Source organism: Labrus mixtus, chromosome 18 (genome assembly GCF_963584025.1).
Source record: "Labrus mixtus chromosome 18, fLabMix1.1, whole genome shotgun sequence".
NCBI classification, from domain to species: Eukaryota; Metazoa; Chordata; class Actinopteri; order Labriformes; family Labridae; genus Labrus; species Labrus mixtus.
Window position 1 is genome coordinate 10139887 of NC_083629.1, and position 144179 is coordinate 10284065.

The window sequence follows — 144179 nt, forward strand, 5'->3', positions numbered from 1 at the left end:
AAATACTACTTTACATCTTCTGGTTTAATCGCAATTCCATTGTAGTGATTATTCTTGAGCAGCGTTAAAACATTTTATATGTTACTGTGGGACTGTAAGCCTTCAGGATGAGGTCACAAGTGAAGATGCAAAAGGTTGAATGTCATTGGATTTTTAAAATGAGATCAACTCGCCTTTCACGGACAACACACTTTTATTTGGAAGTCCGTTCATCCAGTTTACCTTCATAAAACATACATATTATTCATGTTTGTAAAAAGGTGTGTGAACTTAAGTTAGGTTCAGGTGTTTTCTTTCTACTGCTGTGTACACATATCCAGCTCAACAGTATACCCTGGCAGTAAATCTAGCTATTCCCATTGATTCAGAGCCACATAGCTGCTCCTCACATCTAGCTTGCTATAGCCTTTCTTTCAGTGAGCTCGGCCAAAAAGGCAGTCTGGCTGCCAGAGTTTTGGAGAGTTTCTCTGTACTCAGCCCTCCTCAGCAATTGGTGGTTCCTTGGACCTCTGTTAGGGCCTGGGTAGCAGCGTCACCGGACTTTCCCAGCATGACAGAATAGTATGGCATGGTTCAGCTGTCACTAAGGGTCAGCGGGGAGTTAGCGCTCAAGCTGGCCAGCCAAAACATCTAGCATTCAGCTAGCCTCAGCTGCTAATAACGCCTGTGTTGGCAAGCTTGTACAAGTTAAATATAGAACCATACTTATAGTATCAAAACAAAAAAAGTAGAGAGGGACAATAGAGGATGCTAAGTGAAAAGATCTGGCCCAGTGACAGAGGACATCACACCGCACCACTGACTATCTCCTCACTGGGCAACGGCTCCTTTCAAATCCTGAGAGGGAGTAACATAGGACCTCCCCACCTCCCTCATCCCCCCTTCTGCCTTTGATTCTCGCACACTCTTCAACTGACTTCTCATAACGATAGTGGGGGAAAGAAAATGAGAGGTGTGTTTTAAACTGCCATGCAGAGCAGAACTGGATAGGCTATGGGAGTTAGAAAGGGAGGGTGGGGTGAGAGAGGAGAGTTACAGTGCTCTGTTAGTGCTCTGTACCATTCCCTCTCTGACCTGAGGAACTGAAAGGAGAGAGAGAGAGAGAGAGAGAGAGAGAGAGAGAGAGGAGCTGAGCTTGAGATGGCTCTTGGCACCACTCAGTAGACACCACAAGTGGACCACACAAGCCAGAAGCTGCAAGAGGATACTAAGTGTCTTTTCTCTAGGATTACCTTTGGTGGGACTACTAATTGCTTAAACCTGGGGACAACACAAGAGCAGGTAAGCTGACGTCGTCTCCTCAGTTTCTCCACATGAAAACTTTCTTGCTCTACCTACCTGTGTGTGGCGGGGAAAAAAAAGCCACAGACGCAAACACATGCCTCTGGCAAAGTGGAGCTTATCTGCTTTTCTGCTTTCACTCTGAAACACGGGAAACAGCTGAGCTACAGGTGCGGCAGCTTAGCTGTCATTAATCTATGAAGACAGTAAAAAGCACTGATTGATAGGAATCTACAGACTTGGCTGAAACAAAACTCTGCTAAGACTTACTTTGCAACATATGAATGAAACAACTCTTCTTGAAACATGCACTTAATTCAGCTAACTTTTTATTCATTCACATGACATCAGTCTCAACATGTTGCATTAATTCCTTGCCATGAGAAGACACAGGGCTACACTTAGTGCTTTTAATGGCACTACAGAGTCGGCATTGTGAGGTTGCGTACAGAAACGAGAGTCATGAATCAAACATTACTCAATGAATTACATCTTATATTTCTGTTATGAATGTGGCCATTTAGTATGAAGGCTACTGTGCTTTGCATGTAGGAGGAGAAGCCCACAGCTTTACGGCACAACAGAGGATAATGGCTCTCTGAGATATTGAGAATGTTGAAGGAGTAATCCATCTTATTTGGCAGTTCATGTTAAATGATATGCACTCATATAGAAATGCACACATGCAACTTTCAAGTTGTCCCAGAGCTGCCAACTCCAACACCTCTGAAGCACTGGGAAAGTCTCAAGCATGTTCTTATTGTACACACACCAAATGCATTACACAAATTACAAATATACACACACCGTCTAACATTGAGAGGCTTTTGAGGTTTCACAAGCTGCAGAAGGAAGACATCTTTCATCCTTAATATTTATGGATCATAATGATGCCAAAAGGAATTCCATTTCATCCGCATGAAGTCATCGGCCGTTTGGAGGAGACACATGGCTCCTGCCAGCCGCCGTCCATTTGTCAAACAGCACATCTCTTTGCCTCAGTAAACCTAAAAGACAACATGTAATGTATCTAACCCTCTGTAAGGGAATCTAACGCAGGTGTGGCTAACGTTTCAGTCAAAGATCCTCTCTGTCAGTGCTCAGGGGCTCTGTGCAACCTCACCCTTCCTCCCTTCCTCCCACCCTCTCCAGCTGATTTGGTCTCTGTGCACTCAGTGATATCACCGCTAAAACAAGACAAAGAGAACAAGTGGCAAGAGATTACTCATTAACATTTTTGTGCTTGTTCCAGCCTTATCTGAGCTTATCCGCTCCGGCTCAGCAACATGCCCTATAGTGCAGCTCAATCAGGCAAACCGCTTCACGGGAAAGACAGATTTGTGAACTGGGCAGTTATCAGACGTGGATTGTAAATGAATCGGTCTTACTGTAAATCAATAATGTCGTCTCTGTGTAAACTGAAACGGAGCGGGCCAAGCTTGGGTGTTTGCCAAAGCAGCATTGATGGAGATGCACTAAATGTGTCACTGGCTTACCTCATGACATTACTATCGCTCGATGTCACTCAAGTGACATTGGTTGTTAAGGAGGTAATAAAGTTTACTGTGAGGTGCAGGGTGAGCGTCTTTGATGCAACATTAAGCTCAACAAATTTTCTACTGACAGAATAGGGAATCATCCGTCCGGACAGGTCATATTATATACCCTGTACAAGATGAAAGGTAATGCTGTGTTTGTGCACGTTCTTGTTGCACGTGCAGCTTGTTTTCAAAGAATTGCTGGCAAAATGAAAGGAAAAAGCTTTCCACAAAACGAATAAGAAGATTAAAAGCAATTACGCAATTTCAATTCAAAGAGCCAAATAATAAACTATGAGAAACTGTGTTTTGAAGAGCAGGACTTGTGCCATCAAATGCACTGCTTTTATTATTCTTTGACACCTTTATGATCTCCTGCATATATCAACTCTTTGACCCCGAACCTTCCCAAAAATGCATGTGCAGCTGTGCTTGCGTGTATTGTGTGAGTTTACGTGTGTGCTTATGGGCTAATCCGTTTTTAGAAAAAGTCTATGTGCATGAACATAGACACAATATACTGGGAGGTGGAGCTCGGTAGTCTGTGTCTTTCCCATACGTCTGCTGGGCCTCAACAACAGCTGACACTGACACATGCACAGCTCCAGTCGTATAAGGGCCTCTGGTCTTGAATTCCAAAAATGCAGTTTAGACACATTTGGATGTTTCGCAGAACAGTGGTACTTATAACTCGTGTTCCCGCAGTTTAAAAATAAAATCTGAAACACCATGGCAACCCAAGATCGTCTTAAGATCATTACACATGTACTTAGCGAGTTTATTTATTGTTTCTTGACATATGTTTCCATAAAAACAAGTGAGGTCATTTACAAAGTTGGTATACAGATGGGATCTCCTCAGTGTTAAAAATATTCATTAGAACTTCATAGATCTACCCCCCACCCCCCTGTGTGTATCCAAGTATGGCTTATAAATCATACATTCCATTGCATCTGTCTATTGTGGAAACACTCACTTTGGTTTGTCATTCTTTTATTAATTCCACAGGAGGAAAAGATTAGTTGATCTCAACCATTTCCCCACCCGCTCTACCCATCCCATGTTTTCCCATGCATCTATGCACGGGAAGTGACATCATCTTGACTAATGCACTGAGCTTGTGTGCGTGTGTGTGTGTGTGTGTGTGTGTGTGTGTGTGTGTGTGTGTGTGTGTGTGTGTGTGTGTGTGTGTGTGTGTGTTGACGAAAGTAACAAAAGATCCCAAGACTCTCTCCAGTGATGTCACTGACAAGCTTAGTGCGTATTTACTGAAAGCACCGAGATAAGGATGACGGCTCTCTGTGGTTCATTGTCCCTTAGTGCTGAGGACCAAATATCAACCTGTAATTCCACACATCTGTTTGTTAGAAAGAGGTTGTTCACAACCTGCGATTTTACTCAATATGATACTTTTTACCACCCACAACAATGCTTTTTATTGTCTTTATAATATAATAACTTTTTCTGACAAATGTGTATACTTACGATACCAACACAAAACAATATAATCCACTAAATTTAAATGTGCAATGGTGTTGAAGGTTTAAAAAAAACAACATCTCGAATGGCAAAAACGTAATTTAGTCTTACAAAATGTAAAGGTCAATATGTAAGCAAACCTTTTGCAACTATGCATCATATTTGAACGTTTCACAAAAGTTGAGTGTGTATCCACATGGAAAGTTAAGGACCAGAAGTGGTTCTCCTTTTCCCTTTATTTTGGGCTCCACCACCTCACCCAAATATATCTAAGTATTTAGCACACATGTTTGTCCTTCTTCACCAGTTCGCTGCTTACTTTGTCCACCTCTTGTTAATGGCTTTGCTTTGCTGCTAGCTTATCAGAGCTTCTTTGCAAGAAGACTAAAACAGTAAGGCAGTGTCAGATTGTATTTATTGAGGTAATGAATCAAGAGACAGATCGCTTTATAATAACAGGTTTGAGTTGGGTTTAGACTCTACAGCCATGCTAACAGTGCTTTGATGCTGTATCCATACACAACAGTGCTTAGAGCAACATGCTAACACCAGCATGCTCACAGTGACATTGCTTATAGCTTCATCCTCTGGGACTGGAATGTTATTGTACAGTTCTATGGCAATCGATCCAATAATTTTTCAGCTATTTCACCCCCTGGTGGATCCTCCAACCAATAGACCAACACCAACATCCATGAAGCTGTTTCACAGCCAATAGGCCAGCAATGGGTTAGGTTTTGAGCTGTCAAGTGACCACTTTTCCTGGTTTTGTGTCCAAACTAAAGGTATAATTACTTACAATTATTTATTATTTAGGTTCACATGGACTGGTTTACTGGAACACAAAGACACCAAACTAGTGGGAAAGAAGTGAAGTAGCTGTGATGATGGTCATACTTGCATACACATTCTCTCATTACTACCAAACTCTAAATAGATAGAAGTGAGGAGCTGTCATAATCTATATATAAATATCTTAATATACATTCAATTGGCATGCCCATAGACTATAAAAAAGTTACACGGGCATGTGATGATTTCATTTAGGAATTCAGTGAACTACCAGGGTTGTCATTAACAACCAATTAAACTGCAATGAAAAAAATTGAATTTATGAACTGCAAAAACAATTAAATGCCTGTGATTAAAATTTTTAAATCAGCCTAACCCGGAGCCATATTTTCTTTACCTACTCAGTAACCACTTTAATGCCATAATATTAGTTGAAGCTCCGACGGCCGACATGCCCCATGTACAAAAGCTGGGGCCCTCAAGGACGGGCGGCCCGGGTTCAGGTCCGGCGTGCCATGTGGCTTCTTTCCAGCGTGTTGCTCCCAACTCTCTCTTTCACCAGTTTCTGACTCAACTGTCCTATCTCTAAAAATGAAGGCATAAAAAGCCCCAATATTTGTCACTAACAAAGTGACAAAGTGCATGAAAACGAATTTGTACAATCAAAACATTGCAATTTATTGAAGAAAACCCAATCAATGGTTAAAACAGCTAAAAGACTCAATATCGCTACACTGCACAGACGAGACCCAAGCAAATGGATCTGTTCTTCCTCTGAGAGAATGCGGGACCACTAGCCAGGACAGAGATCACAATCTTTGGAATTCTGATCTGGTAGGCATTTCGAGGAGACTTCAGACAAGTGGCTGACCCTATGACATTGTACTGTATCTGAGAGAGCTTCATCCATATGTTGTCCTGCTGTTTCTATTCATAGAACAGCCAGAACTTGATCTCCTCCTTGATCTCAGCCGTGAAGCTGATATCCACTCATGCTATTGGTCCAGAAGAATCATGTCCTTTACAAGAAGATTTTTGTTTAGACACTTTGAATGAATAAATAAATGTTGTTGCTATTTTAATTTAATTGTATTAATGCATTTTTTTTTCATTTTTACAAGAAACATATACAATTTAATTTAACAGAGACAGGCGAGTCATGTTTTCCAGCTGCTGCTTTGATCCATATGCTTAGTAACAGTATATGTGGCTAAATAACAGAGGGGTTGGCATGTTGTATGTCTGAATTAAATATGCATCGTCTCCCACACATGTCAGTGTTCATGATGCATGTTGGTGCAGCATTCCTCAGCTTGTAAGGATTTGCTATTGCCCTTATGAATATATTTGCAGGGTTCATGTGAGTTCACAGAAGACACAAAATGAATTATTAACAAACTGCCAGCAGCAAAATTATAATAAAAATGTCACAGTATTAAGTGACTTATTCAGGAACAACTTAATCTGTTTTTTTATGATGTGAAGATCCTTGGCTTGACAGCAATGTAGTTATTGAAATGGGAAATTCCATGTAGAGAAGTACCTGCATTTATCTCACTGTGCTCATTACTGAAACCTTAACTGCTGAAGCTACAGAAGGCTCCAGTGAGAGGATCAGGTTAAGGTGGCATCAGGAGAATACTACATGATGAAACCAACAACCTCAGCTGACATTTTGCCACAGTATGGCATGCCAACATTGGAGTTTTTGCTACAATGAGGTATATATAGAAGCCATCATTACAGGAAGACAAGCTGTAAATGCTTGAGTTTGCACGTGAAAGCTCTTTGACAGCTCTGTTTAGTAGAAGCGTGCTTTCAGAGTTCAATCTCAAGAGAATTTTCCATTCCAGTCATTGTTGTTGTCTGTTAAAACTTGCCATCCATCTCTGCCTCGAGTGTCTTTGTTTCTTAGAACATGGCTGTTATGTAAAATGTGACCCCGGGAGGTAACTGGCTGTCCAGGCAGGAACACGCTGTCCATCATAATCCTTAAAAAAGACTTCAGCTTTGTAAACCTTGCATGGAAAATAGGTACTCACAAAACTTTCAATATCAAATGGATTGCACTTGGAGCTTCAAAATCTCATCCACAGCTACATGTTCTGATGGAAATTCCCATATCTTGGCGGGTTCGTTTGTTTTCCTTGTCAAGGTGGAAGAGCTTCCCAAGAGTATTGCATTTTATCAGTGTCCTCTGACAGATCAAGTTGTCAGACGCTCACATGCAAAGAACATTTCCCTCTCCTTTTTTAGTCACATTGGGTTTGTGGTGGTGTGAATATATATCTCACACTCACTGAATCAAACTAATTATTTTTCCTATAGCATATGTTGCTGCATTTATGCAGCTGCTATCCTCATCCCTCATCTCTGGCAAATGAATTTGGCTGCAAGTCATACTTTTATCACCAGCCCTCTCTGCTTCCTCACCTTTCTTCTATGTGGATATCATAGATCAGGACACTGTTAAGCAGATATGTAGACTTATTTATTGAAGGGATTAAGCGTGTAAAATACAACATTATACACATGTAACAATTGAAGGCTTCGACTTGTGCTGCCAGACACCAGTGAGCTATTTTCTGTTTGACCCTTGTGCCTACAGAATTTGTAGCTGAGTAACTTGATTTGGGTAGACTATGAAAAGTGTTGTTGTTACCATTTGAAGTCAAAGTAGTTTAATCTATTAACCATTCTGAAATGTGTGGTATGCAGGAATAGATTCCATGTGCACAGCAAAAGAGGCAGACAACAAGGCTATAAAGCAATTGTTCAACCAATTTAGCATTTTCTTATTTTATTAGACATCAGCATTTAAGTGCATCTAGCGATCCGGTTGTAGACGTCATCTCTGAAATAAAAGTCAATCCTCCCCAGACTGTAAAAAAATAATAAGCACATGGAAAACGATTACTAGTCCAAAAATCTGTAATCATTTTTCTGAATAACCACTAGCTTTGCTGGAAAGCCCTTAAAGAGATGGGCTATTGCTACCAGAGGCCATTTCCCCAGACAATAGGGAGTGGGTTTAGAGACTGCCATCAAGCTAATGGTTTGCATTTCTGCTAACCTTACAAAAGCTAATGTTCTAGCTAGTAGTAACAGCTCTGTAACTACAATATCTACAAATGAATGCAGGTGTTAAATTGCGACAACTTTTGTAAAATTGTGACAGCTTGATCTAACTTTTTTGATAAAACAGGGGCGACGGATAGCCTAGCGGATATGTTGCGCGCCCCTTGTTCAGAAGCTATAGTCCTCGTCTCTGCGGCCATAGGTTTGAATCCGACCTTGGCACTCTCGTCCCCATTCTCTCTCCTCTGTATATTTCTCTCTTCAGCTTTCCTTTCTAATAAAAAGGCAGACAAATGGCCCAGAATTAACTTTTTAGATAAAACATAGTTAATAACTTTTGGTAATAAATGCCCCTCTGTATTTTGAAATCCCTTGTTGACACCTTGAAGTGTAATTTGCCTAACCAACAGTCCAAACCCAGTTAGTATTTAGCATTTTTGCTGACTTGTTCGACATTTCATTGACTTCTGCTTTTGCCTAATCTTCTATTGCTGACTTTTCTATTTATCAAACAACTTTTTTTAAATGTAATGCTAAACTTTTATCACAGATAATGAAGTTCATATAGCATATTTAGCTGTTTTCTCAAAACTTTTGCAGCTTAGAAACATATTGCATTCTCCTGGAGTAAGTTAAGAGATACTGTATAGTGTCTAACTTGCTTATCATTAAAACAAATATTATAGCCCCCTTTTTTATTTTGGACTGTAGCATATGTTTCTTTTGGCCTATAAATACTCCTTCATGTGACAGCTGGGATTGCCCAAACCATGGCATAGATTTAGGATCTTGCTTTAAATTTAGAGGCAGGCCTTGACTTGGACCTTGGGCCACCCTTTCATATTAAAAAGACACCCTGAATTGGATGCCTGACAATCCTTTACATTGTGCCGATGGTTCAGATGCCGTTTAAGTGTCTGGGCATTGTGGTGGATTGGTGTAGACCTCTGAGTAAAGGATTATTGTCTGGCAGCTCTCGTCAATTTCCATAAGGACAACTGGGAATGTTGCATGTCAGGCTGGAATGCTGGTCACTTGCCTTAGGAATCCCTGTTTGTTGCTCTGGATAATTCACTACAATCAAGACTCGGTGACCAGTCAAGATAGATCAAAGACTTGTCATCAGTCAGCTTCAATGACTAACGGAATTTGGTCATAAAGTATTGTCAAACAATATCTTGTCACCAGTGTAGGTACTGGGCAGTTATAGTAATTATGAATATCTTTTAATTCTGTTAAGTCGATATTTGAAAATCTTTTAATCCTTCAAGCTAAGATTTAGAATTGTGGTAACTAAAAAAATGTGAGACTATTTAAAATGATATCAAAACTACTATAGCATCATCTTTACACAATTGCTCAAATGACCATTTGCAACTAAAAAAGCACTACTAGTGACAAATCCAAAGTCCAATTGACTGTTTTGGCATTCTTTAGCTCATTGCTATGGTTTTAGAACCTCTTCAACTTTACTTGCAAGTTCACTCAACGGTGTGCAGTTTCCAAGTATAGCAAGCTGCTTTTTCCTGGTAAAAAGTTCACAAGACCCTGTCAGCTATGGGACATACCTAGCACAATAACTTTATTGACTATTTCGACTGAAAACCCAGAGGATATATCATAGGCCATATTTTAACTTAAAACATTAGCCACTATCACACAATGGCTAATGTTAGCATTCACAAACTTCCTTATTAAGGTTACCTTTCATCAGTGTTAGATAACACGGTAGGCTTGGTGTAAAATCCTAGCTAAAGAATTGTTAGCTAGTAATTGGTTGAACGCTAAAGTTAGCAGTTGTTATATGAGTTATTAAACATGGCTACTTGTATATGTCCCTCCAGATTTTTAAGGTCCATCATCTTTTTAGTTGATGATAAAGTGAGAAAAGATGTATTCGTAAACTGATGTTGTTTTTTCATTACAAATGAAATACTTACAACATTATAACAGCTGAGTGTAATACCAAAATATGGTGAATTTTCATGAATCAGTATGTCAAGAAAACTTTTAATAGTCATCCAATTTATACACATCCCAACACTAACCTGCTTGCTCTCAGATTGACACCGCATAACCAGGCTATAGCTGTTACAGTAGCTCTCTTGTCATGGCATCAGCCCAGATATTAAAAATAAACGTGGTGCCTTACTCAGTGTCAACCATTTTGTCACCATACTGAGGAACTCTGCCCGAGTCATTTACAGCCCTGCACATGTTTCTATGTTTCATCACTCACGTCCCACTAGTGCCAGTTTTAATGCCCTCTTCCACTGGGCATTTCTCCAGTCATTCAAACTCCTTGGCACTGCTTGAATGGTGGGATGAACATTTTAAGGATTTGTGTACACAACTGTGCTATGATTTGTAACTCATTGATACTGAGGCCACAGCTGAAACTAATAATTATGGACAGGAAAGAAGGTCCTGCAATTAATCTCCAGTTAGGAACTAGCTTCCTTGGAGCCATTGTGCACTCCTTGAACTCCCACTACTGCGATAAAGTAGCATTTAATGTGTTAGTTTGTCAGATTTCTTTTTGAACCCAGATGCATTTACTGTTATCTTGCACTCTTTTCTCTAATGTGCTTGGGTCTTATTCCTGGAAACAGGTAGGCTTCAAAGAGATTAGTTTCAGGCATCATTAGAACTGACTGCATTCTTAACTTTGCGGAACCTTATTACAGAGGAAGATAAACATTTTTTACTGTTGAGAACCAAAACTGATTGATCAACAACTTTTGAACCTTTCAAAATAGAAATAGAAAGTATAATTCCTGTAATTTTGCTGATAGCTTGAAATAAATTTGCAATAGTGACAGCTAAAAACAGGCTAGCTTAAAAACATGAATAAAGCTGCATTAGTAACTTGTTGGTTAAGTGTTTAAATAGCTAACTAAATGTAACTCTTGTTTTAAGGATTTCATAACTTATAGATCTAGTTTAGTTTAGTTTTTTAATTTATTGCAGGAGAATGCACAACACGAGAACAGAGAGTCACAAAGTGCTTTACAAAAGAATGAAAAACCTCAACACTATACACAACAGATTAAGCAACCTAAACAAATAGGTCATGAGTTACTTTTTAAAAGAGTCAATAGTGCCCACAAATCTTAGACCAAAAGGCAGAGCATTCCAAAATGTTGGCACTACGACCTCAAAAGCACAGCCGCCATTGGTTTTCTGTCTGGAGTGTAGAACTACCAGCAAACCCTGATAGAGGACCTAAGAGATCTAATAGGAGTATAAGGCCATAAATGTTCTGTGAGGTAGGCCAGTGCCTGTCCATGCAGGGCATTAAAAGAAATCACAAATTTTATGGGAAGCCAGTGTAGAGAAAACAGGATTGGAGTAATATTTGAAGTTTTGGAGGACCTGGTTAATATTGCTGCAGCATTTTGAACTAGTTGTAAACAGTTCAGGGATGTTTTGCTGAGAAAGGTGAAAAGTGAGTCAATGACCAAGTCTTTTTGAATGACTTTTGGAACATACAGTAAAAGATGATCTGTGATGATTAAACTCCTCAAACAAGCTTGGATGTGGGGGACATCAAACAAAACAGTTTAGAAACCACTGAAATAATGTTGTATTAGCTAACATGCATGTAACTGCACAATGAAACATTTCTAGGTCAATGTATGTTTAAGCAATCAAGGCTACAACTCCAACATGCGTCTGGCCATCTCAACATTACATGTGTTGTTAGAGCTGATTAATGTAGTAAAATAATTTAGAGGTCTGTCATCAATGAATTTATTTCAGATATCTGGATATAATATTTGACTGTGACCTTAAACGTCAGCTATAAAGATTAAAGCACCCAGGAGTGCCACAAAAGTGCTTCCTGACCATCAACGCTCAGCATGAGGTACCCAACCCTTGTGACAGAACATGAATTTACCATGGAATAGTCAGAGGTGTATTTGTAGGCTTATAGTATGCTTTATTCCATGTTAGCTCACTTGTCATTGGATAAGAGTAGTTCAGTTTAGCAGACAGTAGGAAGTCGTAATATGAAGAAATGTAGTTAAGACCATAGTCATAAAACTAAGAGTAGAATGTAATAAACCAATAAAATCTCTAGTGTTTCAGCAGGCCGACAACTTTCAGTTTAAACTAAAATGACTGAAATGCGCTAACAAAATACTTGTTCTTCTGTTCTTGGTGCAGCCAGAGGATGAGGTCCAAAAGCAGTGGGGTGGAGAGCCAGGCCAATGGGGTCCTTGGTGTTCCACAGGGGGACCCTGACATCAGCCAAGAACAAGAAGTGGGTCTCCCTGTAAAAAACCTGATCCCCAAGGTTCCGCAGAAGGAGGATGAAGAGAAGGTGGAGGTTGAGGTGATCTCGGACAAAGAGAAGCTGCTGTGTGATTCCCCTGAAGCTGGAGAAAAAAGAGGGGACATCGTTGATATGCCCAAAGGGGATCTGCTTAGGCTGCTTGGGATCATGGAGGGAGAGGTTCAGGTGAGTTGTTTGATATTGTACATTGCATATCATAACCCTTTGACTTTCTACCTGCTGTAAAAGTAGTAAATGGACTATATTCAGGGACAGAAAACATTCATTAGAAAGGCATAGTGGGTTCACACACAGTCGTTTGAACAGATATAACTAAACTTTCACTGGATTTAGATTTTTTTGCACAATAGCTCCATCTTGTGATTGAAAGTGGCAATAGAACATGACAGAGAAAAAAATAGCAATGTTGTTCTTAGTGACTGAGGAAATCTGGAATCTGCCACAGGTGTTTAAACACCCTTAAAAGGGAATGTTCTTAATGGAGAGACATTATAGCAAACTGTTACATTCACAAAACATCATCTCTACCATATCATGTCATAAAAACAGAAGGTGCCTCCTCAAACAGGTGTTCAGATTGCGCAAAAACTCTTCTTTCTCAAGTCATTATAGGCAAAAAAATATTTGGATATCTCTGTACATTTCTGTGATTTCAGGCCAGAGAGGATGTAATCTGCATGCTTAGGGCCAAACCAACTGCCAAAGGGGCCCTTGAATCACAATATGGATCCGCAGCCCTGCAGGCCCTGCAGAGGGACAGCTTCCTCACTGGCACCAAGCAACACAACCACAGTGTCTACCAAAAGCCTATGGTTGAGGTCAGTATGCAGCATCAGACACCGCAATGTTTCCATTGACTGCTTTTATTAATAGGTGTTGTAGCCCCTAAGTCTGGATTTAATGTAAACACCAAAAAGTCAGCTAAACCTCATCATCAAGTTTAAATATAAGAGAAACTAACAATTACTTTGTTGTGTAAAAAAAATAGACTTAAAATTGAATAAGTAATGTAGAAAACCTGCACATACTTGTTAAAATTGCATTTTTCTTTCCTTTTTAAAAATGACTTGCTGAATATCTGTGATGTTAATACTTTGGTGGTCATCTGTGCCTGTAAACAGCTGGCAGGCAGACATAAGCTGTAAGACTTTGTTGTGTTTGTTTAATTTCCTGGATGGCTGTAAATGCTTTCTCTGTGCCCTCTCCTAGCTGGAGCGTCTGCAGGACAAGCACAAGGAGACATACCGGAGGATGCTGGGTCAATTGCTGCTTGCTGAGAAGTGCCACCGCCGCACCGTGCACGAGCTGGACACAGAGAAACGCAAACATGTAGACTACATGAACAAGAGCGACGACTTCACCAACCTTCTGGAGCAGGAGAGAGAAAGGTGAGGGGGGAGAAGAACTCAGAAGCTCGGCCATCAAACCGCCACACTTTTCAGATCAGTGGCACAGGTTATGCTTGATGTTATCATTTGGTAACTAGAACAAATTATATCAAAATGTCACCAAACTAATGCACAATGCTTACAATAATATATTAATCTCCTGACTACATTTTTTACACATGGTACACCATTTAGAGGACTTTTTGGCAGGTTTCTAACTGTACAAGCTTTTAAATCTAATATCTGAAAACATTCAAGAAACAAAAAAAGGTCCATCGGAAAAAGAGAAAAGAGAACCTTAACTCTTCACCAAAAAATAACCATGTCTGTATTTAAATACTGCAGTATATTAAATTTACATTATGATAATAGAGAATTATTGCAACTTTCCCCAAACAGTGTTTGTTATCAGTATAACTTAATTTGTTTTATTCAATCAAACAGTACATGTTTTTCAAATGGGGATTTGGCAACAGTGGAGACAGGATGAAGAAGTGGCTGCTGGAGTAATGGGAAACTGAAAACATGCATTGCCGTGCCAACATGGTGAATGAAACCATGGTGGAATTTATAAAGTCTGCAAGGTGAGATAATCCAGAGGGAAAGTGTGGTGAAGGCATGCATCGCCAACAGAGAATGTGTGAAGCAATGGCCTCATCAGCCATGAGAGAGAAGGGTGAGAGAGCTGGTGACTAGAGTGATAACCCCACATACCTTCATGTGACAGTGAGAGGTACAGCCTGTGGAAGGGAGGAGGGAGTGTGGAGTGGGGTGGGGAAGGGGTCAGGCTATTTGCTGCGGGAAAGAGGGAGGTCAGGGGTAGATAGGGGATGGAGACACGGGTGGAGGAGCAGGAGAAAAAGACTAGAGAAGGTAGATTAAGAGCTTCAACAGGAGACATCTTTTGACATCATCTATAAAGTGAAGTCATCGCTGAGGTTGTGACCCGGCTTGCTGGTCAAAGGGAGACAGGGTATGAGAGGTCACGTGGAAACAAATCCTCATAACATGGGAGAGAGGGGCGGTTACATCATGTGTGTGTGGATGGCCTCACACAGATCAAACAGGCTTGGCTGTGAGAGTGGAGATGTGCTCTGAATGTGTATGAGGAAAGAGGCCCTACTAATTAACGTAATTGCTTGCTGATGAAAGAGTTTAATTGGCTGTTGCTTGTTAGGGAATATATTTTGTTGCAATTCCCATGACACATGGCTGTCAGTTCTCACACAATTACCCTTACATAGGTATGTTGTGTGCATTGATTGTATAGTGCTCAAGTGAATTAATTGTGCTTGCTGCGTAGATTAGCATACATAACCAACAGGCATGAAGCATGTGCTAGTAAGTCCCACAGAGTAAAAAGAGAGAATCTGTACCATATAGTTTATAGACTGTATACATATATATAGTCAGTCATAGAGCAGACTGGAGACTACTTATATGCTGCATTTCATGTACTGACAGAACATCAAACAGTTCATTTGCAGCACTGACCTAGCACAGGCACTGAATACATCTCTTCCTTAAGCTTTTACGGCAGGACATAGGAAACAGACCATGGAAGCTAAATCATAGTCATGACAGCTAAGCTGCCATCACACACCAGAAAGCAGGCTGGGAAATGAGCAGCAGACTTTAGCTCAGTATCAAAGCTAGTCCTTTTGCTGTTTTCATGAAACAGAAGACTGTAGAGTGATAACGTTTTGCCTGGGTTGTCATTCATTGTGCACACATGAATACAATAACTTAGCTAGTGTGTCATTTTTGTGTTTGATGGTTTCAACACAATTACCAAATTACACAATTGGGATTTGGAAAGTAAATAATAAATAAATAAATTCTTACAACATGTTCTGTTAAGAATGTTGTTTGAATGGAATTCTTTGAAACTTCACTGAAAAACACATCTAAGCAGAAGCTAAATGCATGACTAAGAACAGACAACACAGATGGTCCATGAGGAAGTAGCTAATGGAACTATCTCCCTTCATACCAGCGACTCTGATAAGCTAATGAAGCACAGCCATGTTATGAGCTAACATCAAAATGCTTACATGCACACAATGTCAATGCTAACATGCTAGAGCGTAGCAGGTATAAGCTCTACAATGTTTACTGTTATATTTTAGCATGTTAGCATGCTTTAATTGCGTATTTCCACTTACTAACTTATGACAGCAATAAATAGATGTTTTGGGATCACATAAACATAAAAGATAATACAAGCTATTACAATTTATCCTGAGGGGGACATAATTCCATCCACCCAATAATGGTGGTACTTGAGGAGATGTGAGGGATCACTAAATGTATTATGCATCATCCTCTAGGAACCATGATTGCCTCAGGAAAATGTCATGACAATCTATTCTTCTTTGGTCAGTCCAAAGTGGTGCACTGTGTGACATTGCCATCACTATCTGAACTGTTAGCCTCTATAAAAAACACTGAATAACTCCATCTAGACTTTTAAAAACTTGGAATCATTAAAGCAGGCTTCAGTTAGAAGCACACACTGCACAGATCGTGAGTGAACTTCTTTACCTCCACTTGATCCTTGGTTTGCATACAAGAAGGAGGTGACCTCCTTCTAATGCCAGGTGGTTTCCAGCAGGTTCCTTGGCTCGAACACAGGTTGGCCTCTGTCACCTCACAGAGGGAGTCAAGGGGATGAGCTCTACTGGGTCTTGATCCGTCAGCACCTGCAGAGCCCAGATTTGTCCGTCGCTTTAGAAGGACATGAAACTGACTTGGAATCCAGAATAGACACAGAAACACAAAATGGAAGGAGAAAATACAAACAAATACAAACAACCACATCCTGTATTAAGGCAGTCTGGACAAAAAAAATTACATTCTTAGCAAAAACAAAGTTACACCTTTGCAGTAGCATGCACATTTTTGTTATGTCTGGTACTGCCCTGTTTTGACATTCACTCTTTCAGGTGAGATGGAAGCATGTCATCATCTCACCTTTATCCAGGTGATCTCCTCCAGCCACCTGGGTGAGAGTGAAGAGAGAAAAGTCAAAAGTTCTTGTGCCAAACAATTGCAGGAATGCAGAGGATGGGCACAGGAGAGGTACTTTCTAACTGTTCAGCATTAGTCATTAACACCCTCTCAGACAACAAGCAATTTATATGTCAAGAAGTTGAAATATTTAAGTGGCATGGGGTTATGTGTAATGATTATCAGAAGAAAGAGATCCTGTTACGGAAAGGAGTTCCCAAGAGTGTAGAGTCACGCACACAAAATAAGAATGCACACCTGAAGTTTGAAACTAAAATGATAGTTTTCTTCTCATTTCAAAGCCTTATCACGGAATTTATACACAATTCAAAAATGTCTGAATGAACAGTCTGGACAGACCTATTGTTTCTGTCATGTATTGTCCAATGTTCACTTTGCTTCTGATTTTTCTCTTTTTACACCACATCAATCTTATACACTGTACACAGTCACAGACTCTCAGCACTTTACTGTAAATGCTTTTACTCTGTCAAGAGAGGTCATTACTGTAGAACACAGTGTTTTGGCAGCTTTTTGGCAGCTCATATCTCCTTCTATCCTCAGTCTCTGCATACAGGGGGGCTGCAGTGCTTCTGAGAAAATTCCCCTGGAAGCATGGGATGACATGTTGTTCCATGACCAAAAAATGTTCTCTCGAGTACGCTGGCTTATGGATAACACCTGTGTACTTGCTTTGGAAATGTCCTCTTATTTAAATTGCATCACATTTAGTTCACTTGTTAACATGTTAATGCTAAAAGGAAACACATGAACTGCTAGCTGCGCCTGATATCCAGCTAGTTTATTTCTTCCTCAGTAACAGAAACATCTTCCAGGACTAAATGCCTACATTACTTGACCACTGGATCCCCTGACATCATGACTTCAACCTTTACATGAAAGACATTTAAGAAGGCCAATTACTAGGGTGTATCAATGACATCTGGCTGCGCATGTTTGAATTTTAAGAGTGGCACTTAGAGATCTGGATGACCTCTTTGCACAGTAGCCAAAACCATTAATTTACTTGGCAATGAAGGCTGATTTAATCCATGTACATGTCTAATCTCATTTGCATTAACATTAAGATTTTAATATTCAAATGTATTTGTGGAGGTTGTGCAAAAATGGGTTTGTTAATAGTTAAAAGTCAGAGTATACCCTTGATAGACCAAATGTCATGGTTGCATATCCTTTCCTCCCAGATCTTTTTCACCTCAAGGGAGACATTTACCTCATCCATATCTGGTTTTCTCATCACATGTAAACTTTGCAAGGAATCCCGGTTCAAGTCCAGTTTCCCCCTTGAGTGGAACTACAGCACACATACTCTCCTGTCTACTGTACCAGTGAGACTTTGGCTTCTGATCTGCAGAGTCAATATCCTGTGCAATTTGGACGATGGAGATATAATTTAATTTCAAGCAAAGATACACATAGATCACTTTTTTGCATATTCTTTATTATGCCTCTCTACGCTTTGTGGGGGAAAAACTGTCTGTGATGTTTTATGAAAGCATTGAAATTGTGTAGAGCTTTGCAAAGCACTCCTCCTGTTGCAAGGTTCCCGCCCCCTTCACAGTATCCACAGTAGAGCGGCACACACTCTCATACACACATTACTGCCTTATATGGATGGGGTGACATCACTCACTAGAGGTCCGATTTTGCTGTACTGTATTCATTCACCTTTCATTGTCCTGATAACATGCTTGGAATTTGACGGTGGAACATCTGTTGAAAACAGGGCCCAGCTTTTTCTTGTGTTTTTTTCTATGGATTTTGAATGATGGCAGAATATTTTTTTGTGCTGACTATAGAGATTCCATAGTGGGTGAGTTTTGTTTTACTACTGTTGTTAAGTTTCTGAGAAATTGTGACTGTGTTCATTATAGTGGATGTGTTTCAAACAAGGCTCATTTTGAAAGTTTATGTTTGAGCTGTGGATGCACAGCTGTTGCTGGACTGGTTCCTGTATAAATTTGGTTTCTTTTGCAATGCAAAAAAGTTCAGGATGAATGTTGCACGTCCCTGGGAGTGTGCAGGGAGAGGATGCAGCTTTGCATTCAATCTGCTTTGCATGCATTTTGTTGGAGCCGAGATGAGAATGGGCATGAGCAGCATAGAAAGAAGCTAAGAGAAAAGAAGACCACTTGGTGAGGGGGTGTTAAACTTTCACTAGCAGTTTTTGTGCCTGATCTCTATCCTAACAACAGGGAGATAATACCAGTAGGGTTTGGGATTTGTGGTGCAGATCTTTGCCAGTTTTCCCACTTTACCTAGCATGTATAGACTTGTAGAGTTGTTTTTTTTGCAAAGTATTTTCTACACACACACAACTTTTCACTAGCTGATATCTGTGAACGATATGGTTTAGATATGATTACATGTTAAAAAGAGTATATTGTGTTTTCATATTTCGTGTGGCTGGTGGTTTTATCTTCCATGCAGATAAAAAGTGATGAGACCTGAACAAATGAAAGGGATGAGGATTATCTCTCATGACCACTAAAACATTGACGGGGATTAACTTTTTCATCCTGGATTACAAATCCTCATGACATGATGGCAAATAGAGACACAAAGCTATCTGTCTTTAAAATCATTACTAAACCAAACTAATATTTCTGTTCTGGTTTTTTTTCTTCAATCTTAGACTGAAACGGCTGCTTGAAACTGAAAAGGCCTACCAGGTGAAAAAGGAGAAGGAGCACTCTAAACGTCTGGCCAAGGTGCAAGAGGAGCTAGTCAAGCTGAAGTCCTTTGCCCTGATGTTGGTCAATGAGCGGCAGCAGCACCTAGATCAAATGGACCAACAGAGCCAGCGGGTCCAGGAACTAAGCCAGCAGCTTCAGCAGCGGGAGCAGGCTCTGAGTGAAGCCAGGGAGCGTGTTCAGGAGGATGGCAATAGGGTGCTGAGTCTGGAGGCTGAGCTAAAGGAAAAATCTGCCAAACTCACCCAACAGCACGAGGAAATGAGTGCCAAGCTGGCCAGTCACGAGATCCACAACCGTCAACTCAATGCCAAACTTTTAGGGCTTACGCATAAAATAGAGGAACAAGAGGAAAACAACAGAGCCTTGAGGAAATCTGAAGAGGAGCTGCAAGAGCTGAGAGACAAGATCAGTAAAGGGGAAAGTGGCAACTCTAACTTAATCACTGAGTTGGAGAACTTAAGGAAACATGTGCTTGAGATGGCGGGAAAGGATGAAGAGATCACCAAGACTGAACATCAGTGTAAGGAGCTGAGAAAGAGGCTACATGAGGAGGATAGTAAGAGTAAAGACATGAGGCTGGAAGTGGAGAAGCTCCAAAAAAGAATAATGGAGGTGGAGAAACTTGAGGCTGCCTTCAACATGAGCAAGGCTGAGAGTGCAGAGTTACACACTTCTCTTGAGAAAGAGAAGGGCCTGACCAAAGAGCTCTCAGATGAAGTCTTCACTCTCAGGATCCGTATGAAAGAACTGGAGTCTTCTGAGCTAAAGCTAGAAAAGTCTGAGCTGAGCCTCAAGGACGACTTGAGTAAGCTGAAGTCGTTGACTGTTGCTTTGATGGAAGAACGAAAGACCCTGGTGGAAAGATCAAAGTCGGATGAGAAGAAACAAGAGGAAATGAGTAAGATGGTCAAAGTTGAACAGGGTAAAGTCATGGAGGTGACTGAGAAACTGATCGAGGAAAGCAAAAAACTCTTCAAGTTGAAATCAGTGATGGAAACCAAAGTAGAGACTCTCATCATTGAAAAGGGGGAGCTAAGCACCAAGCTTACTTATGAAGTTGACAAAACTACAGATCTTAATTCTAAGGTCAGCCAAATGAAAAAAAGGTTAGATGTGTTCGAGCAAGCAGAAAAGCAATTAGTGAATAATGCAGCGAAATGCGAGCTGGGAAGAATGTCTGACCCTGTTAAAAGAGAAGACAACAGAGTGAAGGAGCTGACATTTGAAATCGAGCGACTGAAAAACCGTCTCAAACAACTTGAAGTAGTTGAGGGAGATTTGATCAAGACAGAGGATCAGTACGACATGCTGGAAAAAAGGTTCATGACTGAACAAGACAAGGCCAACATTCTTTCCCAGCAGGTGGAGGAAATGAGGAGTCAGATAGCGCGAAACAAAGCCATCGAAAAAGGAGAAGAGGAAAGCCAGGAAGAAGACCTCCGACAACGGTGCATGAGGGAGGAGGTCAAAACAAGGGAACTGCAGGCTGACGTTGTAGCCCTTAAAGAGAAGATCCATGAACTGATGCATAAAGAAGACCAACTCTCTCAGCTCCAAGTGGATTACTCTATTCTGCAACAGAGGTTCTTGGAAGAGGAGGAAAAATCCAAGAACATAGGTACGGAAGTTTTCCATCTCACCAAGGAATTGGAGGTTGCTAAGCGACATAGTCGAGCCCTAAGGCCCAGTTTGAACGGTAGAAGAATGGTGGACATTGCTGTGACATCCACCGGAGTACAGACAGAGGCATCACTCAATGGGTCAGCAGAGGAGGATACCCCAGCTGTATTTATCAGGAAGTCCGTTCAAGAGGAGAATCACATCATGAACAACTTCAGACAGAAGTGCCTGAAAAAGCCAGCCGAAAAGAGTGGTGGTATTGAGCGTTTCTCTTCATCTAGCAGCGACCTGGGTTTGAAAAAATCCTGGATTCCCTGGATGAGGAGGAAAGACAACACTGCTCATGAGACAAGCTTGGAAAAGCCTTTGCAAATGAATGGAAATCATTTGCCTTCTGAACTAACAATGTCCCCAAAGCGAGGGCAGCCTTTACACATCCGTGTCACACCAGACCACCAAAACAACATGGCCTGTCTTGAGATCAGAAGTCCTACTGCTGAGGATGTTTTCTCCAGCTCAGCTCCTCTAAGCCCCAACCCATCTCAACCAAAATCAAGAATCACAATCATTCCCACTTACTCTGCGTCAACACACAAGAAGAAGTCCACCACTGGACCTCATGGCCCTGAAAGAGCCAAGTCTCCAGTTAGCATCACAACTATATCCAGAGCCAAATCACCAGAGAGCAGCAGAACTCTTTCCTCTGGCTCAGGAAGACCCTTGTCCCCTGTTTCAATTATGACGGTGAGCACCGCTATAGTTCCTGAAGCATCCGCCTCCCCAGAACCCCAGGAGATGACCATGGGCCGAGCTGTGTTCAGGGTTACCCCGGAGAAGCAGATGGTCCCAATGCCAATACGAAAGGGTCACAACAACACTGGTATCATCACCACTACTGATGATAATAAGATCCATATTCATCTAGGCAACAGCATCAACCCAAAGATGGTAGTCAGGCCGATGACTGCTGTAACTGAGAGCAAGGAAATGACCTTATCAACAGGAACAGTTTTACGCTCCCCGCGCCAAATCACCACCACTACTACCAGGAGCACACAGAGCAAAGTGATGAGCAGTATCACAATATCCCCTGTTGCAACCAACTCATCCAGACCCACACAAAGCATGGTAAGTGTTTTAGGTTTAGTTCATCCAAATGAACAAATACAAAACTTTTTTTTGATAGCTTGAGTTTAGTTCATGCTGTCTATGTGATACACCAGAAATGTACTATTTACATGAAAAGGCTAAAGAACTAGGTTTAATGAATGTTATCATTAAAAAAATGGAGGGGCTCAGGGCTGGGGATGTCAACAACAAAAACACCTATTTGTGTTTTGTCAAGAAGTTAAAGTAAAAGATGAAAACACAGCTCTTGTCAAAAATGTTCAAGGCTACCACCATTACCACCGGTTTTAGCTCAATTTAGCACAACGACAGAAAATAGGTCAAAATAGCAAGCCTTAATCCATTTTGAGATTACAAAAGTATATTGTAGCGCTGCTGAAATAGTCCCCTACCATTGGACAAACGCAGCTGTCAGTTAAAACACCTGAGCCAATCAGATGCAGTCTGCAGCCAACCAACATCTACCCCCTTTCCCCAAGTGAACTAAGGATCTAATTGAATTCACACACATGCAACTGGCCAGCAGATAACAGGACTCAATCATATCACCATTTGGAAACACTCATTCTGAACTTCTGGAAGTGAAAACTAGCAAATTTGGATCCTGGAAACAAAGCTTGACCTTTTTTCCTACTATTACCCCATCTTACATTTACTAAGCATCACATTTGATATATATTTTATCTCAACAAAGTTAAGAAATGTGCTGCTTAGATTGGATTATGTACCATGCTAGATTGACTAAAACTACAATGTGAAATGTCAGAATGTAAATTTTTACGCTTAAGTATTTGAACTGAGTATTTTTTATTTTAGTAGTAAGACAAAAGAGATCAACACACATTCTGTATCTTTCCATTCAGTACAAGGCTACAGTGGGCAGCCAGTTATCTTAACCTAGCACATAGACTGAATGCTGGATGTAACAGCTAGCCTTGTGATAGCAAATCTAGACCTTCTAGTAGACACATTATCACAATCATTTTATCCTTACAAAACTTAGAATTGACAATTTGCTACTTTAAGTTTGATTATTTGTCAAGGGACTATGAATCATCGAGAATGACGACTGTTCTTTTTTTTAACAAACATGGTATTGTGATATTTAATATAATATTGTTTATTTCCAGTCACTGTACTTAAGCTATCTGCCTGCTGTAGGTGTATATTTAGCATATGGACAAAACAGCGGTATTGAACTTCTCTTCTCAGTTAAAAATAAGTAAATAAGGCCTGTTCACCAAAATATTTCTTGGGATGCAAGTATTTCATTCTTTATCTTGAGAGTCACAATGGTTGCATATAGAGTTTCACAAGGTAAGTTTACTAACTGCTTCATCTCACACTGCTAAGAAAGGGAGCCGAAGAGTTGGGGTTCCATTGGACCTTGTAATATGCTCTTTGTGGATCAGATAGATGGCGTGACAGAAATGACCCTATGTGTGGGCCTCCGAGCACCAGAGCTAATGATGTGGCATTTTGCCACTTTGCTACAGTCATGCTGTAATTTATAGTTGTTACTCAGTGTTTACATTCACAAACAGCTATGCATGCAGGGCTCTTTGCCCTGTGGCTGAAACAAAACAGCCTTTCAACTGTAACAGCTCACTGAAAGCTAGCCTGGACAAGTGCTGGGATCGAAGTAAAAGAATGACTAAATATTTACATTTTTCATTCATACGGTTCCTTTCACACCTATGATCAGTTACATTGCTTATGTACGCTGAATTACTTCTTTCCTATAATGGGTTTAATCCCTTTTCCATTATTTACACATCATGTCCCCACAAAGTGCTGTACTGTATTCATTCTCCTGCCTGAGAAACTGTACTCTCTTCCCCTATTGTCAACAGACTGGGCAAGATGCCCAGCCAGCGCGCTCAGGGCTGACCCGCATCCCAATGTCCAAGAGCCTGAAGACGGGGAAGGCTGTGCTGGGAACCCTGGGGATCTCGGGTGGTGTGAAGCTGGAGTCCCGAGCTGAGAGTCAGTCTATGAGGATAGAAGTTAAAAAATCCACTGTGAATAGCAATTCTTTACAAAATGGTGGAAAAGCTTGATTTCAAATACTCAAACATGCCATAATGGAGCTTAAAGAGATAAATATCTTCATACAACAAGGCAAAGTGGCATTTTTGTAATGAATAAGCCCTTGAACTCTTACTTCTGAATTTATCTATCTCAATATCTCAATTTCTGCTTAATAGATGGAAACATATTCTCTGTATTTACTGTGTTTGTGTTGTACTGGGCATTTGAGTTAAATATTATATCACACCTTGCTGCTACTAACGGCTTCTTGCTTTGGTTGTCCCTCATGAAAGTTTTTGATAATATTTTATAAGGACACATTATAAGTCAAAATTCTTGTTTGTCATGTAAATTATGTTGTTGTTTTTCTGTAAAGGGTTTGTACTGAAAATATTTGAAAATAAATGTGATTCAAAGGCTATTGTGCAATGCTCTTAAATGAAGGACAAAAATACACACAATTGTGAAGCAAATAAAGCAGGGGAATTGTTGTCCACTTTGAAAAAAAGTACTTTACCGCCAGATTTGATGCTGCACTTGACAAGTCATGTAACAAAGCAATTGTAACATTGCAAAGCAAAAGCTCCAATGTAGCACATTAATTTAGATTTGGGATTTTTAGCAAATTTCCAAATTGTAATAAAGCAAAATACAATGCTAGTATACTGAAGCATATAAATTCATTAATTATATTCATTTGAAGTTCTCTCGAGTTATTTTCACACAACACATTACAATCAGCAGCTGTGAACCAAAGTGCACATAGCACTACATATTGTTTATTTAAAACAAATTTATAGAGATAAAGAAATGTCACAGTCGTTTCGTTTTTTTTTTATGTTATGTAAAAAACTTTTGTTGTATAAACTTAAAAAACGACTCAAAAAAAAGTTTAGTTGTAAGAAGATCTAACTTTTAGCATTCAGTCGTGAGATAATTGATAATTAATTAAATTAATTAAATGTTGTAATTGAGAATCCGGATGCTTTTTACATCCTATGTAGCTTTAATGCTACCATAACTGATGTATTTTTTGAAAGGATCTCAATCACTGTAAATAGATTACAGACTGTAAGGTAACAAAAAGGATCTCATTATTTAGCATCACAGTGCAAAATGTTAAAGGGGCGTCTATATTTTCTGTGATGACGTAATTGCTACGTCTCATCATTCCATTGGCTACGAAACTTCCGGCTTCTTCTTCTTAGATGGGATTAACGAGACAGGCAAAATACTACTACTAAAACAATGAGTCAGGTAGAATAAATGGATTTGGAGGATACATGTCATTCCTAACACATTTATACACTTTACCTTAACGATTTTGTTCGCTGTTTGACCGTGTGGGATCAACTAAGGCCCGTCGGCTGTCAACAGTAGATTAGTTTTGCTCGCAGCGGATTGCAGCCATGATGGCGTCTAGCTACAACGCGAAGGAAGAGGACGGACACCACTCGGGTGCCGCTAACCATGGAGGCGCAGGGGTTGTGAAAAGTAAAAAGCCAGACAACACAGCGTTCAAACAGCAGAGACTACCAGCCTGGCAGCCCATCCTGACAGCAGGCACTGTGTTGCCCGCTTTCTTCGTGATTGGACTTATCTTCATCCCCATCGGCATCGGCCTGTATGTCTCATCAAACAACATCAAAGAGTTCGAGGTAAACTCAAATACACGGCTGCCTGTCATTTAACTGGGTAGCTAAAACAGTTGATTATTATAAGTTTTTCTACACTGTTCGTTTAACCAAGGTTATTTTCTACCCAAAGGCGTCTGTAAGCAATGTAAATAAGCTGTGAGAGGCAGGAACACAGGACTTTTTCCACAGCTGTCAACGTATTAAGTAACAGCAACAACTGATCAGCTTAAACTATTGTCGTAATAAACATTGTAGTCATTCTGTTGCTGCAATTAATTGTTTTTATTGGAATGTGTCGTAGAATATGAAGTCTCTATTATTTCCTTAGTATGTGTCAGAAATACCTCTTGGAAAACTTTAGATGCACATAAACAAGGTTAGACAATGTTAAGTCCCTGTCATCAATGGCCAAACGAAATAACTTAAATTTATTAAAAATGCCATTGTAATTGTTGTTAAAGGTGGAATTGATTGCTTGACAATTGTTGAATAAACTTCCTCCATTGTCTGTGGATATTCTACAGGATAAAACAATTCTACAATTCACTTAGCAGACGCTTTTATGCAAAGCGACGTACATCAGAGAGTAAGTACAACACAAGCAAGGATCTAGAAAAAAGGGAACAATGTCAGTAAGAGCAAACGATCAGCTTTGAGTCCGATTGGACACACAGGTGCTGACAGGAAGTGACCAGAGGCAAAGCACAACGTTGACGGCAGTTCTTGAGAGCTCTAATCAGTATAGAAACCATCTTATAAGACATCGTTTATCAAACAAAAACAGTCGTGACAACCATCATCATCATCACTTTATTTTAGGGAAGTTTACTCAAAATGTTCACTTCTGCTATTTTTTTTCTTCTTCTTCTTCTTCTTCTTCTTTCCAGATTGATTACACTGGTGTTGACATTTCCAATCCATGCTACGTCTGTGCCAAGAACTTCAGCTGGAATAGCACGACACCCTGTCACTGCTCTGTGAATTTCACGTTGACGCAGCCGTTTGAGGTCAGCACAAGCTTACAGTGTTCAGACCAAATGAATAATATATGCTTCAGCGTCAACCTTAATGGTGTTTATTGATGTGCAGTAAAGAAGAGAAAGAACTCATGACACTAAATTTCTATTAAGATCCAATCAAAGCTTAAAAAAAGCATGCTCAAGGTTGGTTTAGAGCTTCCATTGATCATTTCAGTCTAAAAATGTGCATCCCTTCAACTTTTAGAAGGCTTTTATTGATTACTTATAAAGCTCTCAGACCGTCATTGAAACACTTTGCGGATCAGACAAAGCAGTAACACTAAGTGCTGTTATATAAGGGTTATGCGATATATGGCATAATTGCAGTAGGTTCACAAACTCTGGCAAAGAGATATCTGATTGAAGAACATAAGGAAACCGTTACTTGATACTGGGTAATTTTTCCTGAAATTAGCGGTTAATCCAACGTTACCGTACAGATGCATTCTGTCTATAACCCAATCTTGCCTCCTTTGCAGAGCAATGTCTTCATGTACTATGGCTTATCCAACTTCTATCAAAACCACAGACGCTATGTGAAGTCAAGGGATGACAGCCAACTGAATGGTGACCACTCTGCTTTGACGGTATGCTCTTGGATATTTTTTATTTTTCAAAATGCTGAGATGCTGAGTACCTTTGCATGGCTTTAACACTAGCTGCTCTTTACAGAACCCAAGCAAGGAATGTGAACCATACCGTACAAGTGAGGGATTTCCGATTGCTCCTTGTGGAGCCATAGCTAACAGCCTTTTCAACGGTAAGTCAGACATGGTGGACAACTTCCATTTGTCCTCCTTGGCAATGTAACAATAACAATGTAATTATCATTACAAACAAGTTCAACTGATGTCTCTTTGACTTTTTAAACTGTTACTGTAAGTTCTGCACATGACAGCAGTTAAGCTTATTCATGTGACTAAACTAAATGTAGTGTCTCTTTGTTTCAGACACTCTGGAGCTGTATTATATCGATTTGAATGGCTCCAGAAATGAAATTCCTCTGGTGAAGAAGGGCATCGCGTGGTGGACAGACAAGCATGTGAAGTTCAGGAATCCCGGTGGAAACAACAACCTCACTGTAGCTTTCCGAGGTGATTTCAGCAAACTTTGCAAAGAATATATATATTTTTTTTATATCTCAAAACAGTGATGTTTTCAGTAACCAGCATGATTCTGTCTTGATCTTTCTCAGGCACATCTAAGCCAGTGAACTGGAGGAAGCCAGTGTATGAGTTGGACTCTACAGATCTTGAGAACAATGGCTTTATCAACGAGGACTTCATAGTGTGGATGCGCACAGCTGCTCTGCCCACCTTTCGGAAGCTCTATCGCATCATCCAGAAGAAGTCTAGCACAACCCCGACTCTACCCAGTGGCCAGTACATCTTGGACATCAACTACAGTATCCTTTGAAGAGAATGAAAAACTATGTTGCACATTCAAATTTAAAGCAGGCTTTAGCTGTTTGTTTGGCTGATAGTATGATATTTGTATAAAGCTTCAGAGGGTAAGAACATTATGTAGAAAACCATTCTTGCAACGTCTTACACATAGTTTTGTTGTCCCCGCATAAATCTGCATACGAGAGTCTAGGTGTAAACTAAGTAAACAAAGAAACACCCCTACGCAACAACAGTTACATATTTAGTGTGCATAGGTTTATCAGCTTGTTGTCATTTACTTTCTAATGAGGCAGTAAGACATGTGACTCTCTTTTTTTAGTATCCTAAAGCCAAACACTGGCCTTTTGATCTCAGCACATGTTCCAGATTAAAGAGGTATCAGTGTTTTACATGAAGCAAATATGTCTAAATATCTGAATGAAACCCCAGAAGTTTGAAAAATATGAAGAAGGATACGTAAGTCACTCAAATAGAAAAGCAAATATTTTTACCAACAGAGCTAAAACTTAAACATTGATCAGCGGACATCTTTGACTATTTAAAAGCTAAGTGTTTGTTTGCAATGGTTCGATTAAGATTCAATGCATTGAACCAAAGCTAATACTTTTTTAGGGCTATGCGTGCATATGCAATAATAGAGGACCCCGGCTTCAAGTATTAAGTGTTCAATCCTCCTCGCGATAACCCTTCTCGTTTGAATAAGCTAATCCGCCTGTAGTCCCTGCCTTTTACTGGCGAACACAAGCGGTGATTGAGCCCGAGTTATCTGCTTCAGCCACCTTTGCACCAACAACAGATGGATGGACATTCTTTGCCACAGTGACCGTACACAAGCGCTCATTTTGCACCTTTATCAGGTGCCTAACTACCTCCAAGATGATACATAAAGGCACATCGCTTATTTTGTCTCATAGTTTACATAGTTTTTTATTTATATTTTCACATCAGGAGATTCGTTTCTGTGGTGATTTTTATTTTGCATCATGTTTTGTTTTCCTCTCTTTCTTATAAAGTCATTAATACACTACAAGCTGACTATCGCAGGTAGTCCTAAAAACAATACTAGATGGATGAAACTGTAACTTGCACTACTGTCCATTTAAAGGAAATGAGAGAAACCTGGGTTTATGCACTCGGGACATATTGTTGCTTTCTTTCTGTCGTACTGACGTTGTACAGAACTGTGACCCTAAAACTGAGTCACGAACTGAACAGTGACTTCTGTTCACCATTACACCCTAACTAACCACAGTTCTTTCACTTGTTGTAATGTTTTTTTTATAAAGTGATGTGTAAACTGTAACCCTGTCATCAAGTTTTCTCCCAATTGTTTTGTTCTCTTTAACTCTAAATAATCAGATTACCCTGTTCTCAGTTTTGATGGTCGCAAGCGTATGATCCTGAGTACCATCTCCTGGATGGGAGGGAAAAACCCCTTCCTTGGCATTGCCTACATCACTGTGGGCTCCATTTGCTTCTTCCTGGGTGTAGTTCTGCTTATCATCCACCATAAATATGACACTCGCAACAATAGTGCAGATATTCCAAACTGATCTGCTCCTGTAGCGCATCTTCCTGCCTCTGCATGCATGGGTGACCCTAAAAGGTCCGTTGTGGATTGCTTGTTGATTTCAGCGTGAATACACTGGTCTCTGTCATTGTTTGTTGTGTGTTCGTGTAAGGACAGCAGCTTCTCATCCAAAGCTGTGTTTATGTGTAGGGCAACAAAAGAAGGATGTTGCAGGCCGTGTCTCTGTGCATACAGCTTCAAGTCAGCTGTTAAGAATGTCATATCCGGACTTCACAAGAACATTTTTATTTTCTATTTATCTAAACATTTTAAAAGTACCTGTGTTTTGTTTTAGCAGTGCTTTGCAAATGGCTTAATTATTGAAGGATGTATGTATTTTTAATGCAAGCTTTTGTCCCTTTTATGTGATATATCCTGCTGAAGAATGTACCATTATATTTCAATGACATACCTCTCTGATATTTGAGATTACCCCGAATATAGGATGGGATAATCACTGCACGCGTGCTGTTAATGATAGTAAGCATTGATGTATAAAATGAAGCATTTTATCCTTAGAAGGTTATAGGATTCTCATGAATAGTAGTACCAAAATTCATATTATCTACACTCTAGTGTGGCTGGTTGTATACATTGACTGCTCCAGTCATAAGGCATCTTTTAAAAATAATCATCTAATGCTAAATAATCATAAGTAACATAATCCTGCACCATTATATCCAGTATTCTTAATTCTAAGACTCTGGGCCATGTCTCAGGCTGATTTGAGCACAAATATTTATGATGTAATTACAGTTTGACCTGTATGTTAAGTTAATTACATTCTTCAATGTTGACCAAATGATATGCACTTTAAAAGTGTCACATTTGTTAGTTTCCCACATTGTTTCACTTCTTCTGTTGTGATAATAATTTAATCTTTTAATTTAAAATAAGTTAACTGTTTTAATTGGAAATTTCTGGGTTTTTTATAAAGTTTGTAGGGTCCAATTAAACTACTTGGTGAATGTATTTGTGTTATTTTCTTTTCAACATTTCTCCAGCTGAAGCTGCCAACAAAGCTCTACCACGTATTTGTCGTAGTTTTTATTTTTTCTATGTTATTATTATCACAAATTAACAAGGATAACTATTATTATTGTTTTAAAATAAATATCACTTATAATGTGAGTCAGGTATGGCTGCATCCTGGCACTCTCTCGTCTCATGTGCTCAAAAAGCACATATGCTTATAGAATGGCGAAATTGCTTTTTTTTATTTTTTTTATTTAGTGTTGAATGTATTTGTAATATATCACATGTACACTACAGATATTTTTATTTCTGGAGCTTTATGTTGAAAATTAGGAATTACACAGACGAGAGCTCCCAGACGAGAGCTCACAGGCGAGTGCACACAGGCGAGCGCTCGCAGACGAGAGAGCGCCAGGCTGCAGACATCTTGAATAATGTCACGCGACCGGATGTGAGATGCCCGGCAGCGAAGGATTGTGGGAAGTCATTCTCGCAGTGTCCTTGTGCTGTACTGTACCGTTCCCTTACGGTCTATGATCGGCTCCTCAACCCCTTCGCTTAGCAAAACAGAAGTTTGCTAAAATGTACAGACAACTTTTGGTAAGAGACGTTTAATTAAGGTTATTTATCGTAACACGTTCCAGGTTTGTTATTCAAATGTTATTGTCGCGTCATTGAATAGTAACGGTGCCTTGATGCACTTTAACACTTGATGTGGCTCACATTGACTATGTAGCATTACAGAGCAACAATATGTGTAGTTATTACATGTATTCATTTAATTATCATATTTTCACTCAGTGTTAATAACCTTTACAGTTGCCAATTGATATGACTTCATGTTTAGTCAGATGTATTAACACGTATTTTATAAACATGAAGCAGAATACTCCACAAGTTATCTATTTGTACGAAATGCATTTGACCACACGGGACGCCGTAATGTATGTATTCAGGGAACAGGATGACGTCATGGTTTTGAGAAACATTAAGACAATGTTTGAAGTGTAAGGTAAGGTTCGTTTTTAAATAAATAAAGGTGTAAGTTTAATTTAAGTAGGTCGTCAAGCAGGTGCAATCAATCCATTATTTAGTATTAGAGATACTGTAAAGCCAATTACCAAACGTTGAAATACCATGAATCAGTTATGGACGTATTGCCTCATATTAAGAATCACCTCTTATTTAAATAATACTTCAAGGTGTAAGCAGTGAGGTGACCTCTGTGTTGACTTGCTCTCTTTTTCCGACCCTGTACATGCAATATAGAGGCCCAGCCAGAAGATGTCACCGTTTTGACTATCACACGTTTCGAAACGAGGATTTATTTTTAGCTCACTTTCTTGAAGAAGCCCAATGCTATGGAGATGTAGTTTTTTAACCCTATGGCCCCGACTTGTCAAAGCCTGAAGACTCCATGTGTATTTTTTTGTCATTTCACTGTCTCTTACTGTTTCAGTGCGGAGAAATCATTTTCCTTTGTATTAATTTTTTTTGTCATACTTAAAATATAACTGTTCAAACCAAATGACCCTAATTTGAGTGTTTGTGTCATCAGGGGCTGAGGCAGCTTTCCAGGAGGACCATCTCCAGCAGCGCTCGAAGACAGATTGACAACACTGTGAAAGACAAACAAAAAGTGTTTCAGGTAGGGTGAATCTATTTAAGGACAGATATGATCCCATCAATGTCCCACCTGGTAGAAGAGTTTCAGAGGCTGTTTCGCTCCTGAAAGCCTCAAGAGAAGACTGGCCTGGTGAAGACGTTATCTTTGAACATGGTTTTCCTCTCTTACCAGAAGAAATGGTTATATCAAAGCTTTAAGTTGATATGTTTATTCATTCACCAAAACAGTAAATACTAAATCATTGAAGTATTGTTGATATGAGAATGTTTTAGGCACTTTGAAGTAAAATCATAACCTAAGTATAATTTGTAGGCACCTTTTTTGTACTTAAAATAATGATGTGCCTGTTTAAGTTTTGGCTTACTTTCTTTGTTTTAGTTTGTCAGTGTTTGTACCAATACAGAGAATGAGACATTTTTCGAAGGTTAATGATAATGTTAAAGTTTGTACTCTATCCCCAGATTCTGGAGACAGAATCTAATTGTACCTCTTTGTAGCCTGACAGATAAGTATCAGTGGGGTTTGGCCCTCCAAAATAACCTTCAACTTTAGCTGAGACCGGAGTTATACTAATCATGCTTGCACGTGACTATTAAAACCAATTGCAAAACACAAAGTTCCAGTGTGGCAGGCTTTGCTGATCCTTGCATAGCGCAAGAAACTCCTGTATAACTGTAGCTGATAGATCAAGCACTGCTTCACTGCATAGTGTACTGTGTGCCACCACTTCATTACTGTGGTTAAATAGAGATGAGCATGACCAAAAGTTGAATACTCCTGAAAGCTAGAACCAGAAGTATGCTTCTGAAAGGGATGCTTCATATAAACTCCTCAAAAAAAGTTTGGAAACATTATTTTGGTCAGTTATTTCGCCACTTTAATAATACTAATTGGTGTTGTATTTTATATCGTTGAAAGCCTGATTAGTCACCTTTACAACAAGGTATAACTTGTAAGGATCGTGCATTCGTGAATTGAGCAACACAGCTAAACGTGTGAGTAGTGCCCTAAAAAAAAATGTGCCAAAATCCCCTGCAATGTTCTTCTGTTGTTATTCACTCCTGTTTTGAGTTGCTTGGTGGAATTGATGATTGCACTCTCCCACAATAATACATTTTTTACACTGTCAGGGACCTCAGTAGCGTGTGGATGATCCATACGAGGCCACAACAGCTTGGCCCCTCCTCCTCGTGCTGGTCACCAGCCTGGTCGCATTTTGCTGTGGGATGGCATCCCACTCCTCAACCAGGAGTTGTTGAAGGTCAACCAGCGTGGTTGTGTTGGTCACTCTGGCATGAACAGCATGCCCAAGATGATCCCACAAGTGCTGTCAATTAGGTGTCAGTCATACACCTGTAACTGGCACACACCTGGCAGCACTTGAAGCTCAAAACAGGAGTGAATACCAACAGAAGAAGATTTATTTCTGGACTTTTTGTGCCTTTAATGGAGAGATAGGGCAGTGGATAGAGTTGGAAATGACATGCGGGAAAGGAGCCACAGGCTGGATTTGAACCTGGGCTTGGAGGACTACAGCCTCCATACATGGGGCGCGCGCACTAACCACTGCGCCACCAGCGCCCCATTGCAGGGGATTTTGGCCACATTTTTTTAGGGCGCTACTCACACGTTTAGCTGTGTTGCACATTCCACGAATGCACGATCCTTACAAGTTATATCTCATTGTAAAGGTGACTAATCAGGCTTTCCAACGATATAAAATACAACACCAATTAGTATTATTAAAGGGGCGAAATAACTGACCGAAATAACGTTTCCAAACTTTTTTTGAGGCGTTTATATTAGAAATAAATACAACTATCTACAAAATGATACTTATTGACTTTTTACTCTCTAAACAGGAGGACAACGGTTTACCTATCCATCTTAAGGGCGGGACAAAGGATGTTCTGCTCTACACAGCCACGATGATTCTCACTGTCTTTGGTATGTCAGTATTTGTCTGAAATGTGTGTGAGTCAGATGAGTCAGCCTCACTCCAAATGTCTGAGTCTGATTTGGAAAAAAAAAAAAAATTCTACCAGTGACTTGACCATAATTGTTATTACTGACACTGGCTTTTAAGATTAAATAACTGTAATTTCACAATTCATCATAAAGGGTTGTTTAAATTCAAGACAACAAGTGTGTGTTTTTTCTCGCTCACATCTGTGATACTTGTTTGATCTCTTCACAGGGAGTGGATATGTTGTGTATGAGCTGTTCAATGCTGCAATGCCCAAGAAGCCACGGTGAAACCGCAGCGCCTAAGTGGACTTTCCATGCGAAATGAACAATCATGCTCGTACTCTTGTGCATATTTTGAAACTGGGAAACTATTTGTCCACTGAATGGGATCAGTGTTCTTAAATGCATGCAAGTAATACATATTTATTGATTGTACAGACTACAAGGTGAAACAGAATAAAACATTTAAAATAAAAACCTCCATGAACTGTGTGGCTTTTTAAAACTGTGTACTTTAATTGGGGAAGTTTGGATTTTCGTCAGGAACGAAAACGTGCTGTAAGTCTTTATTGTGACCAGCAGAGGGCACCAAAACCCAATTAATCAGAAACAGTCTCATTGTAGCAGCGCAAAGGTGGGCTTTTAACTTAAATGCTTCGAGTGATTCAATAGAGGATTATTTAACTTTGATCCCAACAATTTAAATAAAGTTACAAACGAACAAGATAAAATACATACGTATACGAGTTTGTTTGTGCAAACATATTACATTTTTCATGAGAAATAACCACGAGAGCCAAAGCCAAGGGATTCAGTTTTTAAGTGAAAAATATCAAGTTGACAGGTAAGTCCATACTGGTTAAGGTTGCCTGATGCCCATATATGACACTTCCCCTCTCAGTGTTGTCTGGCCAACTGGTACCCTGCCGTGAAAACACATTGCCACTGGAAAGTCATTAAATCACCAGACCAAAGGAATGCAGGCAAAAATGTAATTTCCAAACAGTGGATCGGTCTTCGCGGGGACATGCATCAAGTGACGGGCAGAAGTTTCGTAAGAAGCTCATCTGATGGTAAACTGAGAGCTGGGGACTGCCCCCCCTGTTAAGTAGTCGATGGTGGAAAGATTCTTCCCACTTGGAAAGAGGCTTTTCCTTCTTGGACATCTGCTGGCGGAGCTTCCAGTAGCTAGAGAGAGGAGAGAGGGGTCCTTTCACAGCTTCTGAAACTTTTCTCTCACTTTTCGGAGGGGGAGGCTTCCAGCAGGTTGCTCGCACATTTGTTCTGTTGATTTTTCTGGGGGGTTGAATTGGTGAGTACACTGAATTTTATTTACGAGTATATTATACATTTTAGAATACAAGAGAAAGTACTTTGATATATTTAGCAGTTTTACCCTTTAGTGTGTTTTCCAATTTTTTGAGCACTCTGCTTTAGATTCATTTTGAAGATGAATGCTGTAAACACAAGTTGAATACCTTTAAATAACGTTTTTTAAGTAGGCTCTTTTAAGATATGCTAAGTAACTTTTTATATTAAAGATGCATTGGAACAAACGATCTGTTTGAAATCTGGATCAAAAGCTGAATGATATGATTTAACAACGTACTTTTCAGTGAAAAATACATTAAAAATGATTGTTCTCTATTTTGTGCATTAAGTCATTTTAATTAGATGAAGCCTAATTGTGTCGGAATTTCGGCTCCTGTAGCTGTAGTTTGAGTGCTCGTGCACCAGGCGGGGCGCACAGCTCGTGGTAAAGATTTCAGAGGCTGAAATCCAGCTATATCCTAATGTGTGGGGATCCTCTTCTTATGCTTGAGTTAAAAAAAAAAAAAACACTGTGTGCATAAGATACTAAAGTTGATAATTGCATTAAAACTATCTTTTTAGTACACATCTGGTGTAGGAGGAAAATATCTCTTATTGATGCTTGTAATATAACGCAACAATCAAAAAGAAATAGATACATTTAAAGAGAAGGAGAGGTTATAGGAATAAGGGAGGCAATTTACATATTTGAGTTTCAAATGATGTGAGACAATGGATTGAAAAAAAAAAGCCCAATATTCTTTACATTAAAAAACAAAAAAAGTATACATATCATTGATTAAAATATTAAGGAGATGATTTATTAAAAATATATCATGAGCATTATGTGAAAAAAAAAAACCCCCAAAGCTCATTACTTAATACTTAGACTATATAAGCACTAAGTAGTACCTCAGGGTATGTGTGTCAGCTGGAGGCAGCAAGGTGTGGCACTTATTGTGTAACAAAGTCTAGATGAGTCTTGCCATTTTTGTCATAAAGAAAAGCAATAATTCAATAATTAGAGCTATAGGTATTGAGTTTGTACATTAAAAGAAGAAATCAGGAAGGTACTTGGATCACACATGTTATTCATTATGTGGTTTTGGTTAAAGGCAAACTGGCCATTCTTCAGCAAAAATCTAAATCTGTCTCTGTTGATGCAGCAGTGAATTAGACATAGATGTATCACCAGCCTGTAGTGACTGGTTACACCACACTAACAGAGTGAGCTGTATCCCAGATCTGCAAATTTCAACACACTTTCTCTCTTTTTGTCCTCAGACTGGTTAATGCGCTGCTGACCTTTAAGGACCAAACATGAAGATAGGGCTGTCACTGGCCACGGCTGCCTTGCTTGCAGCCCTGATATCCTCCATAGATGCTCAAGGTAAATGAAACCATCTGGCCTCCAGAACACTTACATACTTTACCACTCTGTCTCTTCATCTCCTGCTGCTCTTCTTTACCTTTTTTTTTTTTAATCTCCACTGGTTGTTTATGTTACAGGAATAAGGTCTAATGTCAGAGAACCATTACAGGGAAAATGAACCCTTTGTTTTGATAGTCTGAATAAAGTTATCTTATTTCATGTGTATGCTATTTAATTATGTGACTTCTGAACGACAATGATTCCTCTGTGATGGACATTCTTTAATCCCTCATAGCTTATTTTGTCAGATTTATCTGTCAGTACTCATTATAGGCTTTGATGTTAAATCCAAATGCAGATCAAATGTACTTATATTAGGCTGTAATTTAGATGGGTTTAAACAGATACTTAAGAAGCAATTTTCTCATCTAGATTTGGCAACTGTAAGAAAGCAAGCACATTAAAACATATTTAATTTCATATTTCTAATTAGTGCATCAAACAGCGGGGCGCAGGATAGAACAAAAGTCAGTTCTTGGCTTAATGTTTCCCCATAAATGCTTAAGCAGGGCTGTTACTCTTTTAGTTTTATGATAGCAAGTCTCTGCACTTTTTCCACAGCGAAATCTGGAAGACTGCCAAGTCCTCGGTAATTAGCCATTGAAATGCTACATCACATGTTTTTAAGTTATTATGAGTATGCTGAGGTTGTAGTAGGAAATTGGTAACCTGTGTTCATCTCTCTGCAGCGGTTTTAGAGGTTGCAGTGGTATGCATTGTTTTAAGGCATTACATTGACAACAGCGTTCAACAACATTGAAAATTTGAGTCCAGGTATTGAAATACATAAAAACAATTTTAAAGATGCTCTTAATTACAAAAAAAAACGTAACATTAGTGTAATTCTAGTGTCAAATGAGAAAGCATCTATATGGTAAATGTTTTCTTATCCCAGTTATGTAGTGGAATTAAAATGGAAATATCCAAGGATATTTCAAGTGCCTAAAAATGTATACTAAGTTGACAACTTTGAAACATTCCAACTTCCACCTGTGCTCGTATATAACTGTTTTAGGAGCTGTTAAATACCTACCTCCGTACATGCCACAAGAGCTAACTGTACGGCAAGTCACAGACTGTTAGCAATCTGTCAGTAGAGTTGACATGAAATGACTCAAAGTAATTTCTTATGCAAACATTTCAGTCCAATAAAATGGCAAATATGGAAATATGGTATGGAAACCTTTCTGCCTTTTTCTTTTTGGAAGCTCTCTGGCGGGATGAGAGGAGTCTAACGTCTACCCTCACATATCTCCACTAACGGAATGGAAAGATGAAATACGAGAATAGCAAATTAATCCTCAGACAGACGAAAAGACAAAGAGCCTTTCTCGGGCTCCTTTGCGGGCTTTCGCAAAAACGCTGAATTTGCAGTACATATGGAAAGTTAATATGCAGTGGTGTTTAATGTCAGCACATGTTGTGGAATTACTTTGGCATCTGTCCTGCCTCTTTGGGAGAGTCGGTGTTCTTTCCTTCTTGGTCTCTCCTCCTGGCAGTAGCTCTGGCCATGATAGCTGGCTGGCTGGTGTGCTGGCTTTCGACTGAGGTTACTAACAGAACAGTAGCCAGACTCTGGCCCAAGAGAGCCAGAGATGTCCTTCATTAGGAACTGATGAGACAGACACCCACATAACAAGAACAATTCCAGGTCCAAACGATACACCAGAGATTATTTTCACAAAACTGCTTTTTTGTTCCTCAAGTATATTTTAAAACCTGAAGGACATATGGTCAAACACGTTTTAACAAACTGAGAAGTTAAAACCATCTTGGACAAACATGGGAGTAAACCCCCCCCCCCCATCCCCCCAAAAAAACCCTCAAACATCCTCTCAACCAACTCACCCCCTTACTCCTACCCCTGCCCACAAACACCCACACACTTGCACACCATTTTCATGTTGGAGATGAGTACTCGTGGAGAAAACACGGGGAACGCAGTCCATCCGGGCTCCGTGCAATTGATATGCCAGGTTGGTGATCGTCCTAGTTTTTAATCATTTGGTGGGCTCCTGTTTGTCATCTGCCTGTGCATTCAGTGTGTCCCAAGCTATGGCTTCCTCCATAAAGTATATTTTACAATGATATTCTTACCTCTCATTCTTACGTAACAGCTAGCATGAACTCACATCACAAATAATCCACGTTTGGTGTCATGCATGCTTAATTAATTGCTCCTACAACATCCTTAACATTTTATGCTACCATTGATTAAAATCATTGATATTACTTGATTTAACACTATACATCTGTGCACACTATATCACTCTAACCTACTTCTGCCTGAATTTTCTAATAAAAGAAAAATGAAGACGTCTTGTCCTCTCTCTTGTCTTGCAGCTGTTGATCTATGAAAAATGTCTGTTATGAAACACTAGCCTTTAATATGATAACTTAACTTTCTTAGCTGAGTTGCATGAAACAAATTTTTTTTTTGTTTTTTTATCACTGAATAAAGAAGTGTGTTCAATCCAAAACTAACAGTATGAAACTTTAAATGACAATGCTTAACTTTGTTTACTGAGAGGTAATTTCATTTTATGCATGTAAAGACAACATACTAAAAGTTATCACACTCTCTTTCATGAACGTTGGCTTTTGTACCTGGACTGCTAACATAGAAGCTGTAAGAAAGAATATCATTATAAAATATGTTTGTCATCTCTGTCTGTGTGGTCCCAACTGTACATGGAAACTACCGTCCAATCAGTCAAAGTTGTTCAGCCAAACAACTTTCTCATGTACATGATGCATGATGCTGTGAGCAAGTCAGCTCGATGTAAAGGCGTGTGGTCTTGTCACACTTTATATGTTTTCCTGTGTTTATTTTAATGCACACACTTTACTCATTATAGGTTATTCCGACAGTCTTTTGAGTGTCAACAGTCATTTTTGTTCCCTCATTTCCTTTTGCATTGTGCTTCCAATGAAAAAGAACACAAGGGTCTCTGGGGACGAATTGTGTATTCTTTTTAAAAGGTTTGCAATGGATGTGTGCCACTCACCTGTGAAAAAGAGTTTTAAAATAATAAAAATCAAACCACTTTTTTATGTTTGAAATATGTTTATATACAATGTATATATAACATATGGTGTTCAATTATGTCGAGAGTTTCTTCAACTACCTCATGGCAACCTCGATTCCATTGTATAATCAGTTATTTGTGAATGAAGTCAGAGTAGTTTTTTTGTAATGCTGAGATCCTCTTCATTGTAAAAGAAGTGTAGAATAGACTCAGAGCATGCGTTACAAAGACTGCACTCAGCATGTGTTGGATGGTTCACTTAATGTTTGCACTTTGTTAGAGTTTGCGTGGAGTCGTGCACATGTTGTGTATGCCAGTGCTTGAGTTGCTGGCCATGAAGGTTGAGCAACTCAAACAAATGCCATTTTACTCCAAAAATGGCGTCTCACACTTTTTCAGTGTTGTCACGTGTTCTTTGATTGTAACCCTCACAATTTGAAGTCAGTGCTACTGTCCTACTGTATGTGTCTGTCCTCCAACAACAAACAAGTCCACTTCAGTCATGAAGTGTTTGTCGTTGGATTCAATGTAAATGCTTGATTGGGTTTACTTTGCTTTGATCAAAAATATAACAATTTTTAAACATACAATGTGCCATATCTGTTGTGGTGTAACAGTTTTTCACTTTTTTTTGCAGTGGAACCACCCTCAGACTTGAAATTTAAAATTCTAAATGAGAACACAGTGGACATGTCATGGACAAGACCCTCGTCAAGGATAGAGGGCTTCAGAATACAAGTAGTATCAGATGCAGGTATGTCGGTATGGAATCAGTACTTGCAGCTTTTTGGGTGAAATATACATTTTGTGCTCACAATGCTTCCCAACTGTTGACTAACTTTAAAATTCCTTCCTAGATGAACCGGCCAGAGATTTTACCCTTGATGCATACACAACTACAACCTCAATTACTAACCTGACCCCTGACTTGGACTACTCTGTGTCCATTAACTCGTTTGTTGGGACAGAGGAGAGCATTCCCATCTTTGGTCAACTGACCAGTGAGTACACATTTTACACTGGATTCATTTAGACTGTGGCTAATATCAGCAAAATATTGTTTAGAATAAGACTTAAAATCAAGAACAGGTTTCTGAAAGTTCTGGACATTAACAGTTAACTTTCATTTTTATTTTTTGTTAGTGTAAAAATTACTTTTGTATCCAGAAAAAAAAAGCTTTTTTGCTTTGTGTGACATTGAATATAAATTACATGAGAAATTGGGTGCTATAGACTGTATTTGTCAAACATTAATAGTATTACTTATTCCATGTGACGTGTTCATTTAGCCAGGAGCTTTAGTAGTAAGAAATCACATCTGTGTTTACTGACTGTTGAATTTTTCAGCGTTAAAAGCTAATGCTGCATGAAGATATGTGTTGTGTGCATGTGGTTTTGATCCTGTCAGACATCTTTTATGATGTGTTGATTTTCTTGCCTTTTTTTCCGCTCTGAAAAAGCATACAGTGAGGCAATGTGCTGCGCTAACTCACCAAGTGTTTCCTGTGTTTCAGTTCAGTCCAGTAACACCAGCGGTCGAGTCAGAAGGCCACAGTCAGATCTACTCAGTAAGTATGTTTCCTCTAGTCAACCAAAATATGAACAGGGCCTGTCCTCCACACTACTTTCCAGTTATTTTAATAGATATTTTCCCTTCATGACTCTATTCTTCCCAATGGAAAATGTTGGTAATGGTAAGGCATACATTTGACCTTCTGTTGAGGTTGTAACTGGTTATGATCAGGATCTGACAGTGACTGGGAGGGCACATACAGTATTGGTTCCTTTGACTGTAACCAGTTGGTTCATTAAGACAAAAAAAGGAAAAGGAAGGCTTGACGCTCCGAGACATGGTTTCTGCTATGTGTAATGGAGGGTTGGAAGGGAATGGTTGGGGGTTGTCAAGGAATGACGTGTCATTGTGCTACCTAGAAGCAAGTGCCTTTTCCTCAAACTGTTAAAGATGTTGCAAAGAGCAGTAATGTCTTAATCTAATGTCAAACTGTCATCCGTTCACGTTATGACAACAATCTGTGAGGATTTACGTCAGGATAACTTTCCCCCCCATCTGTTTAACTCTTCAGAAAACTTTACACAGACTTCCAGATTCTCCTTATTTTTATTTAGAGTCAAAAAGATATTACCGAAAGTCCATCCACACAAGCCCTGCCAGTATTTTCAGTTGAGTCATCTTAAGTGTTCTTGAGCATTTCATCAGTGATTTAAAGCACCATTTGATTTCAGAGTAAACACGTGAACAATGCTGGTGGAACCTCTGCTGAATGTTTAGTCTGTGGAGCCACATTTTTGCCCACTGTAATGACTATACCAGACCACTATTTGGCATTGGCTGATATTTCCTTTGATGTCAGAACGCACATCTCTGAGACATCCAACTAACTGTCAAGGAGAAGATTTTATTTAGACCGACAGGAAGCGAAATGGGCCACTGTAAACATTTTGATCTCATACCAAGCTGCTGCTGCCATACCTTTATTGGCACATTTCTGGCTTGGACAGTGGTTTAATTTGAGACATGCTCTTCATAATTTTTAATGTTTACACCTATCTTTAATGTCTTGTAAACTAAAGCATACCAAATACTGAAGGTCAGAATAACTTAATATCTGGATTCTGACTGACTCTTATTCATCCTTGTCTTTCCCCAGAGTGTTCGGTCAGTGCAATTGCAGATTTGGTTTTTTTGGTTGATGGCTCATGGAGTGTGGGCAGAGAAAACTTTAAGCACATCCGTAGCTTCATTGGCGCCATGTCAGGGGCCTTTGACATTGGAGAGGATAAGACCCGGGTTGCTGTGGTTCAGTACAGCACTGACACCCGCACAGAGTTTCCCCTCACCCGTTACACCAGAAGAGGAGACCTGCTTCAAGCCATCAGCTCACTACCATACAAAGGGGGAAATACTATGACAGGTAAGGCGATTTTAACAAGAGTAGGTACAGAAATGGAAATTTCTTCATTTTTAGATTAGTTCTCTTCTAAAATTCAGTCAATAAAGGATTGCATGGTTATTGCTTTTAATTGTCCATTTCACTGTGGAAATGTGAAAATCAGCTCTACAGTAAGTTGTTTGATGTAATAACTAACAATGTAACAATGTGGACACATTTTAATTACCCATGCACATATCGGTTTTAAGGTGATGCCATAGATTACCTGCTGAAAAACATCTTTACGGAGACAGCTGGATCTAGGAAAGGTTTTCCTAAGATAGCCATGATCATCACTGATGGAAAATCCCAGGACCCAGTGGAGGAGTATTCTAAAAGGCTTAGGAACATTGGAGTGGAAATATTTGTCCTAGGTATGGTTTTTTATTCAGTTTTCTGTTGAATAAGCGCTCCCATGTGAACGTCTGCCTCTTCTAGGAAATCATTTGATTTTCCATTGATTGCAATATCCATATTTGACCCGATAAAAGTCAAGTACTGTCATTTTTCTAACCCACAAACTCTTTTAAAACTGTCAGCAGTCTACCACATCTGTTATGCAGCCGCTGAGTGTTTGTTAAATGGTTTTGTATTTCACATTTTCCCTTACAGGTATCAAAGGCGCAGATGAGGAGGAGCTGAGGGAAATGGCCTCTACACCTCACAGCAAACATGTGTACAATGTTCCCAACTTTGACATGATCCAAGATGTACAGCAAAGAATCATCACAGAGGTGTGCTCTGGTGTTGATGAGCAACTCAGCGCTCTGGTCAGCGGGGAGGAGAGTAAGTCAAAATATCTTAATACTAGGAAACTTTATTTTTATTTATAAGTTTTACAGCTTTGACACAAAATGATCCTAGCAAATAATACAATTGTAAAATTGCAGCATAATAACCATTTGGTTGTAATATTAATCTTTCCACTCATGTATTAATACATTTTCCTGCAATTTCCCCCCAGTGGTTGAGCCAGCCTCTAACTTGCAGGTCACTGAAATTGCATCAAAGTCAATGAGGGTGACATGGGACGCCTCCTCAGGTGATATTACAGGCTACAAGGTCACCCTTATCCCCATGTTATCTGGTATGAAACGGCAAGAGCTGTACATGGGGCCCACCCAAACATCCATCAATGTTCGCGACCTTTCCCCTGAGACTGAATACGAGATCAGCCTGTATGCCCTCAAAGGTCTGATGCCGAGTGAACCCATCATGGCAATGGAAAAGACCCAGCCTGTCAAGGTGTCAACAGGTAAGCTGATTTGTTGTCCATGACATGTCATCCTTGCTAGACTTTGATGATTGAATAAATCTCTCATCCCGTTTATGTCAATATTTACCTTTTTCCATCATGGAAGCCATACAAAGATTTTAACTAACCCATCATGTCTTGTCCTTTTAAAGAGTGCTCTTTGGGAGTGGATGTGCAAGCTGATGTGGTCCTACTGGTTGACGGCTCATACAGTATTGGATTACAAAACTTTGCCAAAGTCCGTGCCTTCTTGGAGGTTCTAGTGAATTCCTTTGACGTTGGACCCAACAAGGTCCAACTTAGCTTGGTCCAGTACAGTCGTGACCCACATACCGAATTTGCCCTCAACACCCATCATGACATTAATGCTGTTGTCAAAGCTGTGCGCACCTTTCCCTACCGCGGTGGCTCGACGAACACTGGTAGAGCAATGACCTATGTCAGGGAGAAAATCTTTCTCTCTTCTCGTGGAGCAAGACAGAACGTTCCTCGTGTCATGGTTCTGATCACAGACGGAAAGTCATCTGACTCGTTCAAAGATGCAGCAACAAACCTTCGGAATACTGATGTGGAGATTTTTGCTGTTGGTGTGAAGGATGCAGTGAGGTCAGAACTGGAAGCCATCGCTAATCCCCCATCAGAAAATCACGTCTTTGAGGTGGAGGACTTTGATGCCTTCCAGAGGATTTCTAAAGAGCTGACTCAGTCTATCTGTCTGAGGATTGAACAGGAGCTTCTCAACATTAAAAAGAAGAGTAAGTAGGATAATAGAACATGTAACCCAATAACTATGACCCAACATAATTTCAAGGCAAGAGTTTTTCATCTGTTACTAAGTGTGTCAGTATCTTCATGTGGGCCCATACAGACACTCTACCATGACTGTCAGTTGGACTGACCATTAAGAGTTTGTGAAGTGGAAGTAGAAAAGAGCCAGTGCATTAAAGATAAAGTGCAATCATAATTATATGTCTGCAAAAATTGCTGAAGGGCAAGGTGCAGGGAAAATTGAATAAAGTCACACAACCATAGTCTGCCAATAAACATACCAATAAACCTGATACATGCTTCTTGAATAAGTTCTATCAGCCCATATGTTATAATTCACAGACTGAAAACACTTTTGTGACTGGATCAACACTGCTATTTTGCCTTGACCACAATTTCAATTCACAAGGTCCACTGAGCTGTGGCTGTTTCAACCAGTGGTATAAGGATGACACCACACAATTTGCTACTTGACACTGAAGTCTATAATCCCAGAGCGCACACCATTTCTTGAGTTTATCATTCCATCCATGGTATCTTCATTTCATTGTTAGCTGTACCACGTTACAGCAATGTTTTGCTTATTATCCTGCCAGTAGTGGAAGTAATAGTCTATGGACAAGACAATTGGCAGGGAGAAGTATAGATATATCATAGCTACAGTAGCCCCTTTTAATCTTACGATGAATAAAATAAGCCTATGGTAATATGCATTTGCAACTTTTTCATGTTTTGGACTGCTTTAATATGACAGAAACTTCAGTAAGGAATCTTTTATTTTCAGGTCTGCGTCCACCCACTGACTTGGTGTTCTCTGAGGTTACTTCCAGAAGCTTCCGTACCACATGGACACCTCCTGATGCTAATGCCTTGTCTTACCTGGTGCGTTTTCGCAAGGCTGAGGACATCACAGGAGACTACGTTACCCTGGCAGTGCCTGGTGATACTACAACAGCTATTCTGCCCCGACTATTCCCCCTCACCACCTACGAGGTCAATGTCTTTGCTCAGTATGATAAAGGAGACAGTTTTCCTTTGACTGGTGAAGAGACAACTCTAGAAGGTGAGAGGCATATACTTGGACCAAGTCAAATACTGCAATGGTTTTTAAAAAATGAAATTGTTTAGCATCAAAATGAGATTAAGTAGGATCTTAAATATGTTCCTTTTTCAGAGCAAGGAGCTGTTCGAAACCTTCGAGTTACGGAGGAGACAACTGACAGTTTCAGGGTGTCATGGGAAGCCGCTCCGGGTTCTGTGATAAGGTATCGGTTGTCCTATATCCCGCTGAGTGGTGGAGGGGAAAATCTTGAGGCTCAAACCACTGGACCAGAGACTACCATAGTTCTTCAGGAGCTTTTCCCCCTCACTACCTACCGAGTGTCTGTGTCTGCTCAGTACTCTACAGCCATGGGGGACGACATGCAAATAGATGGCACCACCAAGGAAGGTGAGTTAGAAAAACATGCTTAAGGACGTTTTGTGGCCCTTGGTTGTCTGTGCATTGGTTACAAATTACTGATCCATTTGTTTTTCTTTCAGTCCGTGGCTCTCCTCGTGACCTTCGCGTCTTTAATGAGACTATATCCACAATGAAACTGACATGGAAAGCTGCTCCAGGAAATGTCCTTCAGTACCGCATCGCCTTTAAACCTGCTGAAGGAGGTGACAGGAAGGAGGTATCTGTCAAGGGAGATAAAACTGAGGTTGTGCTGAAGAACCTCCAACCAGTAACTGAATATGAGCTGTTTGTCAGTGCTCGCTACTCTTCTGGTTTGGGGGATCCTCTTCTGGGCACAGGAACCACCTTGGAAGGTAAGGGAATATGCTACAATCCTAATATTTAGTTGGAAACCTTTTGGCATGGTTGGATTATTTTCAAGGCCAATGTTGAGAGAAATGTGAAGCAATTTTAGTTGCTATAGACTAAGCAATGACTACTGCTGATGAGATAAATGAATTAATGATTGCTTAAAAGACCCACGAAACGAAACGATTTAGGCAAGCACATTTGTTGTTTTAGTTATTATTAGTAGTTTATTGAGTTTGTTTGAAGGAGCTTGATGTAAACCGACCTAAATTATGTCAGTTGTTTCCCTTGAAGTCCCTTCAAGAACGTAGTATCCGGTATTTCTCACAGATGACTAAATAGAAAATAAGGAAGTTAAGCTTTTCAAGGTTGGTTGGGTATATGGGTTGTGGTTACAGGGCAAAATAAAGGAATGTGGCACTTGCTGTATTTCTTTTGGCACAGAGTGTATGTAAGGGTGGCTTTGCCGCCCTGAAGGCAAGTGAGATGGAAATGGGTGGGGGATGCTTGTAAGCCCTGGAAACTTATGAAATGGCTTGGAAGAGACTTGGACAGCCATATGCCTGCCTGCTAATGCCTCTACATCTAGGCCTGTCTGAGACATATTGTATGTAGAACGTATTGTGTTGCTTTTTTGTGTTGCTTTTTCACTAGACAATTGGGGAATGAATGACCGTATAGATTACCATGTGAAGTGTAATTCTGCTAAAGATAGTGATTACACTTTACCTATGAGATAACTGAAGGAATAGAGATAGATCCATGTTTCTCTCTTTTGTCGATAGATGACAGATAATAAACAGTGTAGAGGAGTGTTGAGGCAGATATTCTGTTGATGTTGCACAGAGTTGTGAAAGGGATTGTTGTGGCGACAAACCAAAGGAAAGAAAGTCTCCGATCTGTTTTGCCCTAGGGAGGGCTAAGTATCCCACAGGGAAGAATATCTGGCTCTCATTCAGTTCCATTTACGGCTGGGAAACCAGTAAACTCAATATGAAACCAGACAAGCCTAGCTGACATTAAAGTGGTGAGTAAGCAACCAAATATTTTGCTGCAGTTCAATGCCTTGCCTGGGCATTATGAGGATCGTTTGTCATGTCTGAAAACAAAAGGACAAAATGTCTGAAAAAACGATTATGGTGCCAAGATCAAAACAACACAGGGGCTGTCCTTAATAGTGCCCATGCATTGCTCAACTTGAAATGGAATAATCTTTAAGAGCAGTTTGAGGCCTCAGACACATCAAAGCTATACAATTATAAAAGATTGCTGTGGGGTGTAGGGAAGTCATCAGTGCTTGACGTGTTTGTATTCAACAATTCAACAAGGGTATATATTGCAGAGTACACAGACCTGTACACTAGGTTTAAAAGCAGAACTGTTCAGATCAAGACATTTGAATTGATTAGTTCACATGTGGGATAATGCATTTTATCATTCTGATGAAAGCATCTTTTTCCCGTTTTCTCTTTTCCTACACTGACCAAAAGGCTTGGTTATGGTCTTCGAATTTGTTTCCACATGTCAAATCTGTGCTGTCATCAAACACTCACCCCCGCAGGAAAGAGCTCCGTGACAAAGCACTTTGTTAAACCAGCTCCATTAAGCTGTCATGACGTCAGCATGCCTCAACACTGATCTCATTGTTTTGAGTGTCACTCACTTTGAGTGACCCTCTCTGTGAAGTCCACGTAGGCGAGAACTGGAAGAGAGTGGCTTGCACAAAGCCTTCCTTGTAGCTAACAGTTATTGGTAGCCTATATAGAAGCTTCTGAATAGGACAGAAATGCAACATCCTGAAATGACTCAGAAGGAGGAAATAAAGGTGTCATAGCGAATGCTTAGATGGACATCACACATGTGGAAATTATAAACTAATACAGGGAAATTATTTTCTTCAAAATAGAATGTTTTCTCCCAACATGTGGAAGATGTTACCTTACGGGACCTTGAAAGCTGTCTGAGCTGTCTGTCTAGTCACAGGGAGAACTGTCTGTTCATCTTCCTCTCGGGTGGGGCAAGGACAGACAGAGGCAGAGAGAGAGAGAGAGAGAGAGAGAGAGAGAGAGAGAGAGAGAGAACTCAAAGATGAGTAGTTTACAGGGTACTTTAAAGATGATGTGAACTACAATGCTTCAGGGTGGCCTGGTTGATAAAAAAAACTCCACCCATAACTGAGAGGTCAATATATTCAACCCCTGAAGTAGCCATTGTCCTAAATTCTCAAATAATTAACTACTTGCATGACCCAGCAAATGTTTCCTAATGTGCCCGCAGGACACCAGTTGAAATTGTAGTACCTTGGTACCTTGATTTACTGTAAACTAGATCCCTTTGTAAGACTTTAGTCTTACCTAGGCTTCTTCAGTTGCACTCCCACGCTGTTTTTCCCTTCCTCTCTGAAGGTCCTTTGAGGTAAAAGGACAGAGACAGGCAACCTTGGCGCAAAGACACTGACAGCTTCATCTGTGTGGCTCATATGTATGCCTTAGTGAACCAAAAGCAATAAAGTGAGGAAGTTTAAAGTCTGGTGCCAGTGCTGAAATGGCACTTTGTAGTAACGGTTTAATTCCTGCAGTCATTTTGGAGGAGTTAACAGAGAAAGCACGACTTTGTAAATCACAGATTAGTTTAGTCTTTCAACTTAGTTTTGCAGCTTTTTTAAACTGGCATCCAAATAACTACCACCCAATTCCTATGCTTTGAATCAAGATTGACAGTGGCCTAATGGAGTGGGAATCCTACAGCTGTAGAAAAATCATTACGGTTATTTTCTCTGCACAAGCTTGTAGTGTTTTTATGAGCATTTCTACCCCCTTCAGGCATTTTTTTCTAATAGGTGTAGCCTTTTGTATTTTCAAACTTAGACATCTTTGGCTGCATATGTGAAGGTTATGCCAGCACATGCCCTGGAGCAAATCTCCCAGATGATCTTCAGTTATGTCACATGTGGCTTTCTGGAGAAAAGGGTGAGGCTGTGAACTTGTGATCTGGTCTTTTTCGATTTTAGAGTACACTTCTGCTTGAAGGGTGGGGAGAAGTTTTTGAGTTGAAGAGTAAATCCTGAATGTTTTCATGAGCAACAAATGATGAAGGTTAACTTTTATACATCTCTTTGTTGATAATGATAACTGTTGCAGCCATGTAGCAAGATATTAACCATTTTGAGTTTATGTAACACAAAAACAGAAGTTTTCGCTCGGCCTGCAGACCATGTGTTTCATGCATATGTGCATTGCTTCTTTGAGTCGCCTCTTCTCTTTAGTCTGTCTGCAAGTACTGATGAAAAGCGAGCCACTGTCTGCAGAAGTCATTATCTTGTGATCCTTTCGTCCTTGGTTCACACACAGCCGGAAAAGTCAGTCAAGGTTATCCTCTGCTCTTGGCAAAGATAGCCTCTTTGATGGAATGATTTGGGTTTTTATAAGCGGCCCACACTGCTTTAATGATCCTCCAAAATCTGGAACTCTTCATTAGTCAGTGCTTGTGGTCATTACTCTTCACATCATGCCTCTGCTCTCAAGGTGTTGTTTCTCTATGCTTGGTGGCTGCTGCTGTTATTCCTGTTCAGATCAGTTAAAGAGATGAATGCTTAGATGAACTCATCAGTCAGTATACATAGATGCAGTGACTGGAGGTTTGTCTCTGGTTGATTTACATTTTCAGAATTATCATGATTTGGACTTTTGGTATATTTGTCATACATCTGCGGAAGTTTAAAGAAGAAAGTTTGAAATAGACCACCCGGCTGCACTTTTCCCCCTGTAATTATTTTGCCATTAGGTGCTGGCATGCAGGGGCTTAGGGGCTTGAATAAGGATCAGGATCGTGGAGGTTGTGTGGGAGGCTCTATGAGGCAGCTTGTCCTGGTGCGTTGCATCCTCTTAATGGCAGCCAGACCGGAGTGATGAGAGTCCATCACTCCATAGGCACGCCTTTCAGCCAAGCATGTGCTGGCTGCCGGTCCTGAAACACCACCACAAATTCCCTCCACTGTATTTCTTTCCCTTTCTCCTTTCAGCTGGTCTCTTGGGAAAAGTGTAGGACGGAGGGAGAAGGGAGAGGGAGAGGGGGAGCGCAACATCTGCAATTGTAGAAAACGCAGTTTTGTGGATCAGGTTTCGTCGGTTTCTATGGAAAATTAGAGTGCTGCCGAGAGAGAGGGACTGAGGATATGTGATTTATGATTAGTTTTGCAGAAAATTTTCCAACAGTCTTATTATGCAGGGAGAAAATGCGGTTGGTAGAAAAGTTTATGAAGAGTTAAAACAGAGACATATAAGTGAATGTTGGAGATGTAAATCTTTGGTTTCTTTGTGTTATCCTTTTTTGCCTTGCTCACTTACCTAAACCTCCATTTAGATACGTTAGCCTCAACACAATCTGGGCAAAACATGTTGGTACCTCATTACTAACACATCTTAGTCCAATTATTATGCATCAGAGCAAATCTAAACAAAGACAATCTGGGAAAATGATTTATGTAAACAACAGTGAACCTGCAGTGCTACTTATTTTCTGTATCCATTTCCATTGTTTACACACTAATGTTATACTTTAACATTTGTTTAAACCTTTGTTCATTTGTATTAATCCACAGAGCTTGGTTCACCTAGAGACTTGGTGACAAGTGATGTCACAGAGAGCAGCTTCTCCGCGACGTGGTCTGCGGCGCCAGGTAACGTTCGTCAGTACCGGATCAAGTGGAAGTCTCTGTATTCTAACGAAGAGGGGGAGAAGACAATCCCTGGAGACACCACGGCAACAGTTTTGGACGGTCTCACCCCAGAGACACTTTATCAGGTCTCTGTGTTTGCTGTCTACGGCCATGGAGAGGGTCAGCCACTGGTTGGAGAGGAAACCACAGATGGTAAGATACTTAAGCTGCTTTTAACACTTCTTCCAAACACACTCTCGCAAATCCTGTACGTTTGGCTCAAAAGCCATACATTTGATTCTAATTTTCTATGACCACTAAGGGACACTGCACGTTTTAGTTTGTGTTGCTCTTAAGAAAATCCCTTGTAATGCCAAGAATGTGGGTCAAGACGTTCCTGTTATAAACACGTCTGAGGCCCTAAAGTTTAATTTGCCTGTTAAGTTGGAGAAAAATTTAGGAGATCATCACTTATAAATATGGTCCAGTGACGCAGGCTGGAGAAGGATCCAGGAACACATTTTAGCTGTAAGAACCATTTTTGGTTATGTAGAAATTGGAGATCTGTCAGCGTCGCTTACTTTTCCGTTTGTTCTGTTGAGCTACGAGATAGCGTCACCGCCGTTGGCATCCGCCTGAGCCATCGAGAATATAGAGTCTTAGCGTGCACATCTGTAAGAATGTGCGTGTTATGTGCATGTACAAAGGTGATGTAATGTCCAGCACACCTGCACTGGGTTTTCATGGGAGATGCAGGACAGATAGAAGCTGGCCTCCCCTTTGTTGGACTACACTAATGCTCAGATGAGAAAAGCACATTGAGTGGAAACTTGTACCAGTTGGGAGGGAATTTGTCCACCAGTTAGCGAAATGGAATGTGCCCATGGAAATATATTCCCAACCATCATTAGTGTTTATTGATTCTGGCAAGCCAGAGAGGCAGCATACATGCACTTCAAGCACAACCATGAGGCAGCTTTGTAGTCTTAAACGTTCACTTTTGTCATTCACTTTGCTCCTACTATCGCTTGTTCCCTTTGCATGCACTCTTCAGTCTTCAGGTCTCTTTGGGCTGAGCCACACAAGGCAAACTTGGATGCACTGATTTTTTTCCGTTCATAAAAGCTCTCCCTCTGAAGAAGAGCATTTCTGAATATTTTCCTCTGCTCGTTTTGAAGCATCTGAAAATTCTCACTTGCCCTTCCTGTTCTGAAAAAAAAAAAAAAAAAAAACATGCTATTGAGGCTTAATGGAAAAACAAGAACTGTGGCTTTGCTCAAACTCAAAAGACTTCAGACTTTCAAACCTGGCGCCCAAACCCTCCAGGTAAACATGATCAATCATTTGAAATCCGGGCCTGCTTCATGTATACCTGCTGCAAATGTGAAATATTTAGGTAGGTTTGTGTCCACACGCATGTGGAAACTAAGCAGATATCCGATGAGAGACTTTGAGGTAGCCAAGCGTGCAATTGTTTAGTTGACTTACCAGCAGGAAAACTATGCTGCTTATATTTCCTAAGGTATATTGGAAACCAAGGCGTCTAAGCACACATTACTGCAAATTCCAGCCTGAACATGGTCCAAAGCCTACATTTCCCTCAGACATTCAGTCATCAGCTCTCCTCTTTTAATCATTGTTTTTTTTTCTCTTACCTTTCTTGCAGTATCGGCAGCGGGAAGAATAATTGTTGTCTCTGAAGAGACCGAGAAGAGCATGAAGGTGACGTGGCAACCAGCACCTGGAAATGTAGTCAACTACCGTGTTACCTACAAACCAAAGGCAGGAGGGCGGCAGCTGGCCACCAAGGTAGCTGGTGGCACAACCTCCACCGTACTCAGACGCCTCACCCCCCTCACCACTTATGACATCACCGTTTTGCCAGTCTACCGCACTGGAGAAGGCAAAGCAAGGCAAGGAGAAGGAACAACACGTACGTTGGTCTATCGTGCATCACACCACAAATGTTGCTCTTTCTGTTGCCAAGTTTAGAAAAGGTTTATTTGTCCATTACAGACTAAACCACATCCCAATCATAATCATCCCACTCCAAATAACTAAAGCCATATTACAGCTAACTAGTGTTATTGTTTATTGTAATTTTATATAACATGTTTTGTTAATCCAATCACAATCAGTGCTTTTCTTTCATCTCCCCAGTGACCCCTTACAAAGGTCCCAGGAACCTTCAGACTTCAGAGCCTGCAAGGACCAGTTTCCGTGTGACCTGGGACCATGCCCCTGGTGATGTTAAGGGATACAAAGTCACTTTCCACCCAGTTGGGCAGGACAGGGATGCGGGAGAACTTCTGGTTGGTCCCTATGACAACACTGTTGTGCTCGAGGAGCTGAGGTGTGTCTTCATCCGACTGATACTTCCATATCCAGTATGTCCTACCAAAAAAATTATAATCTGAAAATGGTTTGTTTTTTGGGTCCACAGAGCTGCTACCAAATACAGCGTGAGTGTGTTTGGTATGTTTGAAGGAGGAGAGAGTATGCCATTGGCTGGAGAGGAGAAAACCACTCTCTCTGATGCACCTGATCCTCCACCTTATGTGCCGACAGGTAATGTTATCCAATATTCTACTAAAAATACTCTACATTTATAATAAAAGAGTACAAAATAATCAAAGGTAAAACAGAGAAAACATGTATGCTAAAATTAACTCAAAGATCAACAAATGAAATGGTTTTAGTCATAACTTTGTCTGGCTATAATCAATGTTAAGGCAACGTCTCCAGTCTTGTTATGACTCTGGAAAGCAGCAGTCAAACATTGAGACGGTGTCACATTGTAAATTTGTTCCAAGGAATATACAATGTAAACTCATGCCTCATAAAAAAAAGCTGCAGAAGTTTATCTAAATGCCTTTCCTCAAAGCTAATTGTCTCACAAAATAACAGATGTAATTGCTATTTCAGCTGTCTGCCCTTTTCTCGCTTTCTTCATTGTGTCACTTCGGGCTTCCGCGTTTTTATTTCCACTCAAAGTACAGCCAGTGTAGATTCAAGCCATACACGTATAATGTGTTTGCAGTTCTACAATGTTTTTACTACTCTGTGAGTCAGAGCGCGGCAGGCAGAGAGGTGTGAGAAAAGGAAAAAACGTTGTGTTTGCTGGAAGGAACTGTAAAGGTCAGCTTGACCACTCAGCTGCAGGTCTGGTCCTAATAAGGAGGCAGATTCAGCAGCTTCAGAAGATAAAAGAGAAGAGGTGAGAGAGTCTTACTCTCCCTTACTGGCTACAGTCCAGTTTTCAACAAGCCTCTGAAAGGACAGAGTTATTTTTGTGGCACACAGAAAAAAAGTATCTTTTATTTCTTGTCCTAGTTTACTAAGAATGATCTTAAATTACAGGAGAGCATACATTTATTACATTTTTTCCCAAATACATTTTTTGAGTTTCAGATGTTATGCGTTCTTATTTTGTGGATTTTTACCTCTGGGTACCTCTGCAGACTTTCTTTATAATCCCCCCCGTCTGGGAGCAGGAGTGAAAAGGTTACCAGCTGGCTGTCTTTCAAGGGGGGCGGGGTCAAAGATTTTTTTCCGAATGCAAACAACCTGTAAATCAAATATGCTAACCTGTTTTCAGTTGCAGACGGTAGCAGTTAGTGTAACAGCTGCCTTTCTCCAGTGCACATCTGCAGCCCTCTTTCAGGTGCTGAGGATCACACAGGATTTGAAAATTACCTTGCATCTCTGGAGAGCACAGTTATCTCCCCAACTGAGGCCTTTGATATGTCACAGGCCATTAAGGGCGTGCTCTCCTGATTTGCCCCTGAGACTCATGGATCCAAAACGGAACAACTGACAGAAATACTGCCTCGACATGCCAGACGGAGGAGGATGATCATTACAACAGCTGGGAAAAACAACTCTAATAAAAAAATTAATGTTTTACTATATGCTTTGTAGTATGTTCTTTTTTTTTTATAACTGTGGATGATGTTTGATTCTAACCCTATAATGAAATTTTATGTCATATAATTCTTGTCCTTTTCTTTCATTTTCCTCTCCTACATGTACTTCTTTGAGTACCTCTTTCATCATTACAATCCACCACACACAACAGTTTTTGTACATGAGAGTTGGACCTTTTCATTTTTTAAACATGTATATTTCATTTCAAATGGTCTACTTCATCGAATTAAGATTCTGAAATGTTGCCCTCACAGATGTACAGTGTAAGACCACTGCACAGGCTGACATTGTGCTGCTGGTGGACGGGTCCTGGAGTATTGGACGTCTCAACTTCAAGACCATTCGCTCCTTCATTGCCCGTATGGTGGGAGTCTTTGACATTGGGCCCAACAGGGTCCAAATTGGTAAGTCTAACAGAAATATGTCAAAGTAGAGTCAACTCATAATTTGTTATTTGTAAACAAGTAAAACAGTTAAAAGGAAAGAAACTGCATTGGTATAACAAAGGTTTTTATTTTTGTCTATAGGTCTTGCTCAGTACAGTGGAGACCCAAAAACTGAATGGCACTTAGATGCTCATGCAACTCGGGATTCTCTCCTGGAAGCTGTTGGTAACCTGCCATACAAAGGAGGAAACACCCTGACTGGTACTTTACTCAATCTGTTACATTTTTTGCTTGTAGACACATTTTCTTAAAGCACAGTAGTAGCATTTCTTTTGTGTTTATAATGTCATATTTGCAGGTCTGGCTTTGAACTACCTCCTCCAGAACAATTTCAAAGAGAATGTGGGGATGCGACCCAGCGCTAGAAAGATTGGTGTGTTGATCACTGATGGCAAATCCCAGGACGATGTCAACATCAACTCTCAGGCGTTGCGTGATCAGGGCATTGAGCTCTATGCAATCGGTGAGCTAACATCAACTAATTTGTGATTTTTAATACATATGAATACATATTTTTAATACATATGAAATTCTAAATGAATAATGTCCTCTTGTAGGTGTGAAGAACGCTGATGAGAACGAGTTGAGGTCCATTGCTAGTGATCCGGATACTATCCACATGTACAACGTGGCTGACTTCTCCTTCCTGTTGGACATCGTTGACGGCCTTACTGAAAACCTCTGTAACAGTGTCAAGGGCCCAGGTACTTAAGAATGTTTGTTAAAGACAAATAATGAGGAGTGTAATCATACTGAATATGGATTCTGTGGAACACATTCATGCAGATCTTTTATTTTCATCTTCAACCTTATATTCTTCCAACGTCCGTGGAGAGGGAAATCATCTTTTCCTAAATCAAATTAAAGAGCTGCTATCGGATATTGTAGGGGAACTCCTCAGAGAGAAGAGGAAGTGGCTTTAGAGTTTTAATAAGTACTGCGACGTGTTTTTTAGTTTGTACAGACATGTTAGTAAACGACCTTTGTTGCCTTGTCCTGTTTTTTTTACCAGCTTCAATGAATATCAAGTAACCAAAGAATCATGATGTTTGTTTCTGATATTTGAATTTATTTATTTAATAGGGACTATGCAATTTAACATAATTTCAATACAAAGCATAAAACTGATGTGCTGCATAAAGAGTATATAGCTATTGCTAATTTCCAACTCGTGTCCCCATATAATTCATACTAATACGTGATGACCAGCTTTAGCATTAAAGGCAGAAAGTAATGGCAAACCTTTTTTTAATGACAGTGTTAAATGTGCAATGTGAGGCCCATACTTGAGGTCTGTCTTTTTAACTTCTGAACAGGAGGTGCACCCGATGCTCCCACCAACCTGATTACATCAGAGGTGACTCACCAGTCCTTCAGAGCCACCTGGATCGCCCCTGAAGGCCCAGTGGAAAAGTACCGTGTGGAGTACATGACTGAATCAGGAACCCCACTACAGGTATTACCTACCCTCATCCAATAATGCACCACTTATTGTGTTTCCTGCTACTTGTTCAGTCTTTGATGAAGTTGTAGAAAACACAGGGCATCTCCCTGTGTGGATGTTGAAGTTTTGCTTGGCTATAATATGACCTGACTTTCTGTTTTTGCAAGTAATGGGGAAACTCCACTCAAGCTTCTATTTCCAGCCTCCTGTTTGTTTTGGCCTCTTGGTTGTTTAGGTGTCTAATTACATTACAATCTCACACAGGGGGAGGAAACAAAAACACACTGCTCTCAGTTTAGAGGATTAGAAAGCAAATAATGACTCTATGATAGCTCTGTTGGCAAGCAGAGTTTTGGCTCCACAATGTGTGGATTAGATGCATTTCTGGTGTCTGAATGTAATTACATAAAAAAAGATGTTTGTTTTTGTCGCGCTCCCATGGATTTGTTTAATAGTGAACATAGGGGAGGCCTTTTATTATTGTTTATTGATCCAGAATTGAAACACATGCTGAGTTTGTCAGAGGGATTTTTGCTTTTAATTGGAAAACTTTAAACTTTAATTGGAAAATACTGAAGTCAGATTTGTCGACAGAAAGAGCTTTTGGTTGTTATGCTTCTAAATTGGTTGCTTTTTGTTGGCAGGAAGTAAATACAAAGCATTCAATTTCATCCAATAAAAGCTTTGTGCCAAAACCTACTCACAGATAACTCTTTTCTTGTCAATATTCTAACTTTCCCCCTCTGCATTAGATGTTTGTCGATGGGACCGAGACCACAGTTGTTCTCCAGGGCCTCAACCCTCTGACAAAGTACCTGGTCAACGTCTACTCAGTGGTGGGAGAGGAGAGCAGCGAGCCTCTGGATGGAACTGAGACCACATGTATGTCTTCCCTTTATGGCATTACCTCTTAGCTGCAGGCCCATATCGTTCAAAATGAAATAAATTAGTAAACTTTTAAAAATCCAAATATGGTAAAAGTTTAAATTGGAAGAGTAAACCTTAGAAAATACCCGAGCTACGCTATTTGGCTTTGATCACTGACTGCGAAAGTAACTGAAACTGTAAATAGGTTAAATCAAAGAGAGTTTTACAATGAGGACACGCAGATAAATGAGGTTGTCAAAGAGAAAAAAAGTTTAGATCTAAGCAGGCTCTAGAACAATCATTAACCTCTAGCCTTTACTTTGATGAAAAGCAGCCTCTCCATCACAGAGCCTCTCAGTAGCAGGATGCCAATTTTCCCACTGACTGGGCTTCCTTTGTGGTCTCAATTTACCAAATTATCAAAGGCAATCTAAGTATACCCTGTGGCTACAGAGAGATAGTATTAACAAGTCTTAATATGATACAAAATTCAAAGGCAACTTACATGCCAACACTTGGCTTCATTGTAAATTTGATTTCTTTCTTTATATCTTTTGAGATGTTGTTAATTTACAATGAATTGATGAGCTCCAGAGCAGCAAATATTTACCAGTGTTTTTATGTATCAATAAAAGTTTTTAAAAAACAGCACCTGTTTCGTTTGTTCCACATGAAAGGCAAACAAAGAGAGCATCTTTTTATCATTCAAAGAAACATTGAAATGTTGTGTAATTGGTAGCTTGCCTTTAACAGCACTGTGTGTTGCTATCTAGTGCCCCTGACTGCTGTGAGGAACATGGACATTTATGATGAACAGACCACTACCATGCGTGTGAGATGGGAGAAGGTGCAAGGTGCGACAGGCTACATGCTGCTCTACAGCGCCATCAATGCCACTCAGCCCACCCTCGAGCAGGAGGTAAGAGTACATTCTCTGGAAACAAACAGGGCGACTGTGTTAACAGTCCCGTGTCAATCACTGGAGGTTTTCGTCAGATTTGAACAAGGAACAACTGACCACATGTTCATGTGTTTATGGGTGGACACAGTCAATGATTACATGCATTTATATGCAAAAATAAACATTGCCCAACACCACAAGTGGCCAAACACTTCAGCACACTGTCAACAGTTTTTGACAAAATTCAGATCTCACACTTGAAATGACAGTTTACAAAGCCGCCAGTGTGTGCCCAACCATTCAGCACACAAGGCAAAAGGGAAAACACAGAGAATCATTGTTAGTCACAAACGGGGGGGTGAACCATAACTTCAGTCTACCAAGGGAACATCATCATTTGTTTATGAAGTGTCAAACCCAGTGGGTCAAAAACCGGAATCAGCAGATGTGCTGCAACCAAAATATTTCTCCCACTGTTCTTAACCAAATGTCACTAAGGAGTCCCTGTCATCTCCTTCTTCTCTGACCTCCTGTTGTTTATTTGGTCTGGTCCCCTTTCAGGTCAGAGTTGGCGGGGATACAGCTGATGTCCAGCTGGTGAAGTTACTCCCTAACACAGCCTACTCACTCTCTCTTTTCGCCCTGTATGGAGAGTCAGCGAGTGAACCTCTGACCAAGCAGGGAGTCACACGTATGTAGTGGATTGATCACAATTAGATTTCAATAAACTCATATTTCATAAAGCAGATAAATTGCTCTTTGTTGTTAACAATGAGTGAGTTCATTAATTCTTAGCAATAACCCAGTTCTGAAACTGACACTTACCTCTCCCTGTTTTAGTGCCCTTGCCTCCTGCAGGCGAGCTGACAGTCCGTGACATCACCCACAGCACCATGAAGCTCATTTGGGATGCTGCTCCTGGTCCCGTTCGCAAGTACCTCGTCACCTACAAGCCTGAGGATGGAGACCCTAAAGAAGTGAGTTTGGTTCAAAACAAAACGTCATCAGCCTTTGTTTTTAATAAGTACCAAACACTGATGTTTTGCCTTCAAAACTTTCAGTGGCTGCAGTCTGTTTGAGCCATTAGATTTGATGGTGATAAATTGATATCAATATTTTTGACGGATCACTCAATATATTGGCTGAGACCTCATAATGGAAACTACAGCAGGCTGGCTGGACATTGGGGAAAGTTTTGGAGTCCTATGAAAAGGTTATGAAACTCATAGAACACAGCTTTGCAGGGATTAATGTGAGGTTTTGTTACCGGGGGTTGGACGAATACTTAATGGTTGCATGTCCCCTTTTGGGAGTTCTTGGGCTACAGCAGCGAACTTTGTGGTTCACTTTTGCTACTTCCTTTGCCATAAATCAGGTTGAGGGGATCCTTAAAGCTCTTTTGATGGAAACACACATGTGAAAGTCACTTACGGTGCCAAGTTGTGAATGTCAGAAATGTAGTGTGTGGGAAGAGGGAGCTTACTGCCCTGAAAGAAGCAGAATGTCATGTTCAACCTTATGATAGAGCCCAATAGGCAGCAGGGTGGAAATATATTTCCATACTCATTTCAGGTGAAGAGTTTTTGAATGGTTTTATGATCAAGCAAGACTAATACGGTGTCTTTTGGAGACTTGGTGGAAGAGCTGACGGACATATGGAACTGTTCAAGCTAATGAGTTTTGAGAACAAATCCCTTAATTGCAATTTCATGAAATTGACCCAATAAAACTTTATGGGATCAAGAGCAGTAAAACCAGTGGGATGGTTCATTGAATTAATCCAGGTGTTTTGTCAAAATCTTGCTGTTTTTTTGTTGTTTGTTGTGATTCTTGTTTGTTCCCATATTCCTCTGGAAACAAGCCGTTTTTATACCTTCAAGTCAAGTTTCCTACTAGCCTTATTAGCAGCAAATTCCTGCTTTCACCAGTGTTCCAGGAAACCCGTGCTGTGAACAGAATGAGCATTTCTTGAGTCTTGGGAAAATACGGCTGAGGAGAAAAACATGTGAAGTTCTTTGCAGAGCTTTATATGTTTGTAATGCAGATTTTATGTAATGATCTTTAATAGGAGTGTTTTTTTTCTACAGCTGGAAGTGGAAGGAAGTGTGACCACCAGAGTACTGGACAACCTGATCTCACAAACTGAGTATGCCCTGGCTGTGACTCCCATCTATGATGAGGGACCCGGTCAGACCATGTTGGGAGAGGGAATCACCGGTAAGAATTACAGAAGTTGTTAGTAATTTGACATTTTCATTGGCCCTGTTTGCAATCTTCTTTATGAAAGTGAGCTAACACGTACCCCCCCACCCCATTTCATTCTGTAGATGTGGTTCCTGCTCCCAAGAACCTGCAATTCTCAGAAGTTACCCAGACCAGCTTTAGAGCGACCTGGGAGCACGGAGCCCCTGATGTGGCTCTGTACCGCATTGGCTGGACTAAGAAGGGAGATTCCAACTTCCAATACGTAAGGGAAAATCAGCTTTCCAAGATGTTTACATTTCTAATGGGTCTCACAGAAAGTGCTTTGGCTTTGCTTTGAAAAACACCTCCAGAGGAAGTAGTGAGAACATCTAGAAAACAGACTCGTGCACCAATCCAGTTCTAAAAACTAAAATATGGGTCCAGCGCTGCTTGTTTGGTTTGCACTGGCTAAAATTTTAGCCAAGCGCTTTTCTTCATGCTGTGTTTGTGTTTTCCTCATCAGGCCATTCTGAACAATGATGAGTTATCCCACGTATTGGAGAACTTGGAGCCAGACACGCCCTATGATGTGTCTGTCACTGCAATCTATCCAGATGAATCGGAGAGCGAGGATCTTCTGGGCACTGAGAGGACATGTAAGATACACACCCAGGCAGCTCAGTGATAATGATTAACAATCTATTGTTGACACTGCTTAAACTGCTCAACAGAAATATTGTCACATAGGACCAGCGATTAACCATTTGATTTTACCTTTTGGAAATATGCCGAGTGAAACTTTCAGCAAAGGGTATGCCCATTATACCTTTCTATTTTTGCCTCTATAGTGTCCAAGCAAGGTGGTAGTAGCACAGGTAAGTATCATTTAGGTAAAACAAGAGGATGCTTTTTATTTCAGTTGCTGAAAGCATGTTTTATTACTTCAACCATTGGAAAACCATCATTTCATCATCAAGCAAGGCCCTTAACCCATCCATCGCTCAAATGGTGCTCTTCTGCAGCTGACTCATGACACATTTATTATGTGTTTGTTTGTCCATTTCTTTGTTTGTCCCATTGTCCATGCCAATCAAATGTCAAGGAAGAAGGATTTCAATGCTGCATGCCCTTGCAAAACAGGGATTTGAATCCTTTTTTTTTTCAAAACCCATTCCATCATCCATCCTGTATTCATCCATCCATCTATCCATCGCATTTATCCATCCATCTATCCATCGCATTTATCAATCCATCTATCCATCGCATTTATCAATCCATCTATCCATCGCATTTATCCATCCATCTATCCATCGCATTCATCCATCCATCTTTCCATCGCATTCATCCATGCATTAATCAGTCCATTCATTGTCATCTTTCCGTCAAGCCATTGCTGTTCAAGAGAATCCATCACTGCTTCAGAAAAGACAAAAATCCCAGACTGGGTTTGTCTTTTCATCTTTAAAGCTGCAATACTTGATACAAAGCAGTAGTATTAGACTTTTAGGTTGCTGTGTTTCACGGTAAAGTAGATAAAGTGCAAGTTAAGTTATGATTTAGTCAGCTAATCTCAAGTCTAATCGTAACTAGAACTGCTGAAGATATCAAGGACTGCGTCTTTAAAAGATCATTTTCAGGAAACCACTGAAAGAGTGCTTTCATGTTTATTGGAGAAACATATTGAAATGGTTGTAACTGCAATATATGTGTGTGTGAATGCGTTTTCCAGTGATTCAGGGACCACCAACCAACTTGGTTGTGTTCAATGAAACCACCACCAGCATGAATGCTAGATGGAATCCAGCTCCAGGCCGTGTACAGAACTACAGGATCACTTATGTCCCTACAGCTGGAGGCAAGAGCCAGACTGTAAGTAACACCACAGACTAACACATAATATCTTCTTATTGTTTATCCTCTTCTTGTCTGCGTTGTTGGAACTCAGTCCCCTTCAGAGAAATATATGTGTGCAACTTGAACTCAACCAAAGGTGTTGCATTCTTTTAGATATATTTTAAGTCAATTCTGATGTGACAGCATAATGTGGACAAAACCTTTCAAGTTGTTTTCTCTAATTCTGAGACTGGAAAAGTCTCTTGCTGGTCATGGACTCTTGGCTGCCCTACTAAAGTGCAAAAGTATTTTTGGATGAAAGTGAAATATTCGGTTTCAATTTTCTGTCAGACATTTCTAATTACTTCCCCAAGCGAGTCAAAAAGGAAAAGCCTGATGTGTGCTTAGTGGTGACTATACACACAAAAGCCTACAAATTGATAGCCACACTGATAAGTTGTTTAAAGCCATGGTTAATGGCCCGGCCAACTGAAACTATTTCATCTCAACTCCTTGACATTTACTGGCTGTGGAGAGTTGCTTAAAAGAGATGGAATTAAATCTGGTAAACAGTTCACATGACATATTTGTAGGGCTGATCATTAAACAGCTAAGAGAGACAGTAAACAGACACTCCAGATATTAAACATTCACATTTTTACATGTACTCTGTATTCTGATGGCTGCGCTCAGCACTCTGTGCTATTTTGGCATCTTTAAGTTATGTGTGTTTGCGCCTTTAAAGCATTTTCCCTGTCAGATAATGTATGTTTGTATAATGACAGGGCACTCTGTTACAGGTGTTATATATTATATGCAGTAGATCGTGTTTAAAGTGCTTCACAAAGCGCTAACCCGGTTATTATTCCACTCTATTTCACCTTTTTTTTCAATAAGGCCCAGATGGCATCCAGCATTTGTCACACTGGAGAGGGCAGCTAAATGGCTGTCAGAAGTTCTGTAAAAACTCAGCATTGGCTCATCTGGTGTTGCACAAAGTTGACGATTAGTTTCCCTTTTAACATAAAATGGAATGCTTTCCTACTTAGTACTTGATGAAATTTTTCTGTGCTGATTGACTGTGTGATATCACACTGAGAGGTCGATGGAAAATTGGAAGCTAACAAGCTTAGCATCAGCCAAGAAGTCTTGATTCCCTGTCAGGATTTCAATGAGTAAAGATCATCCAGGGAGGTTTTCATTATTTCGTCTGGAAAATCAAGGCTGTATTCGGAAATGTCTGACACACATTCCACGCTTGTGTACGAGAAAAACGAATGCTGTGCCAGATGTTGAAGATGTAGCCTTCTTTTTTTTTTTGCTGCTAAAAAAATTATCCAGTTGTTTCGGAGACAGAGCTGTACAGTGATAGATGAACCCCCCCGGGGGGTTAAGTAGACATGAAAGTACAGCTATATACATTATCTCACACACATCCACAAACAAACATCCTTTCCCCTCCCATTTAGAGTTAATTTTTTGTCCCACAATGCCTGGGCCAAAAGTAATGTAGTAAATTCATCTCCAGTCCTGACTGTTTATGATCAGACATCCGACTGTTTCTGCCATCAGCTACAGATTTACCTTGGCTAGTAAGCTAAATGTTTTATCCAAAAAACTCAAAACATTCTTCCTCTGAAGTGTTTATAGACAAGTATTTTCCAGGTAGTAATCTCTCCATCAAGATATTGACATGAAGTTACGGCACACATGGAGAGTTGTAAAACTTTTTATCCCATTCTAGAAACTGATCAAATATCATTTCCCACTGTGTATACTAGAGCCACAAGAGTCTAAACTGTTGAAAGACAGATGTAAAAATACACAAGGAATGAACAGACTAGTCAGCTTTAACTGTGAACAGATGAACAATGAATCCTGAGTGATGATATTTTTAAAGAGGATTTAAGATAAGGAAGCTTACATTTATTCTTGCCAAAACAGAGCCAGGTTGGAGGAAAGAAAACCACTGTCCTGCTTCCCAAGCTGACCCCTGACACCGAATACTCCATCAACGTGGTAGCAGTCTATGCCAAAGGAGTCAGCCAGGATCTGAACGGAGTAGGAAAGACCAGTAAGTTCCCCGCCTAGTAAAGGTGGTCACAAATGGGCAGTGACACTTATAATAATAAATGGGTGAAGCTATTGTAGTTTGATGTCTTTTTGCTGAATGTGCAGTATTAACTCACTATTTCTTCATCTCATCTCAGAGCCTTTGGGTGGTGTTAGGAACTTGCAAGTGACTGACCCCACAACCAACACCCTGAATGTCCAGTGGGAGGCTGCTGAGGGCAACGTGCGTCAGTACAAGATCTTCTATGTCCCTGCAGCAGGAGGAGAAGAAGAGATGGTAAGCTGGACAATGCTGCATCAAAAGATGTTGAAGTTTTTTTTAAACTATCACCCTTTCCTGTAGTGACCAGAGCACAACCTGAGCTTGTTGTGTTTATTTCTCTCCAGGTCCAGGTATCAGGCAGCACTTTGAAAACAGTGCTGAAGAACCTGCAGTCTGACACAGTCTACACTGTAACTGTGGTTCCTATCTATAATGCTGGAGAGGGACAACGCATGTCTGAGAATGGCAAAACATGTAAGCACTGCATACATGCAATCATTGGAGAAAGTCACAAGATAAAATAGTGATTCATGCAGGGATGTTTAGGGGCAGAACTAACATGCTTGAATGACTGCTTTCAAGATTTAGAATAGCTGACTGAGAAGAGGAACTTGGGGAATGACAGCTTGTCATTGAGATTGGGGATTTACTTTTCCTTACTTAGAAATCAATTCATGTCTGTCCAGAGTGAACTCATTGGCCTTAGTTTCTGGATTGGTTTCTGTCTGTCAATAAAGCGGCCATTTATGACTGTTTTGTTTCAAAATAAAATCCAAACTCTTTCAAAACCTGTAATCTAAGCCCAACTAATCAAATGCCATGTGTCATTCCAGAGGCAAATGATTGAAAAACTTATTTCACACCATGCATGTAACAAAATGTAACGTAAAAGAGAACAAAAAGTCACAGTTTTGAACTCTGTTAGCTTCGTTTAAATTTCATAGAAGAACACAGACTTTCCAGCTTCTCCCACAATTTCAAACCAGCAATCTCTGCTGGGAGTGAGTCAGCATTTTGCGGAGTGATTGCGTCGGAAGGAATTCCTCCGCGTTGGCAGGATTATAATGGTGTCTCCTCTCTCTTTACCGTAATATTGTCCATTTATAGGTTGGAATGAAGGGTAGTGGTCAGGATAATGGTGGGTCTGGGCACGAGGGGGAGGGGATTTATTGAGTAATTGGCTCCCCTTTGGGAAAAAGAAACAGAAGGGGGGTTAGAAATGAATGGAGAGCATTATATGTTTTATGGCTCTCGACTCACTTGGCTAAGGTCACGCTCCATTCCTGCCACTGTTACCCACATTTTCCCCTTTGTAGTAATGGTCCCTCATGTTCTGTTGCTTTTTCCTAGACATATTAACAATCTTTTATACAGTATGTACAGTACATCAGCCGAAGAACCTCTAACTGCTGACCTTGCAGCTTTATTAGAAAGTGGTGTCATCTCCGGTCAAACTGCGGTTGCTCATTTATTCTCAAATTCAAGCTCTAGCTCTCTCAGCTTTCTATCTCCTTCCTCTCAGCCTTTAAATTCAAAACAGCTTTCTAGGCAGTGGGCTTTGGTGTGTGAAACTTTAATTTACGGAAGCTCGCCCACTGCGTTTTTCCCCTGCGTTTATTGGGTTATTATGGCGAGCGGCACAAAGCCTCTGAACATCTGCTTTGTTTTGTTTTTTAAGAAGGCGAGCTTCACACAGAGCTGCACATACGCCTTGTTTATCCTTTTCATTAACCTTTAGGGCACTGAAAGGAAGTGTCCTGGTGATAGCGGTATTGTTAAATGATGTCCTTAACTTGTCTGTGTTGGTTGCTGGGCAGCATTGTTTCCGCTTTATTGAAATGTTCTCATGTAGTCACTGGGCTCCTCTGTCCTCAAAATGAGTCTGGACCATGTTTCTGTTAAATAAGACAAAGGGAGAATGACAATAGCACAAGTAAAGTGATTTAAAATTGTTTGATTTAAACACTTGTAAACACCTCATAAAACTACAGAAGTAAAAGTTAAAAGTGCCAGAACATATAGCAATAGGAATACACTACATGTGTTTGTGTTGGACTTCTTTACCGCTTGTTGTTGTTGTGTAATTGATGGTTTAAACCTCTAATTTCTTGACCCCTGTCCATTCCCCATTTACCTGTCAGTACCTGACCTTAGCAATCTGGTTGTTTTTGTCTCCTCTGCCTTACTCATCCTCTTTCTTCATCTGTACAAAACCGCCTTAATGGCTGGCCTTTAACCTCGCTCTGTCAACACTCTTTACTCTGAACAATCATCCTCTCACCACTCTTTTTGATTTGACTCACCATGACCCTCACCCTCACCTTTTCCTTTCTTATCTTTGTCTCTACCTATTATTACACTCGCACCAACCAACATTCCTGGCTCGGCAGTGGAGCGTCTCCCTGTCAGGAACATCCAGGTTTTCAACCCGACTACCAACACTCTGAATGTTCGCTGGGAGGCTGCCACAGGCCCAGTCCAGGAGTACCGGGTGGTCTATTCTCCTCTGAATGGGGCCAAGCCCTCGGAGTCGGTGAGTTTCCATTCACTGTGGTGGAATAAGTGTCGTATAGCACATATGGATTGAAAAAAAAAAAGACAAAAAACAAACAGCAACCAAAAAACCTCTGAATTGTTTTAACTCTGCCAATCAGTAACCATCCTAACAGCCTCATCTTTAAGTTTAAAAGGAAAACATTAGTCTGTTCACCAAATGGTCCATATAAGTGTTTTTTAATGCATGCATATGTGCAGTTAATGACAGCTGAATACAAGGTTTAATCCCAACTGTGTTCATTAACGCAAAGATTCTAAGTATGCACGTTCAGTTCTTAGCACCTTATATGCGACATCTGGAGTCAGTGTGCCCACATCATCATGTGCAAAGGATTTCTTGGTGGTTTAAAGAATCCTCAGTCAACATTTGAAGCGCTACTAGACATCTCATCATAAGCCTTCTCGGGCATCTGCATGAAAGACTGCAAAAATTAAGAATGGTTTCTTCTCTGTGACACTTAAAACATGGGCTTTGATGTTTGAGCCACTTTCTAGTTTAACGATGGAGAGGAGTGCTCTGCTGTTATCCCTGTGTCTTTGCACATGGCAGGCTCAGGCGCCTTTCCATGGCTAGATCCAAAGATGTGCATCAGTGGCAATGTGGTCTTTCTCAGCCAGCACCGCCAAATTGAACATCAGCTGGAGATTTGTAGCATGAATTACCAGCTTTACTGGTGTTGCATGTAATATTATTCTTACTCTGAGACTTTAAAGCACCTCAGTACATTTTTGACCAGGGGAGAATGGAGCAGGCTGTGAGTGATGCAGTCGAGACAAAACTTAAGTATCCACCTGGTCATTGTTACATTTTCATGTAACATTAAAAGAGACAGTTAGCAGATTTACTTACCCATTTGCTTCACTTGCTCACAGAGGTTATCGCCGGGCCAGAGCCCTCTAGGAGCACTTATCTTTCTCAGTCTAAATAACAATTACAGCAAGAGAGAGTGTGTGTGTGTGTGTGTGTGTGTGTGTGTGGGGGGGGGGGGGGTCAGCTCCTATGTAATCAGCTGCCGTCACTGTCACACTGGGTTAAACTGCGGTGCCAGCTGTCAAACTTTAAAGGGTTGTTTGGCTCTTCCTTTCACTTAGTGCTGACAGCAAGGGCCGATTTAGTAAGAGGAAGGCGTAAGACGTAGTGTACAACAAAAGCAGCTGTCAGAAGAGGGGCACACTTGTTTCTTTGTGTATGTGTTGCCCAGGGGATTTGAATCATAATAATAATAATGATAAGAAATTAGATTTATATAGCGCTTTTCTAAATACTCAAAGACTACAGCTAAGGATTTTAGGAAAATAAACACATTTACCATTTTGAGTGACTAGTTTAGGACTTAATACTGAAAATGCATGCTTCAACAAAACTCTCCAAATGTGTTGACACCTGATGTGTTTTCTGTCTTTGTTCAGGTTTTGGTACCAGGTAGCACGACTACAACTGTGCTGCAGCAGCTGATCCCAGACACTCCGTACAATGTCGGAGTTGTTGCTATTTATAGCGATGGCGAGGGACCTATTATCAGTGATGATGGAAAGACATGTAAGAACCTAGACCAGTGTGTTTTAAAGACTGTGATCAAGTAGCAAAACAATCTTAACTGCCCTATGGAGTCATGCTATGTGCAATTCTAATATACCCATAGCTGTGTACTCGTCACACTGAAAGGCAGTACTCGTGAGACAGTGAGGTGCTTTTACAGGTAATTAATCCGACTTGTTTTCCTCCACACTTAGTGCCCAGAGGTGGCCCAAGGAACATGCAAGTATATGACCCAACCACCAGTAGTCTCACTGTGAACTGGGAACACGCTGAAGGTCCTGTTGTGCAGTACCGCATCACCTATGCCCAGACTACAGGAGACCCCATTGAGGAATCTGTAAGCATCTTCATAATTGCACACCATTCCATTATTTTAGAAAATCTATTAACTTCTATCTATTCTATATCTATTGTATACAAATCTATATCATTTCTCTCATAATCCGCTCCACATTCATCCTTGTATTGATCCCCTTCTTCTTGTGTTGTGTCTCTTCTCTTGTAGACTACAGTACCAGGGAACAGAAACAATGTGGTCCTGCAGAACCTGGATCCAGACACTCCTTATAATATCAAAGTGACTGCCATCTACAGTGATGGACCAGGAGGAGAGCTGGAAGGAGATGGACGCACAGGTATAATCTAGCAAATGTCGGCAATTTACATGTTAATTTCAAAGATCATTTGGAATGTGAAAAAAACAAAGCACACTGACATACAGGCAGAATAAACTGCAGCACACACACACACACACACACACACACACACACACACACACACACACACACACACACACACACACGTATGCACCCAACAGGGAAGGGAAACAAAAGCAGAAAATCTGAAAAGACTTATTCATTGATTAGGAACCTCAATCATTGCAGGAGAAGTGAAATAATTGAGATTCTTGACTGTTCATCAAGGCCAAAAGAACCAAGAGTCTTAGCCAGAGAATTATGAACTGGCTGTACTCCAGAGAGGGAAATCTCATGCCTGCAGTTCTGGCCACTGTCTTGCCTAATTTAGTTTCTTAAACAAAGGAAACCTTTTACATATCATAATCACACTCCATTCCTTGAGGCGGCTCATATTTTGTTTTCCAATTTCCTCTGATGTGGTTGAATTTATCATCCTGTTGGTGACAGGATGTTAAATATATTAATCTGACTCCAAAGGCTGATATGGAATAATAATGAAATTCCCCTGTGAGTGAATACACTGAGATTCATTCCCAATGTAAAAAAAAAAAGGTGTTTAATGCGCTGTCTTGTCTTGTCTTGTCTCTGGCAGTGGGTATGCTTGGCCCCAGAAATCTTCGCGTGTCTGACGAATGGTACACACGCTTCAGGGTGTCCTGGGACCCTGCCCCTTCCAGAGTTAGTGGATACAAGCTGATTTACAAGCCCGAGGGTATGAATGTGTTTGTTAATTGAATATAACAATACAATTTATTTAGATTCTTTTTTAACACACTTTTTTTCCCCCCTTATTGTCTCCTTTTAGGCTCTGATGAGTATTCAGAGGCGGTGGTTGGAGACGTGACCACCCACCAACTGCATAACCTGAAACCTGGAACCACCTATGACCTGCAGGTGCAGGCGCAGTACAGCACAGGCCTCAGTGAACCTCTGATTGGACAAGGCACCACATGTACGTTGATTGTGCTGTTTTATTTTTCATTGACAGGTTTATTAGCACAGAATGGGTGTTTGCAGCTTTCAATTGTCAAATGTTTTTTGTGAAAGAACAATATGTACTAAGGCCAATGCTTCCCTTTAGTGTACCTGAATGTGACGGACCTGACAACCTACAATGTTGGGTATGACTCCTTCTGCCTCAGATGGGCCCCTCACAGAGCTGCCACCTCCTACAGACTCAAAGTCAATCCTTTTGACAGTAAGTCTTAATCTCTATGAACCACTATGAATGTATTTTTGAATTAGACATTGAAATTATAAGACAAAGGGTAGTTACAATTTGTCTAATCTGGATTTTCCTGTTCTTAAGCCTCTAAAAGTGGAGCTCAGGAGATCACTGTCAGAGGATCAGAAAGCACTCACTGCTTTGATGGCTTGACCCCTGACACCCTCTACAACGCCACAGTGTACGCCCAAACCCCCAACCTGGAGGGACCTGGTGTTAGTGTGAAGGAGAGGACATGTAAGATAACCATGACTATGCCAATTTAATGCAAATAATTCACAATCTTGTACACATTGGTAGAAGCTACTGGCTCATACAACATCTTTTGTGTTATCAGTCTCTCAGTATAGTTTGCCATTTTTTAATTTCTGTTTCTTCTTCTTGCAGTGGTCAAACCCACAGAGGTGCCAACTGAGCCTCCCACCCCACCTGCTCCAGCAACAGTCCCTCCTGCACTGGACGGTGAGGAGAGCTTTAGCATTTGAGCTCTGTAAAAAGAATTCCTTTGGCATAGTAGATATAGGTTTAAATTAACATCACTGTTCCTGCACTGGCAGTTTGCAAAGGTGCCAAGGCAGACCTCGTCTTCCTCATTGATGGCTCCTGGAGTATCGGAGATGACAGCTTCCACAAAGTGATCCAGTTTGTCAAGAGCATGACAGGAGCCTTTGATGTCATCAGTCCTAAAGGCATGCAGGTCAGCATAAATCTGGGTGCTCTCTTAAATGTCTATTCCTCTGCTCAGGCCTCACATTAAGCAGTGTTTAAAGTGTGTTTTGCTATTTCTTGGATGTTCTTTTAGTAAACGTCTCATTTGTTGTCTTTGTTCAGGTTTCATTTGTCCAGTACAGTGATGAAGCCAAGACTGAGTTCAAGCTGAACACTTATCATGACAAGGGCATAGTTCTGTCAGCGGTGCAGGGTGTGCGCTACAGAGGAGGCAACACAAAGACAGGTACCCCACTAAAAAAAGAGTGCTATTTTCTCTGTTTTTACCGAGAAGATGCATTTTCAGATTTTTCCATCTGCTCTCTCACTGATCATATCATCTCTCTTCCTCCAGGCGTTGCTCTGAAGCACGTCTATGAGAAGGTTTTCACCTCAGACAGTGGCATGAGGAGGAATGTCCCCAAGGTGCTGGTGGTGGTCACAGATGGACGGTCCCAGGATGAAGTAAAGAAGAGTGCAGAAAGGCTGCAGCATTCTGGTATGTGTGAAATTATAAATCACCTCCATGTGTGTTTTGGTCTGCGTTGTATATCTACAGTGCGTACTCTATGTAACAGAGCTGTTTCGGATTATCCGAATTCCCATTTTGCTCCCAAACTTCGATTTCCTTCACGGGAGCCAAAGATTGTGGCTGATTTTATAAACTCTTTAATAATCCCAACAGCGATGAAACTGCCTGTGGTTATTGGAAGCCTAACAATAGTCTTTGTTGTTTTTTTTTTTTTTAACGCGTGTGTGTTTCGCTCCCACAGGCTACAGTGTGTTTGTGGTTGGAGTAGCCGATGTGGACATGACAGAATTGAGAGTTATCGGCAGCAAGCCCAGTGAGAGACACGTGTTTGTTGTGAACGACTACGACGAGTTTGACAAGATCCAGGACAACCTGATCACCTTCATCTGTGAAACGGCCACTTCCAGTAAGAAAAACACTGATATATTATTGAAACATCACCATTGCATATGATTAGATATTGCGTAATCATATATATATATTTACTAGTCTACAGTCAGGGAATGAACACTCAGATGAACACTTTATAAAGCTGACTCTGTTTTAACCCTCTACAACTTTTGTCCTTTTCAGCTTGTCCTCTGATTTACATTAATGGGTTCACAACTCCTGGTAAGTGTACATCATCACCATAGATATGAGCTATTACATAAAGAGCTTGTTACAATAACTAAAATGGTTGCTATAAGAAAGTTTTGCTTTTGCAATAGTCCACTCTTTTACTCTCTCCAGGCTTTAGGATGCTGGAGGCTTTCAACATCACTGACCGGACGTTCGCCGGCATGAACGGTGTATCCATGGAGACCGGCTCCTTCAACAGCTACATTGCCTACAGACTGCACAAAGACTCCTTCCTAAACCAGCCCACCAAGTAAGAGCTGAGACTTACAAATATGTGTGTGTGTGTGTGTGTCAAAGTGAGGAAGAGTGATTCCCATCATATGCATGTTCCCAGCCTTTTGGTCTTATCTCCTGTGCACTATAATCCTGCTCAGCCCACCAGTCATTACTTATAATGATGTTCAATAGCCCCTACAGTCAAAGACGCTTCCCCAGTGCCTATTCATTGTTACAGCTTTTTGAATATGAGCTTCTAGGAGGAACCAAATAATTTGGTTGAGGAATTAAAACGTTCCTGAACCAGGCCTTCCTCCCACCTGTTTCATAATCACATAATGACCAAAGAAACAACCCCTGGGCCGAGAGCTTTGCCTCTTCACCGGGCCTCATTTGAGTGGCCTTAGGTTACTGCAGGGTATCTAAATCTCTTACTTACACACTTTGTCATATGTTTAAAATGAGGCATATTGTGTGTGAGTGGACAGAGTCATTATCTTAACGCACACAATTTAGAGCACTTTGAACTGCAGCGAATGAGAGGGGACAGAAAATACTTCCAATATGTGGGCAATTTCTGCAAAGCCAGAGAAAAAAACCCCTCAATGATTTACAGCTTCTGAGGCTTACTTGACGACTGGATTCTGCGTCATAGTTGCAAGATGTAAAGGTCTTACTGGTTTCAAATTGTGACATTGTGGATTGCTTGAGAAATGAGGGCACAGTCTTGAGTAATGACTCATCACATGTTTTTTTAACACAACAGGGAGATCCATCCCGATGGTCTTCCCCCATCCTACACCATCATCCTGCTCTTCCGCCTGTTGCCCGACACACCCTCTGAACCTTTTGATATTTGGCAGATTTCCGACAAAAACAACAACCCTGAGGTCGGGGTCACCGTCAACCGTAAGCCTCCCATCCTGTTTTGGCCCCCAGCTGGAGGGGGAATCTGCTGTAGCTCACCCAACACACACACAGCTGTACACCCTTTTTTTTAAATGACTTTAGCTGCTTTCTTTCTAAACCTCAGTTACAGAAAGTCAAAGTTAAGGCACTATCTCAGAAAGGATTTGAATTACATATATGCTAAAGTAATGTCAGCATACAGAAATAAATATGAACTCTCTCTTAATCATATTCAGATTTTCTATTCGACTGGAGTTTTTCTATCTCTACATGAGGCCCTTATTTTCAAAATTAGTGTCATTTACAAAAGTGCTTTACACACGTGGTGAATGCATGCAAATAATTACAAGCATAGGCCTAATCCCTTCAAGCCTTCTCTCCATCCCGTTCCTCTTTCCACACCCATGTGTTCTCTATAGTCCTGTCTGGGCTTTGCGTGCGACGGCATCGTAACACACTGTCAGGGATTCATCAAAGTCTCCTCTCTTTTCAGCTTCAAGCAAAACAATCTCCTTCTACAACAAGGACACCCGAGGAGAGATCCAGAAAGCCGTGTTTAATGATGAGCAAGTGAAGAGGGTTTTCCATGGGAGCTTCCACAAGGTAAACACACTGCATGATTCTTAAAGAGAGGAGTGCTGTGCTCGCCACAGAGTGATGTTTTTTTTAAAGACGGGCTTTCATAGGACAGACTGTTTGTCCTTTGTGGTTACAGGCTTGTTGATTTTCCTTTTTAGATCTGGGGACATTCAGAACATTGTTTTCATTCTTTTCACTTCCTTTCACAGATATTATTTTCAAATCCATTCATATGTCTCTGAGCGACGGTATGCTTCATTTAAGAAGGCTGAATTACATTTTCAGAGGATTACCAAGCAAAGCCATGTGGCTGTTTCATGTTACCTGTCAAAAGTTCTCAGCTGTCGGCACAGTCTCGATTCTGCTGTCATGTTTTGTTTGTGATTTGACGCTACTTTTTTTAGACCAATGGGAAGTTGATTTGAATAATGCCTTGTAAGGCTATTCAATCATTTTTAGAGACTTTGATGGAAAATTTGAATACCTCATGGACTTAAACTGTTACAGTAAACCCTTAGGGACTGACCACTTCTAGACAGGAGCTTAAACTGGAGGTTTCCAAGCTAATCTAATTAGAATAGAATAGAATAGAATTACTTTATTGATCCCAAACTGGGAAATTGTGGCGTTACAGCAGCAGGTTATCCAACACACAATATGAATAAGAAACACACAATTCTAATTCTAATTCTCTCTGTGTTACTAGTCAGGGCACTGACTCAAAACTTATGTTATTTATATATATTTTATTTATATGTTGTTATATATGGTTTGTTTTTATTTAGCTTTAATTCAGGAATCAGACTCTAAACTCTGCACATTTTTTTAACTAAATAAGAAAACTGTATGGTATTTAACTTAAACAGTTCTCCAGCTTTTCACTTCTGCACTTACTAACTAAAATGTTAGTACACACATGAAGAAAAATAATGTCTGAAACTGATGCAACAAAATCCAAAACCTCATAAGTGTCAGGTCTTTCTTTTACCATTATGCAACAACGTTACAAATTTTATTAGAGATCCCTTGCCTGGAAATCTCCTGTCTTTCTTTTTTTTTTGAAGATTTATTTTTGGGTTTTTTGTGCCTTTAATGGATAGATAGGACAGTGGATAGAGTCGGAAATCAGGGAGAGAGAGTGGGGAATGACATGCGGGAAGGAGTCCCACAGGTGGGAAGTGAACCCGGGCCGCCCGCCTGAGACGACAGCCTCCATACATAAATCTTAAATTGAAATATGAACTCATTTTAAATACATTATAGATAGGTGTAGTTAAACGTCCAGTTCAATTGAACTCAGATGATGACATCAAGATGATGCTTTTACACTTGATAAAAAGGCTTGAACAGGCAAAGAGGACTGCTGGAAAAGCTGAAAAGTCCATCCCAAAACATGGAAACTGAACATTGTGCAAGCAGTAGTTGCAATGCCTCTCTAGACTTTTGCCTAAAATATAATAAAATAGTGTATAACGCTTAGAAGATGTATCAAGACACTTTGTGGTTGTGGGAGGACTTTGGCCAATTTTTTATAAAATCAGATTATTGGCTGAAAACTTCAATCACGGATGAAAATTGTTTTTTTTATTGTCATTTTCTTGACTCTGAAAGATGCTCATGCAACCATCCGAATTGCCTTTCATGTAAAACAATTAATTGATCTCCACAAGGGCAATGCTCATAAAAAGGTTCCTTAACATCAAATACTCTTCAAACTATCTATCAACTCTTTTCATCTCACTTCACAACAATAACCATCCGCAGTAGTGTTATTGTTTGCAAACCCCTGGATTAAGCCCACTTGCCAGGCTAACAACTATGATAAACAGCATTGTTAGATTACGGGTTCTCTTGTGGGCGCAGCAAGAGGTGAACAGAGACATCAAATCCCTTTCAGTCCAACTCAAAACAGCAGCAAATATGAAACATTCTCTGTTATATGTTACACCACAGCGGGGAGTAAAGACCAGAACAATAGAGGACATTATATTTTAGTAACGTCCTGGAACGATTTAAGATGCTAGATTCATCGCTGGTGGAAAAATGACTGGTTCCAATGTACTCAAAGCCACGTCCAATCGTATTGAGTTTGTTCCCAAGGACAGCACGGCCTCTTTTTCAGAGCAAAAGTTACATTTTCTCTTCATTCTAAGGTAATCAAAGTGAATAAACAGACAATAACCAAACACCAAAGATGGCCCACTACCTGATATTACAGAGAAGAGTTTTGAACCAAGGATCTGACGAATGTGACATATTGGCCAACAAGTTTGAGTTTTCTGTAAAGGGCATTTCAGTTTGACCATTTAGCATCTTCACAACTAATTGGAGGGTAACGTGGTGAATGAACAGAACCCTGGAAATGTTTGGTCATGACTGGAAGTAATGACATCACTGCTGGTCTAGTTGGAGTGCAGCCTGATCTGTGTGTGTACTTAAGTGTGTGTTCTCCCAGTTTGTGGCCATGGAGTGGAGCCTGCAGTCTTGCCTGTACACTGGGTGGCTAGTTTGTGGTGCAGTAGTTGGTCTTCCATGAGTTTGTGATTCTGCAGCGGTCTACCTAGCTACTTATTTACTGGTCTGCTAAGTAAATGCCACTGCCAACATCTGTGGTGGCATGTGTTTACATGCTGTAAGTGGTTTGCCAACACTCCGTCCATGGCTATTACAAAGTGACCTCAGCGTTTTTCTGTGTGTGTTTGTATGTGTGTCCATACTCAAAGTGACCTTTAGGGTTGTCACAAATGTCTGTTGAATATACTCTCCATGTATGAGGTAAACATATCAAACTCCCTAAATTACAAGCTGATCTTTGTGTTTTAGATATGAATTAGAGCTTCAACTAAGAATTGTTTTCATTAGCTTCCTGATGGTAGCATCTTTATAATTTTTTCGTGTCCAATTATTTAATCCTTTCCCCTATCGGTTTTAGTAAATTCAAAAATATGTCAAATGTCCCTCAAGCCATTGGTTGTATCTAAAAATGTCTTGTTTTGTCTGACCAACAGTCCAAAATGCAACAACATCTTAATTCATTTACACATGTTAGGGACAAGCTCTGGCCATCACAATACAGAAGACTAAGGACTGCTCAAGAGCAACTACTTCCACTATCTACCATTTCAGCAGCACCTTTCATTTCTGGTATCTTTAATCATGGATTTGCCTTGTAGCATATCTCAAGCCTCAATTCCAGTGTTGTCGGATAAACTAATTATTGGCTTCAGTCAGAAACAACAAATCCTTTCAAATCCACCCCACCAGTATTTTCTCATTTGAACTGAGTGCTTGTACAGTTCAGCTCCTCAGGCTGGTTAATAAAGAGTAACCCAGGCTGGAGGGGTCATGTTCTCCTGCTAGCTGCACATGTGGGAAAGCTCTCAGCGATTACTTGAGCAGATGCTAGCCACTCACTAGGCCGCAGGGGAATCCCCTCCCACACTCAAGGGGTGGGAGTCCACAGTGGGAACCTTCCTGTTAACTGAAGTGAAGAGGACATTTTCCATGAGTTGCAGTGACTACTCGTGTTCAGGGATAAACTGGCAAAATATGAACATGCAATTCGCTGTGGTCACTGAGAACTGCAATTGGCCTCTAAGCGGAAAAAAAACAAAACCCACAAAAACCTTGAACTCAGTCCTTCAAACTTTCCTGTCAGAGATTCATGCCAATACATGCATACACTAATTAAGAGAGAGAAGGAGGTGTTTGCCAAAACATCCACTGAAAGCACTTATTGTGCTGCCTTTTGTGACGACTTTCTATTGGACATGAATCTACTTTTTATCTGTGACCTGTACAAGTGAACACACTGACACTAAAAACACACAAGAAAGTCAGGAAATTGTGTATTCAATTCTCTTCCCAAAGATCTTCACTTAGTCTTGATTATTTTCTATGCCAGATCAGACATGGAGGCGTCCCATACATGAGATCATGATTATGATGTGCCCAATATTGTTTGCATTGAAACAGCAATCTGATGGAGGTTCCATGCTGATTATGGATCTCCCTCTACTCGCAATTAAAACTATTGACTCTTGGATGCAATGTTAAAGGTCCCATATTCAGCTTTTTCTGGTTTTATATGCCCTTTAGTGTGTTTTCCATGTGTCCTGTGCATGTTTAGGCACATCTATGTGCAAAAATTCAAAGTCTGTGGAAACGCGGCTTCTCCTACGTCCTCCTGTTAGCTGTAGCATTAGCTGCATGTAACGCTCGGTTCTAGCCCCCCTCAATAAAAAATTGTCAGTGCGACGTCTTTGTCAGTGTGAGGTCACTGATCTAAGCCCATTGGCTCGTTGTGGCAAGCCCTGCAGCTCATGTTGAAATTTCCGAGAAGCATGCTGAGCAACTGACCAATAACGACAGAGCGGATCGGCAGACCAATCAGAGCAGACTTGGCCCACGTGGGGTCTAACAGTGGGGGCTCAGCAGAGCGTAGCTGATGGACTCAGAGCGTAGAGGGAGCCAGGAGGAGCAGTACATGAAAACAGACGTACAAAAGTAGGTACATAGATTAAATATACGAACCCCAAAAATGGCATAATATGGGCTCTTTAAAACTCTCACCTGCTGAGTAGTGCATGCATGAAATGAAAGGCACTGGGCCCTCAAATCTCAGGAATATGAAATGATGGATAAGCCAGTAAAAGCCAAGTACAATAAATTCTGGTCTGATAGAATTCATTGAGCTATGTCAAGTGTATTGGAGCAGAAACATTGTCAGCCTGAAGACTTACTGTTCTTTGACTGTGTGTTGACACAATGGAGCGCAGTGAAACCTAATGTGCAAACAATTGGTGAACGCAAATTGTGCATCTGTCAACGCTTTCCTGCAGAACAACCTGATCACTTAACAAAGAGCATCAACTGAGGGACCACTGGTCACTAAAAGGCTAGTTCATCTGAGGCCTTATTTTCCAGTATCTAATGTGCTTTTGTGTGTTTACTTATTGGTCAGTGAGGTAATGTATACATGCTCAGCATTTGCAATCCCAATATATCATCCAAAACTGTTTTGGTTAGCCATTACGAGCATCATGGTGTAACATATCCAGGCCAGGATCCCAGGATAAACGACACCCCCTCCCTCTTTGTGGTCGCCAAATACTTTTTTCTGTTGCCAAGGAAGTGAACTGTAATTTTGTGATTGGTTGCCAAGAGCTGTGGCCTAGTCTGTGGTTGGTATGGCTTTGTAGAAAGAAATGGTAGCTTGCTTTTCCTGACATAAAGAAAGCTTGTCTGACTCCTGATCAGGGGTAAATTTGCAACTGTGAGGGGAAAGTATGGAAAATGTAGGACTTTTTGATGGCACACCACAGGTTGTATCGTTTCAAGATGTGGAGCAGAGATCTCTAGACAGGAAACTTTTCACTTCACATTCACATTCTTTGTTCTCGTACAATCACAGACTACAGCTTTGAAATGCCAGTGATTGTATATTTTGTTTTTTCATAGTCCATTCATCTTTAGAGGCATCAAACAGCAGCACCATGCCAAATCAGTAACCACTCTGGGGTAATATCAGAATCTATAATTAACGTGGTTCTGCAGAGACTAAACATCCCTGAATCTAGCAATTACATGAAACACAGTATCAGCATCTTAATAGTCTTCAGACAACATGGCTTAGAGAGGTTCACAGAGGTTGTTTCTGGCCTTATGGTTGCACTTTCTTAAATAACTTCCCATCCTACTTAAAAAAGGCAATCATGCCACTTTCAAATAGAAATGTATGCCAAACAGCTCTTCTAAAGCTCCAACGTGCTTAGTACTCTTTGCCAAATGTGTGTGCTGCAACAAAGTTTGCAGATGTGAAGTATAAGGAAGACAAGAATGGTTTGTTAATAGTGCCCTCTCTCCATCCGCTCCCTCCTGCAGCTCCACATCACCGTCTCTCCAGAGAAAGTCAAGATGAACGTGGACTGCCAAGAGGTGGCAGAGAAGCCCATCAAGGAGGCCAACAACATCACACTGGATGGCTATGAAGTGCTTGGCAAGATGGTCAAGTCTGGAGGAGGAAAGAGGCAGTCTGCGACAGTAAGCAAAAATGACAAAAATTGGAAGGCTTGAAAAAAAAGTTTCCAATGTATCAATATCCAAAAACCTCTTGTGCGTAGAGATGCACAATTAATTTCTAACTGCTCCCCTGGGGTGCTGCAGGGATGAGAGCCTGCATCTCTTTGTTTCTTTAAAGGAACTCATTGTTGTCCTTTTACAACTGTGCATTTTTATCACTAATGAGAGCCATTTGTAACACCCCTTTATTTGTCTTTTCTTCTGCTGTGTAGTTCCAGCTCCAGATGTTCGATATTATCTGCAGCTTGAGCTGGATCAGCCGAGACAAATGCTGCGACCTGCCCGCCACAGTAAGAACAAGTGTCATTTAAGGAACGCCATCTGTAGGGGAAGTATCTGGGGGGAATTATGTAAAACTTAACAATTGATCTCATGGGTTCTTTCTTCTAAGCTGTGGTTTAATGTTAATAGTAGAAGGAACACTGTGAATCTGTATATACTGCAGGACTCAACATACATCCCCTTTCAGAGATTCATGTGTGCTAGTATGTAGTTCTTAGGCTGATGAGTAGAATGCTGTTAACATTAAGAGGCTTAAGCTGAACTGAATAGAACCTTGTATTCTGTGTAATTTTTGCTTATCGGACCGTTGCCAGTTTGATCCCCCAATTACACGAAAATTAGACCTCCTTTAGATGACGAAGCAGGCAGTAAATGTCATCCATTATGACAAAGTATGGTAAATGCAGGATGCATGCACATTCACCTAATTATAAGTCATTCAACTATAATTTGCATCAGATATTACTAAATCACCTCAATGATTCCAGTGTTGTTATGTAACTAATTATATCAAAGACTTCTTTCCAAAAATGTGGACAAAGTCTGCCACTGTCACTGAGCATCTGGTCTTAGGGCCCAGCAGAGACTTAACAGCTTTTGTTCATAAGCCACTGTTCCACCATGACCTTTGATGGGTTACTAAACCGTCACTTCTTCTTAATGTCTTTGCAAAGTCAAAACAACAGGCGCTTGCCAGGACACTGTCACAAAGTTACATCAAGGATTTCCATTTTACCCCTTGTATTCTGTAGTGTGCCAAAGCATGGTCTTAATTATCCAGAGGTTAAAGTATATGTGTGTGTGTGTTTCTCTTTCCAAATGTCTTTATCTTCTGTCTTTCTTTTCAGAGAGATGAGGCCAAGTGTCCATCCCTGCCCCACTCCTGCACATGCACCCAGGACAGCATTGGCCCTCAGGGGCCTCCCGGACCTTCGGTAAAGACATTTCTAATAACATGCAACGCTGAATTTTGTGCTTCGTCCTCCCTTCCTCTAAATTTGTCTGTGTTCACCCGGTAGAATGTTTTTCTCAGGAGACTAAAACATTTTGAATATGATGACAAGGCCATACTTTCTCTGCTGGCATTATAGTAGCTGTACAGTTCTAATAAGCTGCTTGATATTTGCCTGTTAAACATTTTGACCTGAAGTAGACTGAGGATAGCCCTCGCATCAGGAGTGGTATTTTCTTTTTCCTTCTGAAAGAGCAGTTGAGGATCAGACCGTTGGCATGCAATGAAACGTGGGCTTAGAGAGAAGTGTCAAAAGATAAATGCCTGTCGGAAAAAACAGCAGTAAAAAAGTCTGGGATATGTGTGCTTGGTAACCCTTTTAAGCCCCAGTGAGGAATTACGAAAAGCTTGGAGTTTTTTAGTGCTTCTGGAATCTGCTCCTGATGTTACACTCACTGTACTCTGGCTCCTTACTCCTTCAGGGCAGTCCAGGCTCTAAGGGACCACGAGGAGATAGAGGACAGCAAGGCAACGCTGTGAGTAACACATGATGTATATTTTTCATATTTTTCTATGGACTTTGTTGCTTTTCCAAATGAAACATAAGTAGTCTAATTAATGAACTCTGTACACATTCAGTGAAGCTTGTTGATGTTATAAATAAATAGTGCTTAATCCACACAAGATGACAAGTCAAATTCTCACTCTGCTGCTCCTAAAGAGATGATTACTGACCAGCTACAGCTTAGCGTTAGTTACATAATCACATCCATATTCAGTTATAAACTGTATATTTTTCATTTACTTGATTTAATGTTGTTTTTGACAAGTACCATTAAGGCCCATTTTCATTGTTGATATCCATTATCTGTATTTTTGCAATAAAAAGTCCGACTGTGGTTATTCTTTGATAATAATAAAGCTATTAAAAATGGTTGTTTCTTTTCTCGGGGTTATGCTGTAGGGTCCAATGGGTCCACGTGGTGAGTCTGGACCCGCAGGCTCAATGGGACCCCCAGGTCCACAGGGCCCTAACGGACTGTCTCTACCAGGAGAACCTGTAAGTAATCCTAAAGTACACAAATCCATGGAGGGGAGTAATATTTAAATATCTGTGGTAGATGGAGATTAATGTGTAAGGCAGATACAGTCACTAATGAGTACTGCTCATGATAGTATAAGTGTGTGTGTGGAAACAGTAGAACAGCTCTTTATTGCAGAACCACCAGTGAGTGGGATTTATATCTAAAGTCAAAACACACTAAACTCCTCATTACCCTTTATTCTCCTACTTACAGATGTTCTTGTCAAAACATCAAATCAATCACATTTACACACTGACATGACATGTATAAAACAAAGACTAAAGCTTCTTGCAAATCTCTCTTTCCTCCTCAACCTCCTGCACCTTCAGGGTCGCCAAGGACCAAAGGGAGATGCTGGAGACCCGGGCCTGGCTGGTCTGCAAGTAAGTCCTCCCCTCTCATTTTGTGGTTTATGAACAGGAAACAGGAGACTATCCATAGAGAGCTGGCTTGCTACTGGAGCCTGGATCCAGTCCAAATGGAGAGATTGAAACCACACTCAGAGTGGGAGGTTTACCGTGCCATCCTCAGGGGAGACCCACTCTCTCAATTCTAGCCTGATGATTGACAAACAGTAGGAGGCCGGTTGGTGCTGTTCAATTATTATGGAGCCCAGACTCATGTTACCAAAGGGGAAACAAGGAATGGAACATGTTCTCTCTCAGCCTTGTAATTGAAGATGATCGTGACATGGTTGAAACTTCAAGTATGTTTGAAAATTGAACCTCTTTGATTCATAAAATATGTCATTCTTTGGACTTTTTGGATGAAAATGAAGTTAAACAAAACCAAACTCACGGTTATTTTAACATCCATACTTCATAAATAATATAAACTTAAATCACTGCTTTGTCAGTCAGAAGCAGAATCCCAGGGAAAATCCTTTGGTGGAGATCATTTTAGAGTGGGCTGGTACCACGCAGCATCTTTTGGCTGAGCAGGCCATCATTCTCTCAGATGAGGTCATTCAGAAAACTCCCACCATTCAGTGGGAGAGAGCATCACCATTTTTGGCCTCTGAAAAGGCAAATTGAGACTTGGGAGAAAGTCATCTTCCAGAACTTCAGAGCTTATTGGATTGGTTACTTTACACAATAAAGCTTATTGTTAGAGCTCTTTCTCCGCAGGGGCTGTCTTGTAAACATCATGTGTCAACAGACAAAACAAAATTGTTCCAGTTGTTAGTACCAAGATGATATATTATTTTTGGCTTAATAACTGGGATATGGAAGTTTTTTTTCGTTTAGTTCTATTTTGAAAGAAGCATTAGGGAGCTGTTTTAATGTCTAGTTCCTGATCATTTGTATTTGATTACGTGTGTCTGCTTTTTTCCCAGGGTTCACCCGGGCCACGTGGTCCTCTGGGCCCCGTTGGACCTAGCGGAGCGCGGGTAAGATCTACCTCCATGCCTGCTTAGTGTTCACACTTTGTTAAAAGCCTGCAATGGATCCAACACTTCATTCAGTTAATGTTTAGCATGTGATCACCCACTTAGCTGAGCATTGACAGAAGCAGTGTTGGGGCTTTGTGCAGTTGCACTCCATGTTGTCACTTGTGTAAGCCAGGAGTAAGCCACGACTCCGTAACATAACCTATAAAGACAGATTCAAAGCCGAGACCAGTATGAAGCCATGACACTGATGTATTGCATGAACGGAGTCCCCAGTGTGTTGTTACCCATGTGTGATTGTATGTTGTTTCTACATAGGGGCCACCAGGAAAGGAGGGACCATCTGGACCCAGAGGCCCCTCAGGACCCATGGTGAGTGTGTGTGTGTGTGTGTTTATTTCTGTGTCTTTGTGTTGTTCAGTTCAGACCAAAATAAATATGCCTTGGAGCGTGCTTTAATGTCTGATAGATCTGCAACAATTACTCCTCTGGCTCCACGTTTTCACTCAGCTGGAACATAACATAAAAAAGCAGACTCTAGGCTCCTTCACTGTTATAAGAAAGGTGCATGCATCTCGTTTTCTTCTTCTGTGGTTTGAGGACGTCTGACTCTACTTAATCCAACCATAATGCCAACAGGCAGCGTGCCAGTTCAGAATTCAGAAGAACTATACCATCCTGAGTGCTACAAAACCTATTAGCAGTTCATGGTGGCTGATGTGTGTGTGTGTGTGTGCGTGTGTGCTTGTGTATACATCCTATCCGTGTAGGATGTTGTGCATGTGTGTTTCCATCTCTTTACTGTTCTTGGCTGCGTGTGCCACATGCCCCCCCCCCCCCCCCCCCGCACATGTCAAAGCATAGATCCCAACTTAAAGCTTCTTACACGAGAGTTAACAGGGAGCAGGAGTTAAACGTTGCAATTATGTTTACTGTGCGGTTATTTGAATTAAACACTACACTTTGTGTTTTTTCCTTTTTTTCAGGGAGGCCCTGGAAATCCAGGTGTTCCAGGAATTACTGGAAAACCAGGGAAACCAGGAGACACAGGAAATCCTGTATGTACTGAAAAATGAGACACAAACAATGGACACATGACAACATTTAGTGGTAGCCTAAGTTTTTGACTGAGACTGTTTGTTTTGTTAACAGGGACCCGTTGGCCTTAAAGGAGAGAAAGGAGAGAGGGTATGCATTTTGTTATGTTCTATGTACCTTAAATGGGGTGTCGATTAGCTGTCCAATAACAAAAGCAATGCAATGGTTTCATGAAATCTTTTTGTTTTCCAGGGAGACATTGCATCTCAGAACATGATGCGCTCCATTGCCAGACAAGTTTGTGAACAGCTTGTGAACAGTGAGCAATTTTTTGAACCTGTAGAAAACTTCAAAGTTGTTTAAGCATACATGAAATCCATATCAAACTGATTTATTTTTTTCTTCTCTTGCAGATCAGATGAGCCGAATTGACATGATGCTCAACCAGATTCCTTCTGGATACCGTAGCAACTCTCCCGGACCAGCCGGACCTGCTGGCCCTCCTGGAGACCAGGGAGCCCGTGGAGAGCCTGGACAGCCTGGTAGAACTGGTTTCTCTGGAAACCCAGGTTTACCTGGAAGTCAAGGAGAAAGAGGTAACTTATCTTTCTTTTAAAAAATTTGCAAATCCTGCAGGGAAAAAATAAGCTAATACAATTCTACAATTCTACAATTCACCTAGCAGACACTTTTATGCAAAGCGACGTACATCAGAGAGTAAGTACAACACAAGCAAGGATCTAGAAAAAAAGGAAACAATGTCAGTAAGAGCAAACGATCAGCTTTGAATCTGATTGGACACACAGGTGCTGACAGGAAGTGACCAGAGGCAAAGCACAACATTGACGGCAGTTCTTGAGAGCTCTAATCAGTATAGAAACCATCTTATAAGTCGTCGTTATCAAACAAAAACAATCGTCACTACCACCATCATCATCATCAATGATATCGAAACCATCATCATTAAGTTAGTAGGTAATAATGAAATAATGAAAATGAAAATGAAATAATGAAAAAAGAACCAGTTCAGGTCATGGTGACATGAACAGTAAATTGCATACATATTTATTGAATTGCCTTGGAAAATCTACACATGATTCAAGTGAGCAATACAAAATAATATTACACCCTGAATTCCTGTTCTTGTGGTTTGTTAGATGCCCTTGAATTTATACCAATTCCCAGATATTGGTGATTTACAAAAATGGTGTTTTTGTGTCCTGTCTCTTGTTAATGTAGGTTTGCAAGGAGAGAAGGGAGAGAGGGGAACTCCAGGAACTGGTATCAGAGGACAAAGAGGCACAACTGGGCCACCAGGTAAAATAACTGTTTCTTTATGTCTCTTTTCTTGACCATATTTCCTCGTGAACATTGTTCTCCTGCAGTTGCACACAGTCTTCTGGACCCCTTCCTTTTTTACTTTTATCTCTACACTATAACACAGTTTCACAATTACGATGACAGGATTTTTTTTTTTTTACCTTTTTGGTGGACATTTCAAGGCCACAGACTACTCCCATTAGTCCAATTAAAATGACACATTCCAGCCAGAGGGCCAAAATGTACCTATAGTAAATGTGCCTTCATTTGGGCAGCTGCTCCGCATAAATTCTTTGGAGGGACCCCAAACATATTCCCAATTCTTTCCTTTCCTAAAGATTTATGCCTCATGTACACTGAGCTTCTCAAAACACAGTTCAAGTCTCAGATTTTATACAATAAATGGAAGGAGTTTATGTCTATCATAAAGGAAGAATTTCTGTGTAGAGAGTTCAGACAATCTTTAATCAGTTTTCATTCGAGGTCGTGACAGTTTTAGAAACAATTGCTACAAATTGTTCTGAAGCCAGTTCGTCAGTTTGAAGAAGTCCATAGCCTTTCCTTAATTGGTATCAAATACGTTTCTCTAGAAAGCTCCCCACTTCAGAAGGTTCCTGTCCCCAAGGGAACTGTTGCAGGACAACAGTGACATGTCTGTTTCTATGAATGAACTGAGAAACAACTGAAGACCTGTGGGAGGAAGTCCACTCTGATGACTCATTTTGATGTGTGTGTGTGTGTACTGTATATTTATGTGAGAATTGGATTGAGGTACAGTGAGCTCTCTTTGGTGGCTTCATTGACAACACATGGGTTCACTTAAGGGAGAGAAAAAGAGAGAGAGGGAAAATTCCATCTTGAGTTTTTTACCGTCTAGACAGACGGGCCGGGGGGCTAGCTTCACGCAGTTCAAGACTTTTTTTTCTTTCTTGGTCAAGCTTTTTAATTGAGCCATTGAAAAATTTAAATTACAGTGCCGCAACCCTGTGTTAGCCCCACAATTTTCACTGAAGATTTACTGGTGATGTCAGCTGTGTTTTGTGCAGAGTTCAAGAGACTTCTCAAACTGGCCTTACTTACCTTCTCTTCTCCAATTGCAGGTCCACCAGGAGAGTCAAGAACAGGATCCCCTGGACCTTCTGGCTCCTCTGGGGCTCGCGGCCCTCCAGGTCGCCAAGGTACTCCAGGGGTGAGGGGACCACCAGGACCCGCTGGATATTGCGACTCCTCTCAGTGTGTTGGCATTCCCTACAATGGACAAGGATACACAGGTACACTTAACTTACGTTTAGGTCCTGCATGATGATATGATGATTAGATTTAAGACTAAATGTATGCACACTAATGACATTTGCAACTCAGTGCACTTCTTCTTTCTATGAAAATGTATGGAGATATTAATGTAAGTTTGAAAAAGTTCTGACTTTTAAACAGAAAGCTGAAGAAGCTTATATTCATAAAAAATAACAGGTGACTGACTATTCACTAAGCCCTGCCTTAATGCCGTTTGGATTTTAAACCTTTTGGTCACATGGTAATGTTGACAAATTTCCCATTCAAATTTGAAGAAATGTTGATACAATAATTACTTGATTTTAGAAAAAGTTTTTTTTAATGCATATATTATAGATGACTGTCGATAGAGTGGTAAACTGGGGTGAGAGAGTGGGGAATACCATGCAGATAAGTGCCAAAAGTAAAAAAATGTTAAGACTGATTCAAAAAAGGAAATCTGAATGGTCTGAATACCTCAAGTCTTTATTCACTCACGTTGTACAGGGGGTCATTTTTTAATAACTCATCCAGACGTCCAAGAGTCATTGATAATAAGGTGCATGGCTGACCTGACGGCCCAGCGGGCGCGGTGTAAACCCGCCTCAGCTCCAGCTTTTTGCCTGTGAAAGGTTGACTGAAGGTTAAGTTGAGACAGCATTCCGCCATCAGCGGGCTTCAAAAGCCCCCTTCAGTAACCAATGGATGATGTCACTCAGGTTTCATTCATATTTATTTACAGTCTATGCTCTGCCCCAGAAAGAGCTCTAGGGTACAGCTAATAGGGATCCTAACAAATACACCAATAGAGTAATTTGAAAACATGTATCCCTGGCTTTTTTCATTTAGCTAAAGTTAACTTAAACCAAAACCAGAACCCTGTAAACATTTTCTAAAACTTGCACCTCAAGCAAGTATAAGACCATCACAGCATCAGAGTTTAGCAAACAGTCAGTTAGCAGCATCTATGCGTCAATACCTCCATACATTTGATGAACAATTACTGGCATGTAAAGCACTCTAGCTAGCGGTGAATGATGTCTTGCATTAAATCAAATAAGATGCTTACAACTTTGTTCCACAGAGAAAACTTACACCTACTTTGAACTATTTTCAGGTTTGGCATAATAAACCCTCTAAGTCACCTGTGCCGCTCCCACTTTGAAGTCCCGATTCTGAGATGTATGCCCATATTTCTATGGCGCATGTAAGGATAATCACCATGGACATAATTATTGAACATTAAAACAGACATTATGAAAGCCAATAAACAGAACGGAGCGGACAGGCACTAACATCATCTCACAGCTACCAGCTACAATGATGGCAACCTGCTGGCCTGTTTGCATCTTGAAACACAAACCGGTGGTGGGAAACAATCAGAGGCTGAACATTTCTACGAAGGAAGGAGCATGTACTATTACCAACCATAAAACAAGTACTAACAAAGTGGGTTTCATATCTGAAGCAGTGTTACAGTAGAGGTCGTGTGTAAATAAAACTAATTGTTGTGCCTTGTAAATGATGTATGATCAGGACATTTCACTAAAAAATCAAGTTAACATTTGTATTGAGCTTGTGCCTCATAACCCGCTGCTTACTTACCATCAGCATAACCCTCTGTTCACAGCACCTCAAGTGACTTAAACAGCTCTGGTCCGGGTGAAGCATGTTCCATTTGTACTTTTAATCATCCTGTTCTTTTGTATGCTGACCACACCAGTGCTAAATGTTGCTCTCTTGCCATTTCCGTGTGTCCTTTGTAGTATGAGCTGGTTATTTTACTACATCTTATTATCCAGTGACTTGATGAATTTATTGTAAATGTCATCACAGCATTTGAAAGTTTTTCTTTTTTTTTTCATGTAGCTTTTTGTTTTTTTTCTTTGGTACTTAAGGAAGTTAAGGAAGGGAACTTTATGGAATGACCTAGTGCAATACATTTTTAATTTCTGCATTTTAACAAAGTTGCAACACATACCCTTTTTTTTGATTGGCAATCCCAAATATTTTTCTAGCAAACAACTACCCACCTGAACCTGAGGTAGTGTCTATACCTGAGGAGCCAACTGGAGAGTTTGAGACAATACAGTCACCCGGTTATACACGAAACCAACGAGGAAAGAGATCACTACCACAGGACAAAACAGAGAGACTAGCGTCATAGCTACAAATAAGGAGTATGCCGAAAGTGTAAAATTGAAACGACTTCCCTGATCATTTACATAAGGATCGAGATTTACAGTACAAAAGTAGTACTTTGATGGGTTTGATACCCCTGGTTATTTTGAACATTATATTTTGTTTGACATGAGAACGTTTAGCAAGATGAATGCAAACCTACATGTTCATTCATCACAAACCTGTGTGCTTGCCAAGTGTTCCCTTTAACTGTCTGCTTGTAATATAACTGCAAGTGTTTATCGGACTCCAATGTATAATGCACTAATCATGTGAAAACCAGCAGAAAGTATGCTGAAGGACGTACAATATGTATGTATATGAAAATTTTCAGACTTCCCCTGTTTTGTTTTTTGTCAATCTTCAGTATGTTAAGCTGTTTCAGAGAACCCACCAGTAAAAAAGAAAAAAAGAAAGTCACCGTTAATTTGATCCCAAAAGTTTTTTTTTTTTCCAAGACCTGTAAACCAAATGATAATATGACATATTGTAACAAACCAATCTTGTTTTTGTTTTTAGGTGTGTGTTACTCACGGTGGAATTGCATGTTTGTGTTGTATATTTACTAAGGAGGTCGGAATATAGTTGTTGTTTTCTATCTATGCAGTTTGGATTTGGTTGCAAGACTATGGACATAGAATTGCTTTTCTCATGTTTTCACTGCACATTTTGTGAATTCCACACAGCCTTATTTTCTTATTTATTTCTGAAACAGAAGAGGCATTTTTCAATAAAACTACTGAAAATGTAGAATTTGTGTCAGCCTCACAGTCATTTCTGTCTTCTCACAGTTTCTGTGCACCGTGTATACAGTCCGCTCCGACCTTCAGTAGCTGTCTAAAGATACCTCAACATTCAAGCATACACTTCTTAAACTACACGCCTTTAGATGAAACACAGTTTATTTGATCTTGAGTCACAGAACCAGTTCATCCCAACACTGGACTTTGAAAAAACGCTTTGAAGTTTGAAACTATTTATTTTGACAGCTTAAGAGTTTTTGCACCATGCAGAAAGTCAGTTCATGTCAGAGCACAAAGAAGAGAAAGCAGTGGGTGTGAAAACACTTTCCAACATGTGAACAGCTTCACAGTCTTCTGCATGTAACCAGTTAGCTTGTGATGATTATGTATAAATCTAAATGAGGAAACATTACAAAAAAGATTAGACCAATACTGGCCCTGGAAAAGTGTCACGTTGTATGTACCCCCTATCAAAGGAAATCTAAAGGTAGAACGAAAGAGATGCATGAAGGAAAAAATAACTGATGCCATTTGGTGATGAAAGGAAAGCATGTCTAAGGAGGAGTTCTGCACAAATGCCAGAGATAAGGACTGGTGGGAGGGGTGAGGAATGGAGGTCGACATCACCACTACAAGAACAAAGGGGAAACATTCTCAGTGGAAACATTATAATATGTTCATCTGAGGTTTAAAACAATTTATGTGGCAACCTCGCATAAAACCTTTTCCATTGGCCTTGGAACCTCAGCAAGATGTTATGTAAGTTTATATTTCTTTAAGAGTTAGGAATCCTTGGAGGTAAAGTACAGTATGGGTGTCTGAACAGCTGGTACATGTTAGCTGTTAAGGAGTCTGAGGAGAGTCTGCATGGAGCAACAGCACACATGAAAGTGAATGCAGAGAAAAGTGTGAAGTAAATCAGCATTTTGAAGTACTTTGTCATAAATGAGACACCAAAAAACCCACAGTTATGGTGTCAGTGAACACTTCATGATGGCGGAGTTGAAATATGTTCACACCTGTTTTAGGTGATACACTGCTTCTCAACATCAGGCTCTGATTTCTGTTTTAACGTCACTTATCATCCAATCTCAAATCAAATACCGTCTTCAGTGATGCCTGATACCAGCTTCTTCATAACCCAACTGGTTTCTGTCTGCTGCATTTCTTCAACTTGGTGACAAACCAGCATGCATCTGTGTTCACTTTGTGGGGAGAGTTCTCAAGTGGGCTGTTCCAGGGTCTGCGGTTGTTATAGATTTGAAGGAACTCCTGTTTTATCTCCAGTTGTCCCGACAAACAGCAGACAAAGTGTCTCTTCCAAAGCCGTTGATATGACAATTGGTGGTCTGATGCAGCATTCAATTACAAAACTTAGGCTGAAACTGCATACGTTGATTTATTTGGTCACTCGGGGGCATGGGAAACACACTGTAAACACAACCCTGGATATAATATATTCTAAAAAAAGATCCTTTAGAAATAGAGAAATCCATTTACACATCCAGCATCAGGAAACTTTGTTCACCAGCTAGTCATGAACTCTGTTCTGTTCAATAATGTGTGACTGTAGGTAGCATACAGTGGGTTTATCAAAGATATACGTTTGGGAGCAATGAGAATTCAAACATTACAGATGAACACAAACATCCGGCTGAAAGATGCTAAAGCCTTCCATATGTTGAGGGGAACAGAAGAGTGGTGTTGTAATACTACGGGTTAATCACTTCAAGAAAGAGATTTCATATAGTATCACACAATACACAACTTTTTATAGTCTTTAATCAACTAAAGATAGCGTGTGTGAATAACAAACTCTTTCAAAGCTGTGTGTTAGTCTCCAAACAGCCAACAATGTGTTGTGCTTGATTTACTGTCAATGAAACATTGCAATAAGATGATTAAACGTTGAAATTCCTCTATAAATTTGATATTTTAGTAGATTCTGAAACAGATTCGATGTCATGTAATAAGTTGAGAGATTTCCAAACAGACTATTTACACTGTTGCAATCTGGCATCAGTGAATTCCGTGTGAGCATGTGGCACCGACCGGCAAATCAAAACACAGCGTGAGATACAGAAAGCAAGACAAACAGTAATTCACTGATTCTTGATTTATTGTGGAGTTGTATAACTGACTAAATTGTTTAAAGAACACTACAAGACATTTTTAATTAACACATTTTTTTTTTTTTTTGCACTAAGCAAGTTGCCTGGTTGAGCCATTCTTAGACAGCATTTTATAAAGTTTCAATGCCACAACATGGAACCCTGCATCTGCATTGGGCTGCAGATGAAATGAATTAGTAGCATATTGAAAAGTAATCATAAGTTACTGTAAAGTAGAATTTTAAGGACGTCTACAGAGAGGAGTTTAACACAGTCATGGAGACGTTTGTTTGCAACCAAAAGAAAATAGAAATGCAAGTTGCTTTAATGCTTAAATGTGCCAACATACAACCATGCATCACAGTCAGACTCAAACACCACGTCAGAGGTAAAAATAGACGACTATAGTGTCTGGTTCAGTTTTGTATTTTGTTAATTTCAGAGTTTAGGTTTCCTTTCTTGTTTTAATTTGTCTCATTCTTCCCTGGTGTCGTTTTTTTCCCACGTGTGTTTCTTTATTCTAAAGTTTCCAAATTTAGTCTTTAGTGTTTCCTGTTTTATTTTGTCATTTCTTATCCTCGTGTTTTGCTATGGGTGCATTCAAATTGTCTATTTTGCTTAGAAAGGTTACTAACTGAGTGAAATTAAGCATCTAAGTGATAAGAGTCGTTTGAATTCTCTAAAAGCTGAGGAAAGCACCTTTCCTCGTTACAAAAGGAGATGAGGTAATGACGTCCCACAATTCCTTGCGCGACTCGTGCAGCCAACCGTTCACGAAAACTAACAATGACCCTGTATGGACTGAGATCTGTTGGAGGAGCAATGAGGAGACAATCTGCATTTGGTTTAATTATTGATTTAACTTAGAATTTGTTACTGCCTTTGTATTTATTTGATTTCTTTCTTTCTTTCTATTTTGTGAGTGTGAAGAAGGTGAACATAGCTTTTATAGCCTACATTCTTGTATAATGTTTAGTGTAGATGCCTTGCTGTTATTTGATGTTGATTCCTACTCGAAATTGTAATATAAAACGTTGTTAATAAAAACAAGAAAAACTAACAATGACCAAAAAAGGACGCAGATCATATAAGTTACTTTGTGGTAATTAGGATTATTTCACTGGTAAGAAGGCACAGGGGAACGTTTTTCAGTTCACTTTAAGTAGGACATTGTAGTTTCACCACGGCAGAACCACGTCATTGACCTCCGCAGTCGCATAAATTACATCGACTAGTGGAAATGTGGTCGGCTTGTCAGAGCAAAGTGATCGCCTTTCCCTAAATCCTTTATGAATTCTCAGAACATTTTTCCTTAACCTCATGACGTTTTCCCCGGGGTTAAGGTAAAGTGGATAGGAGGGACAATTCGAATCCACCCTGTGTCCTAGTTTGTATTGCAACTGTTAAATTCTCAAGTTCTCTGTATGTCTTTAGTGTTTCTTGTTTTAGTTCTTTTCCCCAATGCTTCTTGTATTGTCATTGTCTGATTTCCCTCCATTGTGATTGTCCTGATTGTCTTCACCTATGTCGTTAGTCTCACCTGTGTCTGATTACCCCTGTGTCTACAAAGCAAGTGGCCTGTTATTGACAGCGGTATGGGCAAAGGTGGCACTGATTGAACTGAACAGCAAAGACTGTAAATGTGAATCAGTATCACAACTTTTTCCACCCTTTGAACTGCAGTTTGGAGTGTAATGGTTTCAATCAGATGATTTGAGTGTCTTTTGCCTTGTTGCTATCTGGTTAACAAACTGGTAATAAATGGTCGTGACACGTGACTTCAGATTGCAACGTTCACCTAGACTAGAGCATTGAACTCAATATTGACCCTCATCACATCTACAATAAACTAGAACCTGAGCTTATCTGGATGTTCTATGTTTACAACACTAACAATCATGGAAAACATGCACTTTAGTGTGTCCATATACTTTTCTATAACTCACAGATAGCAGAAACCCAATTCCCATAACAAAATATGTCACATAGGCCTGTGAGGCCATAAAGCCTATAGTCACAGTTGCACTGTTTCTGTTTTTTGTAATCCATCAAAAATCAAGGCATAAAAACCACTACATTGATTAACTAGCCTAGCCTACATGTTGTCACTACAGATAACCTTTTTGCGATTGTCCCGTCACGTCCATATGCTTGCTTTGTTTATTGAATACTATACAAAAATTGTGATACAGTTGGTGGACGGCTGGACAAAACATCCTTCATACATGAAGTCTACAATGAGCTCTGGATAGGTAAAGACTGCAGATATGCGGTCACGGAGAGTGAGTAATTTGGGGTTGTTGAGTCCACATCAGATATTACTTTCTTTATGATCTAACAGTGGAACATACTTACCTCTAACACCCTTGCTTGGCTTGGCCGGTGAAATTACAGAGATGTCAAAACAGACACAAACACAAAAAAAAAGACACTGGGTTGTTTGATGGAGTTTGGTGCATTTAATGACACACTGTTTGGATACACTGAAAACACAGTAAACAAAAGCTCTTTTGGTTTGGTTGTCTATCAGGGGGCGGCCCTAAAAAAGAGCAGATAAATGTCCAAAGCAAATAAGAAGCTAGCTTGGTTAGCCTTGCACATTGGCACACAGAGGAACAGCGAGCACGTCTCTGTCCAAAGTAAAAAAAATACAACCTCACGTTACATATGCAGCTCACAAATTAAAACATTATTTGATATGAAAATGTATTACTCACTTTTTCACTTTTGAGTTCCTAGCTAGCTATGCAGCTGTTTTTTTTTTTGTATCAAGTCTTTACGCTCAACTATGCTAACCAGCTGTTTTTGTTTTCCCAAAATGTTGAAGTATTCTTTTGAGAATGCAGAAACTCAAACTTTTTCTCAAGGACATGAAAGCATTGGCTTGTTCACACATGTGACATACTGTAAACTGACATGAAGTGTCTTTATACAAGAGTTGAGCTAAGGTTTCAAACCCCAGATGGGAAAGCGAGTGAGGTTGACCAATACAGGCTTTTGATGACCAGTAATAATACAGATTTTATTCAATGGCCTTTTCTACAAGCCAACTCCTGTTCTGGTTTAATGTTTTATTCCAAACACTCTTTCTTTTTGGCAACATGGACAATCTTCTGAAGCAACACTCCGACTTTCCAGCAAATGCTGTCAAAAAATGTGATATTTTGGACACCATTTATGAAACCCACTGAAAAAATTAGAAAATCCCAATTACAGCGAATTGCAACATTTCCTTTAACTGTCATTTAATTTAATTATTAATCTAATCTAAGATATGTTTTATAATGCGCTTGAGAGAGGGACTTACTGCACAAAGTGAACGCAACTGAGATGTATATATGAATTGTTTTGCCTAAAGCAGCCACCCACTAAAACAGAGTGGCTATGGTTTTTGGCTGTCACACCACAACTCAGGGAAGGAATGAAGTAGTCCTTTTGAACTTAAATGGGGGTTTGACTCCTCAGAGGGCAAATATTAAGTCAGCATGCAGACAGTAGGTTTCCACTGTCTGAGAAGCCAAAAGCAACAGCGTAACAGAACTCCCCTTTGAATAAGGGAAGATGAGAGCCAAAAGTTCTCCAGCTGACCTTGTAAAAATTGAGCTTTTACTGGGAATTATTCCCCTTAAAAACCCTGTGTCCTCATATGCCGTGTTACCTGTCCCCAATATGTCCTCCAGACATGAATGAAAATAAGTAACCATGCATAGCGTTAGAGATAATAATCACAGTTGATCCCTTGCAATGGTCCCTGTAACGGCTGCCTGTTGATCCCATGACTGAAATGATGAGTGAGAGACATAATACTCCCTGAAGCAAAGATATAGAGGGATGAATAGTTATATAATAGTTGTTTTTTTAGCCTTTTTGGAAGCACCCCAAGGTCAATGTTATAACAGCATTCACAGAATATGCAGATAATTCTAAGGTAAACTTTCATTAAGCTGCTTCTTTGACAGAAATGCAACAGAGACACAACTGGTCTAAAGAATAAATACTGTAAGTTCTGTCACCAAAACCAAAGTCCTCCAAGGCTTGTACATGCCCCATAGCATTTATTTTTCAGATAGGTGACAGATGCAAAGTAGAGGATTCTTTGGTTATGATACCAAAAAGCTGAGAGTCATCCATGTTGTTTCAACACTACTATTTACAGCTCACAAACACAATGAAGTTGGATGAACAACACAATGCGTCAAATCGGACCATTAAAGGGGCAATGTGAAAGCAGAGAAAATATAGTGACTGGTGGCTGTTGGAAAATCCTTCAATGCTTCCTGTCTATGTCTTGGGCTTTGGAAGGTAATGGGAATCCATCACATGGTTGTCTGATGTAGAAAGGAAGTTTGCATCATTACTGTTGCATCAAAATAAAAAATACTATAAAGAGACATGATGAAATAGTTTATGTTATTGAATTGCTATGGTTTAAAAATTCAGACATTTTACATAAAATGGTGATAAGTGTGATATAGTGAAAGTCTTAAAGAGTTTAATAATAAGTTCCCTTGTTTCATTTGTCCATTTGCTTGGCAGGGGAGTCAGCAGGGAGTTCTGCTGATGGAAGCATTACATGCAGAGCACAGCTGCTTCAATCACTGGTTCAAAGCCAATATGTGTTTTCATTCATCTGCCTCTCCCAAAAAAAGGTTGCGCTGATGTTTGTGAAATGTCACAACAGGGTGGTCTCAGATGTTCTGTTGCTTTGACTACAGGGCTAATGAGGTGAAACTCATCCATGGGAACACAAGGTAATGTTTAACACAAAATCCTTTCAAATCTTTAATTCATCCCATGGCGTAGGTGTAAATGAACAAGTCTATAACCTGATTGATTGAACACACTCCTACTTTCAACCCATTGAAATGTTAACTGGTTTGCATGTTAATTTTTCCTACTGGGGGTGTTTAAATGCTTCCAGGCAGCTGTGAAATATTTTATTTGAAAAAGCGATCCCAACTTTCTACACGGCCCATCTGCCTCTATTAGAATTCACTTATTTCAGGTTTATTTTCCAGTACTTTCACCCTGGTGAGGGTTTCAAAGCATTACCTGCCAAAACACGATGCAGTCAGGAATCAAACCTTTTTTTTTTAGTGGCAGCCCACAGTCTCTGTAGTTAGCATCTCTCACCAAAAACACGAGACATTTCAATGCAGCTGCTTGTCAGAGGGATCTAGCATGAGTCTAAATGAAGTGTGACAAACATTGTGGGAAGATGTCATCGATGTCATCTCTTATTGATTAAGTAACATTGACTTGTAAGGACAGAGAGGGATTTCATCTGAGGTCTGAGAAAAGGTTTTGGTTGTTTGGTGAGTGTTCCACGATAAATCTCTGGAACAAACACGTGTTTTCATGCAATCAGATGTTGACTGTAAAACGAGATGAGATGCAATTAACAGTATGCCTTGGAGGATGGAGTGGGTTCTGTTGACAGCATATGGCCACATGACTTCATACAGAGCTGAGCGGAGACAGGATGCTCCTATAAACAACCACCAAACCATGAACAGATAACTGTCAGTAGGTGTTCCACGTGTCTCTGGGGAGATGGATAAACTGGAATTAAATGTGTTTTTGGATTTGAAATTGATATAATTGATCAAAGTCATGCTAATGATATAAATCAGTAGTTCTCAGCCCTTTTGGTTTGGCTGTAGGCCTTAAAGTGGTCATGGCTTGTGTGCTGTGATTTTCCCCTCAGATTTAAAGCTTGATGTGGTAAATATATTCCAGCTTGTCAATGTAAAATAGGCATGGCTTAAAGCTTAGTGATGTATGTGTCCACTTGCAGAAGTAGTGGTTGAACAAATCTTTAGCTCGGTAGACAGCCATGTCAGGCTAGTGCTAGCCAATGACAAGACCCTGGATCTTCTCTAGTCATACTCTGTTCCATTTACATCCCTCTACTGTATTGTTTTGACATTACACACGATATCTTTTAATACAAAGCTTTGAGTCACACGAGTGGTGTGGAGGCTTGGAGGGCAGAAAGAGCTTAGGAAAGTAGCGTTCACCATTAAACAAACAGTAAAACTGCAGCCCAGGCTTATTAATTTTCCTCTTCAAAACGATGCATGTTTACATCACCTTCACAACAGAGATACTAAGATAAACTGTAAGTTTTGGGATTGAAACCCTTATACAGCACATGGGACACTATTTCAACCACTGAAAATAACAAAGTCCTCACCAGAACTTCACTTTGGTGAAGCATTTCTGTAGGATGGAAGTCTACAATAGTACAGACTTACTTGCTTAATGTGTTTTCAATATGACAAGGTCAATAATGCTTTATCATCAAAGCATACGTAAGTGCTAATTAGCTAACATTAGCTAGTAAACATTAGCTAACAATAGTAACAGGATCACTGTCAGCTGCCACTTTCAGTAAGAGTTCTTGGGCAGTATCGTCAGTAAGTCAGTAATATTTTGCTCGATTTAAAACAATATGATATGGCAGGATTAAAATATATTTATTCTTTTATTCCCTCAAGGGACAACGGAGTGACTATAACAGCATTAATCCCCCAATCTCCTCCTCTCTGGGTTTTCCCTCTTTCTGCCAAGTAGGCAGTTCCATAAATGTCTCACATCACTTATAAGCTCTAAAAATAAAAACATCCAGTATTTGACATGAAACAAAAACACACACAGTGGAGAAAAGTTCTACAAATTTATGTTTTCCCTTAATCATCTGGCTAGCCCTAATATTTAGCTTGGGAGGTCCTGTCCCAGAGTTTGGAAAACACTGATTAAAATAAATCATTGACTAGTATCTATAAATGAAAGTTGACCTTGTGAAAAAAAAAGAATCCTAAACAAAAATGTAAAGCCAAAAGGCTACATTTTACCATATCCACAAACAAGCTGTACCAAGCAACCAGACATTACACTGAGAGTTCATTTAGGTTTGTGTTGGTGACGGTATGTGGGTCTGATTGCGTGGGCCTGAACTGTCTGTGCCTCACCCCCCCTGAGAGCAATTGAGGGAGAGAAGAAAAAGCTTACTGGGGTCAAAGTAACGCTGTGTCACTCTTTCCTGTGGAGCAACTTTGAGAATATCCTCCTCAGATTCCCCTTCAGGCTGCAGCAGCTGGCAGAGCAGTCGTCATGATGACCTGGGAACCCCCAATAGAGGAAGAGTCTCCGTGACTCAGCTCCCACAGGGGTCTGAGAATGTTTGTGGGAGAAAGAAAGGGGGCTGCTGTTCTGGGAAATAACAATTAGAAGGAAAAAAGTATGGAAATATGTGTTGGGATTCATTACATTTTTATTCTCTTCTCTTCTTTTCAAAAGGAAATAACTATCCAGCCTACATTATACTTTAGCTACAAATATAGTTTTCTGGTATGCATTTACATTTTTGGATTTGATTTGTGTATGTTGTTATTTAACTAAAGCAAGGATTACATTCAGTTGAGGAAACTCAAGGACCTCACTGTCTTCATTAGCAGTCAAGCTGACATAGACAGTGTTTTAAAAGTTGTTGAAAGCATGAAACATCTAAGAAGTGGTCCTTAAATTAAAATTGTTTAATAATGTTCATACTTCTAGAGTCAAGAATGAACTTTCTAACTCTGCCATGTTTAAGGTTACAAAAATATTTTATGACTGAGTTTAATTTACTGTATGTGTAAATCTACTGAACTCTGATAAATTGTCAAAGACAACTTCTTAAAAGGTTGTCTTTCTCTGACATTTATGATACCTTGAGAGGTATTGTGTTTATAAATCTTATTAATGAGTTAAGTATAAATGTTAAAGTTTTCCAAAGAGAAGACCATGACCTCATTCCATACTTGAGAGAGTGCCACTTGCATGAGAAAAAAATTATCATGTCCGTCCGCCTATGAGCAATGTTGTAAATACAGTATGTCATTTAGTGATACCATATAATAAAGATATCTAACCTTTAGAAAAGTATTTGAGGTCATTCTTAGACCATTAGAGACATAATGATTTATAATTCAGAAATGGTTGTATCCTTTTCCAGTTTCATTAAAATCAAACCGTTACAGTATTCTTTGATGTACTCACCAAAGTTAATAGAAATGTACTACTTTTTGCCTAATGTTTATGAACAAAGTGAAGAAATACACATGTCCTGAAAGTACTAAATAGATGGTAGGCTGGAATATCACATGGACAGAATGACTGGCACTGCATCAAATCTCACAAGTGGTCTTCAGCTTTGGGTATAACCAAAGAATGATTTAGCAAATACTGATTTCCAGCACAAGTTTCCTTTATATTAAGGCTTGGCTTATCCGTAGACCTTGGGTCCTTGGCAGACTGCAGAATAGGTCCATTGCTCCCTCTAGTTGAAATTATCCAATTCAGGATTCTAATTAGGGTACCTCTTTTACACATGCATTTGAAGGTTGTCCACCATCTACAACTGAAAGGAGACCACTTTGCTGACCCAAAACACAATGGATTGAAATCTTACCCCACGTGACTATTGAAGTTGCCCTGGGGAGACTGAGGATGTAGCTAGGGAAAAGGAATTATGGGATCATGTTAAACCTGTTGCCACTGCGACCCTGACCTCTGATCAGGGTCATTAAAATGATCAATGGTGCCAGAGCAAAGTTCAGGGGGTCACCAAAACAATCATTTGTGCTTTGGGATACTTAGAAAACCTACAACAAACTTCGGGCCATTAAGTTTTGTCATGAGCCGAAGAGCTCCAGGAGAAGCTTAAACCCAACAGCCGTGCAACAGAAACATCAAGAGGGGGTCATTTAACATTTAGAACACCTTCTGGAGACCATTAGTTATTTATACCTAAATCACAGTAAACTTTGGACTTTAAACAAGCTTTGGTGGACAAATTTACTGGTCAAACTAAGCCATTAGTTTGGAAAAATAGGTGTACAGAATGTAGAAAAACATGTGAAGAGTATCTTAATAAAAGCTTAATTTGAAGGAGTGTCTAGCTAAGACAGAAATCAAGTCATTTGAATTATTACTTATACAGTGGAGTAAATAATTATTTGATCCCCTGCTGATTTTGTAAGTTTGACCTGTTACAAAGAAGTGAGCGGTCTATAATTATTATGGTGCTTTTATTGTAACAAACAGAGACAGAATGTAAAAACAGAAAAAGTCCAGAAAAAAACATTACATAAAGTTATAAATTAATTTGCATTTGATTGAAGGAAATAAGTATTTGATCCTCCACAAACCAGCACAAATTCTGGCTCCCACAGACCGGTTATGTGCCCGGGAGGCACTCAGATTAGTCCTGACACTTTAAGAAAGTACTCCCAATCACTGCTCGTTATGGGTATAAAAGACACATGTCAACAGAATCAATATCTTCCTTTCCAACCAATCCACCACCATGGGCAAGAACAAAAAACTTTCTAAGGACATCAGGGCCAAGATTGTAGACCTGCACAAGGCTGGAATGGGCTACAAGACCATCAGCAAGAAGCTTGGTGAGAAGGAGAAAACTGTTGGTGCAATTATAGGAAAATGGAAGAAATATAAAATAACCATCAATCGCCCTCTGTCTGGAGCTCCATGCAAGATCTCGCCTCATGGGGTGATCATTAGAAGGGTGAGGGATCAGCGCAGAACTGCACGGGAGGAGCTTTGTAATGATCTCAAGATAGCTAGGACCACAGTCAGCAAGAAAACCATTGGTAATACACTACGCAGTAACGGATTGAAATCCTGCAGTGCCAGCCAGGTCCCCCTGCTCAAGAAGGCACATGTACAGGCCCATCTGAAGTTTGCCAATGAACACCTAAATGATTCAGAGAAGGCTTGGGAGAAAGTGATGTGGTCAGATGAGACCAAATTCAACTCTTTGGCATAAACTCGATTCGTCGTGTTTGGAGGGAGAGAAATGCTGAATACCAACCCAAGAACACCATCCCCACCGTCAAGCATGGAGGTGGAAACATTATGCTTTGGGGCTGTTTCTCTGCTAATGGTACAGGACAACTTCACCGCATTGAGGGGCCGATGGATGGGGACAAGTACCTTAAGATCTTGGACGAGAACCTCCTTTCCTCAGCCAGAGCACTGAGGATGGGTCGTGGATGGGTCTTCCAGCATGACAATGACCTGAACCATACAAAGGAGTCGCTCAAGAAGAAGCACATTAAGGTCATGGAGTGGCCTAGCCAGTCTCCAGATCTTAATCCTATAAAAGATTTGTGGAGGGAGCTTAAAGTTCGAGTTGCAAAGCGACAGCCTCGAAACCTTCAGGATTTGGAGAGGATCTGTAAAGAGGAGTGGACCAAAATCCCTTCTGAGATGTGTGCAAACCTGGTGACCAACTACAACAATCGTCTGACTTCTGTGCTTGCCAACAAGGGTCACTCTACCAAGTACTAAGTCATGTTTTGTTTGGGGTTCAAATACTTATTTCCTTCGATCAAATGCAAATGAATTTATAACTTTATGTAAAGTTTTTTTCTGGACTATTTTTTAAAATGTTCTGCCTCTGTTTGTTAAAATAAAAGTACCATAATAATTATAGACCGCTCACTTATTTTTAATAGGTCAAACTTACAAAATCAGCAGGGGATCAAATAATTATTTCCTCCACTGTATCTTGTTACCTTAACAACCTTATAGGAAAGGGTCTTGAGGTCATGACAGATTGGGGAGCAGGTTTGTTTTTTCTTAACTAAGAGAGAAGTTCCTACCACACTAATCTTGGTTTCTATAAGACTGAGAAAACATACTTAATTCCACCCATACTGCTGCGACTAACAAGCACTGAACAGCTAGCATCATAAAACTACAGGCACAGCAGCCATTCCTTGTGTCCCTTGATAGTCATTTGGAGACATTTTACAGCTTCACACTGAAGTCATTGAAAAATGTCTCGGTGGAACATGTTCGTTTAATGTTACTGAATGTATACAGTACATCACAACCCTGGTTCACTGACATGGTGTTTCCATCATTGGTAGTAAAGTTGTCACCTTGATCAAATGGTTTTACAACAGCATTTAATAAATGATAAAACAATCTTTGGATGAAATTTATCTTTGTTGTTAAAACAGATAATACACCAGCAGTTGTAGCATAAATCATTACAGTTCATGTTTGTACCCTCTTTTGAACTTTCAAGGTAGGTGCTATGAGTCATTTCTTCCTCAGACTATAATGAAGAGGGGGTGCAACATAGTGGAGGTGCTATGAGGTTTTGATGGTCTCCATCCCTGGTGGGAGGGACATTCCTAATGGATGATAGAGGAGGTTTTATAATCTTGTTCCTATCAGTGATGGATTTCACAGATGATCACTGTCTGCTCTTACAGAGGAACCGGATGACAACTGGAGGAGTTGTGGTCTTCCCTTCTCCACCCCCTTCTTATACCAAGAATTATGTCACTCCAAATACCGCGTAATGGATACACTTGACCTTTGTTTGAATGTAATAACTGGACAATTCTATTCAAATTAATGCAAAAAGATGCTGTATGTATTGTGCAGTACATTCACACTTTTATTACTAATTGTTACTGTTGCTTGCTAAACCTGTCTCAGAAACGGGCAGTTAACAATGATGGCCACAGCTAGGGTTGCCAACTATATGTAGTATTACTTAAACTGCATTATTATGTGAGTTGTGAAAAAAGGACCCCTAAACTGACAATTATACCACAGAGCTAACTTCTTTTTGATGCTTCTGTGACAGAAAGTGAATGTAACCATGGCCAAAAGTGAAATATTGTTAATGTGTTTCTTAAAGATACTTTTAGACTGTTATAGTGGAAATAAACTATTACACTCTTAACTGACCTCTGACAGTCCCTGGACTCTGATTAAAGAACCACTCTAAGATAAATCACGGGTTGGAGTCTTATAATAAAAATTGTTTTAAAATCCAAAAGAGAGGCACAAAGTTCCCTTTTATGGATATTTCTTAATGCTCTGTTAGGCTCTCCTCTGTCTCCTATTGGAAATTCCTGACAACATAAAGTGCTTAACCAACATCTTCTTTGCTTTTTTTGCTTGCAGTAGCTGCAAAGTCTTTACTTTTGTGCCTGTTTATCCATATTTTTATCCACACTGGTTTGCCACAAGACAACTGAATAACACCATCCATTGTCTTGTATGTATATCTGATGCACGGGAGAGATGCTGTGATTGGATGACAGATGTAACTTGTCAAATGTCGTGATGTCCTGCTTATACAGAACAGTCTGTAATCCTAACCATAGCAGATCTACCACTTGAAGTTTGATTTAAAGTTACTTTTGGGGTTACCTCTTGTCTTTTTTTTCACATTTCGTGAAAGCTTCCTTTCTTTTATCAGGTACTTTTCTCCTTTTTTTTCCTCTTCATTTATGAGGGATCATTTCACATATTCTGTGACTACAACTTTTGTTGTACCCTACTTTTCAAACACTTTCTGTTTTTTGTCGCTATAAAATGACATACTTTCATGACCTTTGCACCCTGATTAACTTTGATGACCTGCAAAGTGTTGGTCTGCCATCAACAAATAAAGGTTTTTTATTTTTTATAACACAACAGAGGGCATTAGATATCTGTTTGTGTTTGCCTACTATACTCTTCAGTTAACTATTTTCACTCAAACAATCAACTGATTTCATGAAACAAAGGGAGTTGGCTGGAGTCAAACCTGCAATGTTGTGGTTTTTACACAACATGACATAAGGTTACTAAGGCACTCATGCAGCTACTTCTATCTGTGACTTGTGTTTCAAGCTAGCTTCTGTTGGATTAAAATATGGTGAAAAGGACTTAAAACCCAAATGGAGGCATAAGCATTAAGGCGTAAGTAGTTGCTTACTTAAATGTTAACAAAACTGTATCAAGTAACTAACATTATCTTACTTTTTCATAGCTACAAAACTTCCAAAATGATGCTTGTTGTGATCATTAAACATCCTAACCTTCCATCCTTGTCATCTACACCAGGTCAGGTAAGAACAATGTTTGATCGAGTGTTTCTTAAAGTTTGGCGCTTGTTTTTCAAATTTGAAAGATTTTGTTAATATCTGAATATTAAAAACTTGACAGCTCTGCTACTTTTAATAAGCTATCATTGAATGTTCTCTGTTGGGGGAAAGGGTTTGGAAAAGGTTTAGGCTTACTCAGCAAATTCAACTTGTACTTCGTAAATACTTCATCAAATACGGTTGTGTTTGGCCCCCGTGAAAGCAAGTGTGATTCATTATTGTCTTTGCATGTCTTGTTTCAACATGAGGTGAGTAGCAATACCAAAACACAACATAATATCCCTGTGATTTACTGTAATTACTGCAATTTGGACCAGGTCTTTTTGAATGAGGATTAATCATTATTCTTTAATTGTCCAATAAATCTTCATCTGAAAAACAAAGGCGCTTTTCTTCTCATGGTTTTACTGCTGTGATAGAAATCCCCGTTCTGGATTAACAAACTTAACAGTCAGACAGTCAAGTGTGTTAAAATTATCAATAATATGGAAATAACAAACTAAAGTTTAATCAGCATTTTGATTGATAAGATCCTGCTTTAGTGAAAACTAACAAAGACAGTTGCCTGAAATGGAGCCTAATTTTTCTCTTCACTTTTTCTCACGATTCTAAGCTCGGCGCCCCTCAAGTATTTCACATATTGACATCATGATTCTGCAGAAGAGAAAAAACTCTTCCTAGTAATCCAAAGGAAACTCAAACCTGATTAAGGCTGAGCGCCATATGCCATTTTTGCTGGCAGGTTGACCATTTTGCCAGAGTTAATTACATTTTCTGCTGAACTTTTTTCACTTCTGCTGGATAAAATTGTTGACTCTTCGCGTGATCTCAGTGCTTTCAGAATGAATCATGAATGGAAGGTTTTGATGTCTGATGAAGTTTGTAATTTTGGCCTCATCTTCAGCCCAAGATGTCAGCTGACCGGTGATTAAGGGATTTCTGGGCAGTTTGGCGGTCCTAGTTTTTCCCTCAAATGTATTTAAAAGGCACCACCCATCCAATAATTATTTTACTGTACAACAAATGACTTGGGGTGTTTGTCGTATTGAAACTAATCAAGAGAGAGTGAGTTATTTAAAAAGTAGTAGCTTGTATGCCTAAAGAATGGAAATCATGTTTGATATTTTTTTTAGATTTCATTTTAGACCCAGGCCAGATTACCCCAATTATTATTTCTTCCAATAAAAGTCTTATATATATTTTTCTCCACTTTAAACTTCCATTGTAACAAAAAATTATTGAGATTTGTATGATAGGTACTTGAGAGATAAACAAACACATTGTCTTTTTCAGTTACACTTGGGGTTTCATGACAATAAAAAATGAGCATTGCCAGCTTTATCATGTAGTAGCATTTGTTTTTTCTCTCTCTCATAGTATAGTCTACAACGGAGGATTAGGGCCACGTACATTTTTTTTTTTTTTTTCAAATCAAAAATTTTGAGTTGAAACTCGTACATTTACGAGAATAAAGTCATAAATTTATGAGAATAATGTCATAAATATACAAGATTAAACTCGGAAATTTACAAGATTAAACTCGTAAATTAACGAGTTCGGGACCAGCCTGCGGGAAAATGAGGAAAGTAGAACTCGTAAAGTATTTCCCTCTGCAGACAACTTCCTCCAAGTCAGTGTTGTTCTTTCTTCGGAAAAGCCACAGTTTCTTGCAGTATCTTTTCAGGGTGCTGATATTTATGTGAAGATGATGATGTTGTGCCAAAAGCATGTGTAGTTTCATATCTGGATAAGTAAAGCCCCAACACAACTATTTTGGTCTGTTGTCTGCACTTGTCTGCCTGGTTAAAGTGTCTCATGTTCAGAGACAGTTTGTGTCCTGTTCATACATCATTTTACAGATACACAAGTTTCTTGCAAGTTGAAGTGAAAACTTCTCTTGAACTGACTGTTTTTTCAACGACTACACAAGGAAGTAGCCATTCCTTATTAGTAAAAACCTTCACTATAACAAGATGCTCCACGTTTGTCTTTTGAGGACAGGCTGCTGCTGCTCTTCTGATATAGATTAAATAACAACTTTCTTCTTTTGTTCTTTAAAGGCTTGAAGGGTTCTCCATTCACCATTTTCGTGCAGGCTGATCTCGAACTCGTTAATTTACAAGATTATTCTCGTAAATTTAAAATATAAATTTACAATAAAGTCATAAATTTATGAGCATAAAGACGTAAATTCATCGTAAATTTACAAATTTATTCTCGTAGATTTAAGGGTTTAATCCCCACATTTTTTTTGTCCTTTTTACATGGCCCTAATCCTCCGTCGTAATATTCACAAATTATTTAACATTGTTCATTTTATCATTGTACCCCTTAAAAAATGAATTAATTTTCTTTCTTTCTCTCTTTGGTTGCATAGAGACATATACTTTTATTAGTCAGGCAACTATAACTCCAAGCTTCATCTTGTTTCAATCTAAAATGATTTTCTTCTGTTTCTCCAGCAGATAACCTGATTAATTTATATCGTACCCCTCTGGCTTTCCCGTTATTCTGTCAGTATTCATCTTTCTTCACTTTGTATATATGCTGACTTCTTGCCAAACTCTTCTATAGCTGGAGGTTTGTTTGAGTTCTTGGAGCTCTTTCATTGTACTCTTTATGGAGTTTGACTTTGTCTCCATTCTTGTAGAACATATAGCGCCATACTTTCCTCTGCTTAGGCAGTGTTTAGTTTCAGGCAGGAGACACCAGAGACTCCCTAAAGTGGAGGTGATTTTCTTGTCTGAAAACCTCCCATTTTCCTTTGTTTTGCTTATGTGTTTAAAGCTTCCTTTTCAGCTGTCTTGACTGGGATTCCATCTGGGAGGTTTGTTACACAACTTATCCACCGTAACTGATACTGACTAATTAAACATATCCTGGTGACTGTGTGGTTTAAGATATACGCCGTGTTTAATCTGGCTCTAATCCACAGTTTATCATTTCCCCTGTCAATCGTTCTTGTTTCTCTCTCCATTTTGACCCCTGTGTCACCCTGAAAATTGAGGGGAAGAAAAAATGTCATCAACCTCCTGTCCACTTAACAGCAAAAAGCCTCACTCTGTGGTTAGATAACTTGGACTGAGCAGTTTCATGGGTTTGACCCTTATCCTCCAAAGGGTTTACTTAGAGGTTTTGTATGTCTTTTAAGCTTCTACTTCTAGGATTTACTGTATATACAATCAGCAGCCACCACTGCTGCATTGTTCTCATGAGCAAATAAGACATGGAAATGTAGACGAATCAGTAACTAAAAGCCCCATGCTTACAAAGCTGTCAAAACTATTTTTCTACAGTCTTAGAAGCCAAATTCACTTTCAATATTTCCCGAATAGAACTTAATGAATATTTCACGTTTACATGCTTTGTATTCAGTTTCTTACAAAGTGTTATATCATGTCATTGACGCACCTTTTATGGTGGTTATCTAAATGTGAAGGTATGGCAGAAGATTGTTAGCTTAGCCTAGCACAAAGCTTACAAACCTAGGGAAACAGCTAGCTTTGGTCTCTTTAAAACAGAACAAAAATATCTCAAAGACTCCCTTATTGTCATGTAAGTTCTAGTGTGACAACTTTTAGCATATTTTGTTATTATTTCAAGTTAGTCACATATGTGAAATGTTAGCTAGACCAACTTTGTGTTGGGCAAGCTAAGCTAACTGTCAAATCGGAGTAACCTTATTAAGAGGATAAGACTATTTCATAATTCTCTTAACAATTAAGAAAGTAAAATCCACAAAAGTCTCAAGCTTCTTTAAACCCTCTGTTTATTAGAGTCACATATGCCAACATTATAGCTTGTTTTCAACACACTTAGTGTGTACATTAGTCTATAATTTTGGGCACAGGCTTTGTTCTTGAACATAGGAGTCAATAGTGTTGCCAGTGTAGAAACAGTTATTATTTAGACAAGGTTGTGTATTGGTATTGCTCAGCATTGGAAATGATGACTCACTTTTGGGCTTAGATTTTCAATGACAGCCAGAAAAATAAAAATTGAGCCCTTTAAGCTGTAGCTCTCATTGTAGTCACGTTGTAGACAAGCAGTAAAGCTAACATGAAATCTTCTGTCTCATCCATCATTTAGAGAGTGATTCCACTGTCATATATACTTCACCTATCAATGAAATCACACCACTGCCCATGTGTTCTCCATTAACAATAGCTAGCTATAGTGTTTCAGTGATGTGACCAAACGTCCAGCCAGGTTTTAGCAGATGTCTCTGGATCTGTTTCATAGTTTTCTCCACCCAACAAGTTTACTGTTAACAACAGCTTGGAAAGCCTACACCATATACCCCTCTCCTCTGGCTTAAAATTGGTCTCTGCACATTTAGATTATAATCACTTTTTTCCCAGGCAGACGAGTAAAGTGGATGATAGGCTCTTGCGTGATTCGAGGGTAGTTCAAGTCTAGTCCTGGGGATTCCTCTGAGGTAACCTGTATTATTTTACATGAACACCTGCAAACAGTCCTAGCTTCAGGACGAGGTGATTTCATTTTCCTGTCTGCAGATTAAAAAGTTATCATGATAAAAATGGTCTTACTTTTCCATCCCACTTTATCCATCTTTTTAAAAGACATAAAGAAGGACTGTCTGCCTTGTTGTGTCATGTTGTCAGATTTTCTCTGAGAAAAGATTCTGGGCCACCTCGTTTTGAAGGATGGCAGTCTTACTGTACCACATGAACAGTCTCTTTCCAAAGATTATTTCAAACAAGGATCTGATGTTGTACAATGTGATATACGGTGTGTAATAACAAGAATAGCTGCAGTGATCTTCTGGCCAGAAAATCATTCCCAGAAGGCTTCCTGTGATATGAAACAAATGCCCTCTCTGTTTCAGTGGGACTTCAGTGAACTTTTCCAGATTTGGGTCTTCTAAACACAAATTGACCAAAAAAGGAAGGCCCCCACTTGTAAGAGTCCACTACTTGTGTTCATAAAAATATTTCTCACAGTATTCATCCTGATGAGTTCATGGCTGCTAATGTTAATCCTTAACAGGAAGGTAATTTATACCATGTTGTTAGGATTAAACTTTAATACCTAGAGTAATTGAAGTTTAATGGTAGTAATTTAACATTGTGAATCAATTTTCTGTTAAAAAGCAATTTTGGACGCACAGGTTGATGTTAAAAAGCAAAAGAACAATAAGCCCATTGAATATGACTTATACTCTCATCTGTAATGAGTCTGAGCATTTACGCAATGCGTGCTGTAAATTGGAATGAGCTGCAGTTGAGTCCTTGGATGCACTATGCAATCCAGACCTCTGTAAGAAGAACTATATTATTACCAATTTGGGCAGCTGCTTTCTTTGGATGCTTACATGGATGGATGTAGAGAGACTCCTGTGTTTGTTGGTCTGTGAGAGACGCTTAGTGTCCTTCAGCAGTGAGTCAGCAGGCCGACTTCCACCAGAGTGTGAGATCCTCTGGCTGCGAGCCACGCTGTTTGGGCCACTGAGGCCAAGTGTATGCTGACGGCTACTCAGACTCTGCCTGTTCGAGGAACAGTGCTGCCTCCAAGCGACTGGGAAAGTCCAGTCATACAGTGTGTTTGTGTGAGAGGTTGGTCAGAGATACAGTCTTTTTTTACAGATGTTCATATCCAACCAGGTGCACTGTTGAGTTCAAATACCATCAACATTGTCCAGAATGGAATACCTGGTAGGAATTTTTTGTAATTGGTGTTTACTTTATGGCCTATTTCTTGTATTACAACTGTAGATAACTAGAACATTAAAATTCTTACCAAAAGAGTATGGTCTGGACCTGGTCTTTCTATTAAGTGTCTTGAGATAAGATTTATGATGACTATGCGCTTTACAAATAAAGATAGATTAATTGATTGATTGATTGATTGATTGGTCGATGGTTAACTTTCAATCTTACCAGACATTGATCCAGTTTTAGCCATTGTCTCACTGTTATCCTCTAGGAGTCCAATGTGTAGCATCGGCAATCATCCATAACAAAACAAGGCAGCTTTAAACGTTCATTTCATGTACTGGACGGGGGCTTTGGAGGTTTCAGGAGGGAGATAGATGGTAGGTCTCTGACACAGAAGAAATGTTGAAATGTCACAGAAGGGAAGCACAGGAAAGAAATATTAGAATGCCTTAATTCCATTAGGATAGTTCAGCTTAATGTTTTGCTATTGTGCAAAGGCCTGGTGTATTTCATGAAAAGTTATTTACAACCTACCTTCAGCGGTTTCATTTTAATACATTGCCTCACCGTATTGTTGTATTCGTCTAATGTGGCTTCAGTCCTTCATAACAAAAAGTAACACGCTGTGTGCATGTGGCGCTCTGTGCTTTGTTAATGTGGGGCTGCTTTGTTAATCAGCAGTTTTTGTTGGAAAATTCAATGTTTTTGGAAAGAATAAACGTAAGGCGAAATCTCTCCAGTGCAAGCAAAAACAAGGTATTGAGAAGCAGGATTTTTTTTAACTTCAGGTAACATCAGTGCATCACTAACAAAATCAAGAGTTCTGAACGGTTGAATCGCCTTAATCAAATCACAATATTTCCACTGGCAGGTTAACGATGAAGGCTTAACTTTCAAATTTCAGCAAGCAGTGCAAAGTTTACTCAGTTTTGAATGATGGAAAGAATTGTGATGATACAATAACTGTTGAGCTGAGAGTCAGGAGAGCCCAAGCGCAAGAAAAAAACAAATCTGGCATATAAATGGAAGACTTGTGAACAGACACGGCAAGAGTCATCTTTTGTCACCTAGCCAAACAACAACACCATAAGGCCACAGAAACAGCAATGATCTTCATTCAGGGACCTCTTTCTTTTAGTAGTAAGCAGTAATTCATTCAATTTAGCGTCTGCTTTCTGTTAAAGAAGTGGCTGTAAAAAGTCAGTTTCGGCTTCACACCTTAAAGTTTTTATTATGATGTATTTGTTCATGGTCTAAAAGTTCCCTTGCTGCTGAGAAATATGTAGAGAAAATGGGACTCTTGTCTGTGCAGTCAGGAACTGTCTGCTTCAATTAGAAGTGTTCAAACCATAGCCGGAACTTTTTCCACTGTTTGCTCTTCATCCGCTCACATTTTCCATCTGCTATGAAAGCTTAAATTCCAACTTTTGGGAGCAGGGAGCATGTTTCTTTGTTCTTTATTTAGGTAGAGAGAAAGGCAGCCAGACAATATGTCACTTACTGTAATGATGCTGTTTTAACATTTGAATCTTCCATATCAGCCTTAATGTAAGAGTCCATTAAAATCCAAATGCTGGGAATGTCCTTGAAGTCTTTGAAATGACCCGTGATTGTGAGTTTTTGTTTGTGAAAACAAAACTGCAAATTTGTCTTAATTCTATTATAAAATTGTGTTTTCTATTGGCTGAAATTGCATGTCTTCCTGTAATGCACATCTGCATCTCAGTCTTTTTTTTTTATAGCATGTGTCCCTTCTTTCAACCCTCTTTGAACCTCTAATGAATGGTTTGCAATTTCAGTCAATCGCATTAAGCTTCAGAAAAAAACAATCATGATTCGTTACAAACTGTTTAGACATCCTTGTGTAATTTTCCACAATTATTCCAGTAAAGAAAACTCTCTTTTGGGAATCCAGAAATAGCAGAGAAGTGAATGTTAGTTTGGCACTGATGTTGCATCGTGATGACAAACTAGTCTGTGGTGCTTTGTTTGAGTTTTGGTTTGGTTTTGGTGAAGCATGGTATCATGGGAAGAATAGTCATCACTCATTCTGCCCTTTTGGTGTGTTTAACAATTATACTTTCTTACTTTCTAGGTTTCGTTGTAGTTTAGTCAAATGTACTGGTTTCTTAAATGACATGATTACGGTATAAAAAACGTGACCATGTCTTGTTCGCAACCTATAAGATGTATATATTTTGACAGGCAGCTAAATACTTTACTACCATCTAGACTCTAAAGAAATGCATTGGTATGTCCATTGGTTCATTCATGTTGCAAGGAAAGTGTGGAACTAAAACATGCAAAAGGATTTTATTACATAATTACAGTAATGAGCTTATTGACCTTTTTTTTTATTATTACTTGAACTTAAATAGTTAAAAGGCAACTCAGAGAATTATAGCAAAACAAAATCTTTGTCCAAAAATAAACCCATGTCATTAAAGATAATGAATCTACAAACAAATATTTTATCAAAGGTGTGGAATTTTGATGGATGTTTTATTGGATCATCTCATTTAAATACCACTATAGAGCCATAACTTAATGATTATTGGTCAAATGACAGCCCTTCCTGTAGACTTCTTCTTTTCCTTTTGGGTTGATTGACAATCAGCTTGAAGGTGCATTACTGCCACCTACTGGCCTGGAGTGTGGAACAACATAGGCCGGGGGATGGGGGTAGGGAAACGATAAGCACCTAAATCCTATTATTTGTGTTTCTAAAAAAAGAAATCATTCATTCATTGTATCTTTTACAAGATCCAGTTCCCAGAATTTTCTCTAAAGTGTAGTTGATCTTGAATTGTTTGAATTTTTCCTCAACTTCTCACTTCTTGTGTCCAACTTCCCTTTGGTTCTTGTTTTCTCTAGGTATTAAAGTTTAATCCTAACAACATGGTATAAATTACCTTCCTGTTAAGGATTAACATTAGCAGCCATGAACTCATCAGGATGAATACTGTGAGAAATATTTTTATGACCACAAGTAGTGGACTCTTACAAGTGGGGGCCTTCCTTTTTTGGTCAATTTGTGTTTAGAAGACCCAAATCTGGAAAAGTTCACTGAAGTCCCACTGAAACAGAGAGGGCATTTGTTTCATATCACAGGAAGCCTTCTGGGAATGATTTTCTGGCCAGAAGATCACTGCAGCTATTCTTGTTATTACACACCGTATATCACATTGTACAACATCAGATCCTTGTTTGAAATAATCTTTGGACAGAGACTGTTCATGTGGTACAGTAAAGTGACCTTAACAGAAAGTATTTACAACAAAGATCACCTTTTCAACCAGAAAGATATTCTAACAATTTACTGTGTAACAGCGCAGACTTTTTGTTATATTACTGGTTACATACTTTTTTTAATCGATTTTTCAAAAAAAGGGTTATCATTATTCTGTATGCCATCATCTTCAAACACCAAAGTAGAGCAGGATGAAGCAGCAGCAAAGTATGAATAGATGCTAAATAATGCATTTTGTATTTCAAGTTTGTCAAAAAGTGAAGTACAGTTTAGTCTAGCTTTCCTCTTGTCATAACTTGTATTTGTAATGCTCTGTGACCTGTTTGATCTGCAGTAAATGACTAATGGTGGACTCAAATGTCTGGGAACATGGCAACAGGGCAAAAGAAATGAGACTGAGAACTTTCCTTTGGGTAATTACATGCAAACCAATTCCTGTTTAATGCAATGGCTTTGGACATCTTGGTGTTTCTCTTTGTTGGAAAATGAAAAGGTTCACCCCAGCATTACACCATAAAGTATGGGGGTTCAATACCCACACTCCCATAGTCACTGCCAGAGTTGGGAGGACAACGTTTTCTTTTTTCAAACCATATTGCTCCTGCTAAGAAGCTGAGGCAGCATCGAACATTGAGGGTAGAAGATCAAATTCTTCCAAGCCCATACTGTTTAATGGTTGCACATAGAAGCAAGAGACAACCAGAATTTTTTCCTAACTACTCTAAACCTCTTTTTAAGGAATGACGCATAAGGGGGATTGAGGTTTGCTCTTTGAAAAGACCCTGGGCTCCTTAAGTGGAGGAAGAGGAAGGAAAGACCTCCTCAAGATATGATAGTAATCATTTTTGATCCTAGGTTCAGCCTTTTACTTGTATGCTTTGGTTCCCTCAATAAAACTGGCACCACCTGTCTAAAATGTCCTATGGTGTAATTACATTCTTGTTAAACAACTGAGGTTATCTGAGTTCATGACCTGGGAAGTTAAAGATCAGTCTTAGAGCTGGTTACTATGGATTTATTATGTTATCCACAAGATGTAATTTGCTTAAAAAGATGCGTCTTTAAAGCTGCTTATCTATATTTTAAATTAGCAGTGGTTTCAAAATTATGATGTGAATTCATGTTAAGGGGTTGCACCAGTCCATTACACAAACAAAATGATAATATTTTGAAGACGACACAACATGTTGCAGCTGATCTCTGAGGGTGAAGAGTCTGCTTACAGAGAGGAGGTACAGAGAGTGACACACTGGTGAAAATAAAACAATCTGGCACTTAACACTAAAAAAAGCAAGAGAACAGATTGTTGACTTTAGGACAAAACATGACGATCACCAACCACTGAACATAAATGGACAGACACTGGAGAAAGTCTCTAGTTTCAGGTTCCTGAGCACCCACATCTCAGACAATGTCACTATAACTATCAACACTAACACCCTGGTTAAAAAGGCTCAACAGCGGCTCTGCTTCCTGAGAACCCTCAGGAAGGTCAATCCTACTCAACAGCTGCTGGTGAATACCATTGAGAGCATACTAACACACGGGATCCTGGTGTGCTACTGCAGCAGTTCTGTAGCTGACAGGGAGGCCGTTCAGAGGGTCATCAATGCAGAACAGAATATCATAAACACACATTCGCTTTCCCTGGATAACATCTACACCTCCTGTTGCCGAAACGCAAGACACCCTGCATCCTAAAGGAAACATCTCATCCTGTCCACTATCTGTTTGAACTCCTGCCCTCAGGAAAGCACTAAAGATCAATCAAAGCACGAACAGACTCAAGAACGTTTTTTACCCTCACGCGATCACCATAATGAGCACCGCTCTAAAGCCACGATAGACAATATTCTTTATCTACAAAAGTGCAAAACTGTTAGAGACTATACTGTCACAAGTGCAATAATACTGTTTTTAACTGCTACCTCAAGTATATGCTGCACTGTGATTGCATGTTCTGTTGAGTGTACGCATGTGGGTTAGGGGTTGTTTATGCATGTATGTACGGGATTGACAATTAAAAAAAATTCTAAATGGAGATTGTATTTGACTTATTATGTCATAATTTACTTATTTTTATCCTGTTCTTTTTTTTAGCTACACCCAGGCTGTGCAAAAGTAATGCAATGACAATAACCATTCTGTTCTGTTCTGTTCTGTTCTATTCTACTATCACAAGTTTTTTTTGTTTTTTTTTAAGTGTATTTTTGGGCTTTTTGGGCCTTTATTTAGAGATACGACAGTGGATAGAGTCAGAAATCAGTAAGAGAGAGAGTGGGGATTGACGTGCAGAAAATGAATCTCAAGTTGGATCCAAACCCGGGTCGCCGCTTGGAGGACTACAGCTCTTCGTACATGGGGTGTCATGATTTGGTCTGTTTTAGTTTTGTATTTCCAAGCTTGTACCTTCTTGTTTTAGTTTTTTTAATTCTTCCCTAGTGTTGCTTGTGTTTCTTTAAATGTTTCTAGTTTTATCTTTAGTGTTTCCTGTTTTATTTTGTTATCCTAGTGTATCTCTCTTTTCTAGTGTGTATGGTTCAATTCTTGAGTTCTCTGTGTCTTTAGTGTTTGGTGTTTTAGATTGTAGTTCTTGTCTCCAGTGTTTCTTGTTCTGTGTTCGTCCCTGCCTCTGTAAATCATCTCTTAAATCATTTTTTGCTTCACTCCAATGGGGTCCAGTTCCCTGTTTCCACCTGTGACATGGGGTGCACGCACCAACCACTAGGCTACTGATGCCTCCTATTCTCATAAGTTTGCACCCAAATTGAGTTATCACTTCATTCAGCACTTTGCCCAGTAAATTACTTAAGGGTCTTTTAGCCCATTGTCTTACTTTTACAACTAGCATATTTATTGCTTTGTTTCAGTGTTCTGGCTTTCAGAAGGGTTGTTTCCATTAGCAGCCAGCAGTTGTTTTGACAATAGACTCTGTTGACTCAGCTACAAACGGACTAAATAAAGTAACTGGTTTGAAAAGTTTTGGCTGCTTATGAGATGCAAAAGAGGTAGCGCTAGTTGCATACTTTTAGTTAGATCTGCTGTTTGTATTCAGAGTGCTCCTGTCTGTAAATTTGAAATGTTCTTGGCCAATACACGGAGCCTCGAATCTCTCCTGAATACTGTGCTGCTGGTTTATGTATTAGAATTACAACCCGATGAGCCAATAGTGTGTGAATGGGATGAATGGTGTATAAAGTACTAGCATAAAGTACTTTGCGTCGACCATTGACAAAGAATGGCGCTGTCCATTAACCAAACCTCCCTCAGGAGCTGTTTGAGACTTAAAAAAGGAGAGGGAATATTGGACTTACATTTTTCATCCTGCACAAAACAAGACGCAAAAATTGGTGATCATGTTGCTCTATCACTGTTGGATGTGTACAAGTTAACTGTGATAACTTATTTCAATTTCACACTTAAATTCATGGATGGCGCCTACAACTAGATGAGAAAACTGAAAAATAATCTAATGTAATTATATTGTTAACAACTTGCTCTCATGTTCCTTAGAGGTTCAAAAACTGTATTTGTAGGTTTAAAGTTATAACTTACTTTGAAACAAGTGCAAGTTTTTGCATGCATCATATTATAATATTATAACAAATAGGTAAATAGGTAGGTAAATTACATTTACCTACTTTGAAATCATAACTCCCATATTTGCATGAATTCCAAAACAGCTCTATTTAAAAAACTAAATCAAGAGTACCATCGGCATCCAGAGAGTCATATGCTTTGTTTTGTCTCTCAGTTTCCCAGACAATGATTGTGCTGCTTGAACATTTTAACAATGGGAAACTTTGTCACGAATGCAATCACAGGCCCTTACAGCAGCAGTCAACAATGTGAGCCGCTGCACCCTAGGAAGCAGGAATCTCTGGTGTTTTGGCTCCGACACAGAGAATGACAGGCATGACCAATCCTCTCTTATTTTCTCTTCGCACCGTCTGCCCATTAACCACAACCACAAAAGTGCCACTCAGCAACATGTGAGCCTCGGGGCAATTGTAGCTGGATTCAGGGTTTAATGGTTATGGCGGCCACAAAGGTTACTCTGCTGAACAAAAACCTTGCTTTGTTGGTGGTCTGAGACCGATTCCTCTTTGACCTTTTCACTCCTTCACCTTGTTACAAAGGTCATCATTTTACATGACTAAACAGGCTCTGTGTCCTGTAACCAATTTTAGAAAACTTGAGATAAAGTAAAAACTGGAGACTTGGATGTAACACCACTCACCTCCTTAAGTTGAAATCTGATCTTCCTGTTTAAGCGACCATTACAACAACCATGCAATTATAGGTTTTGCAAAAATGTCAGCACCTCATTGCACTTTATTGAAAATGAAAACGTTTTCACTCTCTGCCATGAGAACTGGAATCAGAGAGATCTCCTCAGTATCAAACATCACCTAAATGTCACAAGCATTAAACTCAAACACGTTTTCCTGTATTCTCTTTTGAGGGATCACACGCTGATGGCTGAATCCATCACATACAGTACATTACATCACGTGTACATTCAGTGTGCGGTTAGCCGCCTGCTAGCTCTCAGTCAGCCACAGTACAGGGAATTCTTCTTAATTACCCCAGTAAATAAGACATCCTGACTCACTCTTTAATTTAACATTAGGAATGAGCTTGTAGCGCTGAAAATAGCACACATCGGTCAAATTTGGGCTTCAGTGAATTGCAAACATTTCCAGCGCCCTTGCCTTGAGTTGTGGTTGTAGGAAAGAGTTCTACACAGCTGCACTTTGAAGGTTATCTGACCATCTGTTGTTCTGAAGCCAGCACTAAATGTTTTGTCATGCACTCAATGGGAAATAGACGTAAAATAAAAAGTAAACCCTCAGACTTGGATTGATAACAGTTGTTGTGTTTGATCAGGTTGTAATAGTTACTGCATAACAGGAAATGGCTTTGTGATGAAGTTTTGTGTTTTCATTTCTTACGGCTCCCCCTCTCTGCTCTGACTTTTTCTAAGTGTTTCCCTACATTTTTATGTGATTATTGTAAACAACTCTTTAAAAAAAGTCAAAATTGTTTCTGTGGGGCGCTGGTGGCGCAGTGGTAGGTACGCGCGCCCCATGTATGGAGGCTATAGTCGTCCAAGCAGGTGGCCCAGGTTGACATACTGCCAGCCCCAAATGCATCATCCAACATTACCTGTTGTTGAGGATCTTGATGTGGTTCCACATGCCCCTAAGGGCCTGAATCTTCTAACAGAGTAAACGTTTCTTGAATCATCAGACATTACAATCTACCTGTCTGGTAATGGACTGCTCATATATTATTTTGATCTTTCATGATGTAATGGATGATGTAATAGCACTCTGTATCAAACAAGCAGTCTGGGATTTCAAATTGGGAGATATGACTCTAGTCCTTACAATTAGATACATTGAGATTTTGACACACAGACCCTTTACTTTATAAGTCCTGTTTAGCTAGCTGTGTAGATAGGCATACAGGATTTGTCTTTTATTATTGATTTAGATTATTTTACTACTGTGGCTTTGAGTTAACACTTTCTAACTCTGGGTGAACATCATAAGCACTTATGGGATACTGCACGCAATAATGTTTTGTTGCAACAGAAGTAAAAACAGAATGGTCATAAAGTAGGTAACTGGTCATGTCAGACCAATCAAGGCAAAGCCCCTGAGCATAATCAATTGCACCTTGTCCATGAATTATTAATCATAAGTTCTGTACTATATAGCCAATAAAATGATGAAGACAAAAGAAAACATTTGGATTGTTATATACTGCACATTTCTGAGGATATAAGACATTACCCGTTCATTCAGGTTTTCATACATTCAGTGCTTGGTTGTGTGTCCCTTTTTTTGCCTGAATATTGTCAGCAACAAATGTAGATCCACTGACAAAAAACAATGCCCGGCGACAGTGTTAAGTGATTGTTAATGATGGTTAATGGAGGGCAGATGCTAGTGGTCCTAACTTAATGTACAGCAGTTACCTGGGAGTATTAGTCTCAAAGCCCTATGGGAATACAAGGACTGGCAATGAGCTCTGGGGGAAATGAACAGGATATGGTTTCTAATCTTGATCTTGAAAATGAAAATGAAAAGACCAAATAAAAACAGTAGCAGCATGAAGTAAATGAATAATGAGGGCTGCCATAGTTGGTCTACTAGATAAAGGATGATATTAATTAGTTTAGACATCAGCTTTATACAGGGACCCTGAAGTAAGGACTCATGGGAATATATAATTTCATTACAAAGAGAAATGTTGTCCATGGTATAAAAAAAAACCAATGTAGCCTGCCCCGACAGTGATTAATATGAACTCTAACTGTTCTTGTCATTGCAACCTATTTCATGGAAATGTCTTTTTGGTCTGTTTTAAGACATTTAAATACTATAACACATGACCATTAAAAGGAATACATTTCATTGGTCATCATTGTGCATTAGCATTTTCTATGTTCAGCTTTCCATGAGTGTGTGCATTGCCTTGTAAAGTCTTGTATTCCACTGATTCATGGACTCCAAACAATGCGTTTGTTTCCTGGAACTTGATTTAATAGTTGGAAAATGTTTCATAAAAGAGAAAGAGAGAGAGAGAGAGAGAGCTTGTGTGCACTCTATGCAACCATGCAACCATGACTGCCTTTTCTTTATCCACATCCAGAGAAATCATATAAACATTTTCCTTGATGTATTCAAATGAAAACAGAGCTTTAAACGAAGGCAACTTAGTTTCACTTTATGTAATTTATATATCGTGCTACGATTGTTGACTGTCTAAATGAATTGGTTTACTGATTGTTCATAAAAAATAATGATAAATAATAAAGTGCCATGAATCAAGAACATGAGATAATCTATGAGCAAAAAACACCATCCAGAGGGCCTGAAGGGGTTTCCAGGATAAAGATACTCAGATGTCTTCTGAAGTTTTCTGTGACCAGAGTAGCAGTAAAACTAAAGGTGCCTTTGTTTGGCCTTGCCCTGTTGTCCTTTCAACTGAACCACAAAACCACACTTTCCATGGTGCTGCTCTCCCAGACATCCCACTCTGCCACTGCTGTGCCTCACTACCTGTACAGGCAGGATCTGAGGGCCATGTGGGCTTTGTGACTCATAATGTCCACAGCTGAGACGCCTTCCACACACATTCAGAGCTGGAGCAGTAAATCATCATGCACATGCTTTATAGTATACTTAAAGAGAGCCATAAAAGCTGCTGTTTGCCATAGTGCTGAACTCACAGACAGTCAATACAAAGCTGATACCTGAAGATTAGAGTTTCAACAATAATTAAACCTAAAGATTTGAAGACTTGGCCAACAGGAGTAAGGGAAAATAACTGCAGTTTGTTCATAAAAAAGCTATTAATTGCCATTTATTGTTCAGGCAAATGTACAATTACATAGGCATCATGGTATTAGTTCAACAAAACAAGTGCTATGGTGATTTAAGGAATTATTACTGTATGATGCCATTGATACACTGTTACCGCACTTTGAAGTTTAATCAGCTTTAAATTAAAGGCTTCAATTATTTTCAGTTAAAGGCTTTATATGCGATTTTTTGACCAGCAGATGTCGCCCTTGAGCACCAGCATGAAACCAAAACAACTCACGGTGCATTGTTGTGTTAGCATGCTAATGCTAGCGATCTTTATTATGCTCGTATCTTCACACTGCATGTAAATTTACCACGAAATGAGCGTGATCAAGAAACGCAGTTAAGCAGTGAGTATAGTATGTTATTCTTCTTTTCTCTAGTCCCTCAATTAAACAACTTTTATTCGCGAGGGGAGGAGTCAGCCGCCGTCCCGGCAATGTCAACAAACTGAAAATATGACTTGGAAAACATCACAGACAGTGGGACTCGGGTGTTACACCCATTGTAGACAGTCATTACTCACAGAGTTATTTTCAGAGGATATACTTGATTTCTATTATATTTAAGTGTGAGAAAATATAAAGCATATAAAGCCTTTAAGTCAGTTACAATAAAATTGTTCTATCTTACCCATGCTCTGCCACCAAATTGCATATAGATTGGGGCCATGTTTTTTCTGTAGTACTGCTATCAAACAGAACAATACATGAAAAAAACTCCTTGGTGGAGGTGTTAAAATTCTCTGAGTGGCAAAACAATGTTTTACCTGGTTGAATGATTGAAAATGAACTGCATGTATTACCGGTGATGAAAGGTGAAAAATAGGCGCTGATTTATGTGGGTGCAATCTAAAGGATCAACAGGAATCTTACCCATAAAAAACATGGCCAAGCATTAAACATAAAGACATTCATAGGTTAGGTTTGATATTACTTGTATTTTATTACTTGGGATCATCTTGGGACATTATGGCATGGTGAACTTGAGCCAAAGTGAAGCTACACTATCTCTGTAAACAGCATATGTTAAAAAACACAGGTTTAAATTTCCATAATGTTTAGTAAAGCCTTTGGCCTAGAACTTTATGAAATGGAAAGAAAAATGCATGACAGATTCTTGCACTGGTGGAAAAAGTTCTCTAAGCGTTGCCACATGTTCATGTAGATGTCGAGAAACCATCATGTAACAGGAGAAACGCAGACAAGCACAGATAGTTTTTTCTTCGCGGTTTGCCATAAGATTCGTAAATGAAAGAACCATACTTCTCCCTGTGATTGCCAGGATGGATATTGTGAGTAACAGCCATCAAGGGAAGGAGTGAACGAGACGTCTGGAATAATGATTCTGGACACTATGTAAAGAACCTTCCCCTCTCCTGACGTGCGACTTGTTTGAGGTGTGAGTCCATGTAATGTTAGGTTCTTACTTACAATGGCAAAAGTAAAACATTGCTGATCAAATGTTCACAGATAAGTTGTGATTTCAATACAGTCAGGGCAATAAAGGTAGTATTCTGTAGGATGAATGTGGCATATACTTTCTGGGAGGAAGATCCCATTTTCAGCAATGTCCTACTCACCCTCACTCAGAAGTATGTAAGCTCTGAAGGTGCTCAGTATACAACCTCAGTCTAGCATGAAGTTGTAGGGGGGGTTAAGACAGTTCTCCTGAGCACAAAAAATGGTGCTTATGAGGGGACCCGTGGTCAAAAGCCAGCAAGGTGTTTTTTTTTTTATCATCATCACCCATCATCCATCATAGACTATCTCTTAACTTTTAATGGAACCATTGTGGAAATGAAATTGTGGAGCTCATTTCTGTTTTGTATCTATCCAGATTAGGGAAATGAATGGACTAAATCCAGAAACAAGGTAACATCTGTATCAGAATCAGTGTTTATTGCCGAGTACATTTACCCAAACAAGGAATTTGACTTCGGTGGTTTGGTGCAAAACAATAAACAAGGAAATATAAAAACAGCAGAGCTCCTGCTGACAGCTTAAATAGAATAAGACACAACTATAAGGGCTATTAGAAAACATATAAAAAAATATAAAATATAAATACACAAAATGTGCAATGGAGGAACTGTGCAGATAGGCTTTCACATTACTGTAATGTATCAATACTTTATTTCAGGCTTGATGAGACAAAAATACATCTAGTGTTACTGAATCAGGTGACGTGTGTCAGTGACACTAAAGCCCAATTCACACATACTCCATGCGCGCCACGGTCCGTCAGCGCCGCGCACTACGTTGTACTTAGCTGCCACTCTAGTGAATCATTGTGTTCACACAGGGCGCGCTGCGGTTCGTCTCCGGCGCGTGCCACCGACGGCACTACGTCTCTGCTCCGTTTCAAATACGCAGTGAGTCTATTTTCGCTGGAGTACGCTGCAGGCACACGTCAAGCTGGACAGAATCTGACAGCCCGGACAGGAAGTCAGACAAGGAAACACACAGAGCATCCGGTCAATTTCAAAATAAAACACAATATACGGACTCGCGATCGTATTTTTCATCACTTTATCAACATTACGTCAAAACAGGAACTGAATGAACAACAATGCATCCTCAGAAAGACAAAGCAACATGTTGTTTGCATGTTTTTCTCTTTATTCCCGCGGGATCTTGTAGTTCTCCTGTGATGTGTCATGGGTGCGCTCCGCTGCGCTGACGTCCCAGAAACGGATCCAGTGTGAATGGGCGCGAGCCGTCCGACAGAGCAAAACCGTGGCGCTGACGGACCGCGGCGCGCACGGAGTATGTGTGAATGCGGGTAATTGTAGAAGTATAAGTATAATTGAGCATCATCTGCATAACAAATTACATTTATGGAGTGTTTCCTGAAGATATTATCTCAAGGAGGTATTACTAAGGTGAAAAAAATATGTCCAAGCACCAGAGCATGTGGAACTACATTTCTAGCTTTGGCATGCATGGAAGACTTACTGTATAGGTAATGTGTATGAACTGAGAACATTCTGAAAAATAGGATTCAAACCAACGTAATGTAGATAAGGTTTTAGTCTCTGTTACATGATGGGATGGTCAGTTTAGTCAAATGCAGATCTTAACCCTGATGGAAAAGTCCTAGAATAAAATGTTGATACAAAGGATGTTAGATATTGCATGAGCCATGTGCTTTCTTGAGAAGATTGCAAGAAGGATTAGGGTCCATGGTTTCTTTAAAGTGATAGTTCGGTATTTTTGAAGTGGGGTTGTATGAGGTAAAGTTGTTTTGTATTTTCAATATAGCAGACATTTCATGATTTGGTCTGTTTTAGTTTTGTATTTCAGAGTTTAGATTTCTTTATCTTGTTTCAGTTTCATTATTCCTTGGTGCTTGTTTCCCTTGTGTGTTAATGTTTCCTAGTGTTGATGGTTTCCTAGTTTAGTTTTCAGTGTTTCCTGTTTTATTTTGTCATTTGTTATCCTCATTTCTCTTTATGTTCTAGTGTGTTTTGTTACATTCTTGAGTTCTCTGTGTCTTCAGTGTTTCCTGATTTATTTTATAGTTGTCCTCCGTGTTTCTTGTGTTTAATCCCGCCTCTGTGTGTTTCCCTCCAGAGTGAGTGCCTCATTGTCTTCACCTGTGTCATTAGTCTCACCTGTGTCTGATTACCCCGTGTCTATTTAGGGTGCATTCGGATTGTCCCTCCTGTCCCCTTTCACTATCCACTTTACCGTAACCTCGGTGAAAACACCATGAGGTTAAGGAAAGATGTTAGGAGAATTCATAAAGGACTTAGGGAAAGGCGATCGTGTTGCTCTTCGACCACATTTCCACTCGGCTACGTAATTAAATGCGACGGGCCGGCGGAGGTTAATGACGAGGGTCTGCCGTGTTGAAACTACAATTTTCAGAAAGTACACTAATAAAAGCGCATCTGAAAAACTGAAATGTGTTGAATAAAACATCATCTGGCTAAAAATGTCCCTTATCTCTTACATGATCTGCGTCCCTTTATGTTCATCGTTAATTTTCGTGAGTGGTCGGCTGTGCGACTCGCTTTAAATGTTGCAGCCGCAAGGAATTGTCGGGCGACATATCTCATCTCCTTTCGTAAAGGATGGTCCAGTGTATCCTATGCTAAAGGAAGCATTGACCCACCTTTCCTTTGCTTTTAGAGAATTCGAACGGCTCTTATCATGGCCGCCACTTAAATGCTTCCGGGTCATTTCACTCAGTGAGAAACCTTACTAAGCAAAAATGGCAATTCGGACGCACCCACAGTCTCTGTTTCTTCGCTTCCCTTCCCAGTGGTGTATGTCGATCTATGTAAGTTGTCAGTTTTACTGGTGGCTCCCAGTGTTTTTTACCCTTTGTGGTTTTTTCAGTTGGACATTTTTGAAGTAAGTTTTTGTTTGCCTTTGGCCTTTTTGTTTGGATAAATAGTTTTAAGTTTGATTCTTCACTTGGGTCCAGTTCCCTGTTCTTACAAACTGTGACAAGACATTGACCCAGATGTTTTTTTTTTAATAGCTAAATTAGCTACATTATGTGGAGCAAACGTCCCAATCTACGTAGCCAAATAGCCTAGCTTCCACACCTGCACTCCTTCGGGTCTCTTGTTAAAAAAGAAGTCGTGCTCACGAGCATCTCAATTGGCTAATACACTTACTATTTACAAGTACCTCAGACAACTCCACTTCAAAATTACTGAACTATTCCTTAAAGGGCCTGAATCAAAGGCAGGCTGCTAAAGAATGGGTTTAATCCTGAAACTTGACATGCACATGGAAGATAACCTGTTGATAAAGACAGATGGATCCTATCTAGTAAAGAAGTCTTAGCTACACTGCAAAAACTCAAAATCTTACCAAGTATATTCTTCTAATTTCTAGTCAAAATATCTCATCACACTTAATATAAGACACAATTACCTAAACGGTAACATTTCAGTAAGATATTTTAACTTGTTTCTAGACGGATCATCTTGAATATCTTGTTAAGTGAAACAGTCTTGAGAACATCTTGATTTGAGTCATATCTCAGATGAAACAAGCTTTTATTGACATGTCATAAGGTTTTTAAGCTGCTGAGTTATTTGTTTAAGATAAATCATCTTGTTTCAAGAAATAGACTTAGTTTGAATTAAGAAAACAAATTGCTTTATTTAAATCTGCAGGTCAACAACTCACACATTGCATGATGACTTATCCTAAGTACAGTGTGGCCATTTCCATCAAACCATGTCCATGTGATATGGAAAAAAAGACAGAGGCAAAAGCTGGAATTACGTTGCCTTTTCTGTTCTGTTGCACTCTGAACTAACTACACCAGATTATTCAAAAATGCTTAAAAACACCCACACTCTCTACAGACTCAAGAATGATGTTCTCTACTTCTTTGTTGATGTGTTTTGTGATTTGTCGTTGTGTGTGTGTTCCGTATCTGCTGTCACTCTCAACTTTTCCGGTGATTTTTTTTCTTTGAATGCTGATTTAAGCTCGGCTTTTGTCGGGATATGATGGTTTTAAAACCGTTTTACCAAACGTGTGTTTTAGTAGAGAAAATCTGCGCTTAAATCTGTGTGCGAGTGTACAATTCGAGTGTAGCGAGTGCGCTCGCTGAAGTGACAGCAGTGAAGCCGCCAGCTGATTGCTGAACGTGCAATCAGCTGGCCCGGACTCTGTCAATCATTCATCTGGGCCGGCGGGCCAGTTATAATGTTGAGCCGTTATGTGCCCTTTTTTTTGGAAGTAATTCGGCCTCGCTCGCATCTTTCTCTTTCTCCTCCGTGTTGGCTGCTTGCAAGAGCTAAGCTACTCAGCGGCAGGAATAGAGTCTCCTCCGCCCTTTCATCTCCATGCAACAAGCACTGCCGTGGAATTCTCGCGGAGCAACGAAATATTGCGCGAAAACTTTGAAGTAGTTTAAAAAATAACATCGATGTTCCCTTTTTCCATATCGAGCTTCATGATATATCGCCCAGCACTACTGCCATGATGGTGATAGTTCCTCCCTCCATGTTCAACATTTAGACCTAGAACGTTGCCTATAATGGCCCTGCCTTCTTCCAGTTCAGCTCTCAGCCGGCTGAGTCTGTGATTGGTGTCTCCAACTTGACTGACTTAATGAAAGCTGGGTGTTTGTGTCTTTTGTTCCTTAAGCGGGAACTTTATCTCCTCAGCTTTCTTGGTTGACGCCTGCTCCAGCTTGAGTTGTTGTCTGAAACTGTTGGTCTTCTCTGTCTCAAGATCAGAGGCAGCTTTATCGGCTGTCCTCTGCAGCTCAGAGTTCTTGGTCTTCTGCTCTCTCAGTGCATTCTCCAGAGTTTCCTCTCTCACCAAGCCCTTACTCGTTTCTGCCTGAAGGTCTTTAATCATCATCTTGAGTCTATGGATGGTAACCAGATTCTCAGTGAAGATATGATTCTTCTCTTCATTGAATTCAGAGTGACAGCTGTTATTTGCCTTGGTTTGGGGGGTTTCTCTTGATATGACATCAATTTTGGTCTTGAGGTCTGCGTTCTCCTTCCTCAATGTCTCAATGTCAGACGCCTTGAGGACTCAGAGCGAAACATGCGTTCAAAGTGCTGCTTTTCAGCGTCTAGGGCAGTCTGTAAGCTTTTTTCAGAATTCAGACTCTTTTTCTGTGCAGTGAAGTTGGTGTAGGGTGCATTGAGGGTGGCAACATCTAGCATATTGTACCAGAGAACCATGGGCCACCTCAAGGTTCTCCGCTTACACAAGTAGTTGCTAACCATCTGATCCATTGTGTGGACTCTTCCTTTTGTTTTGTTGTAGTACAGGATCACTTCTGGTTTCTTCTTCTGACTGCTGTCATCCACGGCTTTGTCATCATGCATGGTGCTCAGGAGGGCAACAGCTTTTCCCTTCTTCTGCACATAGCTCAGCATGGTTATGTTGCCATTGAATCCGAATTCTGAGCTATGAATCTCCCATGATTTGGATGGCTTCATGATAGGTGGTATGTCCGATTTGTTCTGGCGAAGAGTCCCAACAATGGTCAGGTTCTTCTCGAGGAGCTTCTCAGCCAGCGGGACACTGGTGAAGAAGCTGTCCATTGTGATGTTGCGACCTATGAGAGGGGGAAAAGATTGTAAATTTAATCAACATGGAATTCTCTGAAATCTAACACCATAATCTGTTGCATTGCAATACTTCCCTAGACAGTCTAGTTGGATTGGGGACAAAGGGACAGGTTGATGGTTTAGAAATGATATATTTAGATACAAGGGGAAACGTTGTCATTTATCATTTATATTTTAGGAATTCACCAAGAAGAAGACAGAGAGAAAACGTTTGCTCCTTTTGGCCGTCAGTAAAAAGATTCCTTCTGGTAAACAGAGCATTGAAAATGCTGATTCAGCAGTAGCAGGTGTGAGGAGGGGCTTACTCTTATGGAAGCTGCCAGGAGCTTTAGTAAAAAACCTTGGGTCTAAGGGTGCTTGAACATAAGTCTTTGCTCACTTAGTCATTTACACATCTCACAACATGATCATAAAGCTGTCACTACATTTTCAAAGACACCCCATGATGCACTTCAGGGCTGACAGATTACTGGAATAACTGGAAACATGTGCTGCAAGAGCTCCTATTAATGAGACGCTTGTACAGTATAATGCATCAGGCAAAACCTACAATAAAACAAGAAAATAAATAAAATAGCTGTCACTTGTGGTGATAGCAGCAGCAGGTTACTTTAATGAACATCAGGATTCAATTGTCAGATGAGGCAGCAGTCTGAGGAAAGTCAAAAATATTTGTTGAAGATTCTGAAAAAATGTCTTCCCCCAAGCACTGATGTATAGAAACAACCGTGATAATCGTGTCCTGATGTCACGGTGTTATCATCACTACTGCTCTGTTTCTCTATCAGATCTGATCCCTGGTCAGGTTTGGACTTTGTGTGTTTTTACAGCATAACTGGACACAGACTTTCCACTAAGATCTGTCAAATGGGGGATGAGTAAAAGCCTGCCTGGGCCACGTCCATCGGAAGAAGACTCCATATTTATGTCTGTTGCCAGCAGGCTAATTCACAACACATGTGCCTGAGAGTAAAGAAAAGGAAGTCTGGGCACTGCAGAGACACAGACTAATACTGCTACTGCATTTAATCCGGCTTCATTAAATCAAGATTAACAATTTTTTTTTTTTTTTTTTTAAATTTACCACCACAATCATTCTTATGGAATGGCACGTATGACATTGGTTTTAAAGGAAACCACAAACACTAGCACTTTCTTCATTCCATTTGTCTTCTTTACATGGCCTTTTCTTTGTCCATTATATTCTAATAAAACAAACTTCTGAAAAAAATATGGCTAACTCTCATTGTATTCACATTAGAACCCTCTTAAAACTTGTTTATATCCCTTCTCCTTATTCAAACCATAGTGTGTTTCTGGCAGGAACGAGTTATCTTAATATGAACAATGACATCATCCTGCAGACACCATGTTAACAACAGCTGTAGCTATTAGTGATAGTCATCTTGGCTGTAATAATTACAGAAGAATTATGAGGCTGGAAAGGCTGTTGTGAATTATTTTTTCCCCCTCTGTTTGTCCATAAGTCATGGATAATTCTCCAGTGTAAGCAGAAAGAAGTGCCTTGGACAAAGCTGACAGTCTGGATTACATCCTGGAAGTTCCTCGGTGTAAGCGTGCTAATCTGTCTGACTGGGTGGTCAAGTCACCAGCCTGCATTCAGCGCGTCCTCCCCAGCAAAAACTCAAACCACTAAGCTAACCCAAAGTGGAATGAATGGAATAATGATGCTCATTGTTGTTTATTTTAAAGTACAGTCAGTGGATCTTCTTTTTTCTCTGCACAAACATCACAAGCTGGATTGAATAACATAAACCCCTGTTTAGTACTTTAATTCTGCAGACCAACTGTGTTTCAGTCCTCTAGAGGTTTGATTTCATTATTATTCATTATTAGTGCAATTTTCTTTTTGTCACTGTTTTTACCTCGATGTGATTTTTAAAAAATAAGGTCATATAAAATCATACCTATGAAAGGGATTTATATGATAAATGTATATATAAAATACAAATATGATCCAAACAACATTTTTGGCTGACTTCCTCAATAGCTGTCTTATCTTATCCAATTCTCAAACTGTGTGAGCTGTGCTCACCTTTGTTTTGAGAGCACTCCTTACTTGGGGAGGCTGTGGCTCTGTTGGTAGATTTGGTTGTCCCAGCTCCTGCAGCCACATCTCCGATGTGTCCTTGGGCAAGACACTGAACCCCAAGTTGCTCCCGCTGCTGCAGCGTATGAATGTGTGAATGGCATGAGTTAATACTGATGGCCACTTTACTTAGCAGCCTTTGCCATCAGTATGTGAATGTTGCACAGTTATGTAAATGTGGGGAAGAACTCTAATAGAAACACGTGCTAAACAGGAAGAAAATTACAAAAATAGACTGTCACTAGCAATGACACTAAACAGAATGTCTGCATATAAACAGGACACAATTTACAGCCTTAAAAACAGCATCAAAAGCATCGCACCATTCACTGCAGGACAGTTGGATGTAATTTGAGGCACTTTTTTTTTTTTTTATCTCTGCAGGCATTTTTTAACAGTGAGGATATAAAGATAAAGTGTCTGTTGATATTTTGAAAATAACCACATGAAATAACAGCTGCAGGGAATTATTTCTATTATCATGCGAATGCTCTCCATGTGTAAGGAGTCTATTTATGTTGTTCTCAGATGTTCTCAGATTAATGGCCTATATTTTAAGAAAAGTTATTCACACAGTATGGAGCACAGATACTTAAACTCACAGTATATACATATACTCTTGTTAAAGCACCTTCCAAAGGTTTCAGTTTGTACCAAAATGATGCAATCCAACATAGAATTTAGTGCCAGCCCACCAACTGATCCAATGGTATCCATTATTAGATTTCAGCCAATATGAGTCACAGTGTTGTCAGACACATTATTTGTAGCGGTAACAAGTATTTATCTTTTATCGTCAAAGATTTACACTTTCCATGCCCTGAAATTCTGTGAATGGTTTTGCAGCTTTTGTGCAGTTACAGCATTATAGGATCTTTCAAAATCCCCACAAGGCTTAAAGAGATATTTCAGGATGGTTTTTTGGCATTTACTGTACATGCCTCTTTGGTCCATAGTGACCAAAATGAGCAATGACTGAGCTTTTTATGTTTTTGTTTGCCACAGAGGGTAGAATTGTGTTATTTAGGAGAAGACTTACTGGGAGGGGGATATCTGTGGGACAAAAACATTGTCTACCACAGTGCAGGAGATTAAAAAATGTTCTGTCCTTCCTGAACAACAGTTCTATATACCCTTGTCTGTGTTTTTCTGGCCTGATATTGAGGCAAACAAATCTGTGATGGTGGGCTTGATATGCAATCTGACCGTGACATTTTGAGATAAACTATAAACCTCCTTTTGTATGGAAATTCCTTCATCTATAATCAACTTTGAGAAACGTGAACGCCTAACAATGGATATTTTTGATGACATTTTTGTAACGCTCTACGCTAATGCTATTTGAACGGTGTTGGTTCATGAAACATCAGCTGTAATCAAAGTTTATTTGCTGGTTGTTTTGAGCCAGTGCCGATGATAACAGACTGGAAACTAAATACATGTATGGAAAGAAAAATCAACACAGCAAGCACATTAGCTGCAAATGAACTGCAGATTGTTTGAGGAAAGCTGATTTGATAAGATTGATGTGCTCTTTTACTACAAAGATGGCTAATGTGTGGGATCTGACACTGCATGACTGTTCTCAGAGAGTAATGAAGCTCTAGCAAAAGTTCAGTCAGGAAGACTATGTTCTGCACGCTTGCGTTATCGTTTTTTTCTCATACTGTGTTACATTGCTTCTTCACACATTTGGAATCATCAGCTGTTCACATTACCAAGTCTCATCTATCCAATAGCCCTGCTCCACTCCTTCATCATTAGCCTATCATATCGCTTCTGTCTTTTCAAAATATGGCTTTCACTAGTTCATTCAAGTCATAATTTCTAGCAACCCTCCACCTCCCAATCACCACCAAGCCTTCACAGTTTTGTCACTTTCTTCATCCCATCAGCCTCAGATCACATCATCAGCCACCATTCGGTCAACCCCAGTCTTCACAGTTGAATCAGCTTCATCATCGCAAATGCCCTGGCGACATCATCAGCTAACCAGTGTCTGGACTGCATGGGGGGATAGGTTTTGTTGCCGCTCAGGGCAGACATCCTCAGTCACCTTGTCTCCCTGTAGAGTTCAAGCATCAAACCTTCTCTGACAGTCATTCTATTTCACATAATCGTGTAAAATAGATATTTATCTTTGAATCATTAACTTGTCTCTCCTGATTGAAATGGAAGATCACTGAAGGTAAAGTGAAGCACATTGAGTCTACGCCTGTTGTATGAAATGTGCTATATAAATAAACTTGACATGACTTGACATAATGAATTTTTGGAGTTCCCATGAAATCACAATAGTTGTAACATTTTTTTTTATACTGTACCTCCCAATAATTAATCAATTAATGTATATACAGTATATGTATGGTAAATGGACTTGAGCTTGTATAGCTCTTTCAGTCTTCTGACTACTCAAAGCACTTTTACACTGCCGGTCAAACCCACTCATTCACACACTGATGGTAGAGGCTGCTATGTAAGTGTCTGTCAGGATTAACTTATCCCATTCATACACTTTCATACGCTGGCGAGAAAGCAACGGGATCAACTTTGGGATAAGTGTCTTGCACAAGGACACATCGGAGCTGGGGATCGAACCACCCACCTTCCGGTTGAGTGATGACCGACTCTACCAACTGAGCCACAGCCGCCCCATGTCATGTTTTCTGATGACATATCTCTGTTATAAAGCAGAGTGTGGGTTCTGTGGGTTAGGAAGACAGCACATAGATCATGATGTTTACGAACGAAGCGTTGCAGCTACCTTCATCTGTGTGTTGCTTAATAGGCAGGGATATATCTCTTTCAACAGATAAACCAGCACATGCCGTGTATCATCATGCATAAACACTAAATGTGGCCAGACTGAGTGATCTCTCTAAACCAGCAGCGGGCATTGGACCAGAATCCCTGAGCTCTTAGTCCTACTCAGTCCTGCATCTGGCCCTATCATTAGGTTCCACACACCACATGAATATAAATGATCATAATAGATGCAAGTTGCTTTACCTTATTTAACCGGGACGTCGTAGCCATGAAGATTACACACTCTTTTAAGATTTAGGAGACTGGATCAGATGGAAAATGTTTTTATTCAGTGTGATTCAATAATGATCTTTTTACAGCTTTAGAACAACATCTGGGAATGATATTAACTGTTGTCAACAGACATCTGTTGTTCACTTAATTTTATATTTTTTTTGCATTGGGCACTTTAGGGCACTAAGATGTATCTGTTGTATCCTATCAAGGATTTTTACATGACCTCAGTCATTATCAAGTCATGACAAGTACTTTATTGTCATTTTAACCATAAACAAGCAGACAGTGAAATGACATTTTGTTCCTCTAGGGCCATGATGCTACATAAGACATAGGGTTAAAACGCACAGTATTAAAATTCTGCCACCAGGGGGCTCTCAATCTAAACAATACCAAAGATGACGTTGAAGCTGGCGAGGAATTGCAGGAGGAAAAAGGAACCCAGAGTAGACCGTAGTCAAGACGAATGAGCGAAACAGACCTGAGGAAGAGAATATGTTTACGGACGATGTATCCAAGTATAATAAACAATACGTTTTTATAAAAGCACCACATACACATACAGTATGGGAATGAGCAGCTTTATCACACAAGTGTTGGTATGTATCATTAATTAGCTTTTCAAAGTAAAATATTTACTCAAAAACAAAACATAGGGTTAATATGCAGGTGGATAAAATAAAGGGGCAGCAAAGTGTAAAAACAGACCACTATCACCAGGTAGACCAGTACTTATAATGTGCAGCAAGTATATACAGTAGGCCTATACATAGTGCAAATATTGCCCTAGATATATTAATACATAGCCTAGACGTTAGAGAAGAAAAAAAATAATTATAAGTCATTGACATTTAATTTAAGAAAGCAAATAATTTGAACATTTTGTGTAAAAACAGTGTAGCCTAGTTCAGTTTTCGTAGCAGTTTATTTTAGAATTGTACAATTTCTATGACTATTACTTAGCAAGCTGCAGCTTGGTGCTTAGATTACCTACTTAAAATGAATTTAAAGCTTCCCAAAATAACTGTTTACTTCTCTCTCTCTTTCTCGTGTTAACAGACACAAATTTCTTTAATCATCCACCAGGAAATTATCACTGTGGTTTACGCACTGAAGGCAATTTTCCATCTTAGTATTTACCACAAACACAAACCCAATTACAGGAAGTATAATCAAACCAGGAGGAAAAACATCCTGTTTTCCAGAAAGACATATAATCCATTACATGTTGTTGTCCCATTAAAAAAAAAAAGTTGCAGTGATCACAAATTCAGGAAAGCTGTGCACAAAAGATGCATCTGATCTGGACCGTGTTTGATCAGGATAGATCATTTAGAAAAGGAGGTGAATAAAACATCCTTCCCTTTACGTTTTAACTTTTAACCTGTTGCCCTTACTCATGAACTGTTTTGTTTGGTCTTGTCATTCCCTCGGGTTTCTCACTGTGTTTATTGTTACTGTTGTATTCTTGAGTTCTCTTTGGTCTATAGTGTTTCCTGTTTTATTTTGTAGTTCTTGTCCCCACTATTTCTTGTCTTGTCTTACTTCCTCCCTTTTTGTGTTTCCCTCCCTTTTTGATTGCACTCATTAGTTTCACCTGTGTCTTGTTCCTGACACCTGAAGCGTTTGATTGCCCCCTGTATTTAGTCTGTGGGTGCATCTGGATTTTCTCTCCTCTCCACTTTACCTTAACCCTGACGAAAACGGCATGAGGTTAAGGAAAGATGTTAGGAGAATTCAGGACTCAGGGAAAGGCGATCGCGTTGCTCTTACAATTCGACCACATTTCCATTCGGCTATGTAAATCATAGCGACGGCCCGGTGGAGGTTAATGACGAGGGTCTGACGTGGTGAAACTACAATGTTCCGAAAATGGACTACAAAAAAATCGCATCTAAAAAACTTTCCCCTGTGCCTTCTTACCGGTGAAATAATCCTAATTACCACAAGGTTGGGAATGAAATAAAAGCAATATAGACTACAAGTAACAAAAGTGAAACCATCACCTTCCTGTCCACTCATAAATCAACATCAAAATAATTATGATTGAATGAAATTAATTGTTACATTTATGTAAGATATAGGCCTAGCCTACATAATGTTTTAGGCATACAAATTTACAATTACATTGTTAAGTGAAGGAAATATGTTGAATAAAACATCATCTGGATAAAAATGTCCCTTATCCCTTCATCCCTTACATCAATCAATCAATCAATCAATTTTTATTTGTATAGCGTCAACTCATAACAAGTGTTATCTCGAGACACTTTACAAAAAGCAGGTAAAATACCTTACTCTTTGTCTGTTAACATTACAAAAGAGCAGGTAAAAAGACCTTACTCATTGCTATGTTACAAAGATCCGGCCTATCCATCATGAGCACTTTAGCAAAGCAGCAAAAGTTACAGTGGTAAGAAAAAACTGCCTTATTAAAAGGCAGAAATCTTCGGCCGGATCCCATCTGCGTCCCTTTACGGTCATCATTAATTTTCGTGAGCGATCGGATGCGCAACTCGCTATAAATGTTGCAACCGCCAGGAATTGTGGGGCGGCATATCTCATCTCCTTTCGTAAAGGATGGTCCAGTGTATCCTATGCTAAAGGAAGTTATAAAGGAAGCACTGACCCACCATTCGAATGACTGGCCACTTAAATGCTTCCGGGTCATTTCACTCAGTTAGGAACCTACCAAAGCAAAAAAGACAATTCGGACACATCCTGTTTTTCTTCTGTTCTGTGTTCTGTGATGTTTGCTCACGGCTGATTTTTGTTTCTCCTGTTGGACTGTTGATAGACTTTGTTTTGGACATTTATGGTCTTTATGGTCCAGTTCCATTTTATTTGGACTTTATTTGACAAGTATAAAGGGGTTTCTCTCTATTCACAAATCTTACTTAAAAAAACAAAAACATTTTGACATAATTCTTAAACATTTTAATCAAACATCATTATGTTCTAGAGGTATTTGGGTGGCAATCAGACAAACAGCCTTGCCTTACTTTGTCAAAGACGGTTAACCTTTAAAAAGGTCCCAAGACTTGGGACTTTTAACCTTTGAGGCCTGTACTCATTGCAAGCACGGTTTTCACATGACTGCATCGCAAGACACATATCTTTATTTTGATTTAAGCCGATACAATTTGACCTTAAAATGAACACTTTAAAAAGGTGAGATTTCAACTTCTACAAAGTACATCTACTACAGTTTACAGTAGAAATGAACATGTTCACAGGCTGATACAAAAAACTAGATAAGTCCGATTAGTTATTGCCATCATGGCCTCACATTATACGAAGGGTGAATAGTTTTTTAAACGGCTCCGTTTTGATTGAAGTGTTTTCCATAGTTAGGCGCGTAGCTGACCTGATTGACAGGTGGGCGAGTTGTAACAGTTTGTCATAAGGCTACAACCAGCCTCAGTTCCAGCTCTCAGCCTCTCGTTAGGTTGACTGAAAGTTAAGCTGAGACAGCATTTCCAACATGGCGGCTGCTGCCAATGAGCCTCCAGTGCCCCCTGCCATAACAGATGGGTGACGAGACTCCGGCTTCGTCCATTAATATTTACAGCCTATGGTTTTTAAATGTCGGGGATGTAGAGTCTGGAGAAACTGTGATTGTGATCAGATGTTTCCTGATTTTAAATTAAGTTTTATATTAATAATATTTTGACGTTAGCCTTATGTAGAATGGCATGTAGTCGTTTCTCATTGAATCTTTTTGACGGTAATTACCCTGGGCGTATGGTTAACCACACCTGCCATCACAGATTTTAGCCTATCGGTTTGTATGATATATGAATATGGTGTGGTTTCCATTTGTCAAACATTCTAACTTGACATATTTCAAAGTAGGACTGACATGTTATTATTATTGAAAATGTTTTCTGTGGCATGGAGTACATGTACAGACTTTAATCTTTTCCATTGGCTAGCTACCCATTAGCTTGTTCTTATATAACTTTGAAGATACATGGACTTTAGGTTAAGGACATAGATACACATGCTTTGAAGCTATCTGTTCAAAAATAGTAGCTATTAGCTTTTTAATGTATACTCAACTTCCTTTTTTTTGTTGGTGGGGGGGTTCTGGGTTCTTTGCTTTTTTGTTGTTTTTGTCCCATTTCTTATAGCTTCAGGCACATTTTGACATTGAAGTTGTTCACTGTGATGTCATAAACAGACTTGTAACAATAAAACACAAGCTTTAAAGACCAGGACGCATGTACAGAGACAGTGGTTCAGCAGCCATTTTTGTTGTTCAGTGGTTTCTGGCTGTGTCATTCAAACAGGGTATATATTACAGCCTCTCCCCCTCTCCCCATCATCAGCCAGCCATATGCTGAAACATTTTCCTGCTTTTTCTGTCCCGCGGTTTAAGGGAAAGCTTGTGTTTCCAGGAGATTTGTATGAGGCTTCGAGCAAACACTGGAAACACCTCAACTGGATTTGAAATTGAGCTGGAGCCTAATCAGAGACCTGTGAGTAAATATGCACACAATCAGCACAAAGTTCCACCAACCAGAGGCAAACAAAAAAGGCGTAGGAGGAAGGGGAAGATGTCAGGGCTCCACAAAGAATCACAGATTCTCTCGCAAATTTACAGGCTGATGCACAACTTTTTTTTCTTGCGTGATTTTTCTCAACACTAATCAAAGCAAAAGAGCAAAACTTCTCAGCCTTTGAAACCTTTTTTTGCGTTTGTTTTCAGAACAGAAACCTGAAATTGCAGTCACAGTCATGCAGCTTCTGCCACAACTCACAGTGATAATACCAACAGACAATTTCCTGCTACTACAGCCTCTGGTGCGTTTTGCTGTTTATTTTCCCTCAAAATCTATTACCCGTTGCTTAATTTCAACCATGATGCCTCTCTAAACAAACAGGACGAAGTATGATAATATTTTTTAAAGCTTTTTTTTTTTTTTTTTTGCTTTGGCAGTCCATGTTTATGTCTCCAGACAGACTGGTAGGAAAGAGTTCCTCTGAGCCTTCCAAAGAAAACACCATGATTTAATGATCTTCCCAGGTAATTCCTTTTTTTGATATATATATATATATATTGTGAAAGCAGCCCAGCTTAAAAGCAAAGACATGTCAATGCCTCTCTGGCATGCAGCCTCATGAATAGTCGGTTCTCCAGTGTGTAAGATTAAGTCCAATATAAACACCTATCAGTGCATGAATTAAGTTCAGGCCAGTTCTATAAAGAAATATATAAAGCCTTTTTCTTTAAGGGAAGAATACAACGCATACATAAATATTAGACTGGAGCTCTTTGCGTAAAGGATAAGATGAATAAACATATCATTTAAAGACTCATCACTGCCTCTCACTCTAAATGGATATACCAGACATCAGCACTCCACAGCCCATCACATGTCTGTACTTTGTTTTTCAATGTTTTACTTGCGTTTTTTTCTTCGTCTTCCGGTTGGCATGCTCTCGTTTTTCCAGTTATTTTCTCCAGCACGGGAGCATAAACTTTATATTACCTAATGGCTGCATCTTCATTTTGGACAGGGTGTTAGGAAAATATTCACAGATTTAAAGGCGTAATGTTCCAGCACTCAGGCACCTTTGGTCTAGATGGGTTTGTTTCTTGATCTCAGGATGTAGTTGTATAAATCTCAGCATGCCTGCTTAGTATTTTTGCATCATAACTTTTGATGGAATCCTCACCAGTCGCGCTTCTCAGCATGCATGTTGAAATAAGAACATAATATTCTCAGTGTTGAGAGCACAACATCACTAAATGACTTAGATCGGCCTCAGTGCTTGGGGACTTACAGGGTTTCCAAAAAGCTTGGTGCGTGAGTTTCTCTAAGAGTTTCTACAGATGTGTGAGATATATAATCTGCTGTTGGCTTTGGGCAACATGTCACTTACCTCCTATGAAAATACCACGCACACTTCAACACAGATCAGCCAACAGTCAGACCTGGTCGTGACCAGAACAGAGCACACCAAACTCCCTTGACCTTTTTCACACATTTTCATCCGGACAGAGATCACTGCAGTCTGTGCAGCTTCTGAAACCCTGAAGAGGCAGTGGGCAAAAAGGCTCCTTGCTGATTTGTCTCATTGCTGCCAGGCTTCTGCTGAACAGACGATGCAGGAAACCATTTTTATTTTTACGTGAAAAATTCTAAATTGTCAATAACTTTGATTTGTTCGTGCGAAAGACAAATGAAGTGCATTAATATTCACTTAGCATGATTGAAAACTTAATCCGCAACTCAACAGTCAGTAAATTTTTATGTTTCAAAGGAGTGAGGAGCCATTTGTTAAAAGAACAAATACAAGGAAAGAATGATGCTTTTTAACAGATTTGTTCATGTGGATCATGTGGAAAGTGAGGAGAAGCAGATGTTGTCTCTTTTTGATATCTCTTTTGTTCCTCTTATTTGGCTGCCCATCCCTATTTTCGCTGCTGAAATGCCATCTGCTAGAGTGTGTGTGTGTGTGTGTGTGTGTGTGTGAGTGAGTGTTATTTTTGCTGTTAACATGGAAAAGAGGAAGGGATGATCGGAATGATGATGTGATTCGTCAGTTTTCCTGTTCATTCACATTCACAGTTTTTACAAGAAGTGCCTGAGAAAACTTTATTTCTTCTTTGAACATGTTCCTCATGATTCAGCTGGTAGGAAGTTAGGTTGTTTACTTTTCCAGGTAGAAATGAGTGGAGTCTTGCGGCTGTTGCTCATTAAGGACTGAGGCCTCCGGAGCGCCGGGTATCTTTTTGCTCAGTGGGTCTGTGTTTTGTAAGTCAACAATCTGCAGGGATGGAAGACATTTCTATTCCATGCCCAACACAGCTTGAAGTATTTTCAGAATTCATAAAATCCAGTCTTACTTTTCGTTTGTAATAAATCATTGCTTAAAAACAACTTTAGTGTTTTTTTCCTCTCTGGAATCCTGATAAATGAAATCCACATTTAATCTGAGCAGTTCATTAAAGACAATGTAACAATACATCTTTGCTTTTTTTATGTAATTTATACACATTATGAAGATAGATCACTGTAGGTTACACCTCCTATCTGCACATCTGGATTACCTGTGGGAGGAACCCCTAAATGATCAATGCGGCTTTAATGGAACCCTATAGAAACAATCCCATACCTAACTTTGCCAAGAGTCCAACATTATATCTACACCAGAATATTACCATTTCTTTAAGGTTATGATACCATGAAATTGATCAGTCAATGACATTTTGTTAATATAACATCAAATCATAACTTAATTTATATCAGAATACTTTACAAAATGAGCGGGTCTAGACAATTATTGGATGTAAGAGATCCAACAGAAGCCCACTATGAGCACGCACTTGGCAACAATGGAGAGGACAAACTTCCTTTCAATAAACATCCATCTGCTGGATGTCTTCCTTCAAATAATCATCAGTGATTTTTATTTCAATAGAATGCTTTCATAATAAACACAACTTCACGGGTCAAAGGTTTATTAACCTGTTTGAAGTTCCAAAAAGTCTTCAAATTGTTTCAAAATTCAGGTCAAACCGAAACAGCTAACGCAAAGAGACAATCTGTCATTAAGACCACAGGGGTACTTGGCTCTGACATGCAGAACTTGTAAATATACCTGTAATGACACACTGTCAAGGAAATAAAGCTGTTTTCATCTCTGCACTCCACAGATGTTACCAGTATATAACTGGCCCTGTTCATTTTCTTTCAAGTTCAAACATGCTCCTCAAATGATGTTGTGTTCATTTACGGCCTCTACAGGAAACACAAAGTAGTGCACGCTGGATGAGAGGGACATGGAGGTGCAGGAAAGGTGTTTCCAGAGAAGGGATTCCCCTCCATCACAGTGCCAACATGTGTAACTGTTCCTGAACCTCTGGCACGGTCGCCATGCAGAGGTCATAGACGGTCGATATCAAGGTGGAGGAATTTAGCATCAGTCGATTCTATTGCTCATTTCTTTGGTTGCCATGGCAATGCAGGTGAGGATTTTACAGCCTCTTCTGAAGGAATATTGTTTAAAAAAATGTGTGATGTCACGTTTGAAGTGGACAGTAACATGTCTGTTTGTGCAGGTGCACTTGGAGGGAGACTAAATGTAATTATTGGTTGCTTCGTTTCAAGCTTCATATGCTTATCGTGTGGTGAGCCTTCCTACAAAACCTTCAGATTGTTTTTCCTTCAGATGTGCTTGACGCATTTATTTTTGGCATCAGTTACAGAAACAGGCCCCCAGCTTTCTCTGATTGCAGGCTGTCAATCATCTTGTGAGTTTATCGGCTTGTCCGCATGTGGATGTGGAGCCGCCACAACAAAGTCTGCTCTGCCTCTGCAGCTGAGACGCATGAGTAAACGAGCTGGGAGTCAACTAAAAAATGATTACTGTGTGCTGTTAGCTGATTACAGTGTATATAGCTCTGAACACGGCCCACACATTTGAACATGTTTGATTACACTTCCTCTTCTTTACGATTTTCCCTTTTTGGATTTCGCTTCAAATAGTGTGTTTAGTTTTGTGAAAGTATGCTCGTGCATTTGAAGACATAAATAATACCTCAAAACACCCCTTGCAGACAAACCAGATGAATTCCTCATGTTTTCACATGATGATTGCGTGTATAAAAACCAAAGTTACATGTGCAGAACATCTACACACGTCGTGCACATGGGAAGAATTTTCTTTTGTCAGGGACAGTATAAAAATAAATATTTAAGAATAAAAAAAACTATATAAACTCAAGTCCATTTACCATCCCACAAATTCTCATTGGGCTTTACAATCTGCACAGCATATGACACCCTCTATCCTTGAATACTCTTGTTCTTTAAGGTCAAGCATCTGCATCAAAAATATTTTGAAATATTGCATTACTCATTGATACAATATGAGCTAAGCTTTTCAAGGACACCCTCAATGCATAGCCTTAGGTTTTGAACCCTGTTGTGTAGTTATGCTCTCTGGCATCAGAACACTATTCTTTTCTGTAACCGGCGGAGAAAAAGCATGGAAGAAATTGACTTTTACCAAAAATATAAAGATATATTAACTCATCCCACATGCTACTCAGTTCATACAGGCCTATAAATCTTAAATAAATATGACAGCCATAAATTGATCTATCCTAAATAATGCTGTGTAGCATTCTTTGGGTAAATAAATTAA

At 39.8% G+C, this 144179-nt stretch overlaps 4 protein-coding genes across 6 annotated transcripts; all 4 read left to right on the plus strand.

The window, feature by feature from the left end:
• Positions 1–1017: 1017 nt before the first annotated feature.
• LOC132992968 (filamin-A-interacting protein 1-like) lies at positions 1018–24782 on the plus strand. Its single transcript, XM_061062584.1, has 6 exons — positions 1018–1281; positions 12339–12633; positions 13125–13286; positions 13678–13856; positions 19522–22330; positions 24184–24782. Exons 2-6 carry the CDS (start codon positions 12346–12348, stop codon positions 24388–24390), a joined length of 3645 nt encoding a protein of 1214 aa, XP_060918567.1. The 5' UTR covers positions 1018–1281; positions 12339–12345; the 3' UTR covers positions 24391–24782.
• A 746-nt stretch (positions 24783–25528) lies between these two features.
• On the plus strand, positions 25529–30965 carry tmem30aa (transmembrane protein 30Aa). The gene is made up of 7 exons (XM_061062585.1): positions 25529–26019; positions 26886–27005; positions 27497–27604; positions 27690–27777; positions 27968–28111; positions 28213–28422; positions 29783–30965. The coding sequence occupies exons 1-7, from the start codon at positions 25771–25773 to the stop codon at positions 29974–29976; spliced, it is 1113 nt and encodes a 370-aa protein (XP_060918568.1). The 5' UTR covers positions 25529–25770; the 3' UTR covers positions 29977–30965.
• Positions 30966–31417: 452 nt separating this feature from the next.
• Positions 31418–35044, plus strand: LOC132992970 (cytochrome c oxidase subunit 7A2, mitochondrial-like). The gene is made up of 4 exons (XM_061062586.1): positions 31418–31568; positions 32527–32616; positions 34458–34542; positions 34793–35044. Exons 1-4 carry the CDS (start codon positions 31551–31553, stop codon positions 34849–34851), a joined length of 252 nt encoding a protein of 83 aa, XP_060918569.1. The 5' UTR covers positions 31418–31550; the 3' UTR covers positions 34852–35044.
• Positions 35045–37158: 2114 nt separating this feature from the next.
• Positions 37159–91432, plus strand: col12a1a (collagen, type XII, alpha 1a). Of its 3 annotated transcripts, none has more exons than XM_061062581.1 (65): positions 37159–37264; positions 40973–41089; positions 41193–41336; positions 41850–41903; positions 43005–43268; positions 43496–43660; positions 43899–44072; positions 44251–44541; positions 44694–45296; positions 46094–46372; positions 46484–46759; positions 46852–47124; positions 51720–51989; positions 53443–53709; positions 53937–54129; positions 54220–54344; positions 55958–56107; positions 56231–56350; positions 56448–56612; positions 56707–56853; positions 57466–57605; positions 58346–58475; positions 59234–59379; positions 59923–60052; positions 60202–60338; positions 61449–61578; positions 61689–61828; positions 62069–62201; positions 62394–62420; positions 63275–63414; positions 65323–65452; positions 65589–65728; positions 65839–65968; positions 67885–68027; positions 69461–69590; positions 69785–69927; positions 70096–70225; positions 70881–71000; positions 71094–71240; positions 71370–71486; positions 71598–71750; positions 71901–71975; positions 72071–72210; positions 72345–72468; positions 72577–72720; positions 72995–73159; positions 73327–73365; positions 73486–73624; positions 74357–74499; positions 74993–75102; positions 80962–81120; positions 81372–81449; positions 82290–82376; positions 82876–82929; positions 83358–83453; positions 83808–83861; positions 84815–84868; positions 85187–85240; positions 85855–85926; positions 86021–86056; positions 86159–86225; positions 86320–86502; positions 87146–87223; positions 88327–88497; positions 90517–91432. In XM_061062581.1, the coding sequence occupies exons 1-65, from the start codon at positions 37195–37197 to the stop codon at positions 90663–90665; spliced, it is 9354 nt and encodes a 3117-aa protein (XP_060918564.1). In that variant the 5' UTR covers positions 37159–37194; the 3' UTR covers positions 90666–91432. The 3 variants fall into 3 exon arrangements, with proteins under 3 accessions (XP_060918564.1, XP_060918566.1, XP_060918565.1); XM_061062583.1 differs by having other exon boundaries at positions 89616–90645; XM_061062582.1 differs by lacking the exon at positions 62394–62420.
• Positions 91433–144179: the final 52747 nt, after the last annotated feature.

Coding starts and splice junctions, on each gene's coding strand:
- LOC132992968 (XM_061062584.1), top strand. CDS start 12,346: ATGAGGTCCAAAAGCAGTGGGGTGGAGAGCCAGGCCAATGGGGTCCTT. Junction 13,287..13,677: donor ACCAAAAGCCTATGGTTGAG/GTCAGTATGCAG, acceptor GCCCTCTCCTAG/CTGGAGCGTCTGCAGGACAA. Junction 22,331..24,183: donor CCAGACCCACACAAAGCATG/GTAAGTGTTTTA, acceptor TATTGTCAACAG/ACTGGGCAAGATGCCCAGCC.
- tmem30aa (XM_061062585.1), top strand. CDS start 25,771: ATGATGGCGTCTAGCTACAACGCGAAGGAAGAGGACGGACACCACTCG. Junction 27,778..27,967: donor AGCTAACAGCCTTTTCAACG/GTAAGTCAGACA, acceptor TCTTTGTTTCAG/ACACTCTGGAGCTGTATTAT. Junction 28,423..29,782: donor CATCTTGGACATCAACTACA/GTATCCTTTGAA, acceptor CTAAATAATCAG/ATTACCCTGTTCTCAGTTTT.
- LOC132992970 (XM_061062586.1), top strand. Junction 32,617..34,457: donor ACAAACAAAAAGTGTTTCAG/GTAGGGTGAATC, acceptor CTCTCTAAACAG/GAGGACAACGGTTTACCTAT. Junction 34,543..34,792: donor GATGATTCTCACTGTCTTTG/GTATGTCAGTAT, acceptor ATCTCTTCACAG/GGAGTGGATATGTTGTGTAT.
- col12a1a (XM_061062581.1), top strand. CDS start 37,195: ATGAAGATAGGGCTGTCACTGGCCACGGCTGCCTTGCTTGCAGCCCTG. Junction 56,613..56,706: donor CATTGAGCTCTATGCAATCG/GTGAGCTAACAT, acceptor GTCCTCTTGTAG/GTGTGAAGAACGCTGATGAG. Junction 70,226..70,880: donor GGAAGGAGATGGACGCACAG/GTATAATCTAGC, acceptor TGTCTCTGGCAG/TGGGTATGCTTGGCCCCAGA.